Raw genomic sequence first — 144,179 nt, 5'->3', positions numbered from 1 at the left:
TCAATCCCTGTGGGATCGACCTCACTCATGTGAGTTATTATTACTTGATGCGACCCGGTACACTTGCCGGTGAGTTTTGTGTTGGATCGTTTTCCACACATCAAGTTTTTGGCGCCGTTGCCGGGGATTGATTAGATCAACAATGATTAAGTGGGTGAGAAGTCTAGATCAAGCATTTTCTTTGTTTTTGTTCTCTGTTCTAAGTTGAAAGCAAGGTGTTTGAGTTATTGCCTCACTAAGAAATTCTTTCTCTGTGACATGAATTTCAAATTTCATTGATGTTTACAAAATACAAATGGAGTTCAACTCATCTTATGGTCAAACAAAATTTTATGGGATATCACCCACCATCACCAATCTCTAATGGTGGTTGGGAATATCACCAAGAAACTTCAAATTCTGGGCACTCCAATTCATGGAGCTATGCTTCAGAACCACAAGATGAGAAAGAAAATCATATGGGATATTTCCCTCCACCACAAAATGATGCAAGTCATGATTCTAATGGTGGCTGGGAAGGGAATTCTAGTGCTCCATATGATATTCATCCAAAGACATCATCACTTGACCATACTTCAACAGAAAGCCCCTTTCAAAACTCACCACCCACACAAACTTCCATGAACCACTCAAGGCTCTCAAAGCTTGAGTCCATGTTCAAAAAATATGAGGAGGAGACAATGAAAGTCTGGAAAGAACAAGAAAACTTCCTCAAAAACATGGAAGTGCAGCTAGCTCAAGTGGTGAGTGCAACGAAGAAGGAGGAAAAACAAGAGGAAGAGGCTACTGCATCAAGTGAAATTGCAAAGAAGGAAGAGGTGGTGGAAACATTTGAACCTAAAACTGCACTTGAGATGATAAGAGAATCTGAACACTCACAACCTCCTCAAACTCCCTTGGACCAAAGATGCTCAACACTGATCGAAAAATATGAAGAGGAGATGAAGAAAGTTTGGGAAGATCAACAAACCTCCTCCATGAAAGAGCTATTAAAGCAAATGTTGAGTGTAAAAGAGGAAGTGGAAGAACAAGCTAGTGAGGAGGACAATCAAGAACGTCCAAACTCAAGGGAAACAGAGAGGCACATAAAGGACAAGCTCATTGAACCACCAATTCCAAAGGCTCTGGATGAAGATCAAACTCCAAAAATCACACAGCAACCATGTCTTGACATCCAAGAAGTGAAGGCAACTAACAAAAGCACCAATCCTGTCCCTAAAAGCAAGCTCAATCAAGCCAAATTCAAAAGGAAGCTTGCTGAGGAAAGACCAAGGCAAGGGACAGTAGCTGAATTTTCTCCCCCCTTGAGGTCATTCCTCTTAACAAACTGGAAGAAGAGGAAGAAAGTGAAGAACAGGTAGACAGTAGGTACATTCCTTCCCTTTGTTTTGTTTAAATTCAATAAATTGGCATATGGTTACATTCTAAGTTCGGTGTTGCCTTGCAACAAAATTGTTTTCAATCTTTTTGGATGATTGCATCAAATCAAAAATGAAAGTGACGCACCAAGATTCTAAGTTTGGTGTGCCACTTATTTTTCTATGCAATTCATTCAAGCAACACCACTTGGTTACATAATCATAACGCCGCTGCAGTGTTATTTTTTTAGTTAGACAATTTTAGTTTTCTTGATTGTTTAGTCATTTCCTTGTTTTTAATGCTTTCTTTTATTAACTGTGTCTGTTAATACATCACCCAAAACATCCTTATTCATGACAGACTCTTCATTTGGTGATTGTATTTAACATATAATAGTTTCTTTTGTTTAGTTTTAGTTCAAATAAAATTGACATATGGTTGCATTCTAAGTTTGGTGTTGCTATGCAACAAAATTTGGTTCAATGTTTACTAGATACTTGCATCAATTCCAAGTGAGAGTGTCACACTAAGTTTGGTGTGCCACTTATTTTTTTTATGCAATGTATCATGCACACCATCTTATGTTTGCAATCATAGTGTTTTTGTTTCTCCGTGCCTTGATTGTTATCTTTAATTTTGCTTGCAACACATGTAATGCTAACATTTCATTGTGTAAGACATTCATGATCCATCTTAGCCCCATAGCCATTATTCTAATTGTTGCTTGATGAGCAAGCATTCTGAGTTTGGCAAGGGAAAGAGGAAGAATAGAGGAAAAAGGACAACAATAATGAAGATGAACTACAAGGTTGTAGAGTTCCTTTTCTTCTCATTTATTTCCAGCACTTTAAATTGCATGATTGTCTTTATATTTTCTGTATGCATGTGTGGTATGACTAAGCATAGCTTGAATTTGATTTACAACATGGTGCTGTACCATTATGACTACCAACTTGAGTTTTGTGAGTTCAAAAGCAGTAAAGCATCATGATCATAAACAAACAAGGAATTAAAGAAGAATTTGGCATGTGCATACAAGTATTGGATAGCTAGTACGATTAATTGTTGCTCAATTGCATTGGATTTTATTTAATTGAAGTTTTTCATCTAGTACATTTTATGAAATCTTTTGAAATCATGAAAACCTTGAAGAAGCAAATACAATTAAAGCAAGAAAAGAAAAAGGGAAAGAATGAGAAAGCTGAAGGCTCTGAGTACCAATGGCAATTTATTTGCTAAGTGCTTGTGGTGTTTATGTATCAAGCCAAATGCTTGAAAACAAAACACTTAGAAGTCAAGGCTAGGCTCAAGTGCAAAAGCAGTCCCTCAAAGCTCAAGGTTCTGAGCATCAATGATTAGAGAGTCAAGAAAAGAAAAGAAAAATGAGCTTAATGAAGTCCTCTAATTAAATGCTTGTGGTGCTTATGTATCAAGTGGTAATACTTGAAAACAAAGCATTTAGAAGTCGTAGCTTTGTTATTAACTCATGGGGCAAAGCACCCAAAAGGAGAAGCTAAAAAAAAAATCAAAAGCTTGTTTCAAGGAAGAATTATAAGAAAAAGATTTCATAAATTGAGCTAGATAGAAGCATCAATCATTTACATTTCTTTTGTGATTGTAGCATGCTTAGAAAACTAGCTTACCATGAACATTGAGTTGCTATTCTTCTTACCTTGGATTGTCAATCTTTATTGCATGATTCTTTTCTTGCTTGGGGACAAGCAAGGTTTAAGTTTGGTGTTGTGATGACATGTCATCATATACCTATTTTTCTATGCTTTTTCATACAAGAAATTGATGAATTGTGCTTAAATATTGAATGCTTTTGTACTTAAATGATATATTTTCTTGATATTTTAATTTTATAAATCTTGTAGAAAATAAGAAGAAAAAGAAGCAAAGAAGCACAAAAAAAAGAGAAAAAAAGAGCTTTGGGGTACACTTTGAAGTTGGGGTACACTTTGGAGCCTTAGGCCACGCTTTTAAAAGCGTGGCTGGTGCACGAATTTGTGATTCGCACAACTAACCAGCAAGTGCACTGGGTCGTCCAAGTAATACCTTACGTGAGTAAGGGTCGATCCCACGGAGATTATTGGTTTGAAGCAATCAATGTTTATTTTATTAATCTTAGTCAGGAGGCCAATAAGGATTTAATGAAATTACTAGATTTGATTATAAAAATAAAAGAGAATAACAGCGTTACTTGTTGTGCAGTAATGGGGAATATGTTGGAGTTTTGGAGATGCTTTGTCCTTTGAACTTCAACTCTTCCTTGAAATCCTTCAACACACGCAAGGCTCCTTCCATGGCAAGCTCTATGTAAGGTGTCACCGTTGTCAGTGGCTACTTCCCATCCTCTCAGTGAAAACGTTCCTATGCTCTGTCACAGCACGGCTAATCATCTGTCGGTTCTCAATCAGGCTGGAGTAGAATCCATTGATCCTTTTGCGTCTGTCACTAACGCCCAACCTTCAGGAGTTTGAAGCACGTCACAGTCATTCAATCCCAGAATCCTACTCGGAATACCACAGACAAGGTTTAGACTTTCCGGATTCTCATGAATGCCGCCATCGATCCGGCTTATACCACGAAGATTCTGATTAGGGAATCTAAGAGATATTCATTCAATCTGATGTAGAACGGAGGTGGTTGTCAGGCACACGTTCATGGGTTGAGGAAGGTGATGAGTGTCACGGATCATCACCTTCTCCACAGTTAAGCGCGAATAAACATCTTAGATAAGAACAAGCGTGTTTGAATGGAAAACAAAGGAATTGTATTAAATCATCGAGACGTTGCAGAGCTCCTCACCCCTAACAATGGTGTTTAGAGACTCATGCCATCACAAAGTGTATAATTCAGATCTGAAAATGTCATGAGGTACAAGATAAGTCTCTAAAAGTTGTTTAAATAGTAAACTAGTACCCTAGGTTTACAAAAAATGAGTAAACTAAGATAATTGGTGCAGAAATCCACTTCTGGGGCCCACTTGGTGTGTGCTGGGGCTGAGACTAAAGCTATCCACGAGTAGAGGCCTTTCTTGGCGTTAAACTCCAGGTTATGACATGTTTTGGGCGTTCAACTCCGGATCATGACGTTTTTCTGGCATTTAACTCCAGACAGCAGCATGAGCTTGGCGTTCAACGCCAAGTTACGTCGTCTATCTTCGCGCAAAGTATGGACTATTATATATTGCTGGAAAGCTCTGGATGTCTACTTTCCAACGCCGTTGAGAGCGTGCCAATTGGACTCCTGTAGCTCTAGAAAATCCATTTCGAGTACAGGGAGGTCAGGATCCAACAGCATCAGCAGTCCTTTTTCAACCTAAGTCAGATTTTTGCTCAACTCTCTCAATTTCAGCCAGAAAATACCTGAAATCACAGAAAAACACACACACTCATAGTAAAGTCCAGAAATATGATTTTTGCCTAAAAACTAATATTATTCTACCAAAAACTAACTGAAACATGCTAAAATCTACATGAAATTACTCCCAAAAAGCGTATAAAATATCCGCTCATCAGTGGCCCATGACCAAATCAAGGAAGGAAGCAGCCAGCACGCACACTGCCCTGCTCTTGCCAAGGGCAGGGCAGAATCGTGATGCAAAGTATGGTTGGAAGCAAGAATTTTCGCTAAGTTAAAATCTGGCCGCTCACAGCATGACCATGCCTACTTCAAAGGGCTATAACTTGAGCTACAGACGTCCGATTGATGTGCTTCCAGTTGCGTTGGAAAGCTGACATTCAGAGCTTTCCAACGATATATAGAAATCCATATTTGGCGTACAATTGAGGCAGGAACGAAAGGCATCTTTAATGGCCAAAAATAAGCAAAAATAAACCAAGGAAAAGAAGTAGCGTGTGCATCCACCAAGTCTCGAACGCGGAGCTTCATCTTTTGGAAACACTGCCCTGCCCTCCGCGAGGGCAGGGCAGCATTTTGGTGATGCACACACATGCACCAATCTGGCGCACCAAGGGAAGGCTCGGCAGCATCATTCTGGCGCACAGGCATCACCCGGCAGCACCAGCAGCACCATTCTGGCGCACCAAAAAAACTCTGCCTTGCCCTCCACAAGGGCAGTATCGGGCTCACCAAGGAAGAAAATCAAAGGAAAAATGTCACCCATGCATGCCACAAGAATCGAACACGGAACAAGGAAGAAGCAAGGAACTAAGGTTGAGTGCCGTGCCAAGAAACCAAGGAAATTAATTGAGCGTGTGTTCCAGCCGTGTTTCGAACACGGGACATCAAAGTGGAAACACTGCCCTGCCCTCCGCGAGGGCAGGGCAGCATTTTGTTGGTGCATGGATCTGGCGCACCAAGAGACATTTCTGGCGCACCAAATCACTCTCCTGGCAGCACCAGCGCGCATCACGGCTCAATCCTGGCAGCACCATATTTTTCTGCCCTGCCCTCCGCGAGGGCAGGGCAGCATCCTATGCACCAAGGCAATTTCTGGCGCACCAATTCTTGATTCTGGCAGCACCAACAGCGCACCAAGGCAATTTCTGGCACACCAACTTTTCCTGCCCTGCCCTTGGCGCGGGCAGGGCAGCGTTTTGCGCACCAAGCCGCACCAACATGCACCAGGCCGCACCAAAGCCGCACCAACATGCACCAAATCCTACCCTGCCCTCCACAAGGGCAGGGCAGCCTCCTAGGAGCAACTTCTCGTGGGCCGAAAATTCAAATTAAATCCCCATTTTAATTCATTTCTTCACCAAATCAAAAGCCCATCCAAATCCCAAAATCCAAGAATAGAAAGTGTATAAATAGGAGCTAGTTTGATGTAATTAGGACTTTTTTGGACTTACCTTTGGCTTAGCTTTTAAATTGGGCACTTTCTTTGAGCTTTGAATTTTTTGTAATTGTTCTTGAGAGACTTGACCGAGAGTTCAGAGGATTAAGGGAGAATTGATTGATCTCCTTCCTCGTGTTTACTCGGGCAATTCCACTCTTCTCTTTCTGAGTTTTGGGTGTGTGAAATTGAGGAAATTCTGTCTCAATTCGTATCTAAAATCTCTTTAAATCCTTTTATGCACAATTGAATTTCATTTTCTGTTCCTCTACTGCTTCTTATTCAATTTTCTGTCAATTGCTTTGATAACTCGGACCTGGGAAGGAAATTGAGTTTTAGGCTCTGCTACCTAAGCTCTTGAGTCCTGAGATCACAATTTACTTGGGTTCTTCTGTGAACCTTGCTGCACTTTACTTTAATTTCTGTTTAAGCTTTCATTGCTTCTAATTCAATTCCTGTTCTACTAATTGTGGCAATTCAATTCTTCTTTGTTTATATTCTGCAATCCCAGTCCTCAAATCCCTTTTACATTCAAGCAATTTACATTTCTTGCCATTTAAGTTACTGCAATTTATATTTCTTGCACTTTAAGTTTCAGTCATTTAATTTCTTGTTCTTTAAGATTCAGTCTATTTTACTTTCCTGTTCTTTAATTTACTGCAATTTCCCTTCTCCCTTTACATTTCAAGCAATTTAGCTTCTGTTAAATACAACCCACTCAACCAAAACTTGATTCGCTTGACTAAATCAACCACTAAACTAAAATTGCTCAATCCTTCAATCCCTGTGGGATCGACCTCACTCATGTGAGTTATTATTACTTGATGCGACCCAGTACACTTGCCGGTGAGTTTTGTGTTGGATCGTTTTCCACACATCAATGTTCACTGAGTGGGACAAGTTGCAGAACTTCTATGAGGGACTCACTCTTAAAGCTCAAGAAGCACTTGATCATTCAGCTGGAGGCTCTTTGCAACTCATGAAAACTACAGAGGAAGCTCAAAACCTCATTGATATGGTGGCCAATAACCAATATTTCTTTGCTCATCAAAGACAACGCCAACCATCACAAAGAAGAGGAGTAATGGAGTTGGAAGGAGTAGATTCAATTCTAGCTCAGAACAAGATAATGCAGCAGCAGATTCAACAACAGTTTGAGCAAATGGCCAAAAGAATTGATGGCTTGCAAGTTGCATCAGTGAGTGCCACAAGCCAACCACCAACTACTTGGGTGCAAAGTGAAGAAACTCAAGAGGAGCAACAGCAAGAGCAAGTCCAGTACATGCACAACCAAAATCCTGGAACTAATGAAGTCTATGGTGATACTTATAATCCATCTTGGAAGAACCATCCCAACCTCAGATGGGGAGACAACCATAATCAAAACCAACAACCATGGCAAAGAAACACAAGTCAGAATAATTGGAAAAGCACAAACCATAACCCCCAGCCAAACACTAACCAAAATACATACAGAAAACCACAAAATAACTACCCCAACTCTAACCATTATCCACCCAATAACCACCCAACAAATCAAACCACTTATCATCATCCATCAACAACCCAAAATCAACCAATTTCACATGAATCCCAGAGGATCACTGATGTGTGGAAAACGATCCAACACAAAACTCACCGGCAAGTGTACCGGGTCGCATCAAGTAATAATAACTCACATGAGTGAGGTCGATCCCACAGGGATTGAAGGATTGAGCAATTTTAGTTTAGTGGTTGATTTAGTCAAGCGAATCAAGTTTTGGTTGAGTGGATTGTATTTAACAGAATATAAATTGCTTGAAATGTAAAGGGAGAGGGGAAATTGCAGTAAATTAAAGAACAGGAAAATAAAATAGACCGAATCTTAAAGAACAAGAAACTAAATGACTGAAACTTAAAGTGCAAGAAATGTAAATTGCAGTAACTTAAATGGCAAGAAATGTAAATTGCTTGAATGTAAAAGGGATTTGAGGACTGGGATTGCAGAATATAAACAAAGAAGAATTGAATTGCCACAATTAGTAGAGCAGGAATTGAATTAGAAGCAATGAAAGCTTAAACAGAAATTAAAGTAAAGTGCAGCAAGGTTCACAGAAGAACCCAAGTAAATTGTGATCTCAGGACTCAAGAGCTTAGGTAGCAGAGCCTAAAACTCAATTTCCTTCCCAGATCCGAGTTATCAAAGCAATTGACAGAAAATTGAAGAAGAAGCAGTAGAGGAACAGAAAATGAAATTCAATTGTGCAAAAAAGGATTTAAAGAGATTTTAGATGGGAATTGAGACAGAATTTCCTCAATTTCACACACCCAAAACTTAGAAAGAGAAGAGTGGAATTGCCCGAGTAAACACGAGGAAGGAGATCAATCAATTCTCCCTTAATCCTCTGAACTCTCGGTCAAGTCTCTCAAGAACAATTACAAGAAATTCAGAGCTCAAAGAAAGTGCCCAATTCAAAAGTCAAGCTAAAGTAAGTGGTCAAAAGGTCCTAATTACATCAAACTAGCTCCTATTTATACACTTTCTATTCTTGGATTTTGGGATTTGGATGGGCTTTTGATTTGGTGAAGAAAAGAATTTAATTAGAATTTTAATTGAATTTTTCGGCCCAAAATGGTAGCTCCCAGGAGGCTGCCCTGCCCTTGTGGAGGGCAGGGCAGGATTTGGTGCATGTTGGTGCAGCTTTGGTGCGGCCTGGTGCATGTTGGTGCGCAAAACGCTGCCCTGCCCGCGCCGAGGGCAGGGCAGGAAAAATTGGTGCGCCAGAATGTGCCACGGTGCATGCTTGGTGCTGCCAGGATCGAGCTGTGATGCGCCAGGATCGAGCTGTGATGCGCAGAATGCTGCCCTGCCCTCGCGGAGGGCAGGGCAGGAAAATTTGGTGCTGCCAGGATCGTGTTTTGGTGCGCGCTGGTGCTGCCAGGAATGTGCCACGGTGCGCCAGATTCACTTCTTGGTGCGCCAGAGTTGTGCACCAACCAAATGCTGCCCTGCCCTCGCGGAGGGCAGGGCAGTGTTTCCAAAATGCAGTCCCGTGTTCGAACCTGGGCGGACGCACACGCTACATCATTTTCCTTGGTTTCTTGGCACGGTAATGGGTCTTAAGTCCTAGCTTCCTCATGGTCCCGTGTTCAACTCTTGTGGCAAGCATTTGGAGACAATTTCCTTTGAATTTCTCCCTTGGTGAGCCCGATACTGCCCTTGTGGAGGGCAGGGCAACATTTTATTCCTCTTGATTCCAAGGCACCAATTTGTGCTCTGCCCTTGTAGTGGGCAGGGCAGAGTTGCCTTCTTAGCTTAGTTCCCTTATGTTGCCCTCCTAGAGGGCAGTGTGCCCTTGTGGAGGGCAATGCTTGCCTCTCCTCATGTTGTGCGCCACACTTCTTCTCTCTTTGACCACACTTTCTTTTCCTTGGGCCACACTTCCTTAGGCTACGCTTTTTCCTTTTTTCCTTTTCTTCACCTACAATAAACCAAAACAACCACTCAAAGTATCACTAAATTCAAGAGGCTTATAAATCAATTAAAATTCAATTAAAATTAGCTTAAACCTCATGGATTAACATTAATTTCATGGTGGTTGCTTGATTTAAAGAAGTTGTGCATTTTCACTCTAAATCACTTACTTAAGAAGCAAGAAAGTGCATAAAGACTAACAAAACAAGTGAAATTAGCTTGAAAAATGGGTATATGATGACTTGTCATCACAACACCAAACTTAAATCTTGCTTGTCCCCAAGCAAGCATAAAAAATAAGAGTAAATGACATGAATAAGAAAAGAACACATATCCTTATTAGGCATATAGCAGAACTTGATTTATGGAGTCTTTATGCAGACAATGACAACTCACTTATTGTTGCTGCTACATAATACACATCTTTCCTCAAAGGCTTGCTAACCTTGCTGTTATAAGACTCACTTTTTAATTACTCCCTTGCTAACTTTTCTTGGCTTACAATGCTTAACAAGCTTATTATTCTTTTAGAGGTTTGGTGTCAAATGTTGCAGTATTAGCCTTTGGCTTTATTTTCTTTTTCTTTTTACTCAACATCTTTCCACCACAGACACATGGCTCACTAATTCTCCCCAGGATCATTGATGCCCAGCATCTCTTTGGATAACTAAATGTTCTGTATCTAAGTTGCTCTCTATTGTGGATTTTCAATTGGCCATCCCAAATCAGTTGATCTAAGTGACCGGGTTTTAAAATACCCCTTAGAATTTACTCATCCAAGCAGATCTTAGTACAAGAACACCACAGGCATATGTCCTAAGGTTCAAGCTATTGGTGTCCAACCTTTATTCTTTGTTTTTCTTGCCCTTTTGGCTTTTTCTTTCCCTTTTCTTTCTGTTTTTGTTACCAAGGGCTTTTTCATTCTTGAGAAGAGTCTTTGTAACAGCAAGCTAACTCACAATTGAATGAGAATGATATTATGCAACAATTATTTCATGAGTTATGCATTTAATTAAACACATATACCACCACCAACTTCCATTCATACTTATGCAACATTGGATATTTCGCTTTTCAATTCAAACCAAACTCTTTTATTTAAGCATATGGGAAACAAAACAATTTTTAAATCTAAGTGATGGATAACAAGCATTATGCAGGTTTAGCATTTTTCTAGCTATTTATTAACTAACTAAAATGAAAAGCAAAGATCAAAAATTGCATAAAGTAAAAGAAATAATTGATGGAGGCATATCATGTTTCAGACATACATCTCCTTATTAAAGACATGAAAGAGGAAATATGAAAGAACTTTGCCACCTTCTAATGGTCATGGCTGCTGCTTGATTCTCCCTTCTTCTTCTTTCTCTTCCCTGTCTTGGAATAATCTCGGATCTCTTCACCAGGACATCTTCTTCCCCAAACAGAATCTAAGAGTCCTGAGAGCCCAACATCTTCCAATCTTTTAAAGGTTGACTCAGTATATTGATGAGATCTTGCTTGTTGCTTGGCTAAAAATTCAGGGCATTGCTCAAATGGCTTGATCTCAGGATTGAGTGTTGGCAAATTGTGGGTCAAGTACTCCAACCTTGCTTGCATATTTTCATCAATCTCCATTCTTTGTACGTATCTAACTTCTCCCATGGTATGATGAACATTCTTCCATTGATACAGGTTGTGACTATATTCCCCTGCTTTGGCTTGACTAAAATACAGCTTATCATATGATTCCTTGAATTCTTTGTATTGCTCTTTTTGTCCTTCAAGAATCTGTGCTTGAAATTCTTGCTGCTGAGTCATCATTTGTTGTTGCCATCTCTCTTGTTTCTCCTCCATTTGATGCTGCCAAGCTTCTCGTTCCTCTTTTTCTTTCAAAAATTGCTCCATAAATTCAGGATGGGGCTCTAGATATTTCTCTTGGCCCCCTTGATTTTGGCCTTGTTGAGCCTGCATGAGTTGCTGAGATAATTCTTCAATTGATCTTTGTAACTGGCTCATGTCTATGGCATCATGAGCTTGATTTCGTCCTTCCTCTCTTTGTGATCTCTTTTGTCTAGGAGCTGTCACCCCTTCTTGATCTTCTTCTTCATTAATTCCCTCCATGCTCTTCTTGGTAATTCCTTTCCCTTTTTTCACTTTTGTTGTATCCTCATCTTCAAAAATCACTCCTGCTTTGTTGCATAGCCTAAGGATAGTACTTGGATGTCCAAGGCTACTTGATTTGCTTGTGCTATTGGCCATCTCTTGGATACTGTCGGCGATAAGTTGTGCAAGGTTGATTTCACCTCCATGTAAGATACAGTACGTCAAGAGTGCCCGTTTGATTGTGACCCAAGAAGCATTTCCAGTAGGGAGGATAGATCTTCTTACTATTTCATACCATCCCTTGGCTACGGGAGTAAGATTTATCCTTCTCAAGTGGCTTGGAACTCCCTTTGAATCTCTTTCCCAATCTGTATTTTCCACACATAACCCCTGCAGGATCTCATCAGGATTATTTTCCATTTGCAATCTAGCCTCATAACTAGGCTCTGCATAGGTTATGGTTCTCAACTTGAGGGCCCTTGTGATGGCAGCTGGACTGAAGCTCACTTCAACTCCTCTGACATAACTTGTGTAAGGAGCACTATCTTTATTTTCCTTCACAGCATTTGCATAGAACTCCCTAATCATAACTGCACTGATATCAACTAGAGGAGCACACAAGAGTTCCCACCTTCTTTCTCTAGTAATTTGCCTCATGATGGGGTATTCTCCTTCCTTTAAATCAAGACCTTTCTCATAGATGACATTCTTTTCCTCCATGAACCTATGATATCTCCCTTCATGGAATTGGGATCTAAACTTGGTTGCATCAAAGGATGGAGGTTCGGCTTCCATAGGTTCTTTTCCTGGCCTTCTTTTTGAACTTGAGAAGGTCATTGAAGTTGAGGTGAAAAGAAAGAGGAAGTGAGAAAAGAAGAGGTTTGTGTTGTGTTTGGGAAGAGTTTTGGTTCGGTTCTGTTGTGAGACAAGGAGATTATGTTGGTTTTAGGAGCAAAGAGGATTATGATTCTCATATGAGGGTAGCTTGAGTGAGTGTGTAAACCGTTTGGTGCAACGGCTATTAATAGGCCAAGTCTTCAAGCTTCCCAACAAAACCACAATGAATGAATGAAGAAGGAACCCGTTGGTGCTCATGAAGGGCTGAGATTGAGTTGTTCATCTAAAGGACTCATGGAATGGACGGTCTGCATGCATTGTTGAGGCTTGACGAGGATCCTCTTCCCATTGGCTGCATGCATTTAGGCTTTCAATGATGCATGCATGCATACAAATTCTGCTTCCCCATGAGCGCGTTCTCCTAGGCACATGTGACCTCCCTCACATAGCTTCTCCTAGCCGTGACCTCTCCTAGCTTTTGTCTTAATCTTTTTCTCCCACCTGAATCAAAACAGCTAGCTTTGAACATTAATATAATCGTTGGCAACTTATTTGCAAGAGTAAAATAAATTGTTTTGGTTTGTTTAATAGTTATTTAAAATTTTTTTGTGATCAATTGTGTCCCTAAATAAAATGCTAAAAGTTGGTGAACACCAAACTTATCTTTTATTGAGGGGACGGCTTAACAATGCAAACCGTTCTCACAATTGATGCATTTTTTTTTAACAAAAAAATTGATGTATGATCCCTTGTCCGTATGGTTTTGAGTCCATGATTGGGAAATGATCTTCTGAACATTGTTGCACATGCAGACACCAAACTTAGTGTTTGGTCACATGCTTTATCAAAAGAATTATGCATATGTTCTAAAAATAATCCCCTTTTTTGAACAATGAACTTGGGTGTGCCTTAAGGTACACCAAACTTAGAAGTTTGCCATGTGTTTCAAAACGATGTATGCATTTACCAGGCATGAAAATTCAAAATCATATTCAGAGGAATCATAGCTTATTAAATGAAAAAGAAGACAGAAATCTTAAACCATGGGTTGCCTCCCATGAAGCGCTCTTTTATTGTCATTAGCTTGACATTAAACTCCCTTTAGGGTGGTTGATGTTGGTGATGTCTCAACTTGTCACCTCTCACTGTCAGCTTTCTCTGTATGCCTTGATGCTCAATTTCCATGTGCTCAAGAGAAAGTATTTGGTTGACAGTGTAATAATCTTCTGTTCCCAGCTGTTGATATACTAGTTGCACCTCGTCACCTTTAGAAAATCCTTCATTTGGGATTTTCTTGTTTTTCCACCCTTTGTGAGCCTTTTTCTTGCTCTTCATCTTTTTCTTTCTTGTTGATCTTTCTTTCTTGACAGTTACTTGAGTTGTGATACCTTCCTTCTTGCTTATCACCCCTGCTTCCTTTTGAATCCCTTTTTTTTCTTGCATCTGTTTGTTTTTCTGTTCTACTTCCTTGTCAGTTGATTGCTTTGGAAGGAGATCATCACTCATTTTGCTTGTTTCTTCATCCTTTTGTAATTCTGGAAAGACTTTCAGGATGATGCTCTCCTCATGCATCCCGAGGGTTAACTCTCCTTGCTCTATATCCACAATGGCTCTAGCAGTGGCCAAAAATGGTCGACCAAGTATTATGGAGTCATTTCCATGTTCTGAAGAATCCAGGATCACAAAATCTGCTGGATAGATGAAGTTGTCAACCTTAACTAAAAGGTTCTCAATAAGCCCTTTAGCATATACTACTGATTGGTCCACCAATTCCAAGGACATCTGTGTTGGTTTTACCTCCTCTATGCCAAGCTTTTTCACTAAAGAATATGGGATTAGATTTATGCTTGCTCCTAAATCGCACATCCCCTTGTTAATGAATAGGTTTCCAATAGTGCATGGTAAGAAGAAACCTCCAGGGTCTTCAAGCTTGGGAGGGAGTCCCTTTTTAATGAGTGCACTGCATTCTTCACTGAGCATTACAGTCTCCTTTTCATTCCACTGTCTTTTCTTGTTAATGAGCTCCTTTAAGAACTTGGCATATAAAGGCATTTGCTCCAATGCTTCAGCTAAAGGTATGTTGATTTCCAACTTCTTGAAAGTCTCAAGAAATTTGTGGAAATGCTGATCCTTTGTCTCTTTGTGAAATCTCTGTGGATATGGCAGTGGTGGTGTTGAGCTCTTCTCCACTTGATGCTGTTTTGGAATTGCTTCTTCCAAGATTTGCTTTCCTTTCTTCAAATTCTGTGGGTTGTTGTCTTCCTCTGTGAGTTTTTCTGGAGCATTCTTGCTTATCATGTCTTTGTTGATGTTTTCATCATTCTTTGTTGGCTCATTGTCATTATGCTTGGTTGCTCCTTGGTTGCCATCCACTAACACTTTTCCACTTCTTAGTTGCACGACCTTGCATTCTTCCTTTGGGTAGGGAATGGTGTCACTAGGTAGTGAACTTGATGGTTTTTCAACAGAAATCTGCTTGGAGATTTGCCCAATTTGCCTTTCCAAGTTCTTTATTGAAGCTTCTTGGTTCTTTGTTGTCAATTCTTGGTTCTTCATCATTTTCTCCATGAGCAGCTCTAGATTGGTAATCCTCTGGGATTCTTGTGAATTTGGCTGGTTTTGGGGTGTTGATGGATGATGATAGGTGTTCTGATTTGTTGGGTGGTTGTTAGGTGGATAATGGTTAGAGTTGGGGTAGTTATTTTGTGGTTTTCTATATGTGTTTTGGTTAGTGTTTGGCTGGGGGTTGTGGTTTGTGTTTTTCCAATTGTTCTGGCCTGTGTTTCTTTGCCATGGTTGTTGGTTTTGATTATGGTTATCTCCCCATCTGAGGTTGGGATGGTTCTTCCAAGATGGATTGTAAGTATCACCATAGACTTCATTTGTTCCAGAATTTTGGTTGTGCATGTACTGGACTTGCTCTTGCTGTTGTTCCTCTTGAGTTTCTTCACCTTGCACCCAAGTAGTTGGTGGTTGGCTTGTGGCACTCACTGATGCAACTTGCAAGCCATCAATTCTTTTGGCCATTTGTTCAAAGTGTTGTTGAATCTGCTGCTGCATTATCTTGTTCTGAGCCAGAATGGAATCCACTCCTTCCAACTCCATTACTCCTCTTCTTTGTGATGGTTGGCGTTGTCTTTGATGAGCAAAGAAATATTGGTTGTTGGCCACCATATCAATGAGGTTTTGAGCTTCCTCTGTGGTCTTCATGAGTTGCAAGGAGCCTCCAGCTGAGTGATCAAGTGCTTCTTGAGCTTTAAGAGTGAGTCCTTCATAGAAGTTCTGCAACTTGTCCCACTCAGTGAACATCTCTGGTGGACATTTCCTCAATAGAGCCTTATATCTTTCCCATGCTTCATATAAGTTCTCAGCCTCCAATTGAGTGAACGTTTGAACCTCAGTCTTCAACCTTAGGATTCTTTGAGGGGGATAAAATTTGGCAAGAAACTTGCTCACCAAGTCATCCCAAGTGTTGATGCTTTCTTTTGGAAAGGTCTCTAGCCATTGAGTGGCCTTATCTCTGAGAGAGAATGGAAAGAGCAGCAACTTGTAGCTATCAGGAGGTACACCATTGGTTTTCACCGTGTCACAGATTCTCAAGAAGGTAGACAAATGTTGATTTGGATCTTCCAAAGGCCCTCCTCCAAAAGAACAATTGTTTTGAACCAGAGTGATGAGTTGTGGCTTTAGTTCAAAATTGTTTGCATTGACATTAGGAGGAAGAATGCTACTTCCACAGTGTCTAGCATTTGCAAATGTGTATGAAGCCAGACTCTTCGTTGTTGTTGGTTATTGTTGGCTCCTTCTCCTGGTTGATTGGGATCTCCTTCCATTTCTTGGAATTCCTCCTCAGATTCTTCTTCTCCAATAACGTTCTTCCCTCTTTCAGCTCTTCTTATTCTCCGAAGAGTTCTTTGATCAATTTCAGAGAGGATAGGGGAAGATCTTCCTGTACCTGACATACAAACACACAACAAAAAACACACAAACCCAGAAAGCCAATGAAACTTCAATCTATAGCTAGAATGAAGTTTTAGTTAGTTTAAGCAAAAATTCAAACAGTTAGTGTGTTAGTAGGAATTAGAATAACAGAAAAGAAAAAGTGCTTAATCTAGACCTCCACTTCACTTAATCATTGTCAATCTATTTCAATCCCCGGCAACGGCGCCAAAAACTTGATGTGTGGAAAACGATCCAACACAAAACTCACCGGCAAGTGTACCGGGTCGCATCAAGTAATAATAACTCACATGAGTGAGGTCGATCCCACAGGGATTGAAGGATTGAGCAATTTTAGTTTAGTGGTTGATTTAGTCAAGCGAATCAAGTTTTGGTTGAGTGGATTGTATTTAACAGAATATAAATTGCTTGAAATGTAAAGGGAGAGGGGAAATTGCAGTAAATTAAAGAACAGGAAAATAAAATAGACCGAATCTTAAAGAACAAGAAACTAAATGACTGAAACTTAAAGTGCAAGAAATGTAAATTGCAGTAACTTAAATGGCAAGAAATGTAAATTGCTTGAATGTAAAAGGGATTTGAGGACTGGGATTGCAGAATATAAACAAAGAAGAATTGAATTGCCACAATTAGTAGAGCAGGAATTGAATTAGAAGCAATGAAAGCTTAAACAGAAATTAAAGTAAAGTGCAGCAAGGTTCACAGAAGAACCCAAGTAAATTGTGATCTCAGGACTCAAGAGCTTAGGTAGCAGAGCCTAAAACTCAATTTCCTTCCCAGATCCGAGTTATCAAAGCAATTGACAGAAAATTGAAGAAGAAGCAGTAGAGGAACAGAAAATGAAATTCAATTGTGCAAAAAAGGATTTAAAGAGATTTTAGATGGGAATTGAGACAGAATTTCCTCAATTTCACACACCCAAAACTCAGAAAGAGAAGAGTGGAATTGCCCGAGTAAACACGAGGAAGGAGATCAATCAATTCTCCCTTAATCCTCTGAACTCTCGGTCAAGTCTCTCAAGAACAATTACAAGAAATTCAAAGCTCAAAGAAAGTGCCCAATTCAAAAGTCAAGCTAAAGTAAGTGGTCAAAAGGTCCTAATTACATCAAACTAGCTCCTATTTATACACTTTCTATTCTTGGATTTTGGGATTTGGATGGGCTTTTGATTTGGTGAAGAAAAGAATTTAATTGGAATTTTAATTGAATTTTTCGGCCCAAAATGGTAGCTCCCAGGAGGCTGCCCTGCCCTTGTGGAGGGCAGGGCAGGATTTGGTGCATGTTGGTGCGGCTTTGGTGCGGCCTGGTGCATGTTGGTGCGCAAAACGCTGCCCTACCCGCGCCGAGGGCAGGGCAGGAAAAATTGGTGCGCCAGAATGTGCCATGGTGCATGCTTGGTGCTGCCAGGATCGAGCTGTGATGCGCCAGGATCGAGCTGTGATGCGCAGAATGCTGCCTTGCCCTCGCGGAGGGCAGGGCAGGAAAATTTGGTGCTGCCAGGATCGTGTTTTGGTGTGCGCTGGTGCTGCCAGGAATGTGCCACGGTGCGCCAGATTCACTTCTTGGTGCGCCAGAGTTGTGCACCAACCAAATGCTGCCCTGCCCTCGCGGAGGGCAGGGCAGTGTTTCCAAAATGCAGTCCCGTGTTCGAACCTGGGCGGACGCACACGCTACATCATTTTCCTTGGTTTCTTGGCACGGTAATGGGTCTTAAGTCCTAGCTTCCTCATGGTCCCGTGTTCAACTCTTGTGGCAAGCATTTGGAGACAATTTCCTTTGAATTTCTCCCTTGGTGAGCCCGATACTGCCCTTGTGGAGGGCAGGGCAACATTTTATTCCTCTTGATTCCAAGGCACCAATTTGTGCTCTGCCCTTGTAGTGGGCAGGGCAGAGTTGCCTTCTTAGCTTAGTTCCCTTATGTTGCCCTCCTAGAGGGCAGTGTGCCCTTGTGGAGGGCAATGCTTGCCTCTCCTCATGTTGTGCGCCACACTTCTTCTCTCTTTGACCACACTTTCTTTTTCTTGGGCCACACTTCCTTAGGCTACGCTTTTTCCCTTTTTCCTTTTCTTCACCTACAATAAACCAAAACAACCACTCAAAGTATCACTAAATTCAAGAGGCTTATAAATCAATTAAAATTCAATTAAAATTAGCTTAAACCTCATGGATTAACATTAATTTCATGGTGGTTGCTTGATTTAAAGAAGTTTTGCATTTTCACTCCAAATCACTTACTTAAGAAGCAAGAAAGTGCATAAAGACTAACAAAACAAGTGAAATTAGCTTGAAAAATGGGTATATGATGACTTGTCATCAATTACCAATCTAGAGCTGCTCATGGAGAAAATGATGAAGAACCAAGAATTGACAACAAAGAACCAAGAAGCTTCCATGAAGAACTTAGAAAGGCAAATTGGGCAAATTTCCAAGCAGATTTCCGTTGAGAAGCCATCAAGTTCACTACCTAGTGACACCATTCCCAACCCAAAGGAAGAATGCAAGGTCGTTCAACTAAGAAGTGGAAAAGTGTTATTGGATGGTAACCAAGGAGCAACCAAGAATAATGATACTGAGCCAACAAAGAATGATGAAGCCATCAACAAGGACATGGTAAGCAAGAATGTCCCAGAAAAACTCACAGAGGAAGACAACAAACCACAGAATTTGAAGAAAGGAAAGCAAGTCATGGAAGAACCAATTCCAAGACAACATCAAGTGGAGAATAACTCAACACCACCACTACCATATCCACAAAGATTTCACAAAGAGACAAAGGATCAGCATTTTCACAAATTTCTTGAGACTTTCAAGAAGCTGGAAATCAACATACCTTTGGCCGAGGCTTTGGAGCAAATGCCTCTGTATGCCAAGTTCTTGAAAAAGCTCATCAACAAGAAAAAAAGTTGGAATGAAAAGGAAACTGTAATGCTTGGTGAAGAATGCAATGCACTCATTAAAAAGGGACTCCCTCCCAAGCTTGAAGATCCTGGAGGTTTCTTCCTACCATGCACTATTGGAAATCTATTCATCAACAAGAAAATGTGTGATTTAGGAGCAAGCATAAATCTAATCCCATCTTCTTTAGTGAAGAAGCTTGGCATAGAGGAGGTGAAACCAATACAGATGTCCTTGGAGTTGGTAGACCAATCAGTGGTATATCCTAAAGGGCTGATTGAGAACCTTTTAGTTAAGGTTGACAAGTTCATTTATCCTGCAGATTTTGTGGTCCTGGATTCTTCAGAAAATAGAAATGATTCCATAATACTTGGTCGACCATTTTTGGCCACTGCTAGAGCCATTGTGGATATAGAGCAGGGAGAGTTAACCATCAGGATGCATGAGGAGAGCATCATCTTGAAAGTCTTTCCAGAATTACAAAGGAATGAAGAAACAAGCAAAACAAGTGATGACTTTCTTCCAAAGCAAGCAACAAACAAGGCAGTAGAACAGAAAAACAAGCAGTTACAAGAAGAAAAAGGAATTCAAAAGGAAGCAGGGGTGATAAACAAGAAGGAAGGTATCACAACTCAAGTCACTGTCAAGAAAGAAAGATCAACAAGAAAGAAAAAGATGAAGAGTAAGAAAAAGGCTCACAAAGTGTGGAAGAACATGAAAATCCCAACTGAAGGATTTTCTAAAGGTGATAAGGTGCAACTCGTATATCAACAGCTGGGAGCAGAAGATTATTACACTGTCAACCAAGTACTGTCTCTTGAGCATATGGAAATTGAGCATCAAGGCACATAGAGAAAGCTGACAGTGAGAGGTGACAAGTTGAGACATCACCAACATCAGCCACCCTAAAGGGAGTTCAATGTCAAGCTAGTGACAATAAAAGAGCGCTTCATGGGAGGCAACCCATGATTTAAGATTTCTGTCCTCTCTTTTATTTAATAAGCTATGATTCCTCTGAATATGATTTTGAACTTTCATATCTGATAAATACATAAATTGTTTTAAAGCACATGTCAAACTTCTAAGTTTGGTGTACCTTAAGGCACACCCGAGTTCATTTTTCAAAAAAAAAAGGGATTAGTCTTAGAACATATGCATAATTCTTTTGATGAAGCATATGACCAAACACTAAGTTTGGTGTCTGCATGTGTAACAATGTCCAGAAGATCATTTCTCAATCATGGACTCAAAACCATACAGAAAAGGGATCATACATCAAAATTTTTTTTTTAATTCATCAATTGTGAAGAACGGTTTGCATTGTTAAGCCGTCCCCTCAATAAAAGATAAGTTTGGTGTTCACCAACTTTTAGCAATTTTTATTTAGGGACACAATTGATCACAAAAAAAATTCAAATAAATAATAAACAAAACAAAACAAATCTTTTATTATAAATCAATTGCCAACGATTATGTTAATGATTTAAGGCTAGCTGTTTTGATTCTTGCAGGAGAAAAGGATTGAGACAAAAGCAAGGAGGGGCCACGGCTAGGAGAAGCTATGTGAGGATGGTCACATGTGCCTAGAAGAATGCGCTCATGGGGAAGCATAATTTGTATGCATGCATGCATCATTGAACGCCTAAATGCATGCAGCCAATGGGAGGAGGATCCTCGTCAAAGCCTCAACAATGCATGCAGACCGTCCATTCCATGCACTCCTTTGATGAACAACTCAATCTCAACCCTTCATGAGCACCAACGAGCTCTTTCCTCATTCATTGTGGTTTTGTTGGAAAGTTTGAAGAATCTGCCTATTAATAGCCGTAGCACTAAACGGTTCACAAACTCATTTACATATGAAAACCATAATCCCATTTACTCTTAAAACCAACATAAGTCCCTTGTCTCACAACAGAACCGAATCAAAACTCTTCCCAACACAACACATACTTCTTCTTTTCTCACTTTTCCTTTCTTTTCACCTCAAATCCAATGGCCTCTTCAAGTTCAAAAAGGAGGCCGGGAAAGGAACCTATGATAGCCGAACCTCCATCATTTGATGCAACCAAATTTAGATCACAATTCCATGAAGGGAGATATCATAGGTTCATGAAGACAAAGAATGTCATCTATGAGAAAGGTCTTGATTTGAAGGAAGGAGAATATCCCATCATGAGGCAAATCACTAAAGAAAGAAGGTGGGAACTCTTATGTGCTCCTCTTGTTGACATCAGTGCAGTCATGATCAGGGAGTTCTATGCAAATGCTGTAAAAAAAAACAAAGATAATGCTCCTTACACAAGTTATGTCAGAGGAGTTGAAGTGAGCTTCAGTCCAGCAGCCATCACTAGGGCTCTAAAGTTGAGAACCATAACTTATGCAGAGCCTAGTTATGAGACCAGGTTGCAAATAGAAAATAATCCGGATGAGATCTTGCAAGGGTTATGTGTGGAAAATACAGATTGGGAAAGAGATTCAAAGGGAGTTCCAAGTCACTTGAGAAGGATAAATCTTACTCCTGTAGCCAAAGGATGGTATGAAATAGTGAGGAGATCTATTCTTCCTACTGGAAACGCCTCTTGGGTCACAATCAAACGAGCACTCTTGCATACTGCATCTTACGTGGAGGTGAAATCAACCTCACACAACTCATAGCCGACAGTATTCAAGAGATGGCCAATAGCACAAGCAAATCAAGTAGTCTTGGACATCCAAGTACCATCCTCAGGCTATGTGACAAAGCTAGAGTAATCTTTGAAGATGAGGACACAGAAAAAGTGAAAAAGGGAAAAGGAATCACCAAGAAGAGTATGGAGGGAATGAATGAAGAAGAAGATCAAGAAGGGGTGGTAGCCCCTAGACAAAGGAGATCACAAAGAGAGGAAGGACGAAATCAAGCTCATGATGCCATAGACATGAGCCAGTTACAAAGATCAATTGAAGAACTATCTCAGCAACTCATGCAGGCTCAACAAGGTCAAAATCAGGGGGGCCAAGAGAAATATCTAGAGCCCCATCCAGAATTTATGGAGCAATTTTTGAAAGAAAAAGAGGAACGAGAAGCTTGGCAGCATCAAATGGAGGAGAAACAAGAGAGATGGCAACAACAAATGATGACTCAGCAGCAAGAATTTCAAGCACAGATTCTTGAAGGACAAAAAGAGCAATACAAAGAATTCAAAGAATCATATGATAAGCTGTATTTTAGTCAAGCTAAAGCAGGGGAATACAGTCATAACCTGTATCAATGGAAGAATGTTCATCACACCATGGGAGAAGTTAGATATGCACAAAGAATGGAGAATGATGAAAACATGCAAGCAAGGTTGGAGTACTTGACCCACAATTTGCCAACACTCAATCCTGAGATCAAGCCATTTGAGAAATGCCCTGAATTTTTAGCCAAGCAACAGGCAAGATCTCATCAATATACTGAGGCAACCTTTAAAAGATTGGAAGATGTTGGGCTCTCAGGACTCTTAGATTCTGTTTGGGGTTGAAGATGTCCTGGTGAAGAGATCCGAGATTATTCCAAGACAGGGAAGAGAAAGAAGAAGAAGGGAGAATCAAGCAACAGCCACGATCATTAGAAGGTGGCAAAGTTCTTTCATATTTCCTCTTTCATGTCTCTAATAAGGAGATGCATGTCTGAAACATGATATGCCTCCATCATTTATTTCTTTTACTTCATACAATTTTTGTTCTTTGTTTTTCATTTTAGTTAGTTAATAAATAGCTAGAAAAATGCTAAATCTGCATAATGCTTGTTATCCATCACTTAGCTTTAAATTTTGTTTTGTTTCCCATATGCTTAAATAAAAGAGATTTGTTTGAATTGAAAAGTGAAATATCCAATGTTGCATAAGTAAGAATGGAAGTTAGTGGTGGTATATGTGTTTGATTAAATGCATAACTCATGAAATAATTGTTGCATAATATCATTCTCATTCAAGTGTGAGTTAGCTTGCTGTTGTACAGACTCTTATCAATAATGAAAAAGCCCTTGGTAACAAAAACAGAAAGAAAAGGGAAAGAAAAAGCCAAAATGGCAAGAAAAACAAAGAATAAAGGTTGGACACCAATAGCTTGGACCCTAGGACATATGCCTGTGGTGTTCTTGTACCAAGATATGCTTGTATGAGTAAATTCTAAGGGGTATTTTAAAACCCGGTCACTTAGATCAACTGATTTGGGATGGCCAATTGAAAGTCCACAATAAAGAGCAACTTAGATACAGAACATTTAGTTATCCAAAGAGATGCTGGGCATCAATGATCCTAGGAAGAATTAGTGAGCAATGTGTCTGTGGTGGAAAGATGTTGAGCAAAAGAAAAGAAAATAAAGCCAAAGGCTATTACTGCAACATTTGACACCAAACCTCCAAAAGAATAATAAGCTTGTTAAGCATTGTAAGCCAAGAAAAGTTAGCAAGGGAGGAATTAAAAAGTGAGTCTTATAACAGCAAGTTTAGCAAGCCTTTGAGGAAAGATGTACATTATGAAACAGCAACAATAATTGAGTTGTCATTGTCTGCATAAAGACTCCATAAATCAAGTTCTGCTATATGCCTAATAAGGATATGTGTTCTTTTCTTGTTCATATCATTTACTCTTAGTTTTGATGCTTGCTTGGGGACAAGCAAGATTTAAGTTTGGTGTTGTGATGACAAGTCATCATATACCCATTTTTCAAGCTAATTTCACTTGTTTTGTTAGTCTTTATGCACTTTCTTGCTTCCTAAGTAAGTGATTTGGAGTGAAAATGCATAACTTCTTTAAATCAAGCAACCACCATGAAATTAATGTTAATTCATGAGGTTTAAGATAATTTTAATTGAAGTTTAATTGATTTATAAGACTTATGAATTTAGTGATACTTGGAGTGGTTGTTTTGGTTTATTTCAGGTGAAGAAAAGAATAAAAGAGAAAAGCGTGGCCTAAGAAAGCGTGACCCAAGGAGAAGGAAGCGTGGTCAAAGGAAGGAAATGTGTGCCACATGCAATGGGGGAGGCAAGCATTGTCCTCCACAAGGGCACACTGCCCTCTAGGAGGGCAACATAAGGGAACAAGGCAAAGAAGGCAACTCTGCCCTGCCCACTACAAGGGCAGAGCACAAATTTGTGCCTTGGAATCAAGAAGAAGAAAATGTTGCCCTGCCCTCTACAAGGGCAGTATCGGGCTCACCAAGGAAGAAAATCAAAGAAAAAATGCCTATGATGCTTGCCACAAGAGTTGAACACGGGACCATGAGGAAGCAAGGAACTAAGTTCCATTACCGTGCCAAGAAACCAAGGAAAATGAATGAGCGTGTGTTTCTGCCCGGATTCGAACGCGGGACTTCATTTTGGAAACACTGCCCTGCCCTCCGCGAGGGCAGGGCAGCATTTTGTTGGTGCATGAATCTGGCGCACCAAGGGACATTTCTGGCGCACCAAATCACTATCCTGGCAGCACCAGCACGCACCACAGCACGATCCTGGCAGCACCAATTTTTCCTGCCCTGCCTTCCGCGAGGGCAGGGCAGCATCCTGTGCACCAAGGCACCATTCTGGCGCATCATGGCATGATTCTGGCAGCATCAGCACGCACCGTGGCACATCTCTGGCGCACCAATTTTTCCTGCCCTGCCCTCCGCAAGGGCAGGGCAGCGTTCTGCGCACCAAGACCGCACCAGCCCGCACCAAGCCGCACCACACACCAATTTTCTGCCCTGCCCTCCACAAGGGCAAGGCAGCCTCCTGGGAGCTATTATTTTTGGGCCGAAAATTGAATTAAAAATCCAATTTAATTCATTTCTTCACCAAATCAAAAGCCCATCCAAATCCCAAAATCCAAGAATAGAAAGTGTATAAATAGGAGCTAGTTTGATGTAATTAGGACCTTTTGCTCCGCTTTTGAATTTTTCACTTTCTTTGAGCTCTGAATTTTATTTTTGCATTTTGGAACTTCTCTTGGTGTCTTCACTGAGATTTCAGAGAATTGGGGAGGAGAATTGATCTCTCTTCTTCCTCGTTCTTGCTTGAGCCTTTTTAATTTCCTTGTTTTGAGTTTTGGGTGTGAAGAATTGAGGAAATTCTGTCTCAATCTCCATTCAAAATCTCTTTAACTTCTTTTCTGCATAATTGAACACATTTACATTCCCTTTACTGCTTCTTCTTTATTTTCTTATCAATTGCTTTGAGAACTTGGATCTGGGAAGATAATTGAGATCTAGGCTTTGCTACCTAGTCTCTAGAGTCCTGAGATCCCAATTCACTTTTGGTTCTTCTGTGAACCTTTGCTGCAGAATTAACTTCTGTTTCTGTTTGAATTTTAGTTTATTCCAATCCATCTTCTATTTTACTAATTATTGCAATTTACTTTCTCTTGCTGGAATTCTGAATTCCCAATCCTTAATTCCCCTTTTATATTCAAGCAATTTACATTTCTTGCACTTTAAGTTTCTGCAATTTACATTTCTTGCACTTTAAGTTTCAGTCATTTACTTTCTTGTTCTTTAAGATTCAGCAATTTTATTTTCCTGCTCTTTAATTTACTGCAATTTCCCCTTCTCCCTTTATATTCCAAGCAATTTAGTTTCTGTCAAATACAACCCACTCAACCAAAATTTGATTCGCTTGACTAAATCAACCACTAAACTAAAATTGCTCAATCCTTCAATCCCTGTGGGATCGACCTCACTCATGTGAGTTATTATTACTTGATGCGACCCGGTACACTTGCCGGTGAGTTTTGTGTTGGATCGTTTTCCACACATCATGCCTCCTCCTCGTTATCGCTAACCTCCTCCTCAGATGTGTCGGAGAGCGTGTCGGGCTCGGAGGGAATGCCACCACCAGAGCGGATCATCAGCTTGAGGTGCTCATAGCATCGCTTGTGGTGACGCTCAGACCTCTCAAAAAGTCGCATGGTGCGACAGTCAGATCTCTCAAACTGCTGCTGGTGATGGCGCTCCATCTGATCTAGGCGATCAAAGAGTCAGTGCACTAGACGGTAGATTGGCTCAGGAGCAGGTGGGGATACAGTGGGTGGTGCTGGGCCAGTAGAAGCAGAAGGGGTAGCTGAAGAGGTGGCTGCCTCAATAGTGTCAGTGAGAAATGGAGGGCGGTAGCCGAAAGCCAAAAACTTTTGACTGTGAGGGATGATCTTCCGGCACTCTGTGGCGGGGGGGCTTTTCATCAACAGCCTCCCAAGGTACCTCAGCTCAGCGAACCAACTGAGTAATCATGTAAGGAAAGAGAGGGTTCCTCTAACATGGACCCTGGCCATGTAATGCCGGATGAAGCGAGGTAGATAAAGGTCCTTACCCGTCATCACACACCAGATGAGGGTAATCATAGCAGCTGGCACTTCCGTCTCATGAGTGCTCGACATCACATAGTTACTCAGAATCTGCTGCCATAGTCGAGCCTCATCATTCAGATATATAAGCCTGATTCCCTTTGGTACCAATATGCTTGTTCCCATGACCCAAGGAACAGTAGGATCAAGAGTGATGTCCTTCTTTACTGTATCCCAATCAAACCTCATGAATCTCATATCTTCCTCAGCTTTTTGGTAACTATCTGGCTGATCTGATTTAGGTGGAAGATGGATGATTTCTTCAATTGCTTCCTCAGTAACCAGAATCTGTTTGCCTCTGAGCTGTACTGCATCCAGGGAAGATAGAAAGTAGTTACTATAGAATTCTCTAACCTAGGATGAGTTGACCTCAGTTAAGTTCCTCTCCAGGAAGAACCAGCCTCTTTGTTTGATCTGATCTGAGGGGTACTGCTGGAGTTCTTCTGAAATTTTGAGGGTCCTTTCCAGGTGTAGGTCTAGCGGTGGCAAAGGTTGGGTATTTTAGCTCACAGTATTTGTTTGCAAATTTTACCGGGTCAGCTAAAGGTACCAACTGATCAGCCTTTTCCTGCTGGGTAAAGTTCTTTTCCCGCCAGGAATCATCATGTAAGATGCCAAGGATGGAACCAGAGGATTCACCTCTTTTCTGTTTGCCAGTGGTGACTTTGCCCTTTCCCCTGCCTTGAGAGTCAGACATCCTGAAAAACAGAATTTCCAAGATATAATGAAGGAGTAAAAGTAGGAGAACAAGTAGGCAAATAACAAGATAGGTAGTAAGTGGCAAAGGAGCAGTAGAAAAATGAAATGAGTTAAGTAAATGTATATTTTGGATTGTTTTGGAGTTGAAAAGCTGAGATGAGAAATCACATTCCAAAATATGTTAGAAGTGGAAAGCTTGTTAAATAGAAAAACATAATCATGCCGTGAGTGAAATTAATTGAAAGAAGTAGTGAAAAGGTAAAGTGGGATGTTAGAAAGTTAAAAATCAGTGAGTTAGTAAAAAGGAATTCAGAGTAAGTGGCATGAAGATTGGTTTCTAAGTAACAAGAATTTCACAATTTTAAGCAACAGTCAACTCATATTCGAGCAGGAATAACAGTGTATTGATGGTGATTCATATAGATATAGGAGTAGTAAAAAGTAAAATCACATCATCAAGAATTCAAAGTTTTGACCAGGAAATCAAAAATAAGAAGAATGCGGGCCCGTGCATTCAAGAATAGGTTTGGTATTCTTGGAGCAGTTCAAAAATGAGAATTGCCAAAACCAATACTTGAATGTAGAAGGAAAAGTGATTTGCAGAAAATTGGGCAGCATTCCGGCTAAAATTGGACATTCCCAGAAAATAGATATCAAGAAAAACAGTTCATATGAGACTAACAAATGCTGCAAATAGTCACAAACAGTAAGAATAGTAAAGAATAGTCTAGCAGCATGAACATAGCAGATGAACAGTATGAATAACATAGCCAGAATAAAATTGCGGCGGCCGAGGCAGTGACAGTGGGAGGCTTGCGGCGGTGGGGTGGTGATGGAAGAGAGAGAGAAAGGGAAAGGAAAGAAGAGAGGGGAGGGGTGGTCGGCGCGGTGGTGGTGGGGTGGTGATCTTAGAGAACGGCGGTGGTCGTTGGTGGTGGGAGTGGTGGCTGGGGTGGTTGAAAGAGAGAGTTGCAGAGGTTAGAGAGAGAAAGGGGGTTAGGGTTTGGGGACGCGACGGCGAATGGTTCGCGTGACATGGGTTTAGTGATCGCGAATCCACGCGATCGCGTGACTAAGGTGCAATAGGGTTGATGTGGATGCGTGGTCGACGCAATCGTGTGGATTGGGTGTAAGATAGGTGACGCGGGCGCGTGAAGCATGCGAACGCGTTGCTGATATTTGTGCTAGACGCATGATTCCAACGTTGTTTCAGCGCAACTCTCTGTTTGGTTTGGGGTTCATAATATCCGCGTGACGCGATCGCGTCGCTCACGCTTTCGCGTGGGATGGGTGTTGTGTAAGTGATGCGTTCGCGTGGGGACGCGTACGCGTGGGTTATTGGTGCTAAACACGCAATAGCCGCACGATTCCAGCCCAACTTTCTGGGCATTGGATCTTTACGTCGATATCCAAATCACGCATTCGCGTGGGTGACGCGGACGCGTGGGAGGCCTTTTTGCAACTGACGCGATCGCGTGGGGCACGCGGTCGCGTGGAACAATTGTGTTAAAGGCACGCCTCCAACCTTGCTTCAGCGTGACTCTCTGTTCACTTTCCTATTCTTTTAATGCACTTGTGTCGCGTTGCATGCTCTCTCTCTTTTTTTTAGTAATGTAGTATGCAGAATGCAGAATGCAATGAATGTTATGCACAATTCCAGGTTCAATGAGAATTCAAAAATAGACTAAACTGAAAAAGGAACGATCATACCATGGTGGGTTGTCTCCCACCTAGCACTTTTAGTTAAAGTCCTTAAGTTGGACATTTGATAAGCTTCCTGCTATGGTGGCTTGTGCTTGAATTCGTCCAGAAATCTCCACCAGTGTTTGGAATGCCAACATCCTCCGAGGTCCCAAACAATGTACGTAAAGTTCTTAGGTGAGTTCAAACAGGCTTGATCATGTGAGTCCAAACTCTACTTTTACACCCGTTTTTGTCTTGATTTGAATTTTTCCAGCCAGGTGATGAGTAATCCAAATTCTCACTGCAGAGACCAAACAGCTTCCGAGATCCTTTCAATTGAGCTTGACACCAATTCCTGCACCTCAAATTGAAGTGCGAAACCTCATTGAATCTTGCATACCAGCGCTGAGTGTGAGTCATTTCCCTTTTTCTCTTAAAGCCGCAGAGAGCTCTAAGCTGGCCATCTGTCTCAAGCAAACCATATTCAAGTGGAAAATTGAAGATAAAGGTCAAGGATTTTACCCACTTGAAGTTTGTGTTGGGTGGTAGTGGCCTTGGGATTAGTGTTTTCAGTGGTTCTGCAAGCTCTAATCCCTTGTGGTCTTCTGTGAATTCTTCCACTTCTTTGCAAACTTTTTCCATTCCTTGAGGCGGGTAAGGATCATGTGGCGGCGAATGGCGAAAAGAAGCTTGTGAGTATGGTGGGTTGAGGTTGTGTTGAAAGGATGGTCTCTGACCATGGGGTTGGGCTTGTTGATAGCTACAAGGGGTCCACCAAATCTATTAGTTGGGTATGCATTGTAGAATGGTCTCCGTCCATGGTATCTAGGAGGGTGTTGTTGCCTAAAGGAGTGATCAGATCCTCTTGGCTCCATCCATCTTTGATTGCTTAGACCTTGATGCATAGTCCTGTTATAGCTTCCATTCCTTGCAACAAAAGTAGAACCAAACTCAAAGCGAGAGGGGTGAGAATTCATAGTAGTTATCAGAACTAAGAGGGAATAGAAGAAAAAAACAAATAAACAAGTAAAAGAAAAATATTTACAATAACCAATAATAAGACACACGTTTGCAATTCCCCGGCAACGGCGCCATTTTGACGTTAGGATTTTTGCTAGTAAAGAATTTTATAAAAATATAGTCCCGTTGTGAGTATAGATTCTAAACCAACAGAAAATCCCTTCGTGCAAACGTTTTGGTTATCACAAGTAACAAAACCCAATAAATTTATAAACTAAAGTATTTGAACCTCGGGTCGTCTTCTCAAGGAATCGCAGGGAGGTATGTTCTTATTATTGGTTATGAGTCTTGTAAATTGGGGGTTTTGAAAGTAAGGAAGAAGTATGTTAAATGACAAGTAAAATAAATAAATAACTGTAAAATAAACTCTTGGCAAGATATGGGATATTGGAAGTCCTATCCTTGTTATCCTTATCAGGTGTGATGAGAATTGGGTTTTAACCCCACTTAGTTATGCTTTATTAAACAGAGGAAGATCAAGTGGACTAATTAGTTTGATCCTCAAGTCCTAGTCAATCCCTGTAGGAGGACTAGCTTTAGAGTGATCTAGATCAATTAGAATCTGCCAATTTCAACCACTACTGAGTTTGACAACTCAAGAGTCACAATTAATCAACCAGAACCAAGAATATAGAAAACTAAATTAAAATCATAAATATCTGGAATACCTCAAATTATATTGAATAAAGATGTCAATTCTGACACGGACAATATTCATAAGCTAATTAGGCAACATAAATCAAACATAAATAAAAGCTTCAGAGTAAACAAAAATTGAAGAGAAACATAAGTTATTGAACCTGGTACGAAGAAGCAATCCTAATGACTAAAAGAAATCCTAATCCCAAAACCTAAGAGAGAGGAGAGAGCCTCTCTCACTAAAAACTACATCTAAATTATGAAAAGTGTGAATTACTCGCTCTTTGATTGTCATCCTCTCTATGAATGCATTCCCCCACTTTATAACTTCTAATCTGTGCCTCTTAAATTTAGATCTGGGCTAAAAGGGCCCAAAAATCGCTGGAACGAGATCTGCAAATTCTGCAGATCGTTCACGTCACGCGTCCGCGTGGGTCACGCGGTCGCATCATCTGGAGTGTTTCTCTTCCATGCGGTTGCGTCAGTCATCCACCCACGTCAGTTGTATTTCGCAAAGTCACGTGTTCGCCTCATCCATGCGCTCGCGTCGATTCTCTTTTGTGCGAACCACGCGTTCGCGTCATCCATGCGGACGCGTCACTGCCAGTTGCTCCAAAACTCCAATTTGTGCTTTCCTTCTATTTTTGTATGTTTCCTTTCCATCCTTTAAATCATTCCTACCCTATAAAACCAGAAAGTACTCAACACACAAATCACGGCATCGAATGGTAATAAAGGATAATTAAATTTGGTTATTTTAAAGCATAAGGAACATATTTTCTCATATATCACATAATAAGGAAGGGAAAGTGAAACCATGCAATTTACATGAATAAGTAGGTGGAGGGTTGAATAAATCACTTAAATTGAGCTCAATATACATCATAAAATATGGGTTTATCAGTTCCCAATAGTTGTTTGGAGGAAAATGCATCCCTTGAGGCATCTCAGGGATTTCTTGATGATGAGCTTCCTCATGCATCTCTTGAGATCCATGAATGAGCTCTCTTGTTTACTCTGCCTTCTTCTTAGTAATGTGCTTGTCCTCTTCAATGGGGATGTCTCCTTCTATGACAACTCCAGCTAAGTTGCATAGATGGCAAATGAGATGAGGAAAGGCTGGCCTTGCCAAGGTGGATGACTTGTCAGCCACCTTGTAGAGTTCTAGAGGTATGATCTCAATCATGATACTATGGATCATGATGGCCCGATCCACAGTCACCTCAGATCGGTTGCTAGTGGGGATGATGGAGCGTTGGATGAACTCCAACCATCCTCTAGCCACAAGCTTAAGGTCCAGTCTTCTCAATTGAATCGGCTTGCCTTTTGAGTCTCTTTTCCATTGAGCTCCTTCCACACATATGTCCATGAGGACTTGGTCCAACATTTGATCAAAGTTGATCCTTCTGGTGTAGGGACGTGCGTCCTCTTGCATCATAGGCAAGTTGAATGCCAACCTTACATTCTCCAGACTAAAATCTAAACATTTCCCCCGAACCATTGTAAGCCAATTCTTTGGGTTTGGGTTCATGCATTGATCATGGTTCCTAGTGATCCATGCATTTGCATAGAACTCTTGAACCATTAAGATTCTGACTTGTTGAATGGGATTGCAGCAGGGGTTCACAGAAGAACCAAAAGGAAAAATGGGATCTCAGGACTCAAGAGACTAGATAGCAAAGTCTAGATCTCAATTGCCTTCCCAGATCCAAGTTCACAAAGCAATTAACAAGAAATTGACGAAGAAGCAGTGAAGGAATTGTAATTGAACTCAATTATGCAGAAGAGAAATTAAAGAGATCTTGAATGGAGATTGAGACAGAATTTCCTCAATTCTTCACACCCAAAACTCAAACAAGAAAAGTAAAAATGCTCAAGCAAGAACGAGGAAGAAGAGAGATCAATTCTCCTCCCCAATTCTCTGAAATCTCAGTGAAGTCTCCAAGAGAAAATTCAAAAGTTCAAAAATAAAAGTAAAGATTCAAGGCTCAAAAGAAAAGTCTAAGTTCAAAAGTAAAGGAAAAGTTTCTAATTACATCAAACTATATCCTATTTATACACTTTCTGTTCTTGGATCTTGGGATTTGGATGGGCTTTTGATTTGGTGAAGAAATGAATTAAATTGGATTTTTAATCCAATTTTTAGCCCAAAACAATTTGCTTCCAGGAGGCTGCCCTGCCTTTGTGGATGGCAGGGTAGAAAATGATGCGTCTGGCCCGTGGTGCGTGCGAGTGGTGCGAGTTATTGCTACAGGATGCTGCCCTGCCCTTGTGGAGGGCAGGGCAAAAATTTTTGGTGCGTCAGATTTTGCTTGTGCGTGAGCTATGTTGCTGCCGAAGCTCCCTTGGTGCGCTAATTTGGTGCGCTGGCCGTGCACCACAAAATGCTGCCCTGCCCTTGCGGAGGGCAGGGCAATGTTTCCAAAGTTGAAGCCCCGTGTTTGAAACTCGGGCAATGCACACGCTACTCTTTTTCTTGGTTTTCTTGGCACCAAACTAAGGCCTAGTTTCTTGTTTCCTCATGGTGCCGTGTTCGATCCTTGTGGCAAGCATTGGTGAGCTTTTTCTTTGAATTTCTTCCTTTGATGAGCCCGATATTGCCTTTGAGGAGGGCAGGACAGAGTTTTTGCTCTCCTTGATCCATGGCACCAATTTGTGCTCCGCCCTTGAGGAGGGCAGGGCAGTGTTGCCTCTCAAAGCTTGCTTCCTTATGTTGCCCTCCTTGAGGGCAGTGTGCCCTTGTAGAGGGCAATGCTTGCTTCCTCCTTTTATGCGCCACACTTCTTCTCTCTTGGGCCACGCTTTCTTAAGCCATGCTTCCTCTTTTCTTCTTTTCTTTACCTACAATAAACCAAAACAACCACTCAAAGTATCACTAAATTCACAAGGCTTATAAATCAATTAAAAATCAATTAAATTTAGCTTAAACCTCATGAGTTAGCATCAATTTAATGGTAGTTGCTTGATTTAAAGAAGTTATGCATTTTCATTCCAAATCTCTTACTTAGGATGCAAGAAAGTGCATAAAGACTAAAAAAACAAGTGAAGTTAGCTTGAAAAATGGGTATATGATGACTTGTCATCAAGAGGTTTGGGTTTGGGCCAAGGGGGAGAAGAGAGGGTAGTGTTGTGTGAGAATGAAGAAGGATGGAAGGGTTTATATAGTAGAAGGAGAGGGGTGTGGGTTCGGTCATGTAGGGTGGGTTTGGGTGGGAAAGAGATTTTGAATTTGAAGGTAGGTGGGGTTTATGGGGAATAATGGATGGATGTGATTGGTGAAAGAGTAATGGGGAAGAGAGATTTGAGGTGATTGGTGAAGGGTATAGTGGTATTGGATTGTGTGAAGAAGAGAGAAGTGGGGTAGGTGGGGATCCTATGGGGTCCACAGATCCTGAGGTGATCCTGTGGGATCCACAGATCTTGAGGTGTCAAGGATTTCTCATCCCTGCACCTTTTAGGCGTGTAAAATGCCCTCTGTATGCAATCCTGGCGTTTAACGCCAGACTGATGCTTGTTTCTAGCGTTAAATGCCCAAATGTAGCTTGTTTCTGGCGTTTAACGCCATCCTGATGCTTGTTTCTGGCGTTAAACGCCAGACATATGCTTGTTTCTGGCGTTTAAATGCCAGACAGCTCTTCCTCCAGGGTGTGCTTTTTCTTCTGCTATTTTTTATTCTATTTTTAATTGTTGCAATTGTTTTGTGACTCCACATGATCATAAACCTAATAAAACATAAAAGGACAATAGAAATATAGATAAAAATTAGGTTGCCTCCCAATAAGCACTTCTTTAATGTCAATAGCTTGACAGTGAGCTCTCATGGAGCTTTACAGATGTTCAGAGCATTGTTGGGACCTCCCAACACCAAACTTAGAGTTTGAATGTGGGGGGTTCAACACCAAATTTAGAGTTTGGTTGTGGCCTCCCAACACCAAACTTAGAGTTTGATTATGGGGATTTTGTTTGACTCTGTATTGAGAGAAACTTTTCATGCTTCCTCTCCATGGTTGCAGAGGAAGATCCTTGAGCTTTAAGCATAAGGTAGTCCCCATTCAATTAAAGGACTCCTCACTCAACATCAATCATAGCTCCTGCTATGGCTAGTAAGGGTCTTCCAAGGATGATGCATTCATCCTCATCCTTCCCAGTGTCTAGGATTATGAAATCTGTAGGGATGTAAAGGCCTTTAACCTTCACTAACATGTCCTCTACCAATCTATAAGCTTGTTTTATTGACTTGTCTGCCATCTCTAATGAGATTCTTGCAGCTTGTACCTCAAAAATCCCCAGTTTCTCTATTACAGAGAGTGGCATAAGATATATACCTGACCCCAGGTCACACAGAGCCTTCTCAAAGGTCATGGTGCCTATGGTACAGGGTATTAAGAATTTACCAGGATCTTGTTTCTTTTGGGGTAAAGTTTGCTGAACCTATGTATTTAGTCTCATTACCAAACAACTTAGCATTCAGCTTCATGATGGCTCCTATATATTGAGCAACTTACTCTTCAGTTACATCTTTATCCTCTTCAGAGGAAGAATAGTTCTCAGAGCTCATGAATGGCAGAAGAAAGTTTAATGAAATCTCTATGGTCTCTATATGAGCCTCAGATTCCTTTAGGTCCTCAATAGGGAACTCCTTCCTGTCTGGAGGACGTCCCATGAGGTCTTCCTCATTGGGATTCACATCCTCCCCTTCCTCTTTGGATTCGGCCATTTTGATTATATCAATGGCCTTGCACTCTCTTTTTGGATTCTGTTCCGAGGGTTACCTGAAACGTGTAGCTCGGTCGTCTTGGAGAGGCCCGAGGTGGGGGTCAGGGACCCGAGCTTGATATGTGGAGTGGTTGGTGGTTGTACCCGCAATGACACTCCGATGCTTAAGTTAGCATGGGTTCAAGCAGATATGTGTAGAATGTGGAATGTATCTCATACCTGGGTGCTCCAGTGTATTTATAGTAGTTGGCCGTGATCTTCCCTGGATAAGATATTCTTATCTTATCTTATCTTTTGGGAGTTTTATCTCTATCTTTGTGGAACCGCCTTTCCTAGGCCTTTTCGGCCTTTAGGTTTTTGGGCTGCGTTCCTTTTGATGGGCCTTCTTAGCTTTATTGTCCGAGGTCCGACCTCAGGCGTGGGCCTTGGGACGAGGTCGGACTTTTCCTGGATTTTGCCGAGTTGGAGGAGCCCGGTCAGGGTATGAACAGTGCCCCTGCCCGAGTTCGTCCTTTTTGGGAGGTCGAGCTCGGGCATAGTAGTTTTTTCAAAATTCAAAAATGGCCGTTCCTGCATTTATTGCATTTTACCGTTTCTCCTCGATTTCCGTTCGGGCTCTGTGAAGGCATTATTTATTTGCTCCCTTCCTTCGTTTATTCCGTTCCTTCCTACTTTTCTAAGTTTTCGCCATTTCTTTTTTCGAGCACCGCTTCTTCTTTCTCTTTGTTCTTCTTCCCCGAATCTTTCCGTGCGTTTTTTCGGGGTTTCCTCTGCGCCGCCGTTTCGATCTCCTTGCTTTTGGAGCTCGTCGTCTTCTTTCTTTCTTCCAGGTTTGTTCTCATCTCTTTTCTTTTGTGCACGTATGCTTCTGTTCTTTTGTGTGGCTCTTTGTCTGTTTCTTTTTCTTTATGCCTGGGTTGCCCCAAAAAGAGGCGCCGCCGTTGTTGTTTGCATATGGGGGGGGCTCTTTTTTGTTTCTCTGACGTTTTTGTTTTGGGTTTTGCTGAATGGGTTTTTGCTGTCTTCTTTATGTGATTTTTGCTTGCTATTGTATTTCTTCTTTGTAGGTAAGAGTTTTATGTCTCGAAAGGTTCTTCAAGCGATGTCGACCAAGATTCCAAGTGGTCTTGGTTGGGTAGACCCTCTTCCTTTAAGAGTCCCTTCTGTGGTAGATTCTGAATATTTAGCTAGGTTCCGTAGGCACTGTAGTATATGTGAAAATAGAGAGTCTGAGAGAGATTATGAACTAGTAGCCCCGGATTCCGAGGAGAGAGTGTGATTCCCGCCCTTAGATAGTTCCGAGAAGCTCTTCTTTTATGCTTATGATTGCTTTTTCTCTAAGCTGAGTGTCCGACTTCCTTTTACCGACCTGGAGTCCGAGGTGTTATGGTCTTGTAACCTTGCCCCTACGCAGCTTCATCCAAATTCTTGGGCGTTCTTAAAGCTGTTTCAACTTTTGTGTCAGTTTTTGGGCGTCTCTCCCTCTATTTCTCTTTTTTCCTATTTGTTTGTGTTGACGAAGCCGGGTTCGGGTGGAGGGAAGGTATCTTGGGTCTCTTTTAGGGCTAACCAGGGGAGGAAGTTTTGTACCCTGTATGATGAGTCTTTTCACGATTTTAAGAACTTTTATTTCAAGGTCCGGGCTACTGGGGACGTCCGACCTTTCTTTCTAGATGAGAGTGGGGAGCCTTCTTTTCCTCTTTGTTGGCAGGAGAATATAGTGTCTGCTAAGTATACTTTTGAGAGTCTAGATGAGGTGGAGCAGGCTTTTGTGGGTGTGGTGAGCAGTTTATGGGGTCGGGCACCTCACTTGGACACGAAGAAAATGTTGGGAGATCCAAGCCTTCTCCGTTCCGAGTTAGGTAGTTCCCGACCTCTTCGAGATCCATCTTTTCTTAGTATTTTGGTTTTGCTTGTTTTGGTGGAATTTCTGTTGTGGTAATCCTTTTCTTTTTATTTCTGCAGAGATGTCTTCTCAGGCGGATTCCATGAAGTTTCTTCGTCGGACGAAGAAGTCTGTGGCTGCTCGAAATATCGAGGCTGGGGAGGCTTCTGCCCGATCTTCTCCGCAGAAGACTACTGTGGGTGTTCAAACTCGGTAGAAGACTATTCCGACTCCCCAGTTCCGAGCTATAAGTCAGGATCCTCCGACCTCTGGGCCTGCTACTTCTTCTCCTCCTCCGTACTCGGGTCCTCCTCCCAAGAAGCAGAAGACCTCTCAAGAGCTCGCCGGTTTAAATGATAAGGACTTTGATGCTCTTGGTTGGATTGAGCAGCATATTCTCCCTCAGACCTTTATTTCTACTGATGATGTCTCTATGGAGCATCATTTTCAGTATATGGCGCGGAGCTGTGTCCGGATGGCTAGTCTTCATGCCGCTATTGCCCGGGAGTTCAAGAAATCCCCCATTGGTGCGACCAGCTCCCGACTTGAGAAGGCTCAGTCCGAGCTTGATAAGATTAGTCAACTGAAGGCTGCCAGGATTACTGAGCTGGAGGCCTCTTTGGAGAAAGAGAAAACTAAAGCTACCGCGGCTGTGGCGGCAGCGAAGACATCTGAGGAGATGGCGAAGGCGGCGACGGAGAATTATACTCGGATATATGCCGAGCTTGTGGAGACAAAGGAGAAGTTGCAATCTGCTCAGGATGATTTTTACGAGCTAGAAGGTCATGTGGCCAATGGTATGGATGCTATGTTTGAGAATTTGAAGGCTCAGGTCCGAGTTCTTGCTCCTGACCTGGATCTGAGCTTGTTTAGTACAGATAACGTTGTTGTGGAGGGAAAGATTGTTCCTGCTCCCAATGAGGATGAGGTTCCGGTGTCCGACCCCAAAGTTCCGGTGGAGAACCCGACTTCACCTTTGGCCGGGGATGGATCTGGTGTGGAGGTTTCAAACCGGGATGACGTTGCCGTCGATGCAGTCCCGATATCTATGTTTCCTCCGCAGCCTTCTGTTGATGTGGAGTCCGGAAAGGACCTTGATCCTCTGTAATCTTTATTTTTGGTGTTTTGCCCGGCCTGTGGGCTCTTTTTTGGATGGTTTCTGTGAACGCTTTTGGACACCTTTTGCTTATTAGCTACTTGTAGTAACTTTATTATGCGGTGTTTTTGTTCGCGTTTTGACTTTTTGTCCCGCTTTTTGTGCTTTTTAGTTGTTTTTGGATAACAACTTTTTAGCTAGCGCTTGGATCTTTTGCTTTACCCTTTCTTTTGATTTCGTTTTTTTTTTCTTTCGCTTGTACTTTTTAGTTGTATAGCAACTTTTTAGTAAGCGTTTTCGAAATCTTTGTTTCCGCCGTTTTAAGGCTTCTTTCTTTGGATCCGAGTTTTTTCTCGGACCTCGGGCGTTTCGAGTACCTCCCTCGTTGGGACCGACCTTGTTGTTTGGTCGTCCTTTTAAGTTATTTTTGTAATCTCTTTTTATTTGGCTTTTTGAGCCTTTTCAGAGATACTTTATAACTTCTCACATTAATTTGAACCTCGTCGCTTTATCTTTGCCGACCTTGTGTGGCCTCTTGGCAAATGATTTTTGCGTTTTCGAAATCTTTGTTTCCGCCGTTTTAAGGCTTCTTTCTTTGGATCCGAGTTTTTTCTCGGACCTCGGGCGTTTCGAGTACCTCCTTCGTTGGGTCCGACCTTGTTGTTTGGTCGTCCTTTTAAGTTATTTTTGTAATCTCTTTTTATTTGGCTTTTTGAGCCTTTTCAGAGTTACTTTATAACTTCTCACATTAATTTGAACCTCGTCGCTTTATCTTTGCCGACCTTGTGTGGCCTCTTGGCAAATGATTTTTTGCGTTTTGCCGAGCATAAATTAATGCGCCTTGGCGGGGTACTTTCTGCTTCTGAAGTTGCTGAGGTGGTGACTTGGATCGGTGGTGCCGTCGTAGAGATCCATATCGGGTGGCTTGAAGTTTCGTGGTACCTTCTCCTTCATGATCTCTTGCGTGAAGGGATCATGGTTGCATTCGGGGGTGGTGCCGCGTTCTGTCCGGTCTTTCAGATTGGCCTCTATTTTCCGTAGTTTTTCTTCTAATTCTCTGCGCTTTCGAGCCTCCCTTCTTAGATCTTGTTCAGTTTCTTTCTGCTTTTTTATGTCCTCTTCGAGTTGTTTCAGTCGATTTTGTTGTGCCCGGACTGCTTCTAAAATTTCCGAGCTCTTTTCCTTTTCGGAATTTTGTGGATCTTTGTTTGGGAGTGATGTCTTTGGGCGATTCTGTTTGTTTCCTCCTGGAGTGCGTGGTGATAGAGGGTTGTCCGGTCGTTCTCCGGTGTCAACTTCGTCCTCTTGTTCTGATGCAGCGTGGTCATTGTTGAGAGGGTCGTCCGCCATGGTAAAGGGATGACTTCCAGGTTCCCCGGCAACGGCGCCAATGTTCCGAGGGTTACCTGAAACGTGTAGCTCGGTCGTCTTGGAGAGGCCCGAGGTGGGGGTCAGGGACCCGAGCTTGATATGTGGAGTGGTTGGTGGTTGTACCTGCAATGACACTCCGATGCTTAAGTTAGCATGGGTTCAAGCAGATATGTGTAGAATGTGGAATGTATCTCATACCTGGGTGCTCCAGTGTATTTATAGTAGTTGGCCGTGATCTTCCCTGGATAAGATATTCTTATCTTATCTTATCTTTTGGGAGTTTTATCTCTATCTTTGTGGAACCGCCTTTCCTAGGCCTTTTCGGCCTTTAGGTTTTTGGGCTGCGTTCCTTTTGATGGGCCTTCTTAGCTTTATTGTCCGAGGTCCGACCTCAGGCGTGGGCCTTGGGACGAGGTCGGACTTTTCCTGGATTTTGCCGAGTTGGAGGAGCCCGGTCAGGGTATGAACAGATTCTCTTCTGTATTGCTTGGGAGAGTACTAGGAGGAATTTCAGTGATTTTCTTACTTAGCTGACCCACTTGTGCCTCCAAGTTTCTAATAGAGGACTTTGTTTCATTCATGAAACTTAAAGTGGCCTTAGATAGATCAGAGACTATGTTTTCTAAGCTAGAGGGGCTCTGCTCATAATTCTCTGTCTGTTGTTGAGAAGATGATGGAAAAGGCTTGCTATTGCTAAACCTATTTCTTCCACGATTATTAAAGCCTTGTTGAGGCTTTTGTTGATCCTTCCATGAGAAATTTGGATGATTTCTCCATGAGAGATTATAGGTGTTTCCATAGGCTTCACTCATGTAATTAAGAGAAGAAATAAAATTAAAATTAAAATTTGAAATAATTAGTTAATTAAAAAGAATTTTGAAAAAGAGGAAGGTGATTTTCGAAAATTAGAGAGAGAAAAGTAGTTAGGTTGTTTTGAAAAAGATAAGAAACAAACAAAAAGTCAATTAGTTAGTTGAAAAAGATTTGAAAATCAAAAAGATATGAAGTTAGATAAGATTTTTAAAATTGATTTTGAAACAGATATGATTTGAAAAAGATATGTTTGAAAAGATATGATTGAAATTTATTTTGAAAAAGATTTGAAAAGAAAATTAAAAAGGTTTGATTTTTAAAATTAAAATTGGCTACTTGACTAACAAGAAACTAAAAGATATGATTCTAGAATTTAAAGATTGAACCTTTCTTAACAAGAAAGTAACAAACTTCAAATTTTTGAATCAATCACATTAATTGTTAGTAAAGTTTTCGAAAATTATGAAATAAAATTAAGAAAGAGATTTTGAAAATCAATTTTAAAAATATTTTCAAAAATATAAAAGAAAAATGAAAATGATTTTATTTTTGAAAAAGTTTTGAAAAGATATGACTTTTAAAATTGAAATCTTGACTTGACTAACAAGAAACAACTAATTTTAAAATTTTTTGACTAAGTCAACCCAAAGATTTCGAAATTTATAAGTAAAATAAAGAAAAGATATTTTTTTATTTTTTTGAATTTTTAATGAAGAGAGAGAAAAACAACTAAATGACTCAAAACATAAAAATTATGAATCAAAACACATGATGCATGTAAGAACACTATGAATGTCAAGATGAACACCAAGAACACTTTGAAGATCAAGATGAACATCAAGACTTATTTTTTAAAAATTTTCAAGAGAGGAAAACATGCAAGACACAAAACTTAGAAATTTTCAATGTTTAGACACTATGGATTAAAAAAATGCATATGAAAAACAACAAAAGACACAAAACAAGAAAATATAAAAATCAAACAAGAAGATTTATCAAGAACAACTTGAAGATCATGAAGAATACCATGCATGAGTTTTTCAAAAAATGCACAAATTTTAAAAACATGCAATTGACACCAAACTTAAAAATTGACACCAAACTCAAACAAGAAACACAAAAATATTTTTTTATTTTATAATTTTTTTGTATTTTTTTAGAAAATTATTTTTTTGAAAAACGAAAACAAAGAAAAATTTTTTTGAAAAATTTTTGAAAACTTTTTGGAAAACAAAATAAGAAGAAAATTACCTAAAATGAGCAACAAGATGAACCGTCAGTTGTCCAAACTCACACAATCCCCGGCAACGGTGCCAAAAACTTGATAGGCAAAATTGTTACTCATACTTTTCACAACTCGAACAATTCCTAGCAATGGCTCCAAAAATTTGGTGCACAATACTATGGTTCACACATATTCTTCACAACTTCGCACAATTAACCAGCAAGTGCACTGGGTCGTCCAAGTAATAAACCTTACGTGAGTAAGGGTCGATCCCATGGAGATTGTTGGTATGAAGCAAGCTATGGTCATCTTGTAAATTTAAGTCAGATAGATTCTAATGGTTATAATGGTTTTCGAATATAAAGATAAATAAAGCATAAAATAGAGATAGAGATACTTATGTAATTCATTAGTGGGAATTTCAGATAAGCGCATAAAGATACTATGTTCCTTCTGAATCTCTGCTTTCCTACTGCTTTCATCCAATCATTCTTACTCCTTTCCATGGCAAGCTGTATGTTCGGGTTTCACCGGCGTCAATGGCTACCTCCCGTCCTCTCAGTGAAAATGGTCCAAATACGCTGTCACCGCACGGCTAATCATCTGTCGATTATCGATCATGTTGGAATAGAATCTCGTGATCCTTTTGCGTCTGTCACTACACCCAACACTGCGAGTTTGAAGCTCATCACAGTCATTCAATCCGTGAATCCTACTCGAAAAATCACATACAAGGTTTAGACTTTCCGGATTCTCAAGAATGCTGCCAATGGATTCTAGCTGATACCACGAAGATTCTGATTAAGGAATCCAAGAGATATTCATTCAAGCTTATTTGCATGTAGAACAAAAGTGGGTGTCAGGCACACATTCATAAGTGAGAATGGTGATGAGCGTCATATAATCATCACATTCATCAGGTTCTTGGGTGCGAATGGATATCTTAGAATAAGAATAAGCGTGAATTGAATAGAAAAACAGTAGTAATTTGCATTAATACTCGAGAAACAGCAGAGCTCCACACCTTAATCTATGGTGTGTAGAAACTCTACCGTTGAAAATACATAAGAACAAGGTCTAGGCATGGCCGAATGGCCAGCCTCCCTAAATGGTATATGAATTCGAAAATAGGGAAAAAGACCCCCAGTACAATAGTAAAAAGTTCTATTTATACTAAACTAGTTACTAGGGTTTACAGAAATAAGTCTAAATGAAAAAATCCACTTCCGGGGCCCACTTTGGTGTGTGCTTGGGCTGAGCTTGAGCTTTACACGTGCAGAGGCTTTTCTTGGGGTTAAACGCCAAGTTGTAACGTGTTTTTGGCGTTTAACTCTGGTTTGTGACGTGTTTCTGGCGTTTTACTCCAGAATGCAGCATAAAGCTGGCGTTGAACGCCTGTTTGTGTCATTTAAACTCGAATAAAGTATGGACTATTATCTATTGCTGGAAACCTTTGGATGTCTACTTTCTAACGTAATTGAGAGCGCGCCATTTGAAGTTCTGTAGCTCCAGAAAATTCATTTCGAGGGCAGGGAGGTCAGAATCCAACAACATCTGTAGTCCTTTTTCTGCCTCCTATCAGATTTTTGCTCAGGTCCCTCAATTTTAACCAGAAAATACCTGAAATTACAAAAAAACACACAAACTCATAGTAAAGTCCAGAAATGTGAATTTTTGCATAAAAACTAATAAAAACATCCCTAAAAGTAGCTAGATCCTACTACAAACTACCTAAAAACGATCCCAAAAAGCGTATAAATTATCCGCTAATCACCTGACAACCACTTCCATTCTACCTGCAAAAGCTTGAGTGTGTATCTCTTGGGCTCTTGAGTCACGAGTTTGATTGTCTCTCCTGACAACAGAGCATTCAATTCCGTGAGATTAGAACCTTCATGGTAGAGACTAGAATCAATTGGCGGCATTCCTGTGATCCAGAAAGTCTAAACCTTGTCTGTGGTATTCTGAGTAGGATCTAGGAAGGGATGACTGTGACGAGCTTCAAACTCGCAACTGTTGGGTGCAGTGACAGTGTGCAAAAGGATCAATAGAACTTATTCCAACACAAGTGAGAACCGACAGATCATTAGCCATGCGGAAAACTGTAGCGGACATGTTTTCACTAAGAGGACGGATGGTAGCCATTGACAACGGTGATCCACCAACATAAAGCTTTCCATAGAAGGAGCCAGGCGTGTTTAAAGAAGAAGGCAGTAGGAAAGTAGAAACTCAGAGGGAAAAGCATCTCCGAAACCTCAACATGTTCTCCATTACTGCATAACAAGTATTATTTATTTCATGTTCTTTTACTTTATACAAATAAAACTAACAATTATTATTGATATCCTGACTAAGAGTTACAAGATAACCATAGCTTGCTTCAAGCCGACAATCTCCGTGGGATCGACCCTTACTCACGTAAGGTATTACTTGGACGACCCAATGCTCTTGCTGATTAGTGGCACCGGAGTTGTGAAAAGTGTAAATCACAATTCCGTGCACCAAGTTTTTGGCGCCGTTGCCGAGGATTGTTTGAGTTTGAACAACTGACGATTTATCTTGTTGCTTAGATTAGGAATAAATTATATTTTTTGTTGGTATAGAGTCATCAAATTTGAGTATTTTATTTTCTTTTCAAAAATCTTTCAAAATAATTTTTTTTGATTAAATTTTGTGTCAAACTTTTAAGTTTGGTGTTCTTTTTGTGTTCTTGTGAGTCTTCAAGGTGTTCTTGAGTCTTCTTTGTGTTTTGATCTTAAAATTTTTAAGTTTAGTGTTCCTTGGTGTTTTCCCTCCAAATTTTCGAAAACAAGGAGCATTAGATCTAAAAATTTTAAGTCTTGTGTCTTTTGTGTGTTTTTCTCTCTCCTCTTTAAAAATTTAAAAATAAAAAAAATATATTTCCTTTAATTACTCATAATTTTCGAATTTTTAGTCTTATTTTATTACTTTGATTGAAAACTTTTAAGTTTGGTGATTTCTTATTAAGAAAGTTTCAATCTTTAAAATTTTAAAATCATATCTTTTTCAAAACTTCCTAACCACTTTCTCTTTCTTCATTTTCGAAAATCACCACCCAAAACATTTCAAATCCTTTTAATTAATTAATTATTTTAGTTTCCAATTTTCTTTTATTTTTGGGTTTCAAAAAAAATATTAAAATAAAATAAAATAAAATTTTATTCACAATTCACATCACTTCCCTTTCTCCATCATGGACCTAAGTGGAACTGAACAGTCCAGAAGGATTCTGGGGTCATATGCTAACCCCACTGTTGCTTCATATGGGGTAGTATCTGTATACCCCCCATTAAGGCTAGCAACTTCAAGCTAAACCCTCAGCTCATTATCATAGTGTAGCAAAATTGCTAGTATGCCGGTCTTCCACAGGAAGAACCTACTGAGTTTCTGGCACTTTTCTTACAAATTGCTGACACAGTACGTAATAAGGAAGTAGATCAGGAAGTCTACAGATTACTACTGCTTCCATTTGCTGTAAAAGATCAAGCTAAGAGGTAGTTAAATAACCAACCCAAAGCAAGCATACGAACATGGAAGCAGTTATCAAACAGATTCCTAAATCAAGATTTCCCTCTAAAAAGGATAACACAGCTAAGGCTGGACATCCAAGGCTTTAAACAAGGGGATAATGAATCTCTTTATGATGCCTGGGAGAGGTACAGAGAGATGCTAAGGAAATGCCCCTCTGAAATATTTTCAGAATGGGTGCAGTTAGACATCTTCTACTATGGCTTATAGAAAAAGCTCAGATATCTTTAGACCACTCAGTTGGTGGATCTATACACATGAGGAAGACAATTGAAGAGGCTCAAGAGCTCATTGATATGGTTGCAAGAAATCAGCATCTGTATTTAAATAGTGAATCTTCCATGAAAGAAGAGGCTAAAGCAGTATCCACTGAAATTAGTCCTCCAGAACAAGTTGCTGAACTTAACCATCAAATACTACTTCTAACAAAAGAGTTACCAGAGTTCAAAGAAATGTTACAAGATACTAAAAATGCTAACAAAAATATGGAAGCACAATTGGATCAGACAAGACAATAGTTATCTGAACAGATAACAGAAGAATGCCAAGTTGTTCAATTAAAAAGTGGAAAGACATTGAATATCTCAACTCAAGGCAGCAAAAAGCTAAGAAAGGAACAGATAACAAAGGATGACCAATTCATTGCCCAAAATCCCTCTGAGGACAGTAAGAGCCCAGAGAGGAATGACTCTGGCATTCAAACGCCAGAAAAGGGCAGTAACCTGGCGTTAAACGCCCATTCAGCTGCTAGTTCTGGCGTTCAAATGCCAGAAAATGGCAGTAACCTGGTGTTAAACACCCATTCTACTGCTAGCTCTGGCGTTCAAACGCCAGCAAGGGGTCAGACACCTACAAGTGCTGATAACAACCCCCTTAAGCAGGCTTCTCCAACTACTTCTGTAGGACAAAAACCTGCAGCAACTAAGGTTGAAGAATACAAAGCCAAGATGCCTTATCCTCAGAAACTCCGTCAAGCGGAATAGGATAAACAATTTGCCCGCTTTGTAGACTATCTCAGGACTCTTGAAATAAAGATTCTATTTGCATAGGCACTTGAGCAAATACCCTCTTATGATAAGTTCATGAAAGAGATCTTAAGTCATAAGAAGATTGGAGAGAAACTGAAAAAGTTTTCCTCACTGAAGAATGCAGTGCAGTCATTGATGCCAGGGCATCTTGGCCAGTTTCACTGACCTTTTCTTTACTGTTTTAGGGTAGTTTCATGCATTTTCTTAGTAAAATAAGCAAGTTTTGGATGAAAATACACTTACACCTTTATTCAAGCAAACATTGTGAACTTTACATGGTTTCATGAGAATTAGGCAGGAATTGAATGATATAATTGATGATGCATAATCTCATGATTTGGAACAGAGCTTTGATGCACTTTAATTGCTTGATTTCAGGACAAAAGAAGCAAGAAGGAGCCACGTTAGTTGTCACGTTAAGCTAATTAGCGTAACCACTAACGTTGAATGGGGACAAGCTTGTAGCGTTAATGGAAAAAGTGATCGCCAATAACGCCTTCGACACCATCATAGCCCACGTTAGTTGCCACGTTAAGTACATTAACGTGGTAGCTAACGTGGAGGAAAAGAGAAGCTCCAACGTTAATGGTAAAAGTGAATGTCACTAACGTTCCACAAAGGCACATTTAGCCACGTTAAGAGCCACGTTAATCTAATTACGTGAACTCTAACGTGAGGGGAGGAAGCAATCGCCAATGTTAGTGACACTCACCTTTGTCACTAATGTTAGACTAAGCCAAGAGTACCACGTTAGTGGTCACGTTAAGACCACTAACGTAAAGAGTAATGTGGAGCTAAGCATGATGGCCCAACGTTAGTGACACTCACCTTTGTCACTAACGTTGGAGATGGCAATCACCACCACGTTAATCCAATTAACGTGAACTCTAACGTGGGAAGGAGGAAAATTTGGAGTGTTATTACAAAGGTAAGTGTCACTGACGCTCTCGAAGCTTAGGCATGCCCACGTTAAAGGTCACGTTAATTACACTAATGTGAACTCTAACGTGGGGAGAAAACCCAAAGAGCCAACGTTATTGAAAAAGGTGAACGCCAATAAAGTTTGCAAAGGACCAAGAGGCAATGTTAGTGGTCACGTTAGTGCCACTAACGTTGAAGTTAACGTGGATCATTAGTGGGTTGGAACGTTAATGGAAAAGGTAATCGTCACTAACATTCTCGAACCCACATTTTCACTTAACGTTAACACTACTAACGTCCTAACTAACGTCCATGCCTAACTCACACTTTTCTGCAAGCAAAGTTGAGCCTACTGAAGATTGTAACTGCCTCAACTCAAGATCAAAGGCCCATATCTAAGACTTGAAGAACTAACTAGAAGATCAAGAAGAGTAGTATATATAGGAGTAGTTTCGAACTAGAAAGGAGCTTGGCAAATTTGGAGAACTACACCTTGTATATTTACTTTTCTGCACTTTTCTAGTTACTGGGGAATGTACTCTTTTCTACTATTTTCCATTTCCATTTCCAGAGCTATGAACAACTAAACCCCCTTTCATTGGGTTAGGGAGCTCTGTTGTAATTTGATGGATCAATTATAGTTTACATTCTTCTTCCTCTTTCTTTTCTCTTAATTTACTAGAAAGCTTTCTATCTTAATTCAATTGGTTAGTTGTCTTGGAAGAGAAACTCTCCATAATTGGATCTCTTTTGAGCCTTGGAAAAGGGAGGAGGAGATCATGCTAGAAATGCTTTCTCATGTTGGACCAAATTGGGGTTTGGACGGATATAGTGACATGTAATCCTCCCAACACTTTGATTTGGAAATACATGTGGTATAATTAGTGACCATACTTCATCTCTTCCCATGAGCAATTAAATCAATGAATTGGGCAATTGTTCAAGCTTAGAGAGATTAGGTTGCCAAGGAATTGGGACCCAATCACCTAAGATTGCCAAGGAGATCAATGAATGCATTGCTTGAGGAAGAGATAAGAATGAAGTTGATCCGGAGGATGCAACATCTCCTAAGCCCAATGAATCCCCCATTTTTTATGTTACCCATTCTCTTTACTTTTTGCCATTTATCTTCATGCTCATTTCCCCAAATCCCCATTTAAGATTTTGTAATTTACTTTCTGCACTTTACTTTCCCGCTATTTAAATTTTCTGCAATTCTCAACTCAATTTATGTTAGCTCAACTAGCTAGCACATCTTTCCAACTAAAGTTGCTTGACCAATCAATCCCTGTGGGATTCGACCTCACTCTATTGTTTGTTTTTACTTGACGACAATTCGGTATACTTGCCGAAGGAAAATTTATTGAGAGACAAGTTTTTGTGCATCAAGTTTATGGTGATGTTGCTGGGGATTGATTTTGTATCGACAATGATTAAGTTGGAAATTCACTAGATTGAGCATTTTCTTTTGATTGTTTATCTTACCTAGTCAATTACCTTTAGTTTCAGTTATTTTCTTCCTCATCCCATCTCCCCTCTTTGTTTTCTTTTTCTCTGTTATTATTTACAATTCTGCTCACTAACCCACTAACTATTTGATAAATTGCATCACTCATACTAACAGCCACTCTAACAAGAATAATCTCTTCATTTTACTTCTTACTGTGTGCTCTGTTAGTTGTATGATAGGGAGAAGAAGCGGAGCTTCATCTTCTTTTGATTCAGAACCTGAAAGGACCTTCCTTAGATTAAAGAGGGAAGTAAGAGGGAAAAGAGTTGTTGGTGCTAAGAAAGAAGAAAAATACTTTGAAACAAACATGGAGGAGAACATGGAAAACAACCATGAAGGAGAAGCTCACAACCATGCCAGAGAGGGCCCTGTGAATCATGTTGGGCAAGAGAGAAGAGTTCTAGGCTCTTACATCAATCCAAACATAAGAAATTGTGGAAGTAGTATCCAAAAGCCAACCATACATGCCAATAACTTTGAATTAAAACCCCAGCTCATCACCCTTGTTCAGAACAATTGTTCATTCGCAGGAAGTGCCCAAGAAGACCCCAATCAACATCTAACTACCTTCCTAAGAATATGTGACACTGTGAAGTCTAATGGTGTTCATCTGGATGTCTATAGACTGCTTTTGTTCCCCTTTTCACTCAGGGACAAAGCATCTAAATGGCTGAAATCTTTCCCGAAGGAGAGTTTGACAAATTGGAAAGATATGGTGAATAAATTTTTGGCAAGATTCTACCCCCCTCAAAGAATCAACAGGTTGAGAGATGAGGTACAAACCTACAAGCAATAAGATGGTAAAACTCTCTATAAGGCTTGGGAGAGGTTTAAGGACTTAACAAGAAGGTGCCCACCAGACATGTTCAATGAATGGGTTCAACTACATATCTTCTATGAAGGTCTTTCCTACGAGTCAAAGAAGGTCGTAGACCATTCATCAGGGGGCTCTCTAAACAAGAAAAAGACCATTGAAGAGGCCATAGATGTCATTGAGACTGTAGCTGAGAGTGACTACTTCTATGCTTCTGAAAGGAGCAACACTCGAGGAGTGATGGAGCTGAACCATATGGATGCACTGCTAGATCAAAATAAGATGCTCACCAAGCAGTTAGCTGACTTTACCAAGAAGGTGGAAGAGAACCAAGTTGCAGCAGCCATCACTTCAGCACCAGCTCAAGAAGGAGTGAATGCAGGAGAAGAAGGTGACTGGGAACAAGTCAATTATGTTGGGAACTCACCCAGGCAGACCCATGATCCATACTCCAAAACATACAATTCTGGTTGGAGAAACCACCCTAATTTTGGATGGGAAAACCAACAAGACCAAGGCCAAGACTAGAGACGCCACAACCACAATCCCAATAACAATGCAACTCACCAACACCCCTCACATAGATCATATCAACACCCACCTAATCACCCTTCTCAACCTCCTAACCTCAACCCACCATAACCAACCGAAGATAGACTCTCCAGAATTGAGACTTTACTTGAAAAGATATGTAAGGAAGTCCAAGACAACAGAGTATTCAAGGATGAAGTGCGAGTCAATATCAAAAACCAGGGAGACACCATCAAAAGGCTGGAGTCCCAAGTGGGGTATCTATCTCAACAGTTTCCAAACCTACCGATAGTTTTCCAAGTGACACAGAGAAGAACCCAAGAGGAGAAGCAAAGAAAGTAAGATAAGAGGAATGCAAGATGATCACTCTAAGTGATGAGAGAAGTGTGGAAGAAGCAAACACACAAACAGAACACTTCCAAGATAATGCAAAGGAAAAGCATGAAGAGAGAATCAAGAGGAGCTAAAAAAAGAGGAGACGCTGAACCCATATGCACCTTTTCCCCAAAGGCTCAAGGGTGGTGTAGCAAGGAGAGTATATTCAAGGTTCCTCGACATGTTTGCATCCCTTCATGTAAACATACCGTTCATTAAGGCTCTGCAGCAGATGCCCTCATACATCAAGTACATAAAGGAGCTGCTAACCAAAAAGAGTTCACTGAATGGTGGGCAAACAATAGTGATGAATAAGGAGTGCAGTGCTCTCATTCAAACAGAGCCACCTACAAAGAAGAAGGACCCAGGGAGTTTTCACATCCCCTGTGCTATAGGAGAAGCAATGATTGATAAGGGACTCTGTGACCTGGGAGCAAGCATCAACTTAATGCCTCTATCCCTAATGAAAAAGCTCCAAATCAATGAGAAAACACCTACGAACGTAATCATCAAACTGGCTGACAAAACTCAAAAACAGGCAATAGGAATGGTTGAAAACGTGTTAGTGAAGGTTGGGAACTACTTCCTTCCCACAGACTTTGTTATCTTGGAGATGGAAGATAATCACATCCATCCCATCATTCTTGGGAGACCATTCTTAGCCACAGCCAGGGCACTTATAGATGTGGAGTGAGGAGAACTAATATTGAGGATACATAATGAATAACTCACCTTCAATGTTTCAAACCCTCACAAGAAGCAGATCATGATAACAAAGAGTCAAGGGAAGAGCACAATAAGGAACTAATGGAAGAGACAAGCACGGGAGCATAAACACCACACCTGAGAACCCCTATGGTTGACAAGCAATGTGGTCAGAAGGAACAACAGCCAAGTGTAACCCAAGAGGAGCTAGACCCACCAGAGTCACATGAGACAAGCAACAAAACCATCCTAAAAGAAGGAACCACAAAGAGCAAAGTAATGTCAAGGGAAACAAGGAAAAAGGCACCAAGGGGATGGAGGAACAAGAAGATTCCTACAGAGGGTTTCTCTCCAGGAGATGAAGTGGTCTCTGCTTATCTTCCACCTATACCACCTCATCTCCCCACCATCCCATCTCAGCTGCCTCAAGTGTACACCATCAGCAAGATTCTTTCCTTAGAACATGTGGAGCTTCTTAACAAAGCCAATGGAGATAGATTCACTGCAAGAGGGGAAGATTTAAAGCACCACCAACCATCCTGACAAAGGCCAGACGTCAAGCTAATGACGTTAAAGAAGCGCTTCATAGGAGGCAACCCATGTTTTATATCCTTTCCTTTTAATCTTTGATAGTATTTAATAAAGCAAGGTTCATGAATTTTAAACCACCCTTGACAAGCACTTATAAGAACCTCTACATGCAGCATATAGTGAATGACAAGTTTGGTGTTCAAGGCACACTAAGAGAGCTTGAACACAATTCATATTATGTCAACCTTAGAGCCTTAATCAAAAAAATTTTTTTGCCACATGATCACAAACTAAGTTTGGTGTCACCAACGTTTTATGCATGAGCACTTGATTGGTCGGTTGGTTTGCATTCATGAATGGCTCTTAGTTAATCAAAAGCAAAAAAAAAGGGGGTGGCTAGCATCCAAAATTTTTTCTTCCCACCACAATTCAAACTAATCTCTCTTTTCTTTTGTCTTGCAAGGATATTGAAGGGAATGTTGGAAGAAATTGAAGGGACAACCAATTGAAGGGGGTTCGGACACTTCAATAACAGAACTACACACTTGTCCTCAAGGGGAGTACCTTGGGAAGTGTTGCCATACAATATTGGGAGTAGTATAACCTTGGAGACCGAACCAATCAATTCGTAAGGATGGTGATCCTTGTGCCCATCTAATGCTAAACCCCAACCGTCCACCATTGGATTTTTCTATCAATCCACACCCATCAAGTCTTATCATCCTCCTATATAACAACCCCCACTCTAAACCTTTCCATATACAACTATCCGTCTAATCCATCTCTCTCTTCTTTCTTTCGAAACACAATCCTCTAAGCTACACCATATGTAAACCCGATCGAATCCCATCATCAATCCATACCCCTCAATACCTTCACATACCAACTCCTACTCATGGCAACATCAAGCTCCAAGAGGTGAAAGGGGAAGGAACCGGTGGAGAGCATTCCTTTCGATGAAAAGAGATTCAAGACTGCCTTCCATGAGCTCCAATTTGAATGGCTAAAACACAAGAAAATACTGCCAGAGTTAACATTCCAGTTCAATGAGGATGAGTGCCCACAGATTAGAGAAAAGATTGAACAGAGGGGTTGGCAAAAGCTCACGAACCCAGAAACAAAGATAAATGCAAACCTAATCAAGGAGTTCTATGCCAATGTGGCCAGAGAAGACAATACCAGGGCTCCCACCTTCAAAAGCTATGTGAGAGGAACAGAGGTGGACTTCAGCCCCAATGCTATAACAAGGACTCTTCAGCTGAGATCGCCACATTTTGATGAGCTCAGTTATCAAGTAAGAATAAGTAATGGCCCCGACAATGATGAACTTGAAGAAATTGTGAATGATATGTGTGTTATAGGATCTGATTGGGAAAGGTACTCGGATAGAAGACCACGGTTCATTCGGAGAGGAGACCTCATCCTGGAAGCCAAGGGATGGTTTGAGCTCGTGAGGAGATCTATCCTCCCAGCTGCAAACAATTCTGAGATCAACATTGCTCGAGCTAATATGGTACATTGCTTAATAAAGGGTGAAGGCATCAATGTGCATGAAATTATAGCTAAGGGAATCCAAGATTTAGCTGAGAAGAATGATCTGAGTGCTAGACTTTGGTACCCCAGCACCATCCTTAGACTATGTATGAAAGCCAAGGTGGTATTCGAAGACAACAATCCAAAATGGGTAAATCCTGGGAGGTTAGTTACGCTCCAGCGTATAACCTATGTGGCACCCGCTCAACAACAAAGAAGGCCTCAAATAAGGAAGAGAACATCACAAGAAGAACCGCAACAAGAAGAACCTCACCAAGAAGAACCTCATCAAGAAGAATACCAGCAAGAAGAGTACTATGATCCAACTAACATAAACTTGAATCACATTCAAGGAGCCATTGAGGATCTAGCAAGGAGTTATATGGAGGGACAAGAACAACAACTACACATTCAATCCCAAAGGATGGATTGTCAAGAAGAACTGCTCTTTAATTGGATGAATCAACAAAGGGAGTGGCAGAAACAACAAATGGAGCAGCAACAGGAGCATTACTCCCAGCTCACCCAAGCCATCAATCAAGTAACTGAACGGCAAGAGCGTCAGGACAAGCACCTTCAAGAACTCAACCAACGTCAGTTGTCTCAGATGAAAGCATTCAATGAGTTCAGCGTGCTCAATAAAGGACAACAGCTACATCGGGAAGAGTTTAGCATAAACACTCAGGCCAAGTTGACTTATGTGGCTGGGCATATGCATAATTTGTACCCTGCTATCCAATATATGATGCAGTTCGCAAAGACCTAACGGAACAAGAGGAGGGGGAAGGTGAAACAACAGAAGGAAGCACTGAAGAAGAAGATGGAGGATGCTGGTTTCTGAAAAAAGCTAATCGGAAAGCGCAAGGGAAATGGGGATTCGAGCAATCAAGAAGGATCCTAAGACAAAGGAAACAAATGGACATAATCATTCCAATAAGTAAAAGGTGGTGGAGCTCCCTCTTCGTTTTATCTTTTTCAAGTTTCAAATAAGGAAAATCATGTATGAAATACAACATGCTTCCATAGTAGCTTAGGAACTTTTATTTTGCCTTTAAAATTTCATTGTTCAGGTCTAAGTGTGTTGGTCTAAGTCTCTAGCTTTCATATTCATCTTGCTTATATGTAGGCTTGTCCTTTTAAGTCAATTAAAAAGAAAATGTTATGAAAAACAAGAGTGGGTTTATCATGTGAAGTGAGTTCTTAAGTTTGTGATATGGTAATTAATTGGCTAAGTCGGTTCACCAACAAGGTAATTCGGCAATTATATGCTCTAAATCACATGCTTAGAATACATCCTATTGATACTAGCCAATTAACAAGATCCTAATAAGAAAAAGGGAAAGAACAATAAGAGTATGAAAAGGAAAGGAAAACAATAAGAAATAAGGCTAGGCACCAAGGGTTTGAATATTGAGGCATATGTCTGTGGTGTTCCTGTGCAAGGGATATGCTTGGATGAATAAGCTCTCAGGGGTGCCTTATCACTTGGTAACTTGGGTTAACTAACCCGGGATTATCAGCTGAAAGTCCACTATCAAGAGCAACCTTTGCTACAGAGCACTTAATAACCCAAAGAGGTGCTGGACACCAAGGTCTCAAGAAAGAAAAAAAAACAAACCATGTGCCTGTGGTGTGCATGTATGGGGGAAAGAGACTTGAGGGAGTAAAAAGAGTCGCCCTCTCACAAAGCACTTAGCCTAAAAAGAATGCAATAAACCCTGGAAAAGAGGGAAGGATCAATAAATAAGAAGTCTCAAAGGATGCAATCAAGCAAGTATTCAAGGGCATTATAAGGACCTGAAGACTAGTGAAGGAATAAACCCAAGTTGCTATGCATGAAACCCCATAAACCAAGAACTTGACTTCTATAACAATGGATTGTACATCTTGTTCTTTCATTCATTTTTTTTCTATGTTTCAGTACTTGCTTAGTGACAAGCAAGCTTTAAGTTTGGTATTTTGGAAATACATGTGGTATAATCAGTGACCATACTTCATCTCTTCCCATGAGCAATTAAATCAAGGAATTGGGCAATAGTTCAAGCTTAGAGAGATTGGGTTGCCAAGGAATTGGGACCCAATCACCTAAGATTGCCAAGGAGATCAATGAATGCATTAATTGAGGAAGAGATGAGAATGAAGTTGATCCGAAGGATGCAACATCTCCTAAGCCCAATGAATCCCCCATTTTTTATGTTACCCATTCTCTTTACTTTTTGCCATTTATCTTCATGCTCATTTCCCCAAATCCCCATTTAAGATTCATCAATTTACTTTCTACACTTTACTTTCCCGCTATTTAAATTTTCTGCAATTCTCAACTCAATTTCTATTAGCTCAACAAGCACATCTTTCCAACTAAAGTTGCTTGACCAATCAATCCCTGTGGGATTTGACCTTACTCTATTGTGAGTTTTTACTTGACGATAATTCAGTATACTTGCCGAAGGGAAATTTGTTGAGAGACAAGTTTTCGTGCATCAGTCATTCTGAAAAGCTTACCAGAGAAGCTTAAAGACCCCGGAAGCTTTATGATACCATGCACATTAGAGGGTACTTGTACCAAGACAGCTCTATGTGATCTAGGGGCAAGTATCAACCTGATACCTGCATCCACTATCAAAAAGCTTGGTTTGACTGAAAAAATCAAACCAACCCAGATATATCTCTAACTTGCTGATGGCTCTATTAAAATGCCATCAGGCATGATTGAGGACATGATTGTCAAGGTTGGGCCATTTGCCTTTTCCAGTGACTTTGTATTGCTGGAAATGGAGGAGCACAAGAGTGCAACTCTCATTCTAGGAAGACCTTTCCTAGCAACTGGACGAACTCTCATTGACGTCCAAAAAGGGGAAGTGACCCTGAGAGTAAATGAGGATGAGTTTAAGTTGAATGATGTCAAAGCTATGCAGCATCCAGACACTTCAAGAGACTGCATGAGCGTTGATATTATTGACTCCCTGGTGGAGGAGATCAATATGACTGATAGTCTTGAATCAGAGCAAGAGGATATCTTTAATGATGTTCAGCCTGATTTGGAGGAATCAAAAAAAATAGAAGAACATCTGATAACCCCTCATGAGGAGTAGAAGCCTCCTAAACCTAAGCTCAAACCACTACCACCAACCCTGAAATATGCATTTCTGGGAGAAGATGACACTTTTCCAGTGATCATAAGCTCTACTTTAGATCCACAGGAAGAGGAAGCACTAATTAAAGTGCTAAGGACACACAAGACAGCTCTTGGGTGGTCCATAAGTGACCTTAAGGGCATTAGCCCAGCTAGATGCATGCACAAGATCCTATTGGAGGATGATGCTAAGCCAATGGTTCAACCACAGAGACGGCTGAATCCAGCCATGAAGGAGGTGGTACAGAAAGAAGTCACTAAGTTATTGGAGGCTGGGATTATTTATACTATTTCTGATAGCCCCTGGGTGAGCCTTGTCCAAGTCGTCCCAAAGAAGGGAGGCATGACAGTGATTCATAATGAAAAGAACGAACTAGTTCCTACAAGAATAGTTACAGGATGGCGTATGTGTATTGACTATAGAAGGCTCAATACAGCCACCAGAAAGGATCATTTTCCTTTACCATTCATGGACCAGATGCTAGAGAGACTAGCAGGTCATGAATACTACTACTTTTTGGATGGCTATTCAGGTTACAACCAAATCGCAGTAGACCCTCAAGATCAAGAGAAAATAGCATTCACATGTCCATCTGGGGTATTCGCCTACAGAAGGATGCCATTTGGTCTGTGTAATGCACCTGCTACCTTTCAGAGATGCATGCTCTCTATCTTCTTTGATATGGTAGAGAAATTCCTGGAAGTCTTCATGGATGACTTCTCAGTATTTGGAGACTCATTCAACTCCTGTCTTGACCATCTAGCACTTGTTCTAAAAAGATGTTAAGAGACTAACCTGGTTTTAAATTGGGAAAAATGTCACTATATGGTGACTAAAGGAATTGTCCTTGAGCACAAAATTTCGAACAAAGGGATAGAAGTGGATCAAGCTAAAGTGGAGGTAATTGAAAAATTACCACCACCTGCTAATGTTAAGGCAATCAGAAGCTTTCTGGGGCATGTAGGATTCTATAGGAGGTTTATAAAGGATTTTTTGAAAATTGCCAAGCCTCTGAGCAATCTGTTAGCTGCTGACGCACCATTTGTCTTTGACACAGAGTGTTTGCAGGCCTTTGAGACTCTAAAAGCTAAGCTGGTCACAGCACCAGTCATTTCTGCACCAGAATGGACATTACCATTTGAACTAATGTGTGATGCCAGTGACCATGCCATTGGTGCAGTAATGGGACAGAGGCATGACAAGCTTCTACATGTCATTTACTATGCTAGCCGTGTTTTAAAAGAAGCCCAAAAGAATTACACAACCACAGAAAAGGAGTTACTTGCAGTGGTTTATGCCATTGACAAGTTCAGGTCTTATTTAGTAGGATCAAAAGTGATTGTGTACACTGACCATGCTGCTCTTAAATATCTCCTTACAAAGCAGGATTCAAAACCCAAACTCATAAGATGGGTGTTGCTTCTGCAAGAGTTTGATATAGAAATAAGAGACAGAAAAGGGACAGAGAACCAAGTAGCTAATCACCTGTCCCAGATAGAACCAGTGGTAGCAGCATCCCTCCCTCCTACTGAGATCTTAGAAACCTTTCCGGATGAGCAACTCTTTGCCATTTAGGAAGTACCATGGTTTGCAGACATTGCAAACTATAAAGCTGTGAGATTCGTACCCAAGGAGTACAGTAAGATGCAAACGAAAAATTGATTTCTGATGTAAAGTAATACTTGTGGGATGAACCATATCTCTTTAAGAGATGTGCAGACAGAATAATCTATAGATGTGTGCCCAGAGAAGAGGCGCAGAAAATCCTATGGCATTGCCATGGATCACAATATGGAGGACATTTTGGAGGTGAGCGAACAGCCATAAAGGTTCTCTAGTCTGGCTTCTACTAGCCTATTCTCTATAGAGATTCCCGAGAGTTTGTACGTAACTGTGACAGTTGCCAGAGAGCTGGTAACCTGCCTCACGATTATGCCATGCCTCAACAAGGGATCTTAGAGATTGAGTTATTTGATGTATAGTGTATTGACTTCATGGGGCCTTTCCCACCATTATACTCAAACACTTATATTCTGGTGGCAGTAGACTATGTATCTAAATGGGTAAAAGCAATTGCAACGCCCACTAATGATAATAAAACCGTGCTAAAGTTCCTCCAAAAGCATATCTTCAGCCGGTTTGGTGTCCCTAGAATATTAATCAGTGATGGAGGCACTCACTTCTGCAATAAACAGCTTGACTCTACTCTAGTCCGATATGGAATTAACCACAAGGTGGCAACGCCGTATCATCCACAGACAAATGGGCAGGCTGAGGTCTCAAATAGAGAACTAAAACGAATCCTGGAACGGACTATAAGTACCCGTAGAAGGGATTGGGCAAGAAGTTTGGATGATGCTCTGTGGGCATACAGAACAGCATTCAAGACTCCTATAGGGACCTCTCCGTACCATCTAGTGTATGGCAAGGCCTGTCATCTGCCAGTGGAACTGGAACACAAGGCCTATTGGGCAACCAGATTCCTAAACCTTGATGCTAAGTTATTGATGATTGGATTTTTGATGGTATAGAATTTCACAAATGAATTCTCGTTGCAAGTATAGTTTCTAAACCAAGCAAGAATCCTTTCATACAAAAGATTGTTTGTCACAAGTAACAAACCCCTAAAATTAAGGTAAGTTTTTGGGGTTTTTGAGATAATAGACAAGAAATATAAATGGCAAAGAAAAATACTAACAACTAACAGAGCTCTTGGCAAGGTATGAGAACTAGAAGTCCTATCATAGTTATCCTTCTCAATTATGATGAGAATTGTGTATTGCTCCCACTTAGTTAATCTCTAACCATGGAGGAAAGTCAAGTGGATGAATCAATTTGATTCCTCAAGTCCTAATCAACTCCCAAAGGAAAGACTAGCTTTAGAGGCATTCAAATCAATTAGCAACTTCTAATTATCAATCAACGAAGGAATTAGATAACTCAAGAGTCACTAATTACTCTACATAGGCCAAGAGGAACAAAATCTATACTATATCTAGAAGAGGCATTTCAACAAACACATAAGAGGCATAAAAGGAAAGCATATGAAATCTACAACAAGAATGAAATCTACCAACAATTATTGCAATGAATTAACAACAACAATCAAAAGAAACACATTTATTATGAATTACCTTGATTGAATTGAAAGAGAGTAGAAGAAACAAAAGTAGATCTACAACAAAACCCAAGAACAACATAAAAGAAATTACAACAAAAGAATAGAAGAAGAATGAATGTAACTACAAGGAATTGAGAAGAAGAAGTAGAAGAAAGCATGAATCTAAATCTAGATCTAAGAACTAAACCTAATCCTAATCCTAGAGAGAAGAGAGAGCTTCTCTCTCTAGAAACTACTCTAAACTAATCCTAATGAGTGTGAATGAACAAAAGTCCCTTTGCTCTTCAATCCTTGGCTTTAAATAGCATCTTTGGCGCCAAAGTTGGTTGGAATTGGGCCCCACAACCTTTCTGAATTCGCTGGCCACATTTTTATTAAAAAATCATATTCCATCATCGACGCGTACGCGCACAGCACGCGTACGCTTCCATGGGGTAATTTGCAAGGTGCGCGTAAGCGCCAGGTGCGCACGCGTATCCATGGGCGAGTTCAACTTCTTTGGCTTTTCATGATTTCTCCACTTTGCATGCTTTCCTCTTCACTCCTTTGCTCCATTCCTAGCATTTTCAATCTAAAATTACTAACAAACACATCAAGGCATCTAGTGGAATCAAAGGGAGATTAAAATCATCAAGTTAAAGACCTAAAAAGCATGTTTTCACATCTAAGCACAAATAAGGAGACAATCACAAAATCATGCTAATTTATTGAATAAATGTGGGTAAAAAGTCATAAAATCCCCTAAAACCAATACAAGATAAACCCTACAAATGGGGTTTATCAACCTTCCCACACTTAAACCAAGCATGTCCTCATGCTTAAACTAAGAATGAAGTAAGGGTATGGCATTTATTCAATGGAAACTAACTAAATGCAATCTACCTATATGCAAATATCTACATGAATGCAATTGCTTGGTCAAAATAAATCAATTCACAAGAAGCATATATGCACAAGAGCTAAGGACTAGCAAGTCTAATCCACAATTTATTGAGCTATTAAATATTTTTACAAACTTGCATGAAAGTGACACTTATAGGTGGAAACATGTAATTGAGCATCAAACCCTCACCGGATGTGTTTGCGCTCTATTCGCTCGAGTGTTTATGGTTGATTCTCTCAAATTCTCCTTTATTTCATGCTTTCTAAGATTTGTTTTTCATCTAACAACCAACATTTATTTCATGCATGCATACAATTATCATGAGGTCTTTTCATGGGTTGTAATGGGGCTAGGGTCAAGGTAGGATGCATATTTGGTCAAGTGAGTTTGAAATTTGAATCTTTGATAGGCTTAAACTTCCCACATAACCTATGACATCCTATACAATTTCAAAGCTAGCCTAACTACCCATTTTTCTCACTTTTTTTCTCCACATACTCATGCATTTCCTTTTCATTTAACAACACTTATGCATTGATTTTATTGAGCTACACTTTGCTTTGGGGCATTTTGTCCCCTTTTTATTTCTTTTTCTTCTTTTTCTTTCTTTTTCTATTTTTCTTTTCTTTTCCATATTCTTTTTTTTCTTTTTTTTTCTTTTGTTTTTCTCATTTTTCCCTTTCTATATACAAGAGCATCAATGCATAAGGTTTTACATTTGATCAATACATGAGTATGTACCCAATTTCCAATATTTTCAATAACAATACAAAACTACCCTTTTATTCACCCAATGTCCCAAGATTCCCACACTTGAATGATACTCACACACACTAGCCTAAGCTAATCAAAGATCCAAATAAGGACATTTATTGTTTTTCGCTTTAAGGCTTGTAATGTGCTAAATTAAGAATAAAGTGGGTTAATCGTAGGCTCAAATTTGGCTAACAATGGAAGATAAAAGGTAAGGCTATTTGGGTAAGTGAGTTAAATGAAATGATGGCCTCAATCATATAAATGCATGAATACACAAAATAATGGATATAAAGAATCAAACAAATCAAAGATTACAATAATAAAAAGAGAATAATACACACAAGAAGGAAAATAAGTGGTTATAAGGTGTAACCACAACATTAGGCTCAAATCTCACTTGCTTATGTTCTCAGCTCAAAAACATGATCCACAAGATATATAATTAAAGCAAGTTCTATGAAAATTTTTCACTCAAATCAATTGGTGTCCTATAGATAGAAATCCTTGAAAAATTTTATTATTTTGACTACGCTTATTGTGTATATATATGCAAAAATTAAGGAAATGCAAGTAAAAATCCAAAAAAAAACCTAAAATGAAATGCAAAAGTGTTGAGATTAGAAATTTGTCACCCAAAATCGCCGATCGGTCGGACGACCTCCCCACACTTAAAAGTTTGCACCGTCCTCGGTGCACTCAAAGATGAGCAAGGGGGTACGGTGACTCTCCGGATTGCTACCTTCAGCTGGTAGGTCAACCGGTGCTACGTATTCTTAGTCTTGCTTCCGTTATTGCTTGTGGTGCATCCATCATGAAAGGTAGAAAACAACACCATAAGATGAGAAAACAAAAGCAAGGAAGCATACAATGTTGGAATGAGGTAAATCACTAGAATTGAGTGAGTGAATTAGTGTGACATCAATGACAAATAAGTGTGTGAATTCTAAATTGCGCAGTTTAGAACACACACTAGCATAAAAATTATGTCACAAAAGAAGCATACACTTTACTTATCCTAGTGTACTTGAGATGCTTTAAGTGAACTTGTACGGTAAAACAAGCATTAAAGAAGCATGAAAGCATTCAAGCTAACGACTATGGATGCATATGCTCATGAAACACAATGCATTAAAGTAAATGTACAACATCATCCATCAAGAAATTGCCCACTCAAAGAGAGAGTTCAAATCACATGGTGGCTAGCTACAACATGCAATTCAAAAGAGTCACAAGCTCGAAGGCAATTCTCATCACTTGGTATTTTTCAAAAGGTAAACATGAAAAACTCAAAACCAAGTAGCAAAATATAACCTCAACAATAGAATCCAACAAAGATCTAAAAACATTCATGCTAAGATAGCATGTAGTTAATGGTAAGCAGCAATGTATAGTAAACAAAGTCAATAATCCAACACTTATAATGAAAAGAGAGAAAATAAAATGAAAACTAAACTAAGTAACTAACTAATTAAATGGTTATAAGTGGTGTTTGGAAGTGTTAGATGAAGGGCAGAAGGAGGGAAGAAGAAAGGAGAAGGAAAGAAATGGAAAGAGGAGAAGAAAAGAAATGTAGTGAAAGAAGGACATCCACGCGTACGCACGCATGACACGCGCGCGCGGATAGTGGTGCAATGGATGCAACGCGTGCGCGTACAAGGTGCATCCGCGTCGATGGCTTATTTCGAAAGTGGCGCCTACGCGGCATGTGCGCATGCGTGCGAGTTGGTTTGTGCCTCAGGCCCAATTTCTGCATAATGCAGGCCCGACTCTCGGGTCTTTTGACTGGGAGTGGAACTTCTACATCCACACGTATGCGTCATGTGCGCGTGCGCGTGGATGGTCGAAAATGCTGGATTACGCGTACGCGCCAGGTACATGTACACGTGGATGGTGCTCTGTTTTTCAAAATTTTTCTATGTTTTTGCACCAATCCAAGCATTCCAAACCTCCAAACAGCTACCAAAACACCCGAAAACCTTATTTAACATGATATACTACCAAATATAATCAACTAACTAAACAGAACATGAAATCAAGCTAATTCCTACCAATATTTACAAAAGGGAAAATGAAAAGATATTACCATAGTGGGTTATCTCCCACCTAGCACTTTTGTTTATTGTCCTTAAGTTGGACTTATGGGGAGCTCCTCATCAAGGTGGCTTGTGCTTGTATTCATATTGGAACTCCCACCAATGCTTGGTTCTCCATTGTGCTCCAAGATTTCTTATGGATTTGGCCAAGTGTTGATGGAGTTCTTCACAAGCTTGGGGCTCCCATTGTCGATCCTCTTCTTGTAATCCGGGATCCCACACTTTTTTTTCACACCCGTCTTGAAGTTGATCATCATTATTAGTCCATCCAGGTGGTGAACAAGATGAATTCTCTATGAAATGCCCAACAATCCTCCTAGACCCATCTAATTGAGCACTATTCCAACCTTTGTATTCAACTCTTGAAGTATCAACCATAATGAGCCTTGATTTGCAACGCCAACCACAAGACTTTTTTCGTTTACGCTTCATCCCACAAAGCTCCCTAAGTTGACCATCCGTTTCAAGCAAGCCATACTCAAGTGGGACAATAAAGCTAATAGAAATGAGTTTTACCCACTCAAGTGAAGGAGTAGATGGCAACCTAGGCAAATATGATTCCAAGGTTCTTGACAAAGCGTATTCCACTCCCATCTAAGGACTTCCACCTCCTCACAAGATCTCTTAATCTTAATCCTTTATTCAATAATTCCCTCTATCTCTTCTTCATCACTCAAATCATAAATGGGAGGTTGAGAGAAATCTACCTCCACATCACTCTCTTCTTTATCGGGAGTAGGTTCTTCAAGTTCAAAGGATTTACCACCACTAGGATTCGATGCTTGATCTTTATCTCCAAGGGAACTCAATTCTTGTTCTATTCCTTCCAAGTCTTCATATGGGATATGCCTTGGAGGTTGTGCACGTTCCTTCTCAACATCAACTTCAATCTTCTTGGAGGGGTCTTCTTCAACTCTAGGTTTCCATGGAGGTTCCGCATCTCCTATGTCTTCAACCATTTCTTCCTTTTCTTCAATAATCCTAGCTTCCTCAAATTGTTCCAACACAAAATAACTTCTCTCATTTACCACCGGAGTTTCCAATCTCTCTTCTATGCTATGTTCTTCATTTGATTCTCCACATGTAGCCATGGGAGTTCCTTGAGTGTTCAAGCATTGGGAGGCTAATGGATTTGTTACCGCATCCAAGGCGGCCATGAAATTTTACACATCCCTTTTCATATCTTCTTGCCCTTGAACAAGAACACTAAGGGTTTCATCCATTAGAGATTGGGGTGGGTGGAAGGATACATCATTTTGGGAGAAGAGTTCATAGTAGGAAGGTAGTTCTTCTTGGTAGAGTTGTGGTGGTTCAATGTTTTCCACTCTTTCCACTTGTTACACAACACACGCCATGGTTGCTTGAAATTGATCCAATGCTTCCTTGAGATGATCCCTTGACTCTTGTTCCGCTTGGATATCATGATTAGGATCATATTGCTCTTGGATCGATGGACATGAATATTCTTCCATGTGAAGTTGTGGTGGAAGGTAGAATTCATCTTGTGGTTGAAAATTTTCATATATTGGAGGTGGTTCATCTTGGTAATAATATGGAGGGGTGGCTCTTGAAAATGTTGATGTTGGAGTGGTGGTGGCTCTATGTGTGGTTTATATGGCTCATAAGGTGGTTGGTATGAAGGATATGGATTAGGGTCATATGGAGGTGGTTGGTGAAAAGAGGCTTGTGAGTATGGTTGAGGGTTATGTTGAGGATATGGCTCATAGGCATATGGTGGTGGTTCTTGAAAGTCACAAGGAGATTCACCATGGCCATTAGATTGGTATGCATCATAGAATGGCTTTTCTTCATACTACATTGGTGGAGGTTGTTGCCATGAGGATTGGTCATACGCATATGGCTCCTCCCATCTTTGATTGTCCCATCATTGATACACATTCTCATTGAAGTTCTCATCCCCTACAACATAATTGTAATCACACTCATAGCCAAAATGAGAATTCATAATGGGAAGGGAAAACAAAAATCAAAAGATAATAGGGAACAAAAGAGACAAAATTCTACAACTAGCAAATAAAGCAAAAAGCAAGATATTCACACTATTCACATATATACAATAACCAATAACATAACACCATTGCAATTCCCCGGCAACGGCGCCATTTTGATGATTGGATTTTTTATGGTATAGAATTTCACAAATGAATTCTCGTTGCAAGTATAGTTTCTAAACCAAGCAATAATCCTTTCATACAAAAGATTGTTTGTCACAAGTAACAAACCCCTAAAATTATAAACCGAAGTATTTAAACCTCGGGTCATTCTCCCTAGGAATTGTAATAAAGTGTCTTGTTATTGGTTGTGAGTTATATTTGGGGTTTTTAAGATTTTAGACAAGAAATATAAATGGCAAAGAAAATAAACTAACAACTAATAAAGCTCTTGGCAAGATATGAGAACTAGAAGTCCTATCCTAGTTATCCTCCTTAATTGTGACCACAAATTGTGTATTGCTACCACTTAGTTAACCTCTAACCATGGAGGAAAGTCAAGTGGATGAATCAATTTGATTCCTCAAGTCCTAATCAACTCCCAAAGGAAAGTCTAGCTTTAGAGGCATTCAAATTAATTAGAAACTTCTAATTATCAATCAACAAAGGAATTAGATAACTCAAGAGTCACTAATTACTCTACCTAGGCCAAGAGAAATAAAATCTATACTATATCTAGAAGAGGCAGTTCAATAAACACATAAGAGGCATAAAAGGAAAGCATATGAAATCTAACAATAATTATTGCAATGAATTAACAACAACAATCAAAAGAAACACATTTATTATGAATTACCTTGATTGAATTGAAAGAGAGTAGAAGAAACAAAAGTAGATCTACAACAAAACACAAGAACAACATAAAAGAAATTACAACAAAAGAATAGAAGAAGAATGAATGTAACTACAAGGAATTGAGAAGAAGAAGTAGCAGAAAGCATGAATCTAAACCTAGATCTAAGAACTAAACCTAATCCTAATCCTAGAGAGAAGAGAGAGCTTCTCTCTCTAGAAACTACTCTAAACTAATCCTAATGAGTGTGAATGAACAAAAGTCCCTTTGCTCTTCAATCCTTGGCTTTAAATAGCATCTTGGCGCCAAAGTTGGTTGGGATTGGGCTCCACAACCCTTCTGAATTCGCTGGCCACATTTTTATTAAAAAATCATATTCCAGCATCGATGCGTACGCGCACAGCACGCGTACGCGCACAACACTTCTTTGACTTTTCATGATTTCTCCACTTTGCATGCTTTCCTCTTCACTCCTTTGATCCATTCCTAGCCTTTTCAATCTGAAATTTCTAACAAACACATCAAGGCATCTAGTGGAATCAAAGAGAGATTAAAATCATCAAGTTAAAGGCCTAAAAAGTATGTTTTCACATCTAAGCACAAATAAGGAGACAATCACAAAATCATGGTAATTCATTGAATAAATGTGGGTAAAAGGTCATAAAATCTCCTAAAATCAATACAAGAAAAACCCTACAAATGGGATTTATCAGTTAGCTGGAGAGAAGAGATTACTCTAGCTAAATGAGCTAGAGGAGTTCAGACTCAATGCTTTCGAAAATGTCAAAATTTACAAAGAGAAAACAAAAAGGTGGCTTGACAAAAAGCTATCATCTAGAGTCTTTAAGCCAGGACAGAAGGTCCTGCTATTCAATTCTAGGCTCTGTTTATTCCCTAGGAAATTGAAATCCCGGTAGAAAGGTCCATAGGTGATTACAGGTGTGTCACCATGTGGATATGTAGAGCTTCATGATATTAACTTTGATAAAAAGTTCATTGTTAATGGACAGAGAGTCAAACATTATCTTGAAGGCAATATTGAGCAGGAATGCTCCAAACTGAGACTGGATTAAACCTCAGTACATTCCAGCTAAAGACAATAAAGAAGCGCTTACTGGGAGGCAACCCAGCCATTAGCAAGGATTTTTGTTATTTAAATAATAATTATAGGAGTTTGATATAATTTATGGTCAAATACAGAAGTTTACAGAGTTACAGCAGAGTTCTGAGCATAAAAATAGAAAAAAAGAGCTCATTGGCATAAAAACGCTAGTAATAAGGCATTCTGGGTGTTAAACGCCAGAATGGGTATTATTTTGGGCGTTTAATGCCAGTAAAGGTAGCATTCTGGGTGTTAAACGCCAGAATGGGCAGCATTCTGGGCGTTTAACGCCAGAATGAGCAGCATCCTTGGCGTTCAGAAAAACACCCAGTGACAAAGGATTTTGGCGTTTAAACACCAGCCAGGGTACCTAGCTGGGCGTTAAATGCTCAGATTGGCCAGCAGATGGGCGTTAAACGCCAGCATGGATACCATTCTGGGCGTTTAATGCCAAAAGAGCATGGGGAGGGGAATTTCGTTCCCAAATCATTTTTTTTTCAAATTTTCTTGTTTTAATTCATAATTTTCTACATAAAAACATTACAAATCTTCATCTTTCAAAATCCATTTTTGAAAAAAAAATTTTAATTATCTTATAAATCCTTTTCAAATCCTTTTCGAATCTTTTTAAAACTCATTCATCTTTCCAAATTCTTTCCATATCTTTTCAAATCACCCATATTACCTCCTATTTCTTAGATGCATTAACAAATATCAAAATCAATTTCCCCATATCTTTTCCATATCTTTCAAAATTTTAAAAATCTTATCTTTTTCATATCATGTTTCTTTTTTACCAATCATATCTTTCTATCATATCTTTTTCAAAAATTTCGAAACCCACCCCCTCCCTTTTAAATCCCATCCGGCCATCCCCATTCATTCACCCATCGAATCCTTCTCTCCTTCTATCCCTCTTCCTTCCTTTCTTTTGCTTGAGGACAAGCAAACCTCTAAGTTTGGTGTGTTTTTCCGTGATCACTGAGCTAAAACTCACCAAGATCATGCCCCCCAATGGAAAATAAACCACTCCAAGTGGCAAGAAAGAGAACAATCCAAACCTTGGATGCGTGAGAGGTTCAGCACCAAAGAACATGCAGACCATTACTTCAAAATCACATGCAGAAGATCAGTGATCCCAGAAGTTAAATTCGATCTGAAAGAAGACGAATATCTGGAGATCCAAGAGTAGATTCGAAATAGAGGTTGGAAAATCCTAGCTAATTCCTAGCTAAGTCGGAATTCTATGCAAATCTGTGGCTAACAGATAAGCAAAGAATGGAGGGAGCTGCCTTTCACACCTTTCGGACTACGGTTAGGGGGAAGATTATTTACTTTCACCTGGACAAAATAAGAGAAGTCATCAAACTTCCTCAACTGCAAGATGATCCAGAATCCTTTAATAGCAGAATGGCTAAAAATAAAAAGCTGGATCAAGTTCTAGAGGACATATGCCTCCCTGGAACCAAGTGGATAACCAACACAAAAGGTGTCCCAAACCAACTAAAGAGGGGAGATCTCAAACCAGTTGCTAAGGGATGGCTGGATTTCATTGGGCATTCTATACTTCTCACAAGTAACCATTTTGATGTTACAGTAAAAAAGGCAGTGATGATTCACTGATTATGTTGGAAAGAGAGGTGGAGGTTCATCAGCTAATTCCTTGTGAAATATACACAATTGCACAAAAGGAATCTACAAAGGCCAAATTGGCTTACCCAAGCTTGATCTATCTGTTATGTAAGGATGCAGGGGGCAGATGGGAGTGGATGAGTTCGTCCCAACTGAGCACTCAATCACTAAAAAGATAATGGATGGATCTCAAGCTCAAGACAACCCCACCAAGAGGAGGGCGCATGAGCTTCTCCCAGAAATCCTCCAATTTGACTATTGGGCCTGCTTGGAAGCATCTGTCACCAAGCTACAAGAAGTTATAGATCAACTCAAAGAAGAGCTGCAGAACTAGAACAGCATGCTTTGCAAATTGCTCAAGGAACAAGAGCTGCAAGGGCGTGAGCTATAGGAGCTGAAGCGCCAGGTGTCCCACAGATTGAAGGAGCACCTATCCCCCAAAATCAATGTTGTTGAGTCCTAACTCTGTGATAACTTCTATCATTAGAGACTGATGAGCGGATAATTTATACGCTTTTTGGCATTATTTTTAGGTAGTTTTTAGTATGATTTAGTTAGTTTTAGTATATAATTATTAGTTTTTATGCAAAAAAACATATTTCTGGACTTTACTATGAGTTTGTGTGTTTTTCTGTGATTTCAGGTATTTTCTGGCTGAAATTGAGGGACCTGAGCAAAAATCTGATTCAGAGGTTGAAAAAGGACTGCATATGTTGTTAGATACTGACCTCCCTGCACTTGAAATATATTTTCTGGAGCTACAGAAGCCCAATTGGAGCGCTCTTAATTGTGTTGAAAAGTAGACATCTTGGGCTTTCCAGCAATGTATAATAGTCTATACTTTGCCTGAGATTTGATGGCCCTAACTGGTGTCAAAACGCCGGTCAGAGACCCTTTTCTTACGTTAAACGCTAGAACTGGAATAAAAGCTGGAGTTAACCACCCAAACTGGCACCAGAGCTGGCGTTTAACTCCGAGAAAGCCTATGCTCGTGGAAGATTCAATGCTCAGCCCAGGCACATACCAAGTGGACCCCGAAAGTGGATTTCTACATCATTTACTTATTTCTGTAAACCCTAGGTTACTAGTTCATTATAAATAGGACCTTTTACTATTGTATTTTCATCTTTTGATCATCTTTGATCTTGGGATCAGGTCTTTGAACCCTTTTTCAATTGTTTCATGTTATTTGGGAGGCATGGCCATTCGGCCATGCCTAGACCTTGTTCTTATGTATTTTCAACGATGGAGTTTCTACACATCATAGATTAAGGTGTGGAGCTCTGCTATTCCTCATGAATTAATGCAATTACTACTATTTTCTATTCAATTCAAGCTTATTCTTATTCTAAGATATCCATTCGCACTTCAACATGATGAATGTGATGATCAAGTGACACTCATCACCATTCTCAATTATGAACGCGTGCCTGACAACCACTTCCGTTCTACCTGAAAACAAGCTTGAATGCATATCTCTTAGCCTCATGGTTCACGATGCATGGTTGCCTCTCCTAAAAATAGAGCCTTCCATTCCGTGCGATCAGAGTCTTCATGGTATAAGCTAGAATCAATTGGCAGCATTCTTGAGATCCAGAAAGTCTAAACCTTGTCTGTGGTATTCCGAGTAGGATCTGGGATGGGATGACTGTGACGAGCTTCAAACTCGCGAGTGATGGACGCAGTGACAGTGCGCAAAAGGATCAATGGATCTTATTCCGACACGATCGAGAACTGACAGATGATTAGCCCTACGTAACCCGTAGCTGGACCATTTTCACTGAGAGGACAGACGGTAGGCATTGACAACGGTGATCTCCCAACATACAGCTTGCCATGGAAGGGAGTACGCATGACTGGATGAAGGCAATAGGAAAGCAAAGATTCAGAAAGAATAAAGCATCTCCATACGCTTATCTGAAATTCCCACCAATGAATTACATAAGTATTTCTATCTTATTTTATGTCTTATTTATCTTTTAATGATCAAAACCCCATAACCATTTGAATCTGCTTGACTGAGATTTACAAGATAACCATAGCTTGCTTCAAGCTGACAATCTCCGTGGGATCGACCCTTACTCACGTAAGGTATTACTTGGATGACCCAGTGCACTTGCTGGTCAGCTGCGCGGAGTTGTGAGAAAAGTGTGAACTCACGATTTCGTGTACCAAGTTTTTGGCACCGTTGCCGGGGATTGTTTGAGTTTGGACAACTGACGGTTCATCTTGTTGCTTAGATTAGGTATTTTTCAGAATTTTTAAGAATGAATTCTAGTGTTTCAAGGTGATGTTCTCATCATCACCAAAGCTAATTGATCTTCATCAATTTAGCTCTTGAATGTAATGTCCTGCTGAAGCTTGGCTAGCCATGTCTAATTCCTTTAGACTGAAGCTTTAGACTAACATTGCATGATTCTTGAAATTCTTATTAAAAATTTTGAATCTCTTTATTTTCTTCTCCATATAATTTTTGAAAAAAACCAAAAACAAATTACAAAATCATAAAAATCAAAAATATTTCTTGTTTGAGTCTAGTGTCTCATTTTAAGTTTGGTGTCAATTGCATGTTTCTGTTCTTCTTGCATTTATCATGTGTCTTCATTGATCTTCAAGTTGTTCTTGATGATTTACTTGCTCTGATCTTTAAATTCTCTTGTTTTGTGTGTTTTGTTGTTTCTCATATGCATTCTCAATTTGTTAGTGTCAGTAGTATACAAACTTCAAAGTTTGGTGTCTTGCATGCATTGTTTATTTGATTTTAGTTGCATTTTGATTTTTCCTCATCATTAAAAATCCAAAAAAAATTTTAATTTGTGTCTTTTCAAGTCAATAATGCAGAGAATTGAAGATTCAGAATAGAGGAATTACACAGAAAAAGCTGGGCGTTCAAAACGCCCAGTGAAGAAGGAAAACTGGCATTTAAACGCCAGCCAGGATACCTGGCTGGGCGTTTAACACCCAAAAGGGTAGCATTTGGGGCGTTAAATGCCAGAATGTATACCATTCTGGGCGTTTAACGCCAGGATGGCACAAGAGGGAAGATTTTGTTTTCAATTCAAATTTTTTCAAGTTTTCAAAATTTTTCAAAATCAAATCTTTTTCAAATCATATTTTTTTCAATCATATATTTTTAAAATCAATTTCTTTCAATTTTCAAAAATACTTGCTAACAATTAATGATTTGATTCAATATTTCAAGTATGTTGCCTTTTCTGTTGAGAAAGGTTTAATGTTTGAATCATATCTTTTCTTGTTAGCCAAGTCATTGATTTTAAAAATCGAATATTTTTAAATTGTTTTTCAATCATATCTTCTCAATCATATCTTTTTAAAACTATATATTTTCAATCATATCCTCTTAATCACATCTCTTTCAAAAATAGTTTTCAATCATATCTTTTTGATTTCTAATTTCAAAATCTTTTTCAAAAATCACTTTACTTCTTTCTCAATCTTAGTTTTCGAAAATCATCAATCAATTTTCAAAATCTTTTAACTTATTTTCGAAAATTTCTTCCCCTCTTCTCACATCCTTCTATTTATGGACTAACATGTACAATTCGAACTCTATCTTTCTAAGTTCGAATTCTTCTACCTCTTCCTTCTATTTTTCTTTTCCTCTAACACCTCAAGGAATCTCTATACTGTGACATAGAGGATTCCATATTTTCTTGTTCTCTTCTCTTTCATATGAGCAGGAGTAAGGACAAAAGCATTCTTGTTGAGGCTGACCCTGAACCTGAAAGAACCTTGAAGCGAAAGCTAAGAGAAGCTAAAGCACAACTCTCTGTAGAGGACCTAGCAGAATTCTTCAAAGAAGAAGACATGGCAGCCGAAAACAACAACAATGCCAACACTGCAAGGAAGGTGCTGGGTGACTTTACTGCACCTACTCCCGACTTCTATGGGAGAAGCATATCTATCCCTGCCATTGGCGCAAACAACTTTGAGCTTAAGCCTCAATTAGTTTCTCTAATGCAACAGAATTGCAAGTTCCATGGACTTCCATTGGAAGATCCTCATCAGTTTTTAGCTGAATTCTTGCAAATCTGTGACACTGTCAAGACCAATGGGGTTGACCCTGAGGTCTACAGACTTATGCTATTCCCTTTTGCTGTAAGAGACAGAGCTAGGATATGGTTGGACTCACAACCTAAAGAAAGCCTGAACTCTTGGGAAAAGCTAGTCAATGCCTTCTTGGCAAAGTTCTTTCCACCTCAAAAATTGAGTAAGCTTAGAGTGGAAGTCCAAACCTTCAGACAGAAGGAAGGAGAATCCATCTATAAAGCTTGGAAAAGATACAAACAATTGATCAGAAAGTGTCCTTCTGACGTTCTTTCTGAATGGAGCATCATAGGTATCTTCTATGATGGTCTGTCTGAACTGTCCAAGATGTCATTGGATAGCTCTGTTGGAGGATCTCTTCATCTGAAGAAGACGCCTGCAGAAGCTCAAGAACTGATTGAAATGGTTGCAAATAACCAATTCATGTACACTTCTGAAAGGAACCCTGTGAACAATGGGACGAATCAGAAGAAAGGAGTTCTTGAGATTGATACTCTGAATGCCATATTGGCTCAGAACAAAATATTGACTCAGCAAGTCAATATGATTTCTCAAAGTCTGTCCAGAATGCAAGCTGCACCAGGCAGTACTAAGGACGCTTCATCTGAAGAAGAAGCTTATGATCCTGAGAACCCATCAATGGAAGAGGTAAATTACATGGGAGAACCCTATGGAAACACCTATAATCCTTCATGGAGAAATCATCCAAATCTCTCATGGAAGGATCAACAGAGACCTCAACAAGGTTTCAACAACAATAATGGTGGAAGAAACAGGTTTAGCAATGGCAAGCCTTTTCCATTATCTTCTCAGCAACAGACAGAGAATTCTAAGCAGAGCCACTCTGACTTAGCAACCATGGTCTCTGATCTAATCAAAACCACTCAAAGTTTCATGACTGAAACAAGGTCCTCCATTAGAAGCTTGGAGGCACAAGTGGGTCAGCTGAGTAAGAAAGTTATTGAACTCCCTCCTAGTACTCTTCCAAGCAATACATAAAAGAATCCAGAAGAAGAGTGCAAGGCCATCAACATGGCCGAATTTGGAGAGGAGGAAGAGGCAGTGAGCGCCACTGAGGAAGACCTCAATGGACGTCCACTGGCCTCCAATGAGTTCCCTAATGAGGAACCATGGGAATCTGAGGCTCACACTGAGACCATAGAGATTCCATTGGATTTACTTCTGCCATTCATGAGCTCTGATGATTATTCTTCCTCTGAAGAGGACAAAGATGTCACTGAAGAGCAAGTTGCTAAATACCTTGGAGCAATCATGAAGCTAAATGACAAGTTATTTGGTAATGAGACTTGGGAGGATGAACCCCCTTTGCTCACCAAAGAACTGGATGACTTGACTAGGCAGAGATTACCTCAAAAGAGACAGGACCCTGCGAAGTTCTCAATACCTTGTACAATAGGTACCATGACCTTCAAGAAGGCTCTGTGTGACCTAGGGTCAAGCATAAACCTCATGCCTCTCTCTGTAATGGAGAAGCTAGGGATCTTTGAGGTATAAGCTGTAAGAATCTCACTAGAGATGGCAGACAATTCAAGAAAATGAGCTTATGAACTTGTAGAGGATGTTCTGGTAAAAGTTGAAGACCATTACATCCCTGTTGATTTCATAGTCCTAGAGACTGGGAAGTGCATGGATGAATTCATCATCCTTGGCAGACCCTTCCTAGCCACAGTAAAGGCTGTGATTGATGTTGATAGAGGAGAATCGATCATTCAAGTGAATGAAGAATCCCTTGTGTTTAAGGCTCAAGGATATCCCTCTGTAACCATGGAGAGGGAGCATGAAGAGATTCTCTCAAAACAGAGTCAAACAGAGCCCCCATAGTCAAACTCTAAATTTGGTGTTGGGAGGCCACAACCAACTTCTAAGTTTGGTGTTGAACCCCCACAGTCAAACTCTAAGTTTGGTGTTGGGAGGTTCCAACATTGCTTTGAGTACCTGTAAGGCTCCATGAGAGCCCACTGTCAAGCTAATGACATTAAAGAAGCGCTTGTTGGGAGGCAACCCAATGTTATATTTATCTATATTTCCTTTGTTATTTTATGTTTTCTGTAGGTTGATGATCATAGGAAGTCACAAAATCAATTGAAAAAGCAAAAACAACATGAAAAATAGAAAGAAAAACAGCACACCCTGGAGGAAAATAGAAGTGGATCAAGCTAAAGTGGAGGTAATTGAAAAATTACCACCACCTGCTAATGTTAAGGCAATCAGAAGCTTTCTGGGGCATGTAGGATTCTATAGGAGGTTTATAAAGGATTTTTTGAAAATTGCCAAGCCTCTGAGCAATCTGTTAGCTGCTGACGCACCATTTGTCTTTGACACAGAGTGTTTGCAGGCCTTTGAGACTCTAAAAGCTAAGCTGGTCACAGCACCAGTCATTTCTGCACCAGAATGGACATTACCATTTGAACTAATGTGTGATGCCAGTGACCATGCCATTGGTGCAGTAATGGGACAGAGGCATGACAAGCTTCTACATGTCATTTACTATGCTAGCCGTGTTTTAAAAGAAGCCCAAAAGAATTACACAACCACAGAAAAGGAGTTACTTGCAGTGGTTTATGCCATTGACAAGTTCAGGTCTTATTTAGTAGGATCAAAAGTGATTGTGTACACTGACCATGCTGCTCTTAAATATCTCCTTACAAAGCAGGATTCAAAACCCAAACTCATAAGATGGGTGTTGCTTCTGCAAGAGTTTGATATAGAAATAAGAGACAGAAAAGGGACAGAGAACCAAGTAGCTAATCACCTGTCCCAAATAGAACCAGTGGTAGCAGCATCCCTCCCTCCTACTGAGATCTTAGAAACCTTTCCGGATGAGCAACTCTTTGCCATTTAGGAAGTACCATGGTTTGCAGACATTGCAAACTATAAAGCTGTGAGATTCGTACCCAAGGAGTACAGTAAGATGCAAACGAAAAATTGATTTCTGATGTAAAGTAATACTTGTGGGATGAACCATATCTCTTTAAGAGATGTGCAGACAGAATAATCTATAGATGTGTGCCCAGAGAAGAGGCGCAGAAAATCCTATGGCATTGCCATGGATCACAATATGGAGGACATTTTGGAGGTGAGCGAACAGCCATAAAGGTTCTCTAGTCTGGCTTCTACTAGCCTATTCTCTATAGAGATTCCCGAGAGTTTGTACGTAACTGTGACAGTTGCCAGAGAGCTGGTAACCTGCCTCACGATTATGCCATGCCTCAACAAGGGATCTTAGAGATTGAGTTATTTGATGTATAGTGTATTGACTTCATGGGGCCTTTCCCACCATTATACTCAAACACTTATATTCTGGTGGCAGTAGACTATGTATCTAAATGGGTAAAAGCAATTGCAACGCCCACTAATGATAATAAAACCGTGCTAAAGTTCCTCCAAAAGCATATCTTCAGCCGGTTTGGTGTCCCTAGAATATTAATCAGTGATGGAGGCACTCACTTCTGCAATAAACAGCTTGACTCTACTCTAGTCCGATATGGAATTAACCACAAGGTGGCAACGCCGTATCATCCACAGACAAATGGGCAGGCTGAGGTCTCAAATAGAGAACTAAAACGAATCCTGGAACGGACTATAAGTACCCGTAGAAGGGATTGGGCAAGAAGTTTGGATGATGCTCTGTGGGCATACAGAACAGCATTCAAGACTCCTATAGGGACCTCTCCGTACCATCTAGTGTATGGCAAGGCCTGTCATCTGCCAGTGGAACTGGAACACAAGGCCTATTGGGTAACCAGATTCCTAAACCTTGATGCTAAGTTATTGATGATTGGATTTTTGATGGTATAGAATTTCACAAATGAATTCTCGTTGCAAGTATAGTTTCTAAACCAAGCAAGAATCCTTTCATACAAAAGATTGTTTGTCACAAGTAACAAACCCCTAAAATTAAGGTAAGTTTTTGGGGTTTTTGAGATAATAGACAAGAAATATAAATGGCAAAGAAAAATACTAACAACTAACAGAGCTCTTGGCAAGGTATGAGAACTAGAAGTCCTATCATAGTTATCCTTCTCAATTATGATGAGAATTGTGTATTGCTCCCACTTAGTTAATCTCTAACCATGGAGGAAAGTCAAGTGGATGAATCAATTTGATTCCTCAAGTCCTAATCAACTCCCAAAGGAAAGACTAGCTTTAGAGGCATTCAAATCAATTAGCAACTTCTAATTATCAATCAACGAAGGAATTAGATAACTCAAGAGTCACTAATTACTCTACATAGGCCAAGAGGAACAAAATCTATACTATATCTAGAAGAGGCATTTCAACAAACACATAAGAGGCATAAAAGGAAAGCATATGAAATCTACAACAAGAATGAAATCTACCAACAATTATTGCAATGAATTAACAACAACAATCAAAAGAAACACATTTATTATGAATTACCTTGATTGAATTGAAAGAGAGTAGAAGAAACAAAAGTAGATCTACAACAAAACCCAAGAACAACATAAAAGAAATTACAACAAAAGAATAGAAGAAGAATGAATGTAACTACAAGGAATTGAGAAGAAGAAGTAGAAGAAAGCATGAATCTAAATCTAGATCTAAGAACTAAACCTAATCCTAATCCTAGAGAGAAGAGAGAGCTTCTCTCTCTAGAAACTACTCTAAACTAATCCTAATGAGTGTGAATGAACAAAAGTCCCTTTGCTCTTCAATCCTTGGCTTTAAATAGCATCTTTGGCGCCAAAGTTGGTTGGAATTGGGCCCCACAACCTTTCTGAATTCGCTGGCCACATTTTTATTAAAAAATCATATTCCATCATCGACGCGTACGCGCACAGCACGCGTACGCTTCCATGGGGTAATTTGCAAGGTGCGCGTAAGCGCCAGGTGCGCACGCGTATCCATGGGCGAGTTCAACTTCTTTGGCTTTTCATGATTTCTCCACTTTGCATGCTTTCCTCTTCACTCCTTTGCTCCATTCCTAGCATTTTCAATCTAAAATTACTAACAAACACATCAAGGCATCTAGTGGAATCAAAGGGAGATTAAAATCATCAAGTTAAAGACCTAAAAAGCATGTTTTCACATCTAAGCACAAATAAGGAGACAATCACAAAATCATGCTAATTTATTGAATAAATGTGGGTAAAAAGTCATAAAATCCCCTAAAACCATTACAAGATAAACCCTACAAATGGGGTTTATCAACCTTCCCACACTTAAACCAAGCATGTCCTCATGCTTAAACTAAGAATGAAGTAAGGGTATGGCATTTATTCAATGGAAACTAACTAAATGCAATCTACCTATATGCAAATATCTACATGAATGCAATTGCTTGGTCAAAATAAATCAATTCACAAGAAGCATATATGCACAAGAGCTAAGGACTAGCAAGTCTAATCCACAATTTATTGAGCTATTAAATATTTTTACAAACTTGCATGAAAGTGACACTTATAGGTGGAAACATGTAATTGAGCATCAAACCCTCACCGGATGTGTTTGCGCTCTATTCGCTCGAGTGTTTATGGTTGATTCTCTCAAATTCTCCTTTATTTCATGCTTTCTAAGATTTGTTTTTCATCTAACAACCAACATTTATTTCATGCATGCATACAATTATCATGAGGTCTTTTCATGGGTTGTAATGGGGCTAGGGTCAAGGTAGGATGCATATTTGGTCAAGTGAGTTTGAAATTTGAATCTTTGATAGGCTTAAACTTCCCACATAACCTATGACATCCTATACAATTTCAAAGCTAGCCTAACTACCCATTTTTCTCACTTTTTTTCTCCACATACTCATGCATTTCCTTTTCATTTAACAACACTTATGCATTGATTTTATTGAGCTACACTTTGCTTTGGGGCATTTTGTCCCCTTTTTATTTCTTTTTCTTCTTTTTCTTTCTTTTTCTATTTTTCTTTTCTTTTCCATATTCTTTTTTTTCTTTTTTTTTCTTTTGTTTTTCTCATTTTTCCCTTTCTATATACAAGAGCATCAATGCATAAGGTTTTACATTTGATCAATACATGAGTATGTACCCAATTTCCAATATTTTCAATAACAATACAAAACTACCCTTTTATTCACCCAATGTCCCAAGATTCCCACACTTGAATGATACTCACACACACTAGCCTAAGCTAATCAAAGATCCAAATAAGGACATTTATTGTTTTTCGCTTTAAGGCTTGTAATGTGCTAAATTAAGAATAAAGTGGGTTAATCGTAGGCTCAAATTTGGCTAACAATGGAAGATAAAAGGTAAGGCTATTTGGGTAAGTGAGTTAAATGAAATGATGGCCTCAATCATATAAATGCATGAATACACAAAATAATGGATATAAAGAATCAAACAAATCAAAGATTACAATAATAAAAAGAGAATAATACACACAAGAAGGAAAATAAGTGGTTATAAGGTGTAACCACAACATTAGGCTCAAATCTCACTTGCTTATGTTCTCAGCTCAAAAACATGATCCACAAGATATATAATTAAAGCAAGTTCTATGAAAATTTTTCACTCAAATCAATTGGTGTCCTATAGATAGAAATCCTTGAAAAATTTTATTATTTTGACTACGCTTATTGTGTATATATATGCAAAAATTAAGGAAATGCAAGTAAAAATCCAAAAAAAAACCTAAAATGAAATGCAAAAGTGTTGAGATTAGAAATTTGTCACCCAAAATCGCCGATCGGTCGGACGACCTCCCCACACTTAAAAGTTTGCACCGTCCTCGGTGCACTCAAAGATGAGCAAGGGGGTACGGTGACTCTCCGGATTGCTACCTTCAGCTGGTAGGTCAACCGGTGCTACGTATTCTTAGTCTTGCTTCCGTTATTGCTTGTGGTGCATCCATCATGAAAGGTAGAAAACAACACCATAAGATGAGAAAACAAAAGCAAGGAAGCATACAATGTTGGAATGAGGTAAATCACTAGAATTGAGTGAGTGAATTAGTGTGACATCAATGACAAATAAGTGTGTGAATTCTAAATTGCGCAGTTTAGAACACACACTAGCATAAAAATTATGTCACAAAAGAAGCATACACTTTACTTATCCTAGTGTACTTGAGATGCTTTAAGTGAACTTGTACGGTAAAACAAGCATTAAAGAAGCATGAAAGCATTCAAGCTAACGACTATGGATGCATATGCTCATGAAACACAATGCATTAAAGTAAATGTACAACATCATCCATCAAGAAATTGCCCACTCAAAGAGAGAGTTCAAATCACATGGTGGCTAGCTACAACATGCAATTCAAAAGAGTCACAAGCTCGAAGGCAATTCTCATCACTTGGTATTTTTCAAAAGGTAAACATGAAAAACTCAAAACCAAGTAGCAAAATATAACCTCAACAATAGAATCCAACAAAGATCTAAAAACATTCATGCTAAGATAGCATGTAGTTAATGGTAAGCAGCAATGTATAGTAAACAAAGTCAATAATCCAACACTTATAATGAAAAGAGAGAAAATAAAATGAAAACTAAACTAAGTAACTAACTAATTAAATGGTTATAAGTGGTGTTTGGAAGTGTTAGATGAAGGGCAGAAGGAGGGAAGAAGAAAGGAGAAGGAAAGAAATGGAAAGAGGAGAAGAAAAGAAATGTAGTGAAAGAAGGACATCCACGCGTACGCACGCATGACACGCGCGCGCGGATAGTGGTGCAATGGATGCAACGCGTGCGCGTACAAGGTGCATCCGCGTCGATGGCTTATTTCGAAAGTGGCGCCTACGCGGCATGTGCGCATGCGTGCGAGTTGGTTTGTGCCTCAGGCCCAATTTCTGCATAATGCAGGCCCGACTCTCGGGTCTTTTGACTGGGAGTGGAACTTCTACATCCACACGTATGCGTCATGTGCGCGTGCGCGTGGATGGTCGAAAATGCTGGATTACGCGTACGCGCCAGGTACATGTACACGTGGATGGTGCTCTGTTTTTCAAAATTTTTCTATGTTTTTGCACCAATCCAAGCATTCCAAACCTCCAAACAGCTACCAAAACACCCGAAAACCTTATTTAACATGATATACTACCAAATATAATCAACTAACTAAACAGAACATGAAATCAAGCTAATTCCTACCAATATTTACAAAAGGGAAAATGAAAAGATATTACCATAGTGGGTTATCTCCCACCTAGCACTTTTGTTTATTGTCCTTAAGTTGGACTTATGGGGAGCTCCTCATCAAGGTGGCTTGTGCTTGTATTCATATTGGAACTCCCACCAATGCTTGGTTCTCCATTGTGCTCCAAGATTTCTTATGGATTTGGCCAAGTGTTGATGGAGTTCTTCACAAGCTTGGGGCTCCCATTGTCGATCCTCTTCTTGTAATCCGGGATCCCACACTTTTTTTTCACACCCGTCTTGAAGTTGATCATCATTATTAGTCCATCCAGGTGGTGAACAAGATGAATTCTCTATGAAATGCCCAACAATCCTCCTAGACCCATCTAATTGAGCACTATTCCAACCTTTGTATTCAACTCTTGAAGTATCAACCATAATGAGCCTTGATTTGCAACGCCAACCACAAGACTTTTTTCGTTTACGCTTCATCCCACAAAGCTCCCTAAGTTGACCATCCGTTTCAAGCAAGCCATACTCAAGTGGGACAATAAAGCTAATAGAAATGAGTTTTACCCACTCAAGTTAAGGAGTAGATGGCAACCTAGGCAAATATGATTCCAAGGTTCTTGACAAAGCGTATTCCACTCCCATCTAAGGACTTCCACCTCCTCACAAGATCTCTTAATCTTAATCCTTTATTCAATAATTCCCTCTATCTCTTCTTCATCACTCAAATCATAAATGGGAGGTTGAGAGAAATCTACCTCCACATCACTCTCTTCTTTATCGGGAGTAGGTTCTTCAAGTTCAAAGGATTTACCACCACTAGGATTCGATGCTTGATCTTTATCTCCAAGGGAACTCAATTCTTGTTCTATTCCTTCCAAGTCTTCATATGGGATATGCCTTGGAGGTTGTGCACGTTCCTTCTCAACATCAACTTCAATCTTCTTGGAGGGGTCTTCTTCAACTCTAGGTTTCCATGGAGGTTCCGCATCTCCTATGTCTTCAACCATTTCTTCCTTTTCTTCAATAATCCTAGCTTCCTCAAATTGTTCCAACACAAAATAACTTCTCTCATTTACCACCGGAGTTTCCAATCTCTCTTCTATGCTATGTTCTTCATTTGATTCTCCACATGTAGCCATGGGAGTTCCTTGAGTGTTCAAGCATTGGGAGGCTAATGGATTTGTTACCGCATCCAAGGCGGCCATGAAATTTTACACATCCCTTTTCATATCTTCTTGCCCTTGAACAAGAACACTAAGGGTTTCATCCATTAGAGATTGGGGTGGGTGGAAGGATACATCATTTTGGGAGAAGAGTTCATAGTAGGAAGGTAGTTCTTCTTGGTAGAGTTGTGGTGGTTCAATGTTTTCCACTCTTTCCACTTGTTACACAACACACGCCATGGTTGCTTGAAATTGATCCAATGCTTCCTTGAGATGATCCCTTGACTCTTGTTCCGCTTGGATATCATGATTAGGATCATATTGCTCTTGGATCGATGGACATGAATATTCTTCCATGTGAAGTTGTGGTAGAAGGTAGAATTCATCTTGTGGTTGAAAATTTTCATATATTGGAGGTGGTTCATCTTGGTAATAATATGGAGGGGTGGCTCTTGAAAATGTTGATGTTGGAGTGGTGGTGGCTCTATGTGTGGTTTATATGGCTCATAAGGTGGTTGGTATGAAGGATATGGATTAGGGTCATATGGAGGTGGTTGGTGAAAAGAGGCTTGTGAGTATGGTTGAGGGTTATGTTGAGGATATGGCTCATAGGCATATGGTGGTGGTTCTTGAAAGTCACAAGGAGATTCACCATGGCCATTAGATTGGTATGCATCATAGAATGGCTTTTCTTCATACTACATTGGTGGAGGTTGTTGCCATGAGGATTGGTCATACGCATATGGCTCCTCCCATCTTTGATTGTCCCATCATTGATACACATTCTCATTGAAGTTCTCATCCCCTACAACATAATTGTAATCACACTCATAGCCAAAATGAGAATTCATAATGGGAAGGGAAAACAAAAATCAAAAGATAATAGGGAACAAAAGAGACAAAATTCTACAACTAGCAAATAAAGCAAAAAGCAAGATATTCACACTATTCACATATATACAATAACCAATAACATAACACCATTGCAATTCCCCGGCAACGGCGCCATTTTGATGATTGGATTTTTTATGGTATAGAATTTCACAAATGAATTCTCGTTGCAAGTATAGTTTCTAAACCAAGCAATAATCCTTTCATACAAAAGATTGTTTGTCACAAGTAACAAACCCCTAAAATTATAAACCGAAGTATTTAAACCTCGGGTCATTCTCCCTAGGAATTGTAATAAAGTGTCTTGTTATTGGTTGTGAGTTATATTTGGGGTTTTTAAGATTTTAGACAAGAAATATAAATGGCAAAGAAAATAAACTAACAACTAATAAAGCTCTTGGCAAGATATGAGAACTAGAAGTCCTATCCTAGTTATCCTCCTTAATTGTGACCACAAATTGTGTATTGCTACCACTTAGTTAACCTCTAACCATGGAGGAAAGTCAAGTGGATGAATCAATTTGATTCCTCAAGTCCTAATCAACTCCCAAAGGAAAGTCTAGCTTTAGAGGCATTCAAATTAATTAGAAACTTCTAATTATCAATCAACAAAGGAATTAGATAACTCAAGAGTCACTAATTACTCTACCTAGGCCAAGAGAAATAAAATCTATACTATATCTAGAAGAGGCAGTTCAATAAACACATAAGAGGCATAAAAGGAAAGCATATGAAATCTAACAATAATTATTGCAATGAATTAACAACAACAATCAAAAGAAACACATTTATTATGAATTACCTTGATTGAATTGAAAGAGAGTAGAAGAAACAAAAGTAGATCTACAACAAAACACAAGAACAACATAAAAGAAATTACAACAAAAGAATAGAAGAAGAATGAATGTAACTACAAGGAATTGAGAAGAAGAAGTAGCAGAAAGCATGAATCTAAACCTAGATCTAAGAACTAAACCTAATCCTAATCCTAGAGAGAAGAGAGAGCTTCTCTCTCTAGAAACTACTCTAAACTAATCCTAATGAGTGTGAATGAACAAAAGTCCCTTTGCTCTTCAATCCTTGGCTTTAAATAGCATCTTGGCGCCAAAGTTGGTTGGGATTGGGCTCCACAACCCTTCTGAATTCGCTGGCCACATTTTTATTAAAAAATCATATTCCAGCATCGATGCGTACGCGCACAGCACGCGTACGCGCACAACACTTCTTTGACTTTTCATGATTTCTCCACTTTGCATGCTTTCCTCTTCACTCCTTTGATCCATTCCTAGCCTTTTCAATCTGAAATTTCTAACAAACACATCAAGGCATCTAGTGGAATCAAAGAGAGATTAAAATCATCAAGTTAAAGGCCTAAAAAGTATGTTTTCACATCTAAGCACAAATAAGGAGACAATCACAAAATCATGGTAATTCATTGAATAAATGTGGGTAAAAGGTCATAAAATCTCCTAAAATCAATACAAGAAAAACCCTACAAATGGGATTTATCAGTTAGCTGGAGAGAAGAGATTACTCTAGCTAAATGAGCTAGAGGAGTTCAGACTCAATGCTTTCGAAAATGTCAAAATTTACAAAGAGAAAACAAAAAGGTGGCTTGACAAAAAGCTATCATCTAGAGTCTTTAAGCCAGGACAGAAGGTCCTGCTATTCAATTCTAGGCTCTGTTTATTCCCTAGGAAATTGAAATCCCGGTAGAAAGGTCCATAGGTGATTACAGGTGTGTCACCATGTGGATATGTAGAGCTTCATGATATTAACTTTGATAAAAAGTTCATTGTTAATGGACAGAGAGTCAAACATTATCTTGAAGGCAATATTGAGCAGGAATGCTCCAAACTGAGACTGGATTAAACCTCAGTACATTCCAGCTAAAGACAATAAAGAAGCGCTTACTGGGAGGCAACCCAGCCATTAGCAAGGATTTTTGTTATTTAAATAATAATTATAGGAGTTTGATATAATTTATGGTCAAATACAGAAGTTTACAGAGTTACAGCAGAGTTCTGAGCATAAAAATAGAAAAAAAGAGCTCATTGGCATAAAAACGCTAGTAATAAGGCATTCTGGGTGTTAAACGCCAGAATGGGTATTATTTTGGGCGTTTAATGCCAGTAAAGGTAGCATTCTGGGTGTTAAACGCCAGAATGGGCAGCATTCTGGGCGTTTAACGCCAGAATGAGCAGCATCCTTGGCGTTCAGAAAAACACCCAGTGACAAAGGATTTTGGCGTTTAAACACCAGCCAGGGTACCTAGCTGGGCGTTAAATGCTCAGATTGGCCAGCAGATGGGCGTTAAACGCCAGCATGGATACCATTCTGGGCGTTTAATGCCAAAAGAGCATGGGGAGGGGAATTTCGTTCCCAAATCATTTTTTTTTCAAATTTTCTTGTTTTAATTCATAATTTTCTACATAAAAACATTACAAATCTTCATCTTTCAAAATCCATTTTTGAAAAAAAAATTTTAATTATCTTATAAATCCTTTTCAAATCCTTTTCGAATCTTTTTAAAACTCATTCATCTTTCCAAATTCTTTCCATATCTTTTCAAATCACCCATATTACCTCCTATTTCTTAGATGCATTAACAAATATCAAAATCAATTTCCCCATATCTTTTCCATATCTTTCAAAATTTTAAAAATCTTATCTTTTTCATATCATGTTTCTTTTTTACCAATCATATCTTTCTATCATATCTTTTTCAAAAATTTCGAAACCCACCCCCTCCCTTTTAAATCCCATCCGGCCATCCCCATTCATTCACCCATCGAATCCTTCTCTCCTTCTATCCCTCTTCCTTCCTTTCTTTTGCTTGAGGACAAGCAAACCTCTAAGTTTGGTGTGTTTTTCCGTGATCACTGAGCTAAAACTCACCAAGATCATGCCCCCCAATGGAAAATAAACCACTCCAAGTGGCAAGAAAGAGAACAATCCAAACCTTGGATGCGTGAGAGGTTCAGCACCAAAGAACATGCAGACCATTACTTCAAAATCACATGCAGAAGATCAGTGATCCCAGAAGTTAAATTCGATCTGAAAGAAGACGAATATCTGGAGATCCAAGAGTAGATTCGAAATAGAGGTTGGAAAATCCTAGCTAATTCCTAGCTAAGTCGGAATTCTATGCAAATCTGTGGCTAACAGATAAGCAAAGAATGGAGGGAGCTGCCTTTCACACCTTTCGGACTACGGTTAGGGGGAAGATTATTTACTTTCACCTGGACAAAATAAGAGAAGTCATCAAACTTCCTCAACTGCAAGATGATCCAGAATCCTTTAATAGCAGAATGGCTAAAAATAAAAAGCTGGATCAAGTTCTAGAGGACATATGCCTCCCTGGAACCAAGTGGATAACCAACACAAAAGGTGTCCCAAACCAACTAAAGAGGGGAGATCTCAAACCAGTTGCTAAGGGATGGCTGGATTTCATTGGGCATTCTATACTTCTCACAAGTAACCATTTTGATGTTACAGTAAAAAAGGCAGTGATGATTCACTGATTATGTTGGAAAGAGAGGTGGAGGTTCATCAGCTAATTCCTTGTGAAATATACACAATTGCACAAAAGGAATCTACAAAGGCCAAATTGGCTTACCCAAGCTTGATCTATCTGTTATGTAAGGATGCAGGGGGCAGATGGGAGTGGATGAGTTCGTCCCAACTGAGCACTCAATCACTAAAAAGATAATGGATGGATCTCAAGCTCAAGACAACCCCACCAAGAGGAGGGCGCATGAGCTTCTCCCAGAAATCCTCCAATTTGACTATTGGGCCTGCTTGGAAGCATCTGTCACCAAGCTACAAGAAGTTATAGATCAACTCAAAGAAGAGCTGCAGAACTAGAACAGCATGCTTTGCAAATTGCTCAAGGAACAAGAGCTGCAAGGGCGTGAGCTATAGGAGCTGAAGCGCCAGGTGTCCCACAGATTGAAGGAGCACCTATCCCCCAAAATCAATGTTGTTGAGTCCTAACTCTGTGATAACTTCTATCATTAGAGACTGATGAGCGGATAATTTATACGCTTTTTGGCATTATTTTTAGGTAGTTTTTAGTATGATTTAGTTAGTTTTAGTATATAATTATTAGTTTTTATGCAAAAAAACATATTTCTGGACTTTACTATGAGTTTGTGTGTTTTTCTGTGATTTCAGGTATTTTCTGGCTGAAATTGAGGGACCTGAGCAAAAATCTGATTCAGAGGTTGAAAAAGGACTGCATATGTTGTTAGATACTGACCTCCCTGCACTTGAAATATATTTTCTGGAGCTACAGAAGCCCAATTGGAGCGCTCTTAATTGTGTTGAAAAGTAGACATCTTGGGCTTTCCAGCAATGTATAATAGTCTATACTTTGCCTGAGATTTGATGGCCCTAACTGGTGTCAAAACGCCGGTCAGAGACCCTTTTCTTACGTTAAACGCTAGAACTGGAATAAAAGCTGGAGTTAACCACCCAAACTGGCACCAGAGCTGGCGTTTAACTCCGAGAAAGCCTATGCTCGTGGAAGATTCAATGCTCAGCCCAGGCACATACCAAGTGGACCCCGAAAGTGGATTTCTACATCATTTACTTATTTCTGTAAACCCTAGGTTACTAGTTCATTATAAATAGGACCTTTTACTATTGTATTTTCATCTTTTGATCATCTTTGATCTTGGGATCAGGTCTTTGAACCCTTTTTCAATTGTTTCATGTTATTTGGGAGGCATGGCCATTCGGCCATGCCTAGACCTTGTTCTTATGTATTTTCAACGATGGAGTTTCTACACATCATAGATTAAGGTGTGGAGCTCTGCTATTCCTCATGAATTAATGCAATTACTACTATTTTCTATTCAATTCAAGCTTATTCTTATTCTAAGATATCCATTCGCACTTCAACATGATGAATGTGATGATCAAGTGACACTCATCACCATTCTCAATTATGAACGCGTGCCTGACAACCACTTCCGTTCTACCTGAAAACAAGCTTGAATGCATATCTCTTAGCCTCATGGTTCACGATGCATGGTTGCCTCTCCTAAAAATAGAGCCTTCCATTCCGTGCGATCAGAGTCTTCATGGTATAAGCTAGAATCAATTGGCAGCATTCTTGAGATCCAGAAAGTCTAAACCTTGTCTGTGGTATTCCGAGTAGGATCTGGGATGGGATGACTGTGACGAGCTTCAAACTCGCGAGTGATGGACGCAGTGACAGTGCGCAAAAGGATCAATGGATCTTATTCCGACACGATCGAGAACTGACAGATGATTAGCCCTACGTAACCCGTAGCTGGACCATTTTCACTGAGAGGACAGACGGTAGGCATTGACAACGGTGATCTCCCAACATACAGCTTGCCATGGAAGGGAGTACGCATGACTGGATGAAGGCAATAGGAAAGCAAAGATTCAGAAAGAATAAAGCATCTCCATACGCTTATCTGAAATTCCCACCAATGAATTACATAAGTATTTCTATCTTATTTTATGTCTTATTTATCTTTTAATGATCAAAACCCCATAACCATTTGAATCTGCTTGACTGAGATTTACAAGATAACCATAGCTTGCTTCAAGCTGACAATCTCCGTGGGATCGACCCTTACTCACGTAAGGTATTACTTGGATGACCCAGTGCACTTGCTGGTCAGCTGCGCGGAGTTGTGAGAAAAGTGTGAACTCACGATTTCGTGTACCAAGTTTTTGGCACCGTTGCCGGGGATTGTTTGAGTTTGGACAACTGACGGTTCATCTTGTTGCTTAGATTAGGTATTTTTCAGAATTTTTAAGAATGAATTCTAGTGTTTCAAGGTGATGTTCTCATCATCACCAAAGCTAATTGATCTTCATCAATTTAGCTCTTGAATGTAATGTCCTGCTGAAGCTTGGCTAGCCATGTCTAATTCCTTTAGACTGAAGCTTTAGACTAACATTGCATGATTCTTGAAATTCTTATTAAAAATTTTGAATCTCTTTATTTTCTTCTCCATATAATTTTTGAAAAAAACCAAAAACAAATTACAAAATCATAAAAATCAAAAATATTTCTTGTTTGAGTCTAGTGTCTCATTTTAAGTTTGGTGTCAATTGCATGTTTCTGTTCTTCTTGCATTTATCATGTGTCTTCATTGATCTTCAAGTTGTTCTTGATGATTTACTTGCTCTGATCTTTAAATTCTCTTGTTTTGTGTGTTTTGTTGTTTCTCATATGCATTCTCAATTTGTTAGTGTCAGTAGTATACAAACTTCAAAGTTTGGTGTCTTGCATGCATTGTTTATTTGATTTTAGTTGCATTTTGATTTTTCCTCATCATTAAAAATCCAAAAAAATTTTAATTTGTGTCTTTTCAAGTCAATAATGCAGAGAATTGAAGATTCAGAATAGAGGAATTACACAGAAAAAGCTGGGCGTTCAAAACGCCCAGTGAAGAAGGAAAACTGGCATTTAAACGCCAGCCAGGATACCTGGCTGGGCGTTTAACACCCAAAAGGGTAGCATTTGGGGCGTTAAATGCCAGAATGTATACCATTCTGGGCGTTTAACGCCAGGATGGCACAAGAGGGAAGATTTTGTTTTCAATTCAAATTTTTTCAAGTTTTCAAAATTTTTCAAAATCAAATCTTTTTCAAATCATATTTTTTTCAATCATATATTTTTAAAATCAATTTCTTTCAATTTTCAAAAATACTTGCTAACAATTAATGATTTGATTCAATATTTCAAGTATGTTGCCTTTTCTGTTGAGAAAGGTTTAATGTTTGAATCATATCTTTTCTTGTTAGCCAAGTCATTGATTTTAAAAATCGAATATTTTTAAATTGTTTTTCAATCATATCTTCTCAATCATATCTTTTTAAAACTATATATTTTCAATCATATCCTCTTAATCACATCTCTTTCAAAAATAGTTTTCAATCATATCTTTTTGATTTCTAATTTCAAAATCTTTTTCAAAAATCACTTTACTTCTTTCTCAATCTTAGTTTTCGAAAATCATCAATCAATTTTCAAAATCTTTTAACTTATTTTCGAAAATTTCTTCCCCTCTTCTCACATCCTTCTATTTATGGACTAACATGTACAATTCGAACTCTATCTTTCTAAGTTCGAATTCTTCTACCTCTTCCTTCTATTTTTCTTTTCCTCTAACACCTCAAGGAATCTCTATACTGTGACATAGAGGATTCCATATTTTCTTGTTCTCTTCTCTTTCATATGAGCAGGAGTAAGGACAAAAGCATTCTTGTTGAGGCTGACCCTGAACCTGAAAGAACCTTGAAGCGAAAGCTAAGAGAAGCTAAAGCACAACTCTCTGTAGAGGACCTAGCAGAATTCTTCAAAGAAGAAGACATGGCAGCCGAAAACAACAACAATGCCAACACTGCAAGGAAGGTGCTGGGTGACTTTACTGCACCTACTCCCGACTTCTATGGGAGAAGCATATCTATCCCTGCCATTGGCGCAAACAACTTTGAGCTTAAGCCTCAATTAGTTTCTCTAATGCAACAGAATTGCAAGTTCCATGGACTTCCATTGGAAGATCCTCATCAGTTTTTAGCTGAATTCTTGCAAATCTGTGACACTGTCAAGACCAATGGGGTTGACCCTGAGGTCTACAGACTTATGCTATTCCCTTTTGCTGTAAGAGACAGAGCTAGGATATGGTTGGACTCACAACCTAAAGAAAGCCTGAACTCTTGGGAAAAGCTAGTCAATGCCTTCTTGGCAAAGTTCTTTCCACCTCAAAAATTGAGTAAGCTTAGAGTGGAAGTCCAAACCTTCAGACAGAAGGAAGGAGAATCCATCTATAAAGCTTGGAAAAGATACAAACAATTGATCAGAAAGTGTCCTTCTGACGTTCTTTCTGAATGGAGCATCATAGGTATCTTCTATGATGGTCTGTCTGAACTGTCCAAGATGTCATTGGATAGCTCTGTTGGAGGATCTCTTCATCTGAAGAAGACGCCTGCAGAAGCTCAAGAACTGATTGAAATGGTTGCAAATAACCAATTCATGTACACTTCTGAAAGGAACCCTGTGAACAATGGGACGAATCAGAAGAAAGGAGTTCTTGAGATTGATACTCTGAATGCCATATTGGCTCAGAACAAAATATTGACTCAGCAAGTCAATATGATTTCTCAAAGTCTGTCCAGAATGCAAGCTGCACCAGGCAGTACTAAGGACGCTTCATCTGAAGAAGAAGCTTATGATCCTGAGAACCCATCAATGGAAGAGGTAAATTACATGGGAGAACCCTATGGAAACACCTATAATCCTTCATGGAGAAATCATCCAAATCTCTCATGGAAGGATCAACAGAGACCTCAACAAGGTTTCAACAACAATAATGGTGGAAGAAACAGGTTTAGCAATGGCAAGCCTTTTCCATTATCTTCTCAGCAACAGACAGAGAATTCTAAGCAGAGCCACTCTGACTTAGCAACCATGGTCTCTGATCTAATCAAAACCACTCAAAGTTTCATGACTGAAACAAGGTCCTCCATTAGAAGCTTGGAGGCACAAGTGGGTCAGCTGAGTAAGAAAGTTACTGAACTCCCTCCTAGTACTCTTCCAAGCAATACATAAAAGAATCCAGAAGAAGAGTGCAAGGCCATCAACATGGCCGAATTTGGAGAGGAGGAAGAGGCAGTGAGCGCCACTGAGGAAGACCTCAATGGACGTCCACTGGCCTCCAATGAGTTCCCTAATGAGGAACCATGGGAATCTGAGGCTCACACTGAGACCATAGAGATTCCATTGGATTTACTTCTGCCATTCATGAGCTCTGATGATTATTCTTCCTCTGAAGAGGACAAAGATGTCACTGAAGAGCAAGTTGCTAAATACCTTGGAGCAATCATGAAGCTAAATGACAAGTTATTTGGTAATGAGACTTGGGAGGATGAACCCCCTTTGCTCACCAAAGAACTGGATGACTTGACTAGGCAGAGATTACCTCAAAAGAGACAGGACCCTGCGAAGTTCTCAATACCTTGTACAATAGGTACCATGACCTTCAAGAAGGCTCTGTGTGACCTAGGGTCAAGCATAAACCTCATGCCTCTCTCTGTAATGGAGAAGCTAGGGATCTTTGAGGTATAAGCTGTAAGAATCTCACTAGAGATGGCAGACAATTCAAGAAAATGAGCTTATGAACTTGTAGAGGATGTTCTGGTAAAAGTTGAAGACCATTACATCCCTGTTGATTTCATAGTCCTAGAGACTGGGAAGTGCATGGATGAATTCATCATCCTTGGCAGACCCTTCCTAGCCACAGTAAAGGCTGTGATTGATGTTGATAGAGGAGAATCGATCATTCAAGTGAATGAAGAATCCCTTGTGTTTAAGGCTCAAGGATATCCCTCTGTAACCATGGAGAGGGAGCATGAAGAGATTCTCTCAAAACAGAGTCAAACAGAGCCCCCATAGTCAAACTCTAAATTTGGTGTTGGGAGGCCACAACCAACTTCTAAGTTTGGTGTTGAACCCCCACAGTCAAACTCTAAGTTTGGTGTTGGGAGGTTCCAACATTGCTTTGAGTACCTGTAAGGCTCCATGAGAGCCCACTGTCAAGCTAATGACATTAAAGAAGCGCTTGTTGGGAGGCAACCCAATGTTATATTTATCTATATTTCCTTTGTTATTTTATGTTTTCTGTAGGTTGATGATCATAGGAAGTCACAAAATCAATTGAAAAAGCAAAAACAACATGAAAAATAGAAAGAAAAACAGCACACCCTGGAGGAAAAACTTGCTGGCGTTTAAACGCCAGTAAGGGCAGCAAATGGGCATTTAACGCCCAGTCTGGCACCATTCTGGGTGTTTAACGCCAAAAAGGGGCACCAGACTGGTGTTAAACGCCAGGAAGGGGCAAGAAGCTGGCGTTAAATGCCAGAAATGGGCACCAGCCCGGCGTTTAACGCCAGAATTGGCATAAAGAGCAATTTTGCTCGCCACTTGGTGCAGGGATGAATTTTTCTTGACACCTCAGGATCTGTGGACCCCACAGGATCCCCACATACCCCACTACTCTCTCTCTTCTTCACCCATTCACCAATCACCTCAACACCTCTTCCCCGAAAACCCCACATACCTCACCATTCAAATTCAACCACTTTCCCTCCCAAATCCACCCATAATAGCCGAACCAAACACCCCCTCTCCACTCCTATATAAACCCATCTTCACTCCTTCATTTTCACACAACCTAAACACTACTTCTTCCCCTTGGCCGAACCACAAAGCCACATCCATCTCCTCTATTTCTTCTTCTTCTACTCTCTTCTTTCTTCTTTTGCTTGAGGACGAGCAAACCTTCTAAGTTTGGTGTGGTAAAAGCATTGCTTTTTGTTTTTCCATAACCATTTATGGCATCTAAGGCCGGAGAAACCTCTAGAAAGAGGAAAGGGAAGGCAAAAGCTTCCACCTCCGAGTCATGAGAGATGGAGAGATACATCTCAAGGGTGCATCAAGACCACTTCTATGAAGTTGTGGCCATGAAGAAGGTGATCCCCGAGGTCCCTTTCAAACTCAAAAAGAGTGAATATCCGGAGATCCGACATGAGATCCGAAGAAGAGGTTGGGAAGTTCTTACCAACCCCATTCAACAAGTCGGAATCTTAATGGTTCAAGAGTTCTATGCCAATGCATGGATCACCAAAAACCATGATCAAAGTGTGAACCCGGACCCAAAGAATTGGCTTACAATGGTTCGGGGGAAATGCTTAGATTTTAGTCCAGAAAATGTAAGGTTGGCATTCAACTTGCTCATGATGCAAGGAGATGAACACCCTTACACTAGAAGGGTCAACTTTGATCAAAGGTTGGACCAAGTCCTCAAAGACATTTGTAAAAAGGGCACTCAATGGAAGAGAGATTCAAGAGGGAAGCTGGTTCAATTGAGAAGGCATAACCTCAAGCCCATGGCTAGAGGATGGTTGGAGTTTATACAACGCTCAATCATTCCCACTAGCAACCGGTCCGAAGTTACTATAGACCGGGCTATCATGGTTCATAGCATCATGATTGGAGAGGAAATAGAAGTTCATGAGGTTATATCCTAAGAACTTTATAAGGTGGCGGACAAGTCCTCTACCTTGGCAAGATTAGCCTTCCCTCATCTCATTTGTCACCTCTGTTATTCAGTTGGAGTTGACATAGAGGGTGACACCCTCATTGATGAAGACAAGCCCATCACTAAGAAAAGGATGGAGCAAACAAGAGATCCCACTCACCATAAAATCCCTGAGATGCCTCAAGGGATGCACTTTCCTCCACAAAACTATTGGGAGCAAATCAACACCTCCCTAGGTGAATTGAGTTCCAACATGGGACAACTAAGGGTGGAGCATCAAGAACATTCCATCCTCCTCCATGAAATTAGAGAAGATCAAAGGATCATGAGAGAGGAGCAACAAAGACAAGGAAGAGACATTGAGGAGCTCAATCACTCCATAAGATCTTCAAGAGGAAGAACAAGCCGCCATCACTAAGGTGGACCTATTCTTTAACTTCCTTGTTCTTTACTTTCCTGTTTTTCGAAAATTATGCTTATGATCATTAGTGTCTTAGTGTCTATGCTTTAAAGTTATGAATGTCCTATGAATCCATCACCCTTCTTAAATGAAAAATGTTCTTAATTGAAAAATAGAAGAATTGCATGAATTTTGAATTTTATAACAGATTAATTATTTTGATGTGGTGGCAATACTTTTGACTTCTGAATGTATGCTTGAACAGTGCATATGTCTTTTGAATTTGTTGTTCATGAATGTTGGCTCTTGAAAGAATGATGAAAAAGGAGACATGCTACTGAGGATCTGAAAAATCATAAAAATGATTCTTGAAGCAAGAAAAAGCAGTGAAAAAAAAACGAAAAAAGGGGAAAAGAAAAAGAAAAAATAATAAAGTTGTGATCCAAGGCAAAAAGAGTGTGCTTAAGAACCCTGGACACCTCTAATTGGGGACTCTAGCAAAGCTGAGTCACAATCTGAAAAGGTTCACCCAGTTATGTGTCTGTGGCATGTATGTATCCGGTGGTAATACTGGAAGACAGAATGCTTTGGGCCATGGCCAAGACTCATAAAGTAGCTATGTTCAAGAATCATCATACTTAACTAGGAGAATCAATAACACTATCTGGATTCTGAGTTTCTATAGAAGCTAATCATTCTGAATTTCAAAGGATAAAGTGAGATGCCAAAACTTTTCAGAGGCAAAAAGCTAAAGCCCCGCTCATCTAATTAATACTGATCTTCATAGATGTTTTTGGAATTCATTGCATATTCTCTTCTTTTTATCTTATTTGATTTTCAGTTGCTTGAGGACAAGAAACAATTTAAGTTTGGTGTTGTGATGAGCGGATAATTTATACGCTTTTTAGCATTGTTTTTAGTATGTTTTTAGTATGTTTTAGTTAGTTTTTATTATATTTTTATTAGTTTTTAGTTAAAATTCACTTTTCTGGACTTTACTATGAGTTTGTGTGTTTTTCTGTGATTTCAGGTATTTTCTGGCTGAAATTGAGGGACTTGAGCAAAAATCTGATTCAGAGGCTGAAAAGGACTGCAGATGCTTTTGGATTCTGACCTCCCTGCACTCGAAGTGGATTTTCTGGAGCTACAGAAGCCCAATTGGCGCGCTCTCAACTGCGTTGGAAGGTAGACATCCTGGCTTTCCAGCAATGTATAATAGTCCATACTTTGCCCGAGATTTGATGGCCCAAACTGGTGTTACAAATCAGCTCAAAACTGCCCGGCGTTAAACGCCGGAACTGGATTTTTATGTCATTTACTCATTTCTGTAAAACCCTAGACTACTAGTTCTCTACAAATAGGACCTTTTGCTATTGTATTTTCATCTTTAGATCTTTGAATCTTTTGATCACGTTTTGGGGGCTGGCCTCTCGGCCATGCCTAGACCTTGTTCTTATGTATTTTCAACAGTTGAGTTTCTACACACCATAGATTAAGGCGTGGAGCTCTGTTGTACCTCGAGTATTAATGCAATTACTATTGTTCTTCTATTCAATTCAGCTTATTCTTGTTCTAAGATATTCATTCGTACCCAAGAACATGATGAATGTGATGATTATGTGACGCTCATCATCATTCTCACTTATGAACGCGTGCCTGACAACCACTTCCGTTCTACAAGCAAACAAGACTTGAATGTTTATCTCTTAGATTTCTTAATCGGAATCTTCGTGGTATAAGCTAGAATTGATGGCAGCATTCAAGAGAATCCGGAAGGTCTAAACCTTATCTGTGGCATTCTGAGTAGGATTCAAGGATTGAATGACTGTGACGAGCTTCAAACTCGCGATTGTGGGGCGTTAGTGACAGACGCAAAAGAATCACTGGATTCTATTCCGACATGATCGAGAACCGACAGCTGAATAGCCGTGCTGTGACAGAGCGCGTTGAGCATTTTCACTGAGAGGATGGGAGGTAGCCATTGACAACGGTGAAACCCTACATACAGCTTGCCATAGAAAGGAGTAAGAAGAATTGGATGAAGACAGTAGGAAAGCAAAAAGACGGAAGGGACAAAGCATCTCCATACGCTTATTTGAAATTCACACCAATGAATTACATAAGTATCTCTATCTTTATTTTATGCTTTATTCATAAATCATCCATAACCATTTGAATCTGCCTGACTGAGATTTACAAGGTGACCATAGCTTGCTTCATACCAACAATCTCCATGGGATCAACCCTTACTCGCGTAAGGTTTATTACTTGGACGACCCAGTGCACTTGCTGGTTAGTTGTGCGAAGTTGTGATAAAGAGTTGAGATTGCAATTGAGCATACCATGTTGATGGCGCCATTGATGATCACAATTTCGTGCACCAAAAAGCATCTCTATCCCTGCCCTTGGAGCAAACAACTTTGAGCTTAAGCCTCAATTAGTTTCTCTTATGCAAGAGAATTACAAGTTTCATGGACTTCCATTGGAAGATCCTCATCAGTTCTTGGCTGAATTTTTACAAATCTGTGACACTGTTAAGACCAATGGAGTTGATCCCGAGGTCTACAGACTCATGCTTTTCCCTTTTACTATAAGACACAGAGCAAGCATATGGTTGAACTCACAACCTAGAGACAGCCTAAACTCTTGGGAAAAGCTTGTCAATGCCTTCTTAGCAAAATTCTTTCCACCTCAAAGGATGAGTAAGCTTAGAGTGGAAGTTCAAACCTTCAAACAAAAGGAAGGTGAATCCCTCTATGAACCTTGGGAAAGATACAAGCAATTGATTAGAAGGTGTCCTTCTGACATGCTTTCAGAATGGAGCATCATAGCTATCTTCTATGATGGTTTGTCTGAGTTATCCAAGATGTCATTGGACCATTGTGCAGGCGGATCTATTCATTTGAAGAAAATGCTTGCAAAATTTCAAAGTCTCACAGGTTGTGTGTCTTTAGTTTGAAAACCATGTTCCAATTTCAATTTCAAACAAATTTAACATAAAGGTTTTGATTTAAATTAGTGAAATTTTCAAAAAATATGGTCTTAAAAGACACTTATTATCCTTTCAATCAGGCAGAACATGCATGCAATCAACCTACTACTATGCAATCTATCCTATTCTAAAGAAAAGGAAATTGGTGTTAGGGGAAAGAATTACCTCCGGAAGTCAGGTACTGACCGACCTTTCCACACTTAAGGCTTTGCACCGTCCTCCGTGCCATTTGTCAGGAACAAGGGTGGGCTGGTGGCAGTATCTCCACAGTAATTGGTTTTGAGTTTGATAAACAGAAAATTAAATTGGGGAATTTATGTGATTTATATAAAAAATCTTGACCGGGAGAAGATTAATTGGAAGTTCTATCCTTGTTGGAATTTTATCAAGATCAATTAATAATTAGTCATTGTTTTCACTTAGTTAACCTTCAACGAATGAAGGAAAGTCAAGTTAAAAGTCAACTTCTATTCACAAGTCCTAATCCTCTCCCTTGGGAAGGATTAGAGTTAGTGACTAACAAGCCAGCCAACAATAGACCAATTACAATTGAACTCTTGAGTATTCCAACTCAAGGTTTTCCTTTTAATCAACTCCCAATCAAGTTGGAAAACTACTCCATTATCATAAATATAGACTTCACAAAATTAAGGGGAAAAATAAAAAGAGACATAATAAACAATAATCAAGGAGAGTAATGAAAAGTAAAAATAGTCTTGTATTAATGAACACTAAAAATAATCCAACGTCAACTCTGGACAAATTAAGAATATGGAAGAGTAAATGAAAAGTAGGTAAACAAACTAGAATGACCAGTTCCGGAGGTAGACTCTTCTCAAAAGCCAAAGCCAAAAATCTTCAAATCCTAAATTGTGAATGTAAAGAGAAAAACCTAGGGGAGGAGTAGGATGAGATCTAAAAACTAGAAATTATGCGAAATGAATGTCCCCTCTCGTCTCTGCATGTTCCCTGGCTCTAATCTGCGTTTCTGGGCCAAAAACTGGGTTAAAACGCAGCCCAGAATCTATGCCAGCAACTTCTGTAATTCTGCAGATCGCGCACGTCACGCGACCGCATCGTCTACGCGTTCGCGTCACTCAGCGTTTTTCATGCCACGCGTGCGCGTTGTCCACGCATTTGCATCATTCGTGTAGCTTCCAATCCATGTGGTCGCGTCAGGCAAGCGAACGCGTCACTGCAATTTCCTCCATTTCGCGTGGTCGCGTGAGCCATGCGCCCGCGTCACTTCTCGCTGGTCATCTCCTCAATTTCTCGTGTTCCTTCCATTTTTACAAGCTTCCTCTCCATTCTTTACACCATTCCTGCCCTATAAACCCTGAAACACTTAACACACAGATCACGGCATCGAATAGTAGGAAGGAGAATAAAAATATACAATTAAAAGATCTTTAGGAAGCAAGTTTTCAATCATAGAATATTTTTAGGAAGGAATTGTAAATACATGCAAATCATATGAATAAGTGGGTGAAGACTTGATAAAACCACACAATTAAACACAATATAAATCATAAAATAGTGGTTTATCAACCACCCCACACTTAAATATTAGTATGTCCTCATGCTAAGTTGAAGGAGATAAATATGAATGAATAGGGACATGTAAGACCCATGCAATGCAATGCAACCTATATATATATATATATATATATATATATATATATATATATATATATATATATATATATATATATATATATGAATGCAACTATATGATTTAGTCTATATGATTGAAAATAGATAAGTTCTCTAAGACAAAACATGGAGCAGATTCTACTAATTCAAATCATGCAGTAAAAGCAAGTAAATTTGTAAGAAGATAGCTCGTGAAAGCATGGAACACAGGATCGAGCATTAAACCCTTACTGCTGGTGCGTGTGCACTCTAATCTTCTCTAGTATATGGGGTAATCACTATATCCTTCTCTAATCATGCCTTCAAAAATTTGTTTTTCACCACCTAACCAATCAACAACATTTAAAGTATCAATGCAAACATCATGAGGTCTTTTCACGGTTGTAATGGGGCTAAGGTAAGGGTGACGGTATACATATGGCTAAGTGAGCTTATACATTGAATCTTTAATTAACCTAAGCTCTTACCTAACATACATATACTCTATATAATTTCAACATTCATACTTAGCTACCCAGAATTTCCTTTTCATATTCCATACTCATGCATCAACCTTTATTTTAATTTTATCATATGTGCATTGATTATTGAACTTTGACTTATTTACTAAAATAACCATTTTTTTACATAGCTTATCAATGCACATAGATTTGTAATTTTTCTTTTATGGTTTCACATGAGTAGGTACCCAAATTCCCTTCATTTTATCATGACATATTCCATTATTACCTTTTGTTCCCACAATTTTCCCATACTCAATTAACACACCATTTCTATCTTAAGCTAACCAAAGATTCAATTGGGGTATTTAATTATTTTTCTACTTAAGGCTAGTAATGTGGTAAAATGTAGAACAAATGGATTAAAACGGCTCAAAGTGGCTAACAAAGGTAATTAAAAGGGTAGGCTTATTTGGGGTAAGTGAGCTAAACAAGCAATGGCCTCAATCATATGCATGCATATAACATATTAACATTGGATATATAGGATAAAACAAAATTCAGATTACAATCATAGAGAAGTAGACACACAAGAAAAAGATATTTATGGTTAAATAGTGTAACCATGTATTTAGGCTCAAAGTCTCACAGGTTGTGTGTCTTTAGCTTGAAAACCATGTTCCAATTTCAATTTCAAACAAATATAACATAAAGGTTTTGATTTAAATTAGTGAAATTTTCAAAAAATATGGTCTTAAAAGAAACTTATTATCTTTTCAATCAGGCAGAACATGCATGCAATCAACCTACTACTATGCAATCTATCCTATTCTAAAGAAACAGAAATTGGTGTTAGGGGAAATAATTACCTCCGAAAGTCAGGTACTGACCGACCTCCCCACACTTAAGGCTTTGCACCGTCTTCGGTGCCATCTGTCAGGAACAAGGGTGGGCTGGTGGCAGTATCTCCGTAGTAATTGGTTTTGAGTTTGATAAACAGAAAATTAAATTGGGGAATTTATGTGATTTAAATAAAAAATCTTGACCGGGAGAAGATTAATTGGAAGTTCTATCCTTGTTGGAATTTTATCAAGATCAATTAATAATTAGTCATTGTTTTCACTTAGTTAACCTTCAACGAATGAAGGAAAGTTAAGTTAAAAGTCAACTTCTATTCACAAGTCCTAATCCTCTCCCTTGGGAAGGATTAGAGTTAGTGACTAACAAGCCAACCAACAGTGGACCAATTACAATTGAACTCTTGAGTATTCCAACTCAAGGTTCTCCTTTTAATCAACTCCCAATCAAGTTGGGGAACTACTCCATATCATAAATATAGACTTCGCAAAATTAAGGGGGAAAATAAAAAGAGACAAAATAAACAATAATTAAGGAGAGTAATTAAAAGTAAAAATAGTCTTGTATTAATGAACTCTAAAAATAATCCAATGTCAACTCTGGACAAATTAAGAATATGGAAGAGTAAATAAAAAGTAGGTAAACAAACTAGAATGACCAGTTCCAGAGGTAGACTCTTATCAAAAGACAAAGCCAAAAATCTTCAAATCCTAAATTGTGAATGTAAAGAGAAAAACCTAGGGGAGGAGTAAAATCAGATCTAAGAAGTAGAAATTATGCGAAATGAATGTCTTTTCTCGTTTCTGCATGTTCCCTGGCTCTAATCTGCATTTCTGGGCCGAAAATTGGGTTAAAACGCGGCCTAAAATCTATGCCAGTAACTTCTGTAATTCTGTAGATCGCGCACATCATGCGACTGCGTCGTCCACGCGTTCGCGTCACTCAGCGTTTTTCGTGCCACGCGTGCGCGTCATTCACGCATTCACGTCATTCGTGAAGCTTCCAATCCACGCGGTCGCGTCAGGCACGCGAGCGCGTCACTGCAATTTCCTCCATTTCGCGCGGTCGCGTGAGTCATGCGCCCGTGTCACTTCTCGCTGGTCATATCCTCAATTTCTTGTGTTCCTTCCATTTTTGCAAGCTTCCTCTCCATTCTTTATGCCATTCCTGCTGATGACAAGTCATCATATACCCATTTTTCAAGCTAATTTCACTTGTTTTATTAGTCTTTATGCACTTTCTTGCATCCTAAGTAAGTGATTTGGAATGAAAATGCACAACTTCTTTAAATCAAGCAACCACCATTAAATTGATGCTAAATCATGAGGTTTAAGCAAGAATTAATTGATTTTTAATTGATTTATAAGCCTTGTAAATTTAGTGATACTTTGATTGGTTGTTTTGATTATTTGAAGGTGAAGAAAAGAAGGAAAGAGGAAGCGTGGCTTAAGAAAGCGTGGCCCAAGAGATAAGAAGTGTGGCGCATAGAAGGAGGAAGCAAACATTGCCCTCCACAAGGGCACACTGCCCTCCAGGAGAGCAACATAATGAATCAAGCCTTGAAAAGCAACGTTGCCCTGCCCACAACAAGGGCGGAGCACAATTTGATGCTAAGGATCAAAGAGAGCAAAAACTCTGCCCTGCCCTCCTCAAGAGCAATATCGGGCTTCACCCAAGAAAAATTCAAAGGAAATTGCTTCATAATGCTTCCTATGGGTTTCGAACCCAAGCACAAAGAGGAAAGGAGTAGCACTCAAGCACAATAAAATCAAGCAAAAAGTGGTTTGCTTTCATTCTCCATGAATCGAACACGGCACCATGAGGAAACAAGTAACTAAGCATGACTTTGGTGCCAAGAAAACCAAGGAAAAAGGAGCAACATGTGCCTCCACCGAGTATCGAACATGGGACTTCACCTTTGGCACATTGCCCTGCCCTCCACAAGGGCAGGGCAGCATTTCTTGGTGCATGGCGCAGCATCTTGGCACGGCCAGGACTTGAACTCTCGGCCAGCAGCAGCACGCGCGGGCAGCAGAATCTGGCGCACCAAGAAAACTCTGCCCTGCCCTCCACAAGGGCAGGGCAGCATCCTGCAGCACCACACACACCAAGCACGCACGCAACAAGGGCCGCACGCACCATTTCCTGCCCTGCCCTCCACAAGGGCAAGGCAGCCTCCTGGACGCCACTTTTCTCATGGGCTGAAAATTGGATTAAAAATCCAATTTAATTCATTTCTTCACCAAATCAAAAGCCCATCTAAATACCAAAATCCAAGAATAGAAAGTGTATAAATAGGAGATAGTTTGATGTAATTAGGGAGCTTCCCTTTACTTTTGACTTTTGAGCCTTCTTTTGATTTTTAAGTTTGAGACTTCATTGAGAGTTAGGAACTGAGATTTGAGAGAATTGGGGAGGAGAATTGATCTCTTCTTCCTCGTTCTTGCTTGAGCATTTTTACTTTTCTTGTTTGAGTCTTGGGTGTGAAGAATTGAGGAATTTCTATCTCAATCTCCATTCAAGATCTCTTTAATTTCCTTGCTGCATAATTGAGTTCAATTACATTTTCTTTGCTGCTTCTTCTTTAATTTCTTGTTAATTGCTTTGTGAACTTGGATCTGGGAAGGCAATTGAGATCTAGACTTTGCTATCTAGTCTCTGGAGCCCTGAGATCTCATTTTCCTTTTGGTTCTTCTGTGAACCCCTGCTGCAATTTAATTTCCCTTTCTGTTTGAGATCTAACAGAATTCAAATCATCTCTTGCTTTGATAATTGTTGCAATTTAATTTCCCTTGCTTGAATTCTGAAATCCCAGTCCTCAAATCCCTTTTCCATTCAAGCAATTTATATTTCTTGCACTTTAAGTTACTGCAATTTATATTTCTTGCACTTTAAGTTTCAGTCATTTAATTTCTTGTTCTTTAAGATTCAGCTCTTTTACTTTCAGTTCTCTTTAATTTCTGTAATTCACCCCTCTCCCTTTATAATTTCTGCTATTTACTTACTGTTGGATACAAAATCACTCAACCAATACTTGATTCGCTTGACTAAATCAACCACTAAACTAAAATTGCTCAATCCTTCAATCCCTGTGGGATCGACCTCACTCCCGTGAGTTTTATTACTTGATGTGACTCGGTACACTTGCCGGTGAGTTTTGTGTTGGATCGTTTTCCACACATCACCTACCCTATGAACCCTGAAACACTTAACACACAAATCACGACATCGAATGGTATGAAGGAGAATAAAAATATACAATTAAAAGATCTTTAGGAAGCAAGTTTTCAATCATAGAACATTTTTAGGAAGGAATTGTAAATACATGCAAATCATATGAATAAGTGGGTGAAGACTTGATAAAACCACACAATTAAACACAATATAAATCATAAAATAGTGGTTTATCAAGAAGCTTATGACCTTGAGAATCCTGCAATGGAAGAGGTGAATTACATGGGAGAACCCTATGGAAACACCTACAATTCTTCATGGAGGAATCCCCCAAATTTCTCATGGAAGGATCAACAGAAGCCTTAACAAGGCTTCAATAACAATAATGGTGGGAGAAATAGGTTTGGCAATAGCAAACCTTTTCCATCATCTTCTTAGCAACAGACAGAGAATTTTGAGCAGAGCTTCTCTAGCTTAGCAAGCAATGTCTCTGATCTATCTAAGACCACACTAAGTTTCATGAATGAAACAAGATCCTCCATTAGAAATTTGGAGGTACAAGTGGGTCAGCTGAGTAAACAGGTTACTGAAACTCCTCCTAGTACTCTCCCTAGCAATACAGAAGAAAATACCAAGAGAGAGTGCAAGGCCATCACCATTACCAACATGGCCGAACCTGGAGAGAGTGAGGAGGATGTGATTCCCAGTGAGAAAAACCTCATGGGATGTCCTCTGAATGAAAAGAAGTTCTACTTTGGGGAACCAAGGGAATCTGAGGCTCATACAGAGACCATATAGATTCCATTAAACCTACCTCTTCTATTCATGAGCTCTGATGAATATCCTTCCTCTGAAGAGGAAGAAGATATTACTGAAGAACAAGTTGCTAAGTACCTTAGAGCAATCATGAAGCTGAATGCCAAGTTATTTGGTAATGAGACTTGGGAGGATGAACCTCCATTGCTCATTAATGAACTAAACGCCTTGGCTCAGGTGAAGATACCTCAAAAGAAACCGGACCCCGGAAGGTTCTTAATACCTTGCACCATGGGCACCATGACCTTTGAGAAGGCTCTGTGTGACATGGGGTCAGGCATAAACCTCATGCCATTCCCTGTAGTAGAGAAACTAGAAATCTTTGAGGTACAAGCTGCAAGAATCTCACTAGAGATGGCAGACAAATCAAAGAAACAGGCTTATGGACGTGTAGAGGATGTCTTGGTAAAGGTTGAAGGCCTTTACATCCCTGCTGATTTCATAATCCTAGACACTGGGAAGGATGAGGATGAATCCATCATCCTTGGCAGACCCTTCCTAGTCACAGTAAGAGCTATGATTGATGTTGACACAGGAGAGTTGGTCCTTCAAGTGAATGAGGACTACCTTGTGTTTAAGGCTCAAGGATCTCCTTCTGTACACATGGAGAAGAAGTATGAAAAGCTTCTCTCAATAAAGAGTCAAACAGAGCCCCCACATTCAAACTCTAAGTTTGGTGTTGGGAGACCCCAACCAAGCTCTGAACATCTGTGAAGTTCCAAAAGAGCTCACTGTCAAGCTATTGACATTAAAGAAGCGCTTATTAAGAGGCAACCCAATTTTTATTTATCTATGTTAAATTTCCATTGTTATTTTATGTGTTCTTTAGGTTGATGATCATGCGGAGTCACAAAAACAACTGCAAAAATCAAAGCAAACTCAAAAATAGCATTAAAAACAGCACACCCTGGAAGAGGAGCTTACTGGCATTTAAACGCCAGTAAGGGTAGCAGAATGGGCGTTAAATGCCCAGTCTGGCACCATTCTGGGCATTTAACGCTAGAAAAGGGCACCAGACTGGCATTTAACACCAGAAAAGGGCTCCAAGTTGGCGTTCAATGCCAGAAAGGGAAGAAAAGCTGGCGTTAAACGCCATAAATGGGCAGCAATCTGGCATTTAACGCCAGGATTAGCACTCAGAGGGCGTTTACACGCTAGAATGGTGTAGGGATGAGAAATCCTTGACACCTCAGGATCTGTGGACTGATAAACCCCATTTGTAGGGTTTATCTTGTATTGATTTTAGGAGATTTTAACACCTTTTACCCACATTTATTCAATGAATTAGCATGATTTTGTGATTGTCTCCTTATTTGTGCTTAGATGTGAAAACATGCTTTTTAGGCCTTTAACTTGATGATTTTAATCTCCCTTTGATTCCACTAGATGCCTTGATGTGTTTGTTAGTGATTTCAGATTGAAAAGGCTAGGAATGGAACAAAGGAGTGAAGAGGAAAGCATGCAAAGTGGAGAAATCATGGAAAAAGCCAAAGAATTGAACTCGCCCATGGACGCGCGCGCACACCTGGCGCTTACGCGCGCATTGTGAATCACCCCATGGATGCGTACGCATGCTATGCGCGTACGCGTCGGTGCTGGTTTATGATTTTTTAATGAAAACGTGGCCAGCAAATTCAGAAGGGTTGTGGGGCCCAATCCCAACTAACTTTGGCACCTAAACTGCTATTTAAAGCCAAGGATTGAACAGCAAAGGGGGATTCCATTCATTCACACTCATTAAGATTAGTTAGAAGTAGTTTTAGAGAGAGAAGCTCTCACTTTTCTCTAGAATTAGGATTAGGATTAGGTTTAGTTCTTAGATCTAGATTTAGATTCATCTTCTTCTACTTCTAGCTTCTCAATTCCTTGTAGTTATATTCATTCTTTTTCCACTCTTTTGTTGTAATCTCTTTTATGTTGTTTTTGTGTTTTGTTGTAGATCTACTTTTGTTTCTTCTACTCTCTTTCAATTCAATCAAAGTAATTCATAATAAATGTGTTTCTTTTGATTGTTGTTGTTAATTCTTTTCCATAATTGTTGTTAGATTTTATTCTTGTTATCAATTTACTATGCTTTTCTTTTGAACCTTCCAAGTGTTTGATGAAATGCTTGGTTGGATTTTAGTGTAGGTTTTGTTCCTCTTGGCCTTGGTTGAGTAATTAGTGACTCTTAAGTTATCTAATTCCTTTGTTGATTGGTAATTAGAAGTTGCTAATTGATTTGAATGCCTCTAAAGCTAGTTTTTCCTTTAGGAGTTGATTAGGACTTGAGAAATCAAATTGATTCATCCACTTGACTTTTGGTGCACGAAATTGTGATCATCAATGGCGCCATCAACATGGTATGCTCAATTGCAATCTCAACTCTTTATCACAACTTCGCACAACTAACCAGCAAGTGCACTGGGTCGTCCAAGTAATAAACCTTACGCGAGTAAGGGTCAATCCCACGGAGATTGTTGGTATGAAGCAAGCTATGGTCATCTTGTAAATCTCAGTCAGGCGGATTCAAATGGTTATGGAGGATTAATGATTAAAAGATAAATAAAACATAAAGTAAAGATAGAGATACTTATGTAATTCATTGGTGAGAATTTCAGATAAGCGTATGGAGATGCTTTGTCCCTTCCGTCTCTCTGCTTTCCTACTGTCTTCATCCAATCCTTCTTACTCCTTTCCATGGCAAGCTGTATGTTGGGCATCACCGTTGTCAATGGCTACAGTCCCGTCCTCTCAGTGAAAATGTTCAACGCGCTCTGTCACAGCACGGCTATTCATCTGTCGGTTCTCGATCATGTCGGAATAGAATCTAGTGATTCTTTTGCGTCTGTCACTAACGCCCCACAATCGCGAGTTTGAAGCTCGTCACAGTCATTCAATCCTTGAATCCTACTTAGAATACCACAGACAAGGTTTAGACCTTCTGAATTCTCTTGAATGCCGCCATCAATTCTAGCTTATACCACGAAGATTCAAATTAAGGGATCCAAGAGATATCCACTCAATCGAAGGTAGAACGGAGGTGGTTGTCAGGCACACGTTCATAGGTGAGAATGATGAGTGTCACGGATCATCACATTCATCAAGTTGAGGAACAAGTGATATCTTAGAACAAGAATAAGCTGAATTGAATAGAAGAACAATAGTAATTGCATTGATACTCGAGGTACAGCAGAGCTCCACATCTTAATCTATGGTGTGTAGAAACTCCACCGTTGAAAATACATAAGAACAAGGTCCAGGCATGGCTGAATGGCCAGCCTCCAATAATCTAAGAACTAGACGTCCAAAGATGATCCTAAGATCTCAAGTGATCAAAAGATTTCAGGATGTCAAAATACAATAGTAAAAGGTCCTATTTGTAGATAACTAGTAGCTTAGGGTTTACAAAAATGAGTAAATGACATAAAAATCCACTTTCGGGCTCACTTGGTGTGTGTTTGGGCTGAGCATTGAAGCTTTCATGTGTAGAGACTTTTCTTGGAGTTAAACGCCAGCTTTTGTGCCAGTTTGGGCGTTTAACTCCCATTCTTGTGCCAGTTCCGGCGTTTAACGCTGGGCAGTCTTGAGCTGATTTGAAACGCCGATTTGGGCCATCAAATCTCAGGAAAAGTATGGATTATTATATATTTCTGGAAAGCCCAGGATGTCTACTTTCCAACGCAATTAAGAACGCATCAATTGGACTTTTGTAGCTCCAGAAAATCCACTTCGAGTGCAAGGAGGTCAGAATCCAACAGCATCTGCAGTCCTTTTCAGCCTCTAAATTAGATTTTTGCTCAGGTCCCTCAATTTCAGCCAGAAAATATCTAAAATCACAGAAAAATACACAAACTCATAGTAAAGTCCAGAAAAGTGAATTTTAACTAAAAACTAATAAAAATATAATAAAAACTAACTAAAACATACTAAAAACATACTAAAAACAATGCCAAAAAGCGTATAAATTATCCGCTTATCAACTTTCCTCCATGGTTAGAGGTTAACTATGTAGGAGTAATGGACAATTTGTTATCATAATTGAGGAGGATAACTAGGATAGGACTTCTAGTTCTCATATCTTGCCAAGAGCTTTATTAGTTGTTAGTTTATTTTCTTTGCCATTTATATCTCTTGTCTAAAATCTCAAAAACCCCAAAATAACTCACAACATATAACAAGACACTTTATTGTAATTCCTAGGGAGAACAACACAAGGTTTCAATACTTCGGTTTATAAATTTAGGGGTTTATTTTAGTGACAAACAACTTTTTGTATGAAAAGATTATTATTTGGTTTAGGAACTATACTTGCAACGAGAATTCATTTGTGAAATTCTAAACCATCAAAAATCTAATCATCATGGACCCCACAGGATCCCCACCTACCTCAACCCACTCTCTCTCTTCTTCACACATTCCAATAACACCCTTCCCCAAATACCCTTCACCAATCACCTCCATCCACTCTTCCCCAAAAACCCCACCTACCTCAACATTCAAATTCACATCCTTTCCCTCCCAAACCCAACCCTAATACACGAACCCTACCCCTCTCTCCACTTCTATATAAACCCCTCACCCCTCCTTCATTTTCACACATCTTAAACACTTCTTTCCCCACTTGGCCGAACCGTTCAAACCTCTCAATCTCCTCTATTTTCTTTTTCTTCTCCTCCCTTATTTCTTTCTTTGCTCGAGGACGAGCAAACCTTTTAATTTTGGTGTGGAAAAAGCATTGCTTTTTGTGTTTCCATAATTGTTTATGGCACCTAAGGCTGTAGAAACCTCTAGAAAGAGGAAAGGAAAGCCAAAAGCTTCCACCTCTGAGTCATGGGAGATGGAGAGATTCATCCCAAAGGTCCATCAAGACCACTTCTATGAAGTTGTGGCCAAGAAGAAGGTGATCTCTGAGGTCCCTTTCATGCTCAAAAGGAATGAGTATCCAGAGATCCGACATGAGATTCGAAAAAGAGGTTGGGAAGTTCTCACCAACCCCATTCAACAAGTCAGAATCTTAATGGTTCAAGAGTTCTATGCCAATGCATGGATCACCAAGAACCATGATCAAAGTGTGAACCCAAACCCAAAGAATTGGCTTACAATGGTTCGAGAGAAATACTTAGATTTCAGTCCGGAAAATGTGAGGTTGGCATTCAACTTGCCAATGATGCAAGTAGATGTACTCCCCTACACTAGAAAGGTCAACTTTGATCAAAGGTTGAACCAAGTCCTCATGGACACATGTGTGGAAGGAGCTCAGTGGAAAAGAGACTCCAAAGGCAAGCCGATTCAATTGAGAAGGCATGACCTTAAACCCATGGTTAGAGTATGGTTGGAATTCATCCAACGCTCCATCTTTCCTACTAGCAACCAATCTGAAGTGACTGTAGATCGGGCTATCATGATCCATAGTATCATGATTAGAGAGAAACTGGAAGTTCATGAGATCATACCTCTAGAACTGTACAAAGTGGATGACAAGCCCTCCACTTTGGCAAGGTTAGCCTTTCCTCATATTATTTGTCACCTATGCAGTTTAGCTGGAATTGTCATAGAGGAAGACACCCTCATTGAAGAGGACAAGCCCATCACTAGAAAGATGATGGAGCAAATAAGAGAGCCCACTCATGGACCTCAACAAGAGCATGAGGAAGTCCCTCATCAAGAAATCTCTGAGATGCCTCAAGGGATGTATTTTCCTCCACACAACTATTGGGAGCAACTCAACACCTCTTTGGGAGATTTGAGTTCCAATATGGAGCAACTAAGGATGGAGCGCCAAGAGCACTCCATTATTCTCCATGAAATTAGAGAGGATCAAATAGCCATGAGGGAAGAGCAACAAAGGCAAGGAAGAGACATAGAGGAGCTCAGGCGTTCCATTGGATCTTCAAGAGGAAGAACTAGCCGCCATCACTAAGATGGACCCGTTCTTTGATTTCCTTGTTCTTATCTTTCTGTTTTTTTATTTTTATACTTTATGTTTGTCTATGTTTATGTCTTTATTACATGATCATTAATGTCTAGTGTCTATGTCTTAAAGCTATGAATAATTCCATGAATCCTTCACCTTTCTTAAATGAAAAATGTTCCTAATTACAAAAGAACAAGAAGTACATGAATTTCAAATTTTATCTTGAAATTAGTTTAATTATTTTGATGTGGTGGCAATACTTTTTGTTTTTCTGAATGAATGCTTGAACAGTGCATATTTTTTATAGTGAAGTTTATGAATGTTAAAATTGTTGGCTCTTGAAAGAATGATGAACAAAGAAAAATGTTATTGATAATCTGAAAAAATCATAAAATTGATTCTTGAAGCAAGAAAAAGCAGTGAAAGGGAAAAAGCTTGCGAAAAAAAATGGCAAAAAAATAAAGAAAAAGAAAAATCCAATAGCCCTTTAAACCAAAAGGCAAGATAAAGAGGATCCAAGGCTTTGGGCATTAATGGATGGGAGGGCCCAAAGAAATAAAATCCTGCCCTAAGCGGCTGAATCAAGTTGTCCCTAGCGATATGCTTGTGGCATGCAGGTCCAAGTGAAAAGCTTGAGACTGAGTGGTTAAAGTCGTGATCCAAAGTAAAAGAGTGTGCTTAAGAACTCTGGACACCTCTAACTGGGGACTTTAGCAAAGCTGAGTCACAATCTAAAAAGGTTCACCCAGTTATGTGTCTGTGGCATTTATGTATCCGGTGGTAATACTGGAAAATAAAGTGCTTAGGGTCACGACCAAGACTCATAAAGTAGCTATATTCAAGAATCAACATAATAAATTAGGAGAATCAATAACACTATCTAAATTCTGAGTTCCTATAGATGCCAATCATTCTGAATTTCAAAGGATAAAAAGAGATGCCAAAACTGTTTAGAAGCAAAAAACTACTAGCCCCACTCATCTTATTGGGACTAAGTTTCATTGATATTGTGAGATTCATTGTATATTCTCTTCTTTTTATTCTATTTTGTTTTCAGTTGCTTGGGAACAAGCAACAATTTCAGTTTGGTGTTGTGATGAGCGGATAATTTATACGCTTTTTGGCATTGTTTTTAGGTAGTTTTTAGTATGATTTAGTTAGTTTTTAGAATATCATTATTAGTTTTTATGCAAAACTCACATTTCTGGACTTTACTATGAGTTTGTGTGTTTTTCTGTGATTTCAGGTATTTTCTGGCTGAAATTGAGGGACCTGAGCAAAAATCTTATTCAAAGGCTGAAAAAGGACTGCAGATGCTGTTGGATTCTGACCTCTCTGCACTCGAAATGGATTTTCTGGAGCTACAAAAGCCCAATTGGCGCGCTCTCAATTGCGTTGGAAAGTAGATATCTTGGGCTTTCCAGCAATGTTTAATAGTTCATACTTTGCCTAGGATTTGATGGCCCAAACTGGGGTCAAAACGCCGGTCAGAGACCCTTTTCTGGCGTTAAACGCCAGAATTGGCATAAAAGCTAGAGTTAAACGCCCAAACTGGCACCAGAGCTGGCGTTTAACTCCAAGAAAAGCCTATGCACATAGAAGCTTCAATGCTCAGCCCAAGCACACACCAAGTGGGCCCCGAAAAGTAGATTTCTACATCATTTACTTATTTCTGTAAATCCTAGGTTACTAGTTCATTATAAATAAGACCTTTTACTATTGTATTTTCATCTCTTGATCATCTTTGATCTTGGGATCAGGTCTTTGAACCCATTTTCGATTGTTTCATGTTATTTGGGAGGCCATGCCTAGACCTTGTTCTTATGTATTTTCAACGGTGGAATTTCTACACATCATGGATTAAGGTGTGGAGGTCTGCTATTCCTCATGAATTAATGTAATTACTACTATTTTCTATTCAATTCAAGCTTATTCTTGTTCTAAGATATCCACTCGCACTTCAAAATTATGAATATGATGATCAAATGACACTCATTACCATTCTCACTTATGAACGCGTGCTTGGCAACCACTTCTGTTCTACCTGAAAACAAGCTTGAATGTATATCTCTTGGCCTCATGGTTCACGATGAATGGTTGCCTCTCCTGACAACAGAGCCTTCCATTCCATGCGATCAGAGTCTTTGTGGTATAAGCTAGAATCAATTGGCAGCATTCTTGAGATCCGGAAAGTCTAAACCTTGTCTGTGGTATTCTGAGTAGTATCTGGGATGGGATGACTATAATGAGCTTCAAACTCGTGAGTGCTGGGCACAGTGACAGTGCGCAAAAGGATCAATGAATCTTATTCCAACACGATTGAGAACCGACAAATGATTAGCCCTACGTAACCCGTAGCTGGACCATTTTCACTAAGAGGACGGACGGTAGCCATTGACAACGGTGATCACCCCAACATACAGCTTACCATGGAAGGGAGTACGCATGACTGGATGAAGGCAGTAGGAAAGCAGAGATTCAGAAAGAATAAAGCATCTCCATACACTTATCTGAAATTCCCACCAATGAATTACATGAGTATTTCTATCTTATTTTATGTCTTATTTTTCTTTTAATTATCAAAACCCGATAACCATTTGAATCTGCCTGACTGAGATTTACAAGATAACCATAGCTTGATTTAAGCCGACAATCTCCGTGGGATCGACCCTTACTCACGTAAGGTATTACTTGGACGACCCAGTGCACTTGCTAGTCAGCTGCGCGGAGTTGTGAGAAAAGTGTGAACTCCGATTTCGTGTACCAGAAACCTATATTAAAAATTGCATAAGCATTAGTATTAGGATTGCATGATTATTAGTATTATAATTGCATAAGCATTAGTATTATTTTTACCAATTTGGGTATAATTTAATTTTCTTATCATCATCAAACATGAATAAAATAGCAGATTTTTTTTTTTAGAAGAGCAAGGGTACAAATATTTTGAGTACAAAATAAGAAAAATCAAATTATTTATATGTGGTGGCATTACTTTAGTTCTCTGAATGAATGCTTGAACAGTGCATATTTTTTATAGTGAAGTTTATAAATGTTAAAATTGTTGGCTCTTGAAAGAATAATGAACAAAGAGAAATGTTATTGATAATCTGAAAAATCATAGAATTGATTCTTGAAGCAAGAAAAAGCAGTGAAAAAAAAAGATTGGAGAAAGAAAAAGAAAAAGCAAGCAGAAAAAGCCAAGTAACCCTTTAAACTAAAAGGCAAGGGTGAGATGGATCCAAGGCTTTGAGTATCAGTGGATAGGAGGGCCCAAGGAAATAAAATCCTGGCCTAAGCGGCTAAATCAAGCTGTCCCTAACCGTGTACTTGTGGCATGAAGGTCCAAGTAACAAGCTTGAGACTAAGTGGTTAAAGTCGTGATCCAAAGCATAAAGAGTGTTCTTAAGAACTCTGGACACCTCTAACTGGGGACTCTAGCAAAGCTGAGTCACAATCTGAAAAGGTTCACTCAATTATGTGTCTGTGGCATTTCTGTATCCGGTGGTAATACTGGAGATGCTTAGGGTAACAGCCAAGACTCATAAGTAGCTGTGTTCAAAAATCAACATATTTAACTAGGAGGATCAATGACACTATCTGAATTCTGAGTTCTTATGGATGCCAACTCATTCTGAACTTCAAAGGATAAATTGAGATGCCAAAACTATTCAGAAGCAAAAAGCTCTAAACCCCGCTCATCTAATTTGAATTTGAGCTTCATTAAAGACTCTGAGATGTTATTGCACCATAGCCTTCTTCTTTTTATCCTATTTTATTTGTCTAGTTTCTTGGGGACAAGCAATAGTTTAAGTTTGGTGTTGTGATGAGCAGATAAATTATACGCTTTTTGGTAATATTTTCACATAGTTTTTAGCATGTTTTACTCACTTTTTATTATATTTTTAGTAGTTTTTATGCAAAAATCACATTTTTGGACTTTACTATGACTTTGTGTGTTTTTCTGTGATTTCAGGTATTTTCTTGCTGAAATTGAGGGACTTGAGCAAAAATCTGATTCAGAGGCTGAAAAAGGACTGCAGATGTTGTTGGATTCTGACCCTCCTGCACGCAAAATGGATTTTATGGAGCTAATAAAGCCCAATTGGCACGCTCTCAATTGCTTTGGAAAGTAAACATCTTGGGCTTTTCAGCAATGTATAATAGTCCATACTTTGCCCGAGATTTGATGGCCCAAACTGGCATCAAAACGCTGGTCAGAGACCTTTTTCTGGTGTAAAACGCCAGAACTGGCACCAAAGCTGGAGTTAAATGCCCAAACTGGCACCAAAACTGACGTTTAACAACAGGAATAGCACAAGTACGTGAAAGCTAGGAAGCTCAGCCCAAACACTCACCAAGTGGGCCATGGAAGTAGATTTTTGCACTCTCTGCATCTAGTTACTCATTCTTTGTAAACTTAGGTCACTAGTTTAGTATAAAAACTACTTTGAGAGATTCATTTTGAACTTATGACATTTTTACATTCCTTATTATACCTTTGACGGCATGAGTCTCTAAACACCATGGTTGGGGGTGAGGAACTCTACTGTGTCTCGATGAATTAATGCAATTACTACTGTTTTCTATTCAATCGCGCTTGCTTCTGTTCTAAGATATTCACTCGTACTTCAATGTGATGAATGTGATGATCCGTGACACTCATCACCATTCTCAACTTATGAACGCGTGCCTGACAACCACTTCCGTTCTACCTGCAACAGCTTGAGTGTGTATCTCTTGGGCTCTTGAGTCACAAGTTTGATTGCCTCTCCTAACAACAAAGCATTCAATTCTGTGAGATCAGAACCTTCGTGGTAGAGGCTAGAATCAATTGGCAGCATTCCTGAGATCCAGAAAGTCTAAACCTTGTCTGTGGTATTCCAAGTAGGATCTAGGAAGGGATAACTGTGACGAGCTTCAAACTGGCAACTGTTGGGCGCAGTGACAGTGTGCAAAAAGATCAATGGATCTTATTCTAACACAAGTGAGAACCGACAGATGATTAGCCATGCGGAAAACCGTAGCGGACATGTTTTCACTGAGAGGACGGATGGTAGTCATTCACAACGGTGATCCACCAACATAAAGCTTGCCATAGAAGGAGCCAGGCATGTTTGAAGAAGAAGGCAGTAGGAAAGCAGAAACTCAGAGGGAAGAGCATCTCCGAAACCTCAACCTGTTCTCCATTACTGCATAACAAGTATTATTTATTTCATGTTCTTTTAATTTTTACAAATAAAACTAAGAATTATTATTGATATCCTGACTAAGAGTTACAAGATAACCATAGCTTGCTTCAAGCCGACAATCTCCGTGGGATCGACCCTTACTCACATAAGGTATTACTTGGACGACCCAGTGCACTTGCTGGTTAGTGGCACCGGAGATGTGAAAAGTGTAAATCACAATTTCATGCACCATTTATGCGCAATATAGTATGTGTACAATTGTCCTAACTCATTAAATAATCCCCATATAGGTTACCAGAAAAAGTTCTATTTTAATCCCGGTGACACTGATTTTAAGGTGGGTGTTTGGAATTGCCTGTAATAATTTTCTCTGCTTTGGATAAGCTTGGTTTTTGTTATTTCTTTTTGTGACTACCGAATATTTTGTAACATTGGTGTTTTGCATAACAAGTTTTCCAGACTAAATTTACAAAGATTGGAGTTGGTGAGAAATTGTGATTATTAACTGTTTACATTCTGTTCATTTTACATGTACGCTTCATAGGAAGATTTCTAAGACTTATTGAAGGATTTTGAATCTCTGAAATTTTCTTTCTAAAGATGTTAATTTTTACTTTAGCTTTATACTAGCTATCTAAAACAATATTCAAAGTTACATTTTTCATTGTTCTTCCTAATACCAAATTATGCTAAAGGAAGGAATTAGATAATAAAGTTGACAACTCTTATTTCATGTCAGCTATTTGCTGGGACCAATGGTTTTTTGAGGCAGCACGGGCAATGGCGCTTCAAGGTACAGAGATTTTATTTTATCCCACTGTTATTGGTTCTGAACCACAAGACCAGAGTCTTGACTCTCGTGACCACTGGAAGCGTGTAATGCAAGGACATGCTGGGACTAATTTGGTAGGATTTTGTACTACTTAACCACCCATATTCACATATGTTACAATTTATAGTATAATAAATTTTAATAATTACAGGGCATGCTGATGAGATGCGTATTCTCCCATCTCTCATTTATGTAATATATGCATGCATTTCATGCTTGCAACTGTTTCTCTTTACGACTGCTAGTCTTGAAGGTAGTTGTCGCATCGAACCTTTAAAACAAAAGAATCCAATAGATGCTTTGCTGAATGTAAGAGAAAAAGAAATTTTTTTTTTATCTTTTTTCTGCATGTGAAATTATAATTTGCCAAGGGCTACTATTTTTTTTACTAGATTAATTTTGACAAATGCAGGTACCTCTTGTAGCTTCAAATAGGATAGGGAAAGAGGTAATTGAGACCGAGCATGGGAATAGTGAGATTACGTTTTATGGAAACTCCTTTATAGCAGGTAATCCCGCTCTTCTCTTTTCTGCGCATAAAATATCCGACTATGAAAATGTTAGTCTTTTTAGCTGCAGGCATAACTTAGTACTACTTGTCATTTTTTGGTTTAATCTTCTCTTTGATCTCTTTGATCAGGACCAACTGGAGAAATAATTGCAGCTGCTGATGATAAACATGAAGTCGTTCTTGTTGCTCAATTCGATTTGGATAAGATCAAATCCCAGAGACATTGTTGGGGTATTTTGCGACTGGCGCCCGGAGCTATATAAGGTGCTTTTAATATTTGATGGCACCAATCCTATCCTATGATACATTAGCATTTCACTTTCTGATTGCTCAAGAATCATAATTAGGATGCTTCAAAATTTTACATGCTTCAAGAACACAAGAGTCACTCACAAGGAAAGTAAAGGAACAACTTACAAAATATCATCTGTCAGATCAATATAATTTAATAAATGTGGAACTTAAAATACTCGGTGAATAAATTATTCATTTGAATAATTTTGAGCGATGTATGAATAATTGAATATCACTCCGTGCAATTTTCCTATGGAATCTATTTTAACTGTTCCGAATTTACTATTTATTGTAAGTGCATGTAAATGAATAAAAATAAATTTAAATCCATGCAAGAAATCAATTTTAACTTATTTATTTAAGTGAGATTTCGTATTTCATTCTTATTCTTTTTATACTTTTTTTTTTTAACTTTAAAACTATATGTATCCAAGATTTTTTTTTCCTCATACACTATGCCATCGTTTTTTTTCCTGTTAAAAAAAATTATAGGGAACTAACTTGTAGTTTGTCAATACTAACTAATTTTAGGGCTTAGTGTATGTAATTAAGGGTATAGAATTAATAGTTTATGATTCATGATTTAGAATTTAAGCGAAGCAAAATAATTAAAAGAAATTGACTAATGTTGACTTAAAAAATTAGTTACCTAGCATTACTCTTCAAAAAATTTTTTAGAAATGTAACTTGAATTATCGTCATAAAATCTGTGTTTATTGCCAAAATATTTCTATATTTTTCATCACAAAATTGCTGTATTTATTGTCAATAATTACCTTTAAAAAATTTTTGGTTTATTATCACAAAATATAGGTGTTTATTATGAAAAAAATTGTTTGTTTTCTTTGTATTTCTCTTCAAAAATTTGTGTTTAACAAGTTTCTGTATTTATGGTCAAACAATTTATGTGTTTACTTCCTATATTACTCTTAAAATTTTTTTCTTTAAAAAAAACTTGTGTATATCATTACAAAATTTCTGTATCGTCAATAATTTTATATATTTGTTTTCTGTTTATAATTTGTGTTTTTCTTCAAAATTTTGTGCTTATTATTAAAATTTTTTTGTATCGTCAATCAATGAGTTTGCTTCCAATTCAAAATTGATATGTTTATGTATTTTGTGTAAAAAGATTTAAGTATTTTTATTTCTTATACACGTTTTCTATGTTTATCTTTTTTTATTTTTCACAATTTTTAAATGAAAAAAAACACATAAAAAAAGAAAAAAATTTAAAAAGAAGAATAAAACAAAATGAGAAGAAGAAACATAAAAGTAGCCAAAGATGGAACACCTCCTTTGAGCCGCTTACACCGACCAAGTAATGGAGCCGTTTGATTTTCACCAGCCTGAGGAGATTGCATCTTGTAACAAGTTTTATTGGAAGAACTGATTTTTGTATTTTTTATTTTTTTTTCTCATGTTAGGCATGTTAGTGAAATTTTTAAATTTTTCATGTGATTGTCTAATTTTTCAAGAGACTGAATATGACTTTCTAGATGATATATAATATTATTATAAAGGAAAAGTATATAAAACTAAAAGGTGACTAACCAAAAAATAAATAAAATCACATTAATTTATATTTAAATTTTAATTAATTTAATTTTTATTAATTTTTAATATCTGTTATTAATTGCACATGAATTAAAATCATATTTTGATTATGGTTCAAAAAAAGCTCCTAGGATCACGGACCAAGAAAATCAACCCCGAATCAAACTTTCTCTTCCCTTTGGTCAAGCCCGATTCAAATTTTAATTTATATTAATAATTATTTAAATTTTAAATTAAGTAAACCTAATTAAAATCTATAAAAGTCTTCCTCTTCTCTTTCACATTAACCTACCCACCTCCAACAATCACACACAGAGATCTCTCTCTCTCACCAATGCTGCTAGAAGCGTCGGCGACTTCCATGCTCTCCGTGACGCCCTCAACAAGCGCATTCAAGACAACTGATTCAACACGAAATTCACCTTCGATCCCAGAGGGAGAGGTAGATGCCGAGGTCAACGCCGGCAAGTTTGGCGGCGGCGGAGAGGTCAGCGAGGACGTCCCCAGTGCTGGCCTTCCAGGGAGAGGAGCGGACAGAGTAGTTAGTGTATGTATTGGGAAGGCCACAAGCAAAAACCGTCGTGGTGCTTGTCGGTGAGGATGACGCGGTTGAAGCCGTTGAGTTTGGCGAGGTGTATCTAGTGAGTGGCATTGAGGTTAGTGGGGTTGAAGAGGGAAGGGTGTACGTGGCCGGAACTCCACTATTGTCCGATGAAGATGTTGAGACCGAAGTGGAAGAAGAGGAACATATGGCTCAACTGCCATTGGATCTGGAAGGCGTTTGGGAGGGGCAATATGGGAAGTGACAGAGCCACTGAATAACAACAACAACAACATGGGAGTAATAGTCCATCTTCAAAAAATATTCATTTAATATAAAAAAACATCCTAATACTTAACAAAAGAAACATTTAATTATATTTTAGTAAAAATAATTAAATATCTATAAAATTTAAAAAATAAATATAAAATTCTTAAAAAAATAGAGACATTCACATTTGCAATACAAAAAATTTCGAAAAATATATAAAAAAACATCCATTTAGTATGAAAAAGAAACATTCTGATACTTAGCAGAAGAAACATCTATATATATTAACTCATAGAGATTTTGGATTTATCCAAAAATATTTGGCTGGTTTTTGACTAATATCCTTTTGGTTCCCTAGCATTACTCTATTATAAAATATCATATACATGGCATATTGGCATGTGACGTGTCAAATTTAGAAAAAAAATTGAATCACCACTTTATTATTGATTTTAATTAAAAATTAATCAATTAAATATTTTTATTATAAATAATAATGATGGACGTTATTATGAACCAAAGAATAAGACCTTTTTATGACAATGATTTTGATATTTTTTATTTGCTAAATAATTAAATAAACTATTTGAAATATTTATAGTTTCATTTAAAATCTTACATGAAATAATAATAGACAATAGTCTTTAGATTAAGGTTTTTTTTTATTTAAATAAAAAATATATTATTACCAGTTTAAACACAAAGACAAAAATATACCTATGGAAAAATATAAGTAATTAATAATTTTTTTAAATAATGTATGAACAATATAAATTAATAGGGTTAAAAGAGTAAATTAATCTTAAATTTAATTAGTAGCATTAAATTAAAATATAATATATTTTTATTTAATTGATAATTATTCATATTGTTCAAAATAATCATTATTTACTTAGTACTCTGTGTTGTCGCACCCATTAAGTACCAAAATGAATTAGTTTGTTTCTCGTAAAAACATCGCCAAAAAGGCTGCCGCTTTTGCAAAGAAGGACTCCGAAAACATGGTAGAAAAAAATAGCATTTTCGCATATCAACAAAAACGTGGGTAAAAATTTCAAATTCATTTTTAGATTTGAAGTTTGCGAAAATGAAATAGAAAGTTCGAATTCAATTTTTTATGCGGTGCCTGCAAAAATGAAAGCAGTAACAAGTTTTTGCTTAAATAAATAAAAAAAAACCTTAGATTAGTGCTTTAAAGTACGGTGATATTATATGTACATGCATTTTTTAACCAGCACAACAATTTTTACACGTATCATAAATTTATTGATATAGTATATAATATTTTGTACATAACACATAAATATTTATATACAACGCAGTATTAAAATTTTTTAAATAATACAATTTTTTATTAAAAATATATTTTATTTTTATTAGTTAAGTGAGTCAATAATTTATATATGTAATTTTTTAAAAATTTTTGTCCTACATATTAAAATTTTTGTAATTTAAATTAAAATTTTTTTATTATATATCAAAATTTATGTATTATATATTGTATTAGTTGAAAACAATATTTTAGGTATGTAATTTTTGAAAAATTTTGGTATTGAATACCAAATTTTTAGTGCTATAAACCAAAATTTTAATATTATATATTAAAATTTTTGTATTCTAATTTTTTAAATATATATATAAAAAGAAGATGAAGATAAGAAGCGCGAAGAAGCGCGTGCGACACTAAAAGAACTTGGTTGAACTTTATTTAAAAAAAGGATTTGACAATAATCTTTATTGCTTCACGTATGCTTTTTCTTAAATATATAATATAATATTGTTTTCTATTTTTGCATTAAATGAAATATAGTTAGTTAATCGAGTAAGCACTTAACATAATTCTGTCCATTTTTTTTTAAAGACAACATAATTTTTGTAACAAAAAAAATTTTAACCCCTAATAAAATTATTTTAAAATAATATAATTCTTCTGTTAAATAATAATAGAAATTAGCTTAGCCCCTTTTTATATTTCCAAATTAAAATAGGTAAGCCCCAAAACGAGGCAATTGTGGCGTCGCTCCACCATTTTAAACGTTATACAATTTTAGAATATTAACGGGAACAAAATTAATTTGCAACGATGTAGACATCAAAAAAGGAAATGAATGCTCTAATTTTTTTTTTTTAGAAAATATAGGTCCAATTCTATATGTAGCTAGGTGGTGCCAATTTTTCAAAAAATTTGGATTTTAAATTTTAAAGAATTAGGTTTGCTCTTAAAATACATGTGCTCTTCTATTCCACGCTTCACGTCGCAACATTCTTCTCCAACTCTTCTTACCTTGATGTCACGGCTCTATCTCCAACCGTTCTTGCCACATCGCTGTTCTTTCGTAGTTCGTCTGTTGTCATCGGCCTACTGCGTCTCCCCTTCCCAACTCTTCTTGCAGCAACGCTACATCCTCTCCTCCAACCATGCTTGTTGCGAAGCCGCTCTCTCTTCCTCCATCTCCTCATGTCCTGTCGTGACGCCGCTCCCTTTTCTTCCATCACCTCAAAGTCCTTTTCTTTATTAGTTTTGGATGTTTTTTTACATGTTTTGGATGTATCTTTCTCTCATGTTTCGGATTCATTTTTTTATATGTTTTAGAAGTTTTTATAGGGGTCTTTTTTTTCAGGTTTTGAATTATTTTTAATAGTTTTAAATGTTTCTTTTCTTAGTTTTCGAATGTTCTTTTTTTAATAACTTTTAATGTCTTGTTTTGTTAGATTTTGAAGATTTTCTAAAATGATTTTGGATATCTTTTTTTTGAGATTTTGGATGTGTCTTTTTGTTACGTTTGAGATGTTTTTTTATTGCTGAATTCTACCCAATCCCTTCTAAAATAACATGTAAGTTACCCTTCATGATGTGTCACACTTTAATTGGTCATTATCTTAATCATAGTTGGGTTATTTTGTAATTTATTATTTGAGATGGGTAATGGTATAATTTCTTAAAATATTAAAACTCTACCTCCGTTAATTGAAGCACATTTTTACTCCTCTATTATTTCTTTATCATGTAACTTCGGTCCTTCCAAACATCACCGACGTCGTTGCAATCTACTGCCCTCTCACGCAATCTCTTTCTTCAGTGCATCATCCCATGGCTCATAACTTCCCCGTTCTTCCAAGTATAACGAGAGCCGACGTCATCGCTATCTCCTATCCTTTCACTCGATCCCTCTTTCTGTCGTGGATCACTCCTTACTAACATAATTAATGGTTTTTTTGTGACTGAAATAAATTAAACAAAAAAAAAACAAAACAAGGAGCTGCTTAAATAGAAAGACAGTCCTGTTTAAGACTACTCTTAAACTCCTCCCAAAGTGAAAGAAGCTCCACATGCGAAAGTTGTAACTTTATCGCCATCTTTGCCATAGTATCTGCCACCGTATTTGCATCTCTCATAATCAAACGAAGTCAACATGCCAATTTCAATGCATGATATCTCTTATTTTGAGCACCAATGGATCAATAAACCTAAAACTATCTTGAGTAACAAGATTAAATGCTTCCACACAATCCGTCTCACAAATAACATCTCGTTGACCCACATCCCAAGCTAAGAGATATCCTCTCCAAATAGCAAATAATTCTCCTTGAAGAATACTATTACTCCCAATCATTCCCAAACACCCCCTTTGCCAACTCCCTTTACAATCTCTAATAACACAAGCAAAACTAACACTATCACCCGAACCAAAAAATTAGCATCAAAATTAATCTTAAAAGTACCAATGGATGGGGAATTCCAAAAACCATTTAGAGTAGAGGGAAGGGACATACATTGTAATTCAAAAATATTCCTAAGCTCCTTTTCTGAAGTTAATGCCAGACAAATCACTTTTTCCGAAGGCCAAGTTTCATGAGGATTAAAGATGTCATTATTCCTTACTCGTCATATCCACCAAAGTCCCGAAAAGAACTTGAATGGATGCTCTCTGCTATGATACAAGAACCAGTTCTTCATATCCAAAGGATGACAAGAAATATCCAACCTATGCCAGACAAGCTGAGCTTTTGAACAATCCCGAATACAATGTAAAATCGATTCCTGACTAGAAAGACATCTTGGACACCTATCCGATGATGACATCCCTCTTCTAAAGCGAAAACTTACAGTAGGAAGAGCCTCCTTAAGACACAACCAAGCCAAAAACTTATGCTTTTCCGGAACAAGCTGACGACAAAGCCAAAGCCAATTCTCCTGCTCCTCCCAACCAAACAGCTGCTTACACAACCACAAGTAACCATTGCGTGAGTCATAAACTTTGGCAGCAGACCCACACTAATACCAACCCACTTCCGGACCTGCTTGTTCATATGTATTGTAAGAGAGAATATTACCTTTTAGATTTTGAGATAAAGGAGAATAAAGAGTATCCAAATGCCACCTACTAACCGACCAAATATCCTGTATCCAGAGATTCAAATAAGAAATGTGAACATAATCCATCTCATTAGATAACCGTCCTTCTCTCCTCCAGCTAGAAAACTAAAAATTATGGTTCAAATCTCCAATACACCAAGCAAACCCATCCTTCAACACTTCCCAAGCCTTGCAAAGACACCTCTAAATGGGAGAGTCTTTGTTCTTAGGATAACTAAAACAGTCATATAGAGATGATCGGTATTTGGCTTCCAACAATTGGACCCATAGCTTGTTTGGCTGCTGGAAAAAAGTCTAAACTAGCTTCCCAAGAAGAGAAATATTTACACAATAAGGATCTCTAATCCCCAAACCTCCATATTTTTTTGGAGTAACCAGTACCTTCCAACTAACAAGATTTAATCCTCTTTCATCAACTTGTCCTTTCCAAAGAAAATTCCTCATCAAAGACTCCAATTTACTAATGATTCTTGTTCATACCCTGGGTCAAACTGTCCAACCCGGGATGTTCTACAGACAAAGCGACCGACCTCTTCAAGTCAGGACAAACCGACCTCCTCTCAAAGAGCTCGGCCAAATCGCAGGAAAGCCCAATAAAGGGCCCAAATAGAGGAACACGACCCCAATCCAAAGGCAGCCCAAGCCTATAGAGATAAGGGTGGTTCCCATGAAAGATAAAGATAAAGATAAAAGATAAGATAACTAACTTATCTTATCTGCAAAGATCACTCTACACCATTATAAATACACTGGAGCACCCAGGTATAACTCACACTCTTCTACTCAATACCTGCTTAATACCCTTGCTAACTTAAGCATCGGAGTCCCTTGCAAGTACCCCCTACCCTCCGGGGACGAAGGATCAGCACCACCACCAAGTCCATTAGATCGGACTCCACAGTTTCGACCAGCATAGAAGCTATCGTCCGAGATTGACCTACAATTTCAGGTAACCCTCGAAATATTGGCGCTGTTGCGGGGGAACCCTGAAGTCATCCCATCACCATGGCGGACGACCATGACAATGACCACACCTCAGATTTAGAGGAAAGAATGCCGCACAAAAATACGGATACCACACCAAAAGATACTTCCCAAATCAACAACAAGAAGAACTCCCCAAACGAGGGAGCTTTGGATGCATTTCAAGACCGGTTAAAACAACTTGAGGAAGAAGCCCTACGCCAACGAGAGGCCGAGAAAGACCTACAAAGGGAAATAAGGCGACGCCGGGAATTGGAGAACAAACTCCTAAAACTTGAGGCCGATGTTAAGACGAAAGCCAGCCGATCCACTCCTGAAGATAGCAACCGCAAGGAGCAAGATCCATTCACCAAGGAGATCATGAAGACGAAAATCCCAAAGGACTTTAAACTCACAGACATGACCTTATACGACGGCACTACAGATCCCAGCCATCATCTCAGTAACTTCAGAAGCAGAATGTATCTCACCGACGCCTCATATGCAGTTCGTTACAAAGCCTTTCCAACTACTTTAACAAAAATAGCAATTAGATGGTTCGACAACCTCCCTCCTAGGTCCATCTCAAGTTTTGACAATATGGCTAAGAAATTCCTGGCCAGATTCTCCATCCAAAAGGACAAATCTAAACATGCTCCGAGCTTACTGAGAATCAGACAAGGAGAACGAAAAACCCTGCATAACTACATAGAGAGATTCAACAAGACATGCATGGATATACAAAACCTGCCAACAGAAGCCACTATTATGGGCCTCATTAATGGCTTGCGAGATGGGCCCTTTAGTCAATCTATATCAAAGAAGTACCCCACATCTCTGAACGAGGTGCAGGAACGAGCGGAAAAGTACATCAACATGGAGGAAAACTCCCGATTAGGAGAGACCTCGAAGGCCAGGTTCACCCCCCGGGATAAAGACAAAGATTCCAGAAAGAAGGAAGATCGACATGGAGAGAAAATCAAAAAATACCACAATTACATCCCTCTTCGGGTGTCTCTTGTGGATGTATACAGAGAGATTTGTAACACGGAAAAAATACCACCAGCTCGACCTCTCAAAGGCAAAAAAGGAGGAGGAAACCGGGCTGAATATTGTGAATACCATCGGATCCGTGGGCACTCCACCAATGAGTGTTTCGACTTAAAAAATGTCATAAAAAATCTCGTACGAGAAGGAAAGCTAGATCGATATCTGGCCATCCATGATGATGAACAAAGAAAAAGAAGAAGAGCAGAAGATGTCAGACCAACCGCGCGATCATCTCAAACGCCAGAAAGACATGTCCACATGATACACGGCGAATTTGCCGGGGGAGGAACCTCCAAATCATCTCGCAAAAGACATCTCAAAGACATATATCACGTCGCAGGAAAGGAGGAAGCACCCGACATCCCGACGATCACTTTTACCAAAGAAGACGCATTCGGCGTCGTATCAGGGCATGACGACCCCATGGTCATCACTATTATACTAGCAAACGCAAATCTTCACCGCACGTTGATAGACCAAGGGAGCTCCGCCGATATCTTATTCAAAACTGCTTTCGACAAACTCGGCTTGGAAGAAAAAGAACTCAGAGCATATCCGAACAGCCTGTTCGGGCTAGGAGATACCCCAGTTCAATCGATGGGATACATCTCGCTCCACACAACTTTCGGAAAAGGAAGTTAGTCAAGAACACTCGAAATAGATTATATTGTAGTCGACGTAAGTTCAGCTTACAATGCCCTAATAGGTCGGACAACGTTAAATCAGCTCGGCGCAATAGTCTCGATTTCGCATCTATGCATGAAGTTCCCAACTGCAGGAGGAATAGCCACGATAAAGGCAGATCAGAAGATCACGCACCGCTGTTACAACGAAAGTCTAAACCTCAGAGGTAGAGGATAAGAATTCCACACAATTGAGCTCGGTGGAGTTCAGAGGCGGGAGGAGCTCCGCCCACAACCTGAAGGAGAAATAGAGAAAATCTAAATTGGGGACACCCCGAACCAAACAACCAACATCGGTACACTCCTAAAAGGAGACATAAAAGAATCACTCATACAGTTTCTATGAGACAACGCCGACCTCTTTGTGTGGAAGGCCGCAGACATGCCAGGCATAGATCCCAAACTAATGTGCCACAAGCTAGCAGTCTACCCAGGATCTCAGCCGGTACAACAAAGGCATAGAAAGCTAGGACCAGAACGCTCTCAAGCCGTGGAAGAATAGGTACAAGCTCTACTGGAGGCAGGTTTCATAAGAGATGTCAAATACCCACTATGGCTTGCTAATATCGTATAGGTAAAAAAGTCAAACGGGAAGTGGAGAATGTGCACTGACTATACCGATCTCAACAAAGCCTGCCAGAAAGATCCTTATCTGCTCCCAAACTTCGACGCTCTGGTAGATGCCTCCTCCGGATATAAATACCTCTTCTTCATGGATGCATACTCGGGATATAACCAAATCCCAATGTACCCACCCGACCAAGAAAAAAACCTCATTCTTAACCCCAAAGGCAAATTACTGCTACATTGGTATGCCCTTCGGTCTTAAAAATGCAGGAGCCACTTACCAAAGATTAATGAACAAAGTTTTTTCGGATCACATCAGAAAGATCATGGAGGTCTACGTAGACGACATGCTAGTGAAGACGCAAAACGAAGAGATGTTATTATCCGACCTGACACAAGTATTCAACACCATAAGACGACACGACATGCGACTCAATCCCGCAAAATGTACCTGCGCAGTAGAATCTGGTAAATTCTTGGGTTTTTTGATCACACAGAGAGGAATCAAGGCAAACCCGGACAAGTGCAGGGCCGTACTCGACATGAAAAGTCCTACTTGTATCAAAGAGGTACAACAACTCAATGGGAGGTTGGCAGCCTTGTCCAGATTCCTAGCTGGATCAAAAAATGATCTCTCCCCTTCTACGCCACTCTAAGGAAGGGAAAGGAGTTTGAATGGACAGCAGAATGCGAGCAAGCCTTCCAAGACTTCAAAAAATTCCGGGGACGGCCACCTATATTAAGTCGGCCACGGGAAGGAGGACCACTCATATTGTACCTCGCGGTGGAAAATCGGGCAATAGCCTCAGCACTGGTCTGAGAAGACAACAGCGGGCAACAACCCATATACTTTATCAGCAAAGCATTACAAGGATCCGAGCTGAACTACCAAAAAATAGAAAAGTTTGCTTACGCTCTCATAATAACATCTCGACGACTTCGCCCATATTTCCAGTCTCACACCATTAAAGTTCGGACCAACCAGCCCATAAAAGGGATCTTACAGAAAACAGACTTGGCAGGCAGAATCTTGCAATGGGCAGTCGAGTTGTCCGATTTCGACTTTCAATACAAAGCTCGAACGGCCATCAAATCTCAATATTTGGCCGACTTCATTGCGGAATTTAAGGACACACCAGAAATTCCCATAGAATGGAATCTATATGTGGATGGCTCCTCAAATAAAATGGGAAGTGGCGCAGGCGTAATAATTGAAAGTAACCAGGGAACCCAAATCGAACTCTCCCTGAAATTCGGGTTCCCTGCATCAAACAATCAAGCGGAATATGAGGCACTACTAGCTGGTTTGAAGCTGGCTATGGAGGTTGGAGCTAAAAAACTTATCATCTTCAGCGATTCACAAGTAGTTACTTCACAAATAGCAGGAAGCTACCAAGCCAAAGATCCCACTATGAAAAAGTACTTGAACAAATTCAGGGAACAACTTGGACAACTCAGAGAGTATGAGATTCGTCACATACCCCGAGAACAAAACACCGGGTCGATGCACTCTCAAAACTAGCCAGCACCAAACCAGGAGGCAACAATAGAAGCCTCATACAAGAAATTCCATTGAATCTATTAATCTCAGAAGAAGAAAAGGTCCTAGCCATAACAGGTCATGATCAGGGATGGATAACTCCCATAATTAACTACCTCAGAACAGAAGCCCTCCCTACAGATGAGAAAGAGGCAAAGAGGTTAAAACAGGAAGCACAATACTATACCATCATAAATAATACTCTATACAAAAGAGGGATTTCAATACTGTTGCTAAAATGTGTGCCGACTTCCAACACAAACGACGTCCTAGAAGAAATACACAGCGGCATTTGTTGCAATCACCTCGGAGCGTAGGCACTCGCCAAAAAAGTACTTCGGACAGAATTTTATTGGCCAACTCTACAAAAGAAGCCACAGAATTTGTGAGGACATGTTCACCATGCCAGAAACACGCCAACTTTCATGCCGCCCTGCCAGAAGAACTCATCAGCGTAACCTCACCTTGGCCATTCGCAAAATGGGGACTCGATCTCCTCGGACCTTTCCCTCAAGGATCAGGACAAGTCAAATTCCTCATAGTAGGAATAGACTACTTCACAAAATGGATCGAGGCAGAACCCCTAGCCAACGCCACAGCTCAAAGAAGTCGGAAATTTCTATATAGAAACATCATCACAAGGTTCAGAATTCCATACTCCATCACTACAGACAATGGTACCCATTTTACTGACGCAGGCTTCAGAAAACTAGCGGCCGACTTGAATATAAAATAACAATTCACCTCTATTGAGCACCCCCAAGCCAATGGGCAAGCTGAAGCTGCTAACAAAGTCATAGTAGCAGGGTTAAAACGGAGATTACAGGATGCAAAGGGAGCCTGGGCTGAGGAGCTTCCGCAAGTCCTATGGGCATATCAAACGACTCCACATTCCACGACAAAGGAATCACCCTTCCGATTAGCTTAAGGAATAGAGGCAATGATCCCAGTGGAGATCGAAGAAGGATCACCCAGAGTAATCCATTTTAGCGAAAAAGCCAATTCCCAACTTCAAAGGGAAGAGCTCGACTTACTTCCGAAAATCCGAGAAAGAGCTCGGATAAGGGAAGAGGCATTGAAACGACGAATGGCCTCCAGATACAACCGAAAAGTAATACAGCGGGCCTTCGCTAAAGACGACCTCATCCTAATCCGAAACGACATAGGAACAACTCGACCTGGGGAAGGAAAACTGGCAGTAAACTAGAAAGGACACTTCTGAGTCATAGAATTACTGGGAAAGGGCTACTACAAGCTTTCCGAACTCGACGGGCGAGAGCTTCCTGGGACATGGCACGCATGCAACCTAAGAAGGTACTATAGCTAGGGATGATAAAAGATCTTAGACAAGGCGCACTCTTTTTCCTGAAAAAGGTTTTTTAACGAGGCGCCCCGCCAAGACTTACAAATCACCCGACTTAGGAAATTAATTCCTCATGTATATTTGCATTCTCTTTTAATAAAATTGGTTCAGATTCTCTACAAATGCTGAAGTCGTATTATTCTGAAAATATTCATTGCCCGATTATAAAGCTACAGATCGACAAAAAGTGAAAACTGAATTCACTGTGCGATCACGGTAAAAAAGAGGGTTAAAACCCAAAATCTACAAAATCGGCAAAGATGAAAACAGAATAATGCAAGAAGTTATAGAAAGTAATCCATAGAAAGGACCTGACGAGGTCCTAATAAAATGGATTGCCATAAAATAACTTAAAGAATGGCCGGCAAAAAAAGTCGGACCAGCCACAACAACTCAAGTTATAAGTAAATCCCTGGAAAGAGGTCTGGCCAACCCTATAAAAGAGGATTACTATAACTTCGAAGAGCCCGAAATGAGGAAGTCGGACTCCTACAGATAAGTTACAAAAGATAATCCTTGAAAGAGACCTAAACAAGGTCCAAGAAAGAGGATTATCAAGTAACTCGACAGGGCCTGACGTGACAAAGTCGGCCCAGAAAAGATAAGTTACAAAAGATAATCCCTAAAAGAGACCTAAACAAGGTCCAAAAAAGAGGATTATCAAGTAACTCGACAGGGCCTGACGTGATAAAGTCGGCCCAGAAAGATAAGTTACAAAAGATAATCCCTGAAAGAGACCTAAACAAGGTCCAAGAAAGAGGATTATCAAGTAACTCGACAGGGCCCGACATGACAAAGTCGGCCCAGAAAGATAAGTTACAAAAGATAATCCCTGAAAGAGACCTAAACAAGGTCCAAGAAAAAGGATTATCAAGTAACTCGACAGGGCCCGACATGACAAAGTCGGCCCAGAAAGATAAGTTACAAAAGATAATCCCTGAAAGAGACCTAAACAATGTCCAAGAAAGAGGATTATCAAGTAACTCGACAGGGCCCGGCGTGATAAAGTCGGCCCAGAAAGATGTAAAGCTACAAAAGGTAAATCCCCAAAAGAGATCTGAACAAGATCCAAGAAAAAGGATTACCTAGTAACTCGACAGGACCCGACATGATGAAAGGCTCAAGACACAAATTACAAACAATAGCCCCCCAAAGACACTTAAATGAGGCCCAAAAAGGAGGATTATAAACAAAACCAAGCCAAAAGGGTCAAGCTGATCATGTCCCAGCCTACGAAGGTACCAAGACGAGTGCAAGCAGACATGATATAAAAACCACTAAGTTATGATAATAGCAAGCTTCAGAGGCCACCAAAATCAGCCCCGGAACTCGAAAACTACTTTGTTTTTCAAAATAAAAGTTGCTAAACAAGCAACCCAAAAATGTATCAACAGTCAACAAAACACCATTTACAAAAATAAAGAGTTCAAAAGCCCATAGGCCGGGCTATCAACATTAAACAGGAAGAAAACTCAGTTGACATTAGAAGACTTCTCAGCAGCATCAACTTGGGGTGAAGGAGGACGAGTCTAAAGAGGCACCGCATCTACTGTTCCATCATCTCGGTTCAAAATTTGGCAATCCGGTTCCCCTTCTGGACGATTGATCCCGACAGTAGAAGTCGGAGAGGTCGGCACGGTAGAAGTCTTGGTAGCAGGTAGTGAAGGGCGATCATCATCATCATCATCGGGATCGTCAGGGACAATCTTACCATCCCTAACAATATTGTCCAGACCAATAAGGGAAAGGTCGAGATCTGGCGCAAGAACTCGGAATTGCTCTTTCAGATTCTCATAAGACGCAGTAACACTACCTACGAGATGACTTTGAAGTTCAGAGTAATCGGCTTGAACAGATTCCAACCTACTCCTGAGCTCCATCACCTCTCTATAAGTAGTAACATAGCTATCCTTATGTTTTTGAGCCGTATCCTCGGCCAGTTGCGGGGCAGCCACCAGACCAACAGCTCTTTTTTCAGCTCGGCCACTTTCACCTCGAGCTCCTCCTTTAAACCCTTAATTCAGTCAAATTCTGATTTTGCCTCCTTCATAAAAGCCTTGGTATCATGAATAGGAAGATCCTGAGCAGCTCGGTATAAAGCCGCTCCCATGTGTGCTAGAGTAATACCACTCCGAGTAATAAATTCTAAATGACGAAGAATGGATACATCGTCGGTAGGCATGACACCATAGGGAGCAATTTGTTGGTCTACAAATCCAACGACATCAAAATTGGGAGCACCAAGATTAAACGGCTTGACAGTCCGAGGCCTTTTTGGAGGAGGAGCAACTGGAGGAGCAGAGGTACCCGCTGAAGTCTGAGGTGGGTCAACCAAGCGAACCCGGGGAGTCGGGATCATCCTCCTAGGCCCAGGAGAGCTCGGGACGGACGGCTTCAACAAAACTTGGGAGGACCCTTCCCTGACCACCGTGGCCAGGACGTTCTAAGCCGCGGTAGCCTTCCTCACCTTCTTAAAGGCCTTTAGTGAGTCATTATTCTTTGACATCTCTGAAAAACAAGAAAAATACAATGACTTATGAATACCTAGAAAAGAAAGCAGAGAACAAAAGACATGAGAACACAGTTTATAAAATACCCAGCACAGCATGAATCAAGGACGGATCCCCTAGAAATTTCTTGGTCTCAAGATGAGGAGGCTCCCCCCAAATATCCTCCAAAGCAGCAACGAAGGCCTGCTCGACCTCATCTAACATCTCCCAGGTATACCTAGACACAACTACATTCCTCTGCCACTCTAAAGGAAAACGAGGCTCGCTATTCTCATCCAGGAAGAAAGGACGAGCTCCTTCAACAGCTCGGACCTTGAAAAAGTAATTCTTAAAATCGTGAAAAGACTCATCATACATGGAGAGACTTTATGTCCCTGGGCCGACCTAAAAGAAATCCAAGAAGCTTTCTTTTTGGTAGTCCCAGGGTTGGTCAACACAAAGAGATACAGAAAAATGGTTAAAGAGGGTTTGACACTAAACTCATGACAAACCATCTGAAAAATCTTAATAAAACCCCAAGAATTTGGATGAAGCTGAGATGGGGCCACGTTGCAAGACCACAATAGGTCGGTCTCAAAGGAAGTAAAAGGAAGGGTAATATCCATCTGGCTAAAGAAGAAATCGTATGCATAAAAGAAGGGACGCTCTCCCTTGGTCGAAGTAGGAAAACAGACCCTGTCATCAGAATCGGGTGCCACCAACTCATAGTTGCGTTCTTGATTCTCACTACTACATATCCGATGGTGTTTCCTAAGCTCCGTGCAGAATTTTGCATTAGCTAGGGATACACACAGCAACACCAGGGAGTCCAACCAGTCGGACATCCCCTCAGGAACCTTAGAGGACGCCTCGAAAATATTTTTGCGAGACAACATGGCCAACTAATCCTACAAAGAAAAGGAAACGAGTTACTAACCCCAAAAAAAGCAAGTTCGGACAAAATGGAAGCAACTCGGACAAATGCAACCTTAAGCACACAAAACAATAAAAGGAAAACCCCAAGACGCACACCAAGGTCCAGGGGCATCCTTTGGAGGCAATGACAGAGTGAAGTCCCAGAAAAAACTACAAAGATAAAACCCTCTTTCAAACAAAATAGCGTCCCAAAAGGCGAAAGTCAAAAGAACGTCATCAAAAACCATCGTCTCTATCAAAGAAAAGTCATCAACAAAAACAAAATCATCAATGGAGCAAGCAAGTTATCAAAGGAGCAACCTTTTTCGAAAATGGCAGTACGGAAATCAACGACAAACACACGAAGCCCTAAAAAGAAGCCAGAACCAGGAAAATCACCTAAAGCATACATAAGGACGAAAAAATACCAAGAAACAGGCATCACAGCAATAAACCAAGTACAGAAACTAAAGGTTCAAACTTTTCGACGTACAAAAATCATAGCGTCATCAAAGAATCAAAAACAAAGTAGCAGAAATAAACGGTGAAGAGAAAGCAAAACTAACCTGGAAGAAGGAGGAAAGCTTTGAAGGAAAAAGCTGAAAAGCAGAGCAGAGCAGCAAGGATCGACCGCGAAGCAGAAGCACCAGCAAATGCCAAAACGTCACAGAGAGAAGATGAGAAATGCAGGATAGAAAACGGCGAAAAAGAAGGGAAGTTACAGGAAAAAGAAAACCGTCTCTTGGATACAAAATTTGAAAAAAGGAAACCAAGAGAAAATAGGGGCATTAAAAACCAATTAAAGAGGGCATTAAAACCCTCACACATTCCCAAGGCTAGGACGCTAATACAAAAGCGCACACTCTCAGAGGAAGCGAAACGTTCCGCATTCAAAAAGGAACTTTGCAAAGATGAAGTCGAAAAAATGCTCGAGTTTGGCTCCACCCGAGAAGGTTCGAAAAACTAAGACTCTACCTCCAAAGGAGGGCCGAGTTTGAGCAGGGGCACTGTTTATACCCTGGGTCGAACTATCCGACCTGGGATGTTCTACAGACAAAGCGACCGACCTCTTCAGGTCAGGACAAACTGACCTCCTCTCAAAGAGCTCGGCCAAATCGCAGGAAAGCCCAATAAAGGGCCCAAATAGAGGAACACGACCCCAATCCAAAGGCAGCCCAAGCCTATAGAGATAAGGGCGGTTCCCATGAAAGATAAAGATAAAGATAAAAGATAAGATAACTAACTTATCTTATCTACAAAGGTCACTCTACACCATTATAAATATACTGGAGCACCCAGGTATAACTCATACTCTGATTCTACTCAATACCTGCTTAATACCCTTGCTAACTTAAGCATCAGAGTCCCTTGCAGGTACCCCCAGCCTCCGGGGACGAAGGATTAGCACCACTACCAAGTCCATCAGATCGGACTCCACAGTTCCGACCAGCATAGAAGATCTCGTCCGAGATCGACCTATAGTTTCAGGTAACCCTCAGAACAATTCTGTTGGGAAAAATAGAGACCTGCATTTGGTATGTGCGAATAGCGGCTGCAACAGAATTAACCAAGCAGAGTCTACCAGCCCGATTGAGTAAACTCCCTTTCCAGCTTGCTAGCCTACTCCGAATCTTATCCAGGACACCATTGAAAACCAAACGATTCATCCTAGAATGGCTAAGGGTAACTCCAAGATACTTGCCCAAGTCCTGGTGATGAGCGGATAATTTATACGCTTTTTGGCATTTTTTTTAGGTAGTTTTTAGTATGATCTAGTTACTTTTAGGGATGTTTTCATTAGTTTTTATGCTAAATTCACATTTCTGGACTTTACTATGAGCTTGTGTGTTTTTCTGTGATTTCAGGTAATTTCTGGCTGAAATTGAGGGACCTGAGCAAAACTCTGATAAGGAGGCTGACAAAGGACTGCTGATGCTGTTGGAATCTGACCTCCCTACACTCGAAATGGATCTTATGGAGCTACAGAACTCCAAATGGCACACTCTCAACGGCGTTGGAAAGAAGAAATCCATAGCTTTCCAGCAATATATAATAGTTCATACTTTATTCGTGATTAAATGATGTAAACTGGCACTCAACGCCAGTTTCATGTTGCTGTCTGGAGTCAAACGCCAGAAACACGTCACGAACTGGAGTTGAACGCCCAAAACACGTTACAACTTGGCGTTCAACTCCAAAAGAAGCCTCAGCTCCGGGATAGATCAAGCTCAGCCCAAACATACACCAAGTGGGCCTTGGAAATGGATTTATGCATCAATTACTTACTCCTGTAAACCCTAGTAGCTAGTTTAAGTATAAATAGGATAGTTTACTATTGTATTAGACATCTAGGGATTGTATTATTCAGTCTGGGGACGTTTAGTTCTTGGATCATGGGGGCTGGCCATTCGGCCATGCCTGAACCTTTCACTTATGTATTTTCAACGGTGGAGTTTCTACACACCATAGATTAAGGGTGTGGAGCTCTGCTGTACCTCAAGTTTCAATGCAATTACTATTATTTTCTATCCAATTCGATTTATTCCTGTTCTAAGATATTCGTTGCACTTCAACTTGATGAATGTGATGATCCGTGACACTCATCATCATTCTCATCTATGAACGCGCGTGACTGACAACCACTTCCGTTCTACCTTAGACCGGGCGCATATCTCTTGGATTCCTTAATCAGAATCTTCGTAGTATAAGCTAGAATTGATGGCGGCATTCATGGGAATCCGGAAAGTCTAACCTTGTCTGTGGTATTCCGAGTAGGATTCCGGGATTAAATGACTGTGACGAGCTTCAAACTCCTGAAGGCTGGGCGTTAGACGCAAAAGAATTACTGGATTCTACTCCAACCTGATTGAGAACTGACAGATGATTAGCCGTGCTGTGACAGAGCATTTGGACCATTTTCACTAAGAGGATGGGATATAGCCATTGACAACAGTGATGCCCTACATACAGCTTACCATAGAAGGGAGTGATAAAATTGGATAAAAGCAGTAGGAAAGCAGAGATTAAACAGGGACAAGCATCTCCATACGCTTATCTGAAATTCCCACCATTAATTTACATAAGTATTTCTATCCTTTATTATTTAATCAAGTATCTCTTTATATTTCCCATAATCAATTATTATCTGCCTGACTGAGATTTACAAGATGACTATAGCTTGCTTCATATCAACAATCTCTGTGGGATCGACCCTTACTCACGTAAGGTATTACTTGGACGACCCAGTACACTTGCTGGTTAGTTATGTGGAGTTGTGATAAAGTGTGATTCACGTTTGAGAGCACCAAGTCTTTGGAGACATTATTGATGATCACAATTTCGTCCACCAAGTTTTTGGCGCTGTTGCCGGGGATTGTTCGAGTATGGACAACTAACGGTTCGTCTTGTTGCTCAGATTAGGTAATTTTCTTTTCAAAAAGTTTTCAAAAAAATTTTCAAAAAATTTTTCTTTATTTTCGTTTGTCTAAAGAATATTTTCGAAAAAAAATAATAAAAATACGAAAAAAAATCATAAAATCATAAAAATAAAAAAATATTTTGTGTTTCTTGTTTGAGTCTTGAGTCAACTTTTAAGTTTGGTGTCAATTGCATGCTTTAAAAATTTTTCTTGCTTTTTTCGAAAATTCATGCATTCATGGTGTTCTTCATGATCTTCAAGTTGTTCTTGATAAGTCTTCTTGTTTGATCTTGATGTTTTCTTGTTTTGTGTTGTTTGTTGTTTTTCATATGCATTTTTTATTTGTTAGAGTCCATGCATTAAAGATTTCTAAGTTTGGTGTCTTGCATGTTTTCTTTGCATCAAAAATTTTTCAAAATTATGTTCTTGATGTTCATCATGATCTTCAAAGTGTTCTTGGTGTTCATCTTGACATTCATAGTGTTCTTGCATGCATCATGAGTTTTGATTCATAAATTTCATGTTGTGAGTGATTTTTATGTTTTTCTCTCTCATCATCAAAAATTCAAAAATCAAAAAAAAATATTTTCCTTATTTCTCTCCAAATTTTCAAAATTTTGGGTTGACTTGGTCAAAAAATTTTAAAAATTAGTTGTTTCTTACAAGTCAAGTCAAATTTTCAATTTTAAAAATCTTATCTTTTCAAAACTTTTTCAAATTAAATCTTTTTCATTTTTTATCTTATTAATTTCGAAAATTTCAAAATATTTTTTCAAAAATCTTTTTCTTAATTTTATTTCAAAATTTTCAAAAATTATGCTAACAATTAATATGATTGATTCAAAAATTTGAAGTTTGTTACTTTTTGTTAAGAAAGGTTCAATCTTTAAATTCTAGAATCTTATCTTTTAATTTCTTGTTAGTTAAGTAATTAATTTTAAAAATTAAATCTATCTTATCTTATCTTTTATATCATATCTATTTCAAAATTTTATCTTTTTCAAAATTTAATTTCAAAATATCTTATCTAACTTCTTATCTTCTTATCTTTTCAAATTTGATTTTAATATCTTTTCCAACTAACTATTTGACTTTTTGTTTGTTACTTATCTTTTTCAAAACCACCTAATTACTTTTCCCTCTCCAATTTTCAAAAATATCTCATCCCTTTTTCAAAAATTCTTTTTAATTAATTAATTGTTTTAATTTTAATTCTATCTTATCTTTTATTTTCGAAAATCATTTAACTTCTTTTCAAATTTATTTTCGAAATTTCTTCCCTCTCCCATTCTTCTATTTATTTATTTATTTATTTACTAATACTTCTCTTCACCTCTCTTCATCTCAAATCACTACTCCTACCTATTCATTCTTCTTCACTCCTATTCCCTTTCTTTCTCTACTAACATAAAGGAATATCTATACTGTGACATAGAGGATTCCTCTTTCTTTTCTTGTTCTCTTCTTCCCTATATGAGCAGGAATAAGGAAAAAGACATTCTTGTTTAAGCTGATCCTGAACCTGAAAGGACTCTGAAGAGGAAATTAAGAGAAGCTAAATTACAACAATTCAGAGACAACCTTTCTGAAAATTTCGAACAAGAAAAGGAGATGGCAGCCGAACCCAACAACAATAATGCAAGGAGGATGCTTGGTGATTTCACTAAACCAACTTCCAAATTTGATGGAAGAAGCATCTCTATTTCGGCCATTGGAGCAAACAATTTTGAGCTGAAACCTCAATTAGTTGCTCTAATGCAACAGAACTGCAAGTTTCATGGACTTCCATCTGAAGATCCTTACCAGTTTTTAACTAAGTTCTTGCAGATTTGTGAGACTGTAAAGACGAATGGAGTAGATCCTGAAGTCTACAGGCTCATGGTTTTCCCTTTTGCTGTAAGAGACAGAGCTAGAACATGGTTGGACTCACAACCTAAAGATAGTCTGGACTCCTGGGATAAGCTGGTCACGGCCTTCTTGGATAAATTCTTTCCTCCTTAAAAGTTGAGCAAGCTTAGAGTGGATGTTCAGACCTTCAAGCAAAAAGATGGTGAATCCCTCTATGAAGCTTAGGAAAGATACAAGCAGATGACAAAAAAGTGTCCTTCTAACATGTTTTCAGAATGGACCATATTAGATATATTCTATTATGGTCTATCTGAGTTTTCCAAAATGTCATTGGACCATTCTGCAGGTGGATCCATTCACTTAAAGAAAACGCCTGCAGAAGCTCAAGAACTTATTGACATGGTTGTAAATAACCAATTCATGTACACTTCTGAGAGGAATTCCGTGAATAATGGAATGCCTCAGAGGAAGGGAGTTCTTGAAATTGATGCTCTGAATGCCATATTGGCTCATAACAAAGTGTTGACTCAGCAAGTCAACATGATCTCTCAAAGTCTGAATGGATGGCAAAATGCATCCAACAGCACTAAAGAGGCAGCTTCTGAAGAAGCGTTATGATCCTGAGAACCCTGTAATGGCAGAGGTAAATTACATGGGTGAACCTTATGGAAACAACTATAATTCATCATGGAGAAATCATCCAAATTTCTCATGGAAGGATCAACAAAAGCCTCAACAAGGCTTTAATAATGGTGGAAGAAACAGGCTAAGTAATAACAAGTCTTTTCCGTCATCTTCTCAGCAACAGACAGAGAATTCTGAACAGGCCCCTCTAACTTATCAAACATAGTCTCTGATCTGTCTAAGGCCTCTTTAAGTGAAACAAGATCCTCCATTAGAAATTTGGAGGCACAAGTGGGCCAGCTGAGTAAGAGAATCACTGAAACCCCTCCCAGTATTCTCCTAAGCAATACAGAAGAGAATCCAAAGGGAGAGTGCAAGGCCATTGATGTAATCAATATGGCCGAATGCACAAGGGAGGAGAAGGACGAAAATCCTAGTGAGGAAGACCTCCTGGGACGTCTCTCAAGCAAGAAGGAGTTACCTATTGAGGACCTAAAGGAATCTGAGGCTCATATAGAGACCATAGAGATTTCACTAAATCTCCTTCTGCCATTCATGAGCTCTGAAGACTATTCTTCCTCAGAAGAGGATGAAGTTATGACTGGAGAGCAAGTTGCTCAATATCTAGGAGCTATCATGAAGCTGAATGCCAAGTTGTTTGGTAATGAGACCTGGGAAGGTGAACCTCCCTTGCTCATTAGTGAACTAGAAACATGGGTTCAGCAAACTCTACCTCAAAAGAAACAAGATCCTGGGAAATTCTTAATACCCTGTACCATAGGCACCATGACCTTTGAAAAAGCTCTGTGTGACCTGGGGTCAGGCATAAATCTTATGCCACTCTCTAAAATGGAGAAACTAGGATCATTGAGGTACAGCCTGCCTTATTCTCATTACAATTGGTAGACAAGTCAGTAAGACAAGCTTATGGATTAGTAGAGGACATGTTAGTAAAGGTTGAAGGCCTTTACATCCCTGCTGATTTCATAATCCTAGACACTAGGAAGGAAGAGGATGAATGCATCATCCTTGGAAGACCTTTCCTAGCCACAGCAGGTGCTGTAATAGATGTTAACAGAGGAGAATTAGTCCTTCAATTGAATGGGGACTACCTTGTGTTTAAGGCACACGGCCATCCCTCTGTAACAAAAGAGAGTAAGCATGCAGAGCTTCTCTCAGTACAGAGTCCAAAAGAGCCCCCACAATCAAACTCTAAGTTTGGTGTTGGGAGGCCACAACCAAACTCTAAGTTTGGTGTTGAGAAAACCCCACATTCAAACTCTAAGTTTGGTGTTGGAAAACCTTCATCATGCTCTGAACTTCTCTAAGGCTCCATGAGAGCCCACTGTCAAGCTAGTGACATTAAAAGAGCGCTTGTTGGGAGGCAACCCAATTTTTATTTATCTAATTTTGTTTTTATTTTATTGTTATTTTGTGTTTTAGTAGGTTCATGATCATGAGGAGTCACAAAAAAAATATTAAAATTAAAAACAGAATCAAAAACAGCAGAGGAAAAATCACACCCTGGAGGAAGGACTTACTGGCGTTTAAACGCTAGTAAGGTGCATCTGGCTGGCGTTCAACTCCAGAACAGAGCATGGATCTAGCGCTAAACGCTAGAAACAAGCAACATCCTGGCGTTTGAACGCCAGGAATGTGCCCTGAGGAAAGCTGGCGCTGAACGCCAGTAACAAGCATGGAACTGGCGTTCAACGCCAGAAACATGCTGCACATGGGCGTTGAACACCCAAAACGTGCATCACTTCGGCGTTTAAATGCCAGAATGGTATGCTAAGGCATTTTACATGCCTAATTGGTGCAGGGATGTAACTCCTTGACACCTCAGGATCTATGGATCCCACAAGATCATCTCAGGATCTGTGGACCCCACAGGATCCCCACCTAACATATTCTCCCCTCTTCTCAACATTCATTCTCTCTTTCCAATAAACACTCTTCCCCAAAACCCTTCACCAATCACCTCAATCTCTCTTCCCAATTACCCCCATCACCACTCACATCCCTCCACTCTTCCCTATAAACCCCACCTACCTTTAAAATTCAAAGATCTTTCCCACCCAAACCCACCCTAAATGGCCGAACCTACCCTATCCCCCATCCCTATATATACCCCTCCATTCTACTTCATTTTCACACAACACAACCCTCTCTTCTATACCTTGGCCGAAACGTACACCTCCCCTTCTCCTCCATATTTTCTTCTTCTTCTTCTCTTCTTTCTTCTCTTGCTCAAGGGCGAGCAATATTTTAAGTTTGGTGTGGTAAAAGCATAAGCTTTTTGTTTTTCCATAACCATTGATGGCACCTAAGGCCGGAGAATCCTCTAGAAAAGAAAAAGGGAAGACAAAAGCTTCCACCTCCGAGTCATGGGAGATGGAAAAATTCATCTCTAAAGCCCATCAAGACCACTTCTATGATGTTGTGGCCAAGAAGAAGGTGATCCCTGAGGTCCCTTTCAAGCTCAAGAAAAATGAGTATCCGGAGATCCGACATGAAATCCAAAGAAAAGGTTGGGAAGTTCTAACCAACCCCATTTAACAAGTCGGGATTTTAATGGTTCAAGAGTTCTATGCCAATGCATGGATCACTAGGAACCATGATCAAAGTATGAACCCGAATCCAAAGAACTATCTTACAATGGTTCGGGGGAAATACTTAGATTTTAGTCCGAAAAATGTGAGGTTGGCATTCAACTTGCCCATAATGCAAGGAGATGCACGCCCCTACACTAGAAGGGTCAACTTTAATCAAAGGTTGGACCAAGTCCTTATGGACATATGTGTGGAAGGAGCTCAATGAAAAAGAGACTCCAAAGGCAAGCCGGTTCAACTAAGAAGACTGGACCTCAAGCCTGTGGCTAGAGGATGGTTGGAGTTCATTCAACGCTCCATCATCCCCACTAGCAACCGATCTGAAGTTACTGTGGATCAGGCCATCATGATTCATAGCATCATGATTGGAGAGGAAGTAGAAGTTCATGAAGTCATCTCCCATGAATTCTACAAAATAGCCGATAAGTCCTCTACTTTGGCAAGGCTAGCTTTTCCTCATCTTATTTGCCATCTATGTTACTCAGCTGGAGTTATCATAGAAGGAGACATCCTCATTGATGAGGACAAGCCCATCACTAAGAAAAGGATGGAGCAAACAAGAGAGCCCACTCATGGAGCCCAAGGGATGCATGGGGAAGTTCATCACCAAGAAATCCCAGAGATGCCTCAAGGGATGCACTTTCCTCCCAACAACTATTGGGAACAACTCAACACTTTCTTAGAAGATTTGAGTTACAATGTGGAACAATTAAGGGTGGAACATCAAGAGCACTCCATCATTCTCCATGAAATAAGAGAAGATCAAAGAGCAATGAGGGAGGAGCAACAAAGGCAAGGAAAGGACATAGAAGAGCTTAAGGACATTTTTGGTCCTTCAAGAAGAAGACGCCACTAAGGTGGACTCATTTCTTGTTCTTATTTTCTCTGCTTTTCGGTTTTTATGTTATATGTTTATTTATGTTTTGTGTCTCTACTTCATGATCATTAGTATGTAGTAACTATGTCTTAAAGCTATGAATAATTCCATTAATCTTTCACCTCTCTTAAATGAAAAATGTTTTTAACTCAAAAGAACAAGAAGTACATGAATTTCGAATTTATCTTTGAATCTAATTTAATTGTATTGATGTGGTGACAAAACTTTTGTTTTCTGAATGAATGCTTGAACAGTGCATATTTTTGATCTTGTTGTTTATGAATGTTAAAATTGTTGGCTCCTGAAAGAATGATGAACAAAGAGAAATATTATTGATGATCTGAAAAATCATAAAATTGATTCTTGAAGTAAGAAAAAGCAGTGAAAAAGCAAAAGCTTGCAGAAAAAAATTGCAAAAAAAAAAATAGAAAGAAAAAGAAAAAATAACCAGAAAAAGCCAATAGCCCTTAAAACCAAAAGGCAAGGGTAAAAAGATTCAAGGCTTTGAGCATTAATGGATAGTAGGGCCCAAGGAAATGAAATACAGGCCTAAGCGGCTAAATCAAGCTGTCCCTAACCATGTGCTTGTGGCATGCAGGTCCAAGTGAAAAGCTTGAGACTGAGTGGTTAAAGTCGTGATCTAAAGCAAAAAGAGTGTGCTTAAGAGCTCTGGACACCTCTAACTGGGGACTCTAGCAAAGCTGTGTCACAATCTGAAAAGGTTCACCCAGTCATGTGTCTGTGGCATTTATGTATCTGGTGGTAATACTGGAAAACAAAGTGCTTAGGGCCACGGACAAGACTCATAAAAGTAGCTGTGTTCAAGAATCAACATACTTAACTAGGAGAATCAATAACACTATCCGAAATTCTGAGTTCCTAGAGAAGCCAATCATTTTGAACTTCAAAGGAAAAAGTGAGATGCCAAAACTGTTTAGAACCAAAAAGCTACAAGTCCCGCTCATCTAATTAGAATTAATATTCATTGATATTTTGGAATTTATAGTATATTCTTTTCTTTTTATCCTAATTGATTTTTAGTTGCTTGGGGACAAGCAACAATTTAAGTTTGGTGTTGTGATGAGCGGATAATTTATACGCTTTTTGGCATTGTTTTTAGGTAGTTTTTAGTATGATCTAGTTACTTTTAGGGATGTTTTCATTAGTTTTTATGCTAAATTCACATTTCTGAACTTAACTATGAGCTTGTGTGTTTT

General features: G+C 39.3%; 1 pseudogene; it reads left to right on the top strand.

Moving 5' to 3' along the window:
* The first annotated feature begins 53,358 nt into the window (after window positions 1-53,358).
* LOC112794940 (N-carbamoylputrescine amidase-like) lies at window positions 53,359-117,389 on the top strand (annotated as a pseudogene).
* The last annotated feature ends 26,790 nt before the right edge of the window (window positions 117,390-144,179 follow it).

This window comes from Arachis hypogaea, chromosome 4 (assembly GCF_003086295.3).
Source record: "Arachis hypogaea cultivar Tifrunner chromosome 4, arahy.Tifrunner.gnm2.J5K5, whole genome shotgun sequence".
Taxonomy (NCBI): Eukaryota; Viridiplantae; Streptophyta; class Magnoliopsida; order Fabales; family Fabaceae; genus Arachis; species Arachis hypogaea.
The sequence above is the reverse complement of the archived record's forward strand: the minus strand, read 5'-3'. Positions and strand labels throughout refer to the sequence as shown.